Genomic DNA, 144,179 nt, shown 5'->3' on the forward strand with positions numbered 1-144,179 from the left:
TGTTGTTTGTATTGCATCAAGATATCAGAGTGATCCTAGAGAAAATCATGAGAGTGTGGTGAAATGAATTTTTAGATACTTGCAAGGTACATCAGAATATGGTTTGTGGTACCCTAAGGGTGATGACTTTACTTTATGTGCATATATAGATGTTGATTAGGCTGGAGATGTTGATGACCAAAAAAATACTTCTGGTGGAGTTTTCTTTCTTGGAAATAAGTTGGTTTCATTTATCAACAAGAAACAATCATGTACTTCTTTATCTACTGTTGAAGTTGAGTATGTTGTTGCTGCAAATAACTGTACACAGGTTCTATGGATGAAACAAATGTTGAAGGATATTAAAGTGCATTGCACTGGACTGGTAGTTATTCACTGTGATAACTCTGTTGTTATTGGCATATCAAAGAATCTGATATTTTACTAGACAAAGTACATATCTATCAAGTTTAACTTTTTGAAGGAGAAGGTGGAAGAAAATGAAGTTAGATTGGTTTATGTGAACACTAAAGAGCGGATTGCAGATATTTTCACTAAACCTTTGCCTAAAGAGTCATTTGAGTACCCGAGAGACAGGTTAGGGGTTTCTGCCCCTCTAACAGAGAACTAATTGATGTTATTTGGCATCATTCTGGTATGCATTATTAGAGATATCATTCATTATGGCACTGATGTGGGGATGCTACTGCTCGGGGGGAGTAGTTAGCTTTGTGATTTAGTGGTTTATGTTTTTTCTTTAATTATTTTGTCAGATTTGTGGCATTGATGTCAAAGGGGGATAGATATATGTGAAAAACAGAGCTTTACAAAGATATCATTCACAGGGGGAGTTTGGTCTTTATTTCAAAACTTCATTGCTATATCTTTGAGTGGGAGTTTATTGGTTGTCTTCCATTGGGAGAGACTTGTTTGGCATTTCTTGGTACTTAGATATTTTTCACATCTAGTGTTGCAGTCAATTCCAAAGGGGGAGATTGTTGGCCATTTGGAGGAATTGATTATGTGTTGCATTGATGTTTTGTCATTGATGTCAACACTAGCTATTTTGGATTCTTTACTGACACCCTTCTAGTCCTGGTAGGATGTTTGGTTTCTAGTTGGAGTGGATCCGGTATGATCCGGTAAGCTCCAGTATGTTTGGGTTATGGAATTAGCTTATTCACGCTACTCATATTCATGTTCAGTCCGTTGGTTTTGGTCTAGTGATCAGATGCTATCCTGTTTTGCTAGAAAGCTTGATTTGTGGTTCCGACGAGGGTTTCACTAGCAGATATTTGATGAATATTTTTGATGATATGCATAAGTGGTGTTGGTGCAGCTTCAGGTGGAGTTTCAGGATGCTGATAGTGATCATCTTCGAAACTTTCTGATCATCTTTGAGACTTGGTGATCATCTTCGAGACTTGGTTGATGGAGATCATTGCTTTAGCGTGTGTAGACCTAAATTGGGTCTCGATGTATCTAGGTTATGGACCGACTTAATGTAACGTGTGGATTGGACCTCTCGATGTGTTTTTTAGGATGTCTTATGGTTGGATATTATTTGTTTGGTCTTAGGCCGACATGTTTTGTAATTGGTTTATTGTTTGGTGGTTGAACTGATTGTTTATGGTCGAGGGTTTGTATATATATGATGTAAGATCTCATTATAGATCATAAGGTCATAGGAAAGGGATTTGGATATGTAATGTGCGAATAATGTAATATCATTCAGGAAGAGGATTTGGTTAATTATTGAAGATGGAGTTAGGTTTATGTAAGAGGATTTAGTCCTCTGGTATTGAGCTTAACCAGAACTATACTCAGGCATAGGAGATGCTATCTTTGCAGTTCATTCATTCTTCTGGATTGTAGTATGGATTTCTATGTAGTCAGTGAGACTCCTTTTGTGATGAGCAGTGCGCTCTAGGTTGTTGGCCTTCCTGCAAGTGCAAGCCCCTCAATTATAATTCAAATACTTACTATAGAAGTATTATTTGACTGTGGGTAGGCTTCCCACCGTGGTTTTTCCCTTTACTGATTTTTCCACGTACAAATATTGGTGTCATGTGGATGGGATTTATTCTCTGATTATTGTTTATGCTTAATTGGTTTATCTATTATTCCGATATTAAATTTTTAATTGCTTAATGTTCTGGTAATCTGTGACAACATATTCAACCCCCCCTCTCAATTGTCTTCTGATTATTTGAACTGTCTAACAAAGTCGACCCTTTCAACCCATGCATAAATCTCACCACTACAATCACTGCAACACTTCCAAACCAAAAATACTCTCCTATACTGAAATACAAGAGATAGATTATCGGATTACTTCCTCTCTCGGATATCAAAATCCATGACTACCAGATAGGATTTCTAATGAGAGTTGTGTTAACATTATTGGCATTAAGTTGTCATTGATGTCAACCGGTTTGGCATGGGCACCAGTGAGTAAGAAGTGGTGTCTAGTATAGGAGAAGTAAGAAATTTTGATGTCAATCCATATGTATGTAATTAGATTGAAGGTAAGTTATCGATACACATGAAATCCATCATCTACCGATAAAGCAGGACCACGTGCAAGACAAAGCAAACAAGCAAGAGAAGAACTAAAGGATGTAAACTGGTATACTCAGAGAAGATTAATGTTGCTAGTAAATGGACTGAGTAGTAGGACCAACATATTTGATGAAAGGCCAAGTTGATCCACCAACAGAGAAGAGGTATGCAGGAATGAAGGCCCATCGGTGGAGTTAGGTCATGTACCGGTAAGATGACTTGAACCGATAGTCAATCTTGGTCAACGAAGAATGTCAAACCGACATAGCAAACCAAGGAGAGGTGGATGTCAACAAAGATGACAATTGGAAGCCAGGTGGTGATAATACACTGGTCGGTAAAGTGTGCATCGACATAATAGTCAACAAGCATGTCGACTTTTATGAAGAACCCGCAAGTCATGGAGGATGCTAGAAGATTGCGGCTCGAGGAAGACAAGTTGGCAAGCGATTGAACTTATCCTGCAAGAAGATCTGATCCTCATACCCGTTTGTTGAAAGAAAAAGCCGAGCCATTAATGGCGTGTGACAGAGAAATATAGAAAAGCATGGTGCAGACCTCCTAATATAGAAAATGCACATTGGAATGCTAGGCATTGGTGGTGTTGATCGATGACATGAAGATCATCTCTCTGGAAAAGTAGATCGAATCAAATTCTATATGGATCAAGTTATTGAAGGCAAAACCTAACATGACACTATTTGAATGCTATTTTGGTGGGAACCCTAGATGATAAATATGTGAGCTCGAGAGAGAAATCAGTTGATACTTGATGCGAAGAGTGAGAGAGAAGATAACTTGAGCAAGGAGAAAGATCATCTTCCTTAGAGTTTATTATAAGAAAGTTGCACAATGAGTTAGCAGGCGAACTGGTGAGAGGGTCTAATCGGTAGAGACAAAGTAACTGGTAAACTATTGCAGGTCTAATAGTTCAGCTAACCAGTGAGGTGTGATCGATCAAGAAGGAATCTGAGAGTGACATAGTGTGGTGTGAGGCTGAGGGAGAAAGAAGAGAGGCTAGGAGTAACTGGTGAGTGATCAAAGAGAGTATTCTGATAATTGACAGTGTGAGAATCAGTGAAGAAGAGGAGGTTGTTAACTGACATAAATCCATTGATTAGGTGTTGTAGAACTCATTTGCACCCAGGTGCTATAGCTGTGTCAAAATTTTATTTTATTATACGACACTGAGTTGGAGCTTGGTGTAGGGGTTGGTGCTCCTTGGGTTGGTGCCCTAAATCATTGTAATCCATTGTTTCTTTGTGAGGCTAGATTGGAGCAGTAGTCTCCAGCAGCATTTCTCATCAAGGTTTTTCCCATATTGGGTTTTACTCATACATCTGGTGTTGTGGGTTGCATTTGTGTGTTTTCCTCTTTTGATATCCATATTTGTCTTACCGGTTTGATTGTTTAGTGCTTAGAGTGATAACCGATATTCCAAGGTTGTTTAAAAAGAAAAGAATTTAGGAACCACTGATTCACCCCCCTCTCAGTGGTACATTGTGTTCAACAATTGGTATCAGAGCCTAGGTTCCCGGTTGATTAAAGCTTGGGTAGATTCAAGTTTTAGAACACAATGGCAAGAAATGAGTCTGCCTCCTCAAAAGCCCCCATGTTTGATGGATCTAACTATGCCTTCTGGAGCAGAAGAATAGAGACCTATATTTCCTCCCTTGGTTTTGATGTGTGGATGTCTATCAAGAATGGGTATACTGTCCCTAGTGTTCCTCCCACTAATCTAGATACCAAGAAGGAGTATGAGAATAATGCAAAGGCTAAACATTCTATCTTAAGTGGGTTGTCTGATAATGAGTTTGTCAAGGTCATGCACTGCGCATCCGCCAAGGAGACTTGGGATAGAATGCAGAGGTTATTTGAAGGAGATGCAAAAGTCAAAGAGGCCAAGCTGTAAGCACTAAGGGGTCAACTTGAAGGCATCAAGATGAAGGATGAAGAAAAGATTGCAGACTACCTTCACAGAACAGATGAAACTGTGAACACCATCAGAGGACTTGGAGAAGAAATTGCAGATCAGATTCTTGTCAAGAAGGTACTTAGATTTCTCACATCTAAGTATGATACTAAGGTTTATGTCATAAAGGAAGCCAAGGATGTAAAGATTTTCACAATGGATGAGCTCTTTGGCTCACTAACAACCTATGAAATGAGAACAACCGGTGAAGCATCCTCAAGGAAATAGGCATCGTTCAACTCCACCCAAAAAGGGCAAGGAACGGGTTTCTCATAAAGGATCCAGTGAAGACTTGGATGCAGAGGTAGAAAAATTTGTCAAAAAGCTCAAGAGAGGATCCGACAAGTATAAAGGAAACTTACCACTCAAATGTTTCAACTGTGGTAAAGTTGGACACTTTGCTACAAAATGTCCTTATAATGAAACCGGTGGAGATGAGCAAAGAAACTTTAGCAGATCTGTTGGTAAAGACAAAGAAAGAAATGTCTACCGGCAAGGAAGAAGAGGCTATCGGAAGCAAAATAGCCTATATACTATTGAGGATGATGCCATAGATGAAGAAAGTGCATCAGAAGATGACTGCCATGAGAATGAAAGAGAAGTTAATCTCTTTATGGCACTTGATGAATCGATTGGTGAAGATGAGGAAGAAGAAGACATTGAGGCCGAAGTGGATCTAGAAGGTGAGCTCATAAGTGCTCTTGAGGAGATAAGTAAAACAAGAAGAGAACTCAAGAATTTCAAGCTTGCTGCAGTAGAAGAACAAGGTCTCTTGAAGCAATCCCTGGATGAGTCCAATCAAGTTATATCTGACTTGAAACTCCAGTTGGAAGAAGCCAAGAGGATATGTGAAGTTACATCCTTTGATCAGATGAAGAAGGAAAAGGAGCATCAAGATCTAGAAGCAAAAATAGTGAAGCTCGTAAAGGAGATTGAAAAAGGTAAGGAAGAAATGAAAGTGAGAAGCAAATATGAAGGCAACACCGAAGCCTTGGACAAGATGTTGAGCAAACAGAAGCCATCTAAAGATACTAGTAGCTTAGGATTTGAAGAAGGAAAATGTTCAAACAGTAATGACACATCTGGTAAGGAGATACAGTTCACTTCTTTGAGTGAAGGTGAATAGAAGAAGACATTCATGGTAAGCAAGGATACCAGTAAGAAGACATATGCAGATGCTATTAGAAACCACCACACAAACTGGTATACACAATCAATGAACTAGAGGCCACACTCAATATACCAACATGCAGATCCAAGGAGAAATGCAAGAGTTGATCATGAAGGATTCACCAGAGTCAGCAACATGAAAGGAAGACCCCTGGTGAGGCGGTCATTTGCAGGACCAAGGCCTAACCGGTATGTTCCAAATTTTCATGGTCATTGTTACTGATGTAACAAATTTGGACATAGGATAGCTGACTATAGATTAACCAATGAGCCCTCTATGAGTTATGAAAGTATAAATCCATTTAATGCACTCTAGGATATGAATGTTGTTTGTTATCAGTGCAATGGATTTGGCCATAAGAGTTTTGAATGTAGGAAGAGTAAACCGGTGTCCTACAATAGTTTCAAAGATTCATCCCTAAATGAAAATGTGAAATGCTATAATTGTCAAAAGTTTGGACATATAGCAAAATTTTGTAAAAATAGGAAAATCAAGCAGAAGAGGACAAACCCTAATCAAGATCCGATAGTTAAACCAGAGCACAAAATTTGCAGCTGACAAGAAGAAGGAAACCAAACCGGTATGGGTTGAGAAAGAAAAGGACAAGGCAGAATCAAGTCTGATAGTGCAGACTGCCTTACATGCTGAAAGGAAAAAACCATGGGTTGTAGACAGTAGTTGTTCCAACCACATGACCGATGATAAAAATAAATTTATCAAGCTTGAAGATTGGAATGGTGGTTCAGTAAGATTCAGAGACAACTCATCCATCAAAATAAAGGGAAAAGGTACTCTAAACATTGATGGAAAATTGAAGGCACATGATGTGTATTATGTGGAAGTCCTAAAGCACAACTTGCCAAGAGTAAGTCAGATGTGTGACAAAGGTTACAAATTCAACTTTGATTCTACCATCTGTCAGATAAAGAAAGAGAGTATCGGTCAGACTGTAGCCAAAGGAAAGAGGACAGATGGTAATGTATATAATCTAAAAGAATGTTTTGAATCCCAATGTATGTTGGGACAAGTGGATGAAATTTGGTTGTGGCACAAAAGATTAGGCCACATAAATTTTGATAACTTAGTTGCAGTAAGAAAAAATGGGTGTGTAAGAAATATTCCACCCATCATCAAACCGGTAAGCACATTTTGTGATGAATGTGTGAAAGGGAAGCAGACTAAGGTGAGCTTGGAAACAAAAGAACACAACACCTCAAGACCACTTGAAATTGTACATACAGATCTATGTGGTCCAACTAGGACAAGAGCTCTTGCAGGTGAAAGATATTTTATGCTCTTCATTGATAACTATTCAAGAATGACATGGGTCACTTTCCTACAAGATAAATCACAAGCATTTGATAGATTCATGATCATCAAGAAGATGGTGGAGAGGGAAAGTGGGTGCAAGCTGAAATGTCTAAGATCAGAACAGGGTGGAGAGTTCACATCAAATGAGATTGAAGATTACTGTGAAAGACATGGAATTAGAAGGCAATACTCAACCCCTAAGACGCCACAACAAAATGGTGTGGTAGAAAGGAAGAACATGACAATCAAGGAGATGGCCAGAAATATGTTAAATGAGGCTAGTTTGCCAGACATATATTGGACGGAAGTGGTTCATACTGCTGCATATACCTTGAATCGGGTTCAACTAAGAACAAATAGCAGAATGACACCTTATGAGCTGTGGTATGACTGGAAACCATCAGTCAAATACTTCAAGGTATTTGGAAGCAAGTGTTTTATCAAGAGAGATATGGATGATCTAGGTAGTTTTGATTCCAGGAGTGATGAAGGAATCTTCCTTGGTTACTCATCTAACAGCAAGGCCTATAAATGCTACAACAAAAGACTAAGAAGAGTCATTGAAAGTGTGCATGTAAGAGTTGATGAGGATATACACAAAGGAAGACAATCACAGGTAAACCGGTATGATGATTCTGGTGATGAAGGTGAGGAATCTCAGTTAGACAATGAATCGGAAGAAGCATCCTAAAAGGCTCCTAACCGGTATGTGCAGATGAACCAGAGAATACTTTAGTGGTGAATATTCGCCAATGGCAAATTTTTCACGTCAGCCTTGTCAGAAATGGCGAATATTTTGTACTGTCTAGGGGTGGCCATGTCGCCAGAACATTATCAATTTCCATCAACGTCACGGCCCGATCGCCATATGTTTTATGCAATTAAATGTTTCTATGCGATGATTTCGCCAATACAATATATGGTGGACACACAGTAAATTTAATTATTTTGCCTACACTCTCTGAGGTTGCCTTAATAGATGACCTTAATTCGCCTATAGGCATGTGAAGATTTGTTATCCGGGGGAACCCAATTCGCCCGACATCTTGCCGACGCGTGTCTCCAGTCACCCCAACTTTCGCCAACTATATTGTATTCGGTATTCGCCTATTATTTGGACGACCTATAATCACCTCGAAAATTACGTAAGTCATATTTGGACGACCTATAATCGCCTCAAAAATTACATAAAACATATTTGGACGACCTATAATTGCCTCAAAAATTACATGTCGTGTTATAATTACACGGGATTCGCCAAATATTTGTATACTGGTAAATTCCCGCGGAATTCGCCATATAAGGATTGGTATAAATACATGCAAAGATCAGATCTATCTCAACACAATCTGGTGGGTTCTAGGCTCTGAATTCTGATCAATAGCGAAGTTTCAGACCAAGGAAAATCATTGTTGTTGACTGTATTGGCGACTGCTGGTTACCTAAAGCCTAAAGGTGAGCGATCATATTTTTGAATTGGTATATTATACATTATAGTTTATTATTGCTTCTTCAGCAAATTGATATTTTTTTGGTAGCCTTTATTTCATTGGAGATGTCGAACAGGAAGAGGGGTAGGAAACCTGAATGTGGGGAAGGCCAGGAGAGGCCAACAAAAAGCAAAACTTTGTCTTCGTACTTTGGCATTGGAAAAGATTGTGGTACTAGTGAAAATCAGGAAGGTACATCATCACAAGTACAAGTACAAAATTCACCACCTACACCGCATGTTGAAGATGGCGGTGAACCTGATATCTCAGATCAGGATGATCTTGAAGAAGATTATCTAGTAGATACCCAAGTTAGCCGGAATGATATAATCGACTTGGGTGATAATTCCATTGATGATAATGCACAGAAGGGGAAAAGAAAAGCCATATCAAAAAATGGTGAACCACAATCAAAAAAGGATCGGGAGTGGGATATGTCAGTCAGGAATTTTCAAATTAATTGGGCATTGAAGTATCCATTCATTGAACCAATGGAGAATCAAATTGAAGGAGAGCCTCCAATAGAATGCAGGTGTAAGATTTGCACTTGGAAAAATAAGAAGGAAATTAGGTTGCAGCTAAAATTTGACACCATAGAAAAGCATATGGGTAAAGTTTATGAAAAACAAATGATAGACGGGGTTGAAAAATCAGTGAGAAGATGAAAAACAAAGGATGAATGTAAGCATGTGAGGAATGCCGAAGAGTATTATTTTCATGAGAAATTACAAACGAAGCCTGCTGAAGTTAAAGGTTCTATTGAAGTTGTTTCTAGAAAAGCAATGCAAATAGAACAACTGGGAAAAGTTGTTCAGTTAAGCGTTGTTTTTCATATTTTGAGTAGAGGGTGTGCTATGATAGATTTCCCATCAACTAGTGGTTTATTACACTTTTTGAAAGTTCCTAACTATCTTAATAGACATTGGTTAGTAAACAGTGGATGGGAATGGGCAAGTTATCTTGCTGAGGTTGAAATAGAAGATGTACAGGAAAAAATAAGAGAGTCAAACTTCATTGCATTTTCTTTAGACGAAGTTACGGCAGTAGACAATACTTCATGGGTATGCATGCATGTTTATACTGTAGAGAATCATACCTGCCAACCTCATCTACTATCTGTTGCTAAAATGAAGGAGAGTGCGACAGCGGAAAATTTATTTCAACTAGTAAAGAGAAGTTTAATAGAATATGGAGGTATGGATGACATGATGGTAGCCAAAAAATTGGCTTGTGTTGGAGCAGATGGAGCTTCAGTAATGCAAGGTCATAGGAATGGTCTTTGTACAAAGATTGAAACTTCATTTGCATCGTACATTACTGCAATTCACTGCATGGCTCACAGAATGAATCTAGCTTTTGGAATTGTGAGCAAGTTTGCTTCAGTTAAAAAAATTGAAATTTTAATCAGAAAGCTCTATTCACACTTCTGTCGAAGTCCCAAGCGATTTATGGAATTTCAGCACTTTGCTGATGGATTAATTGATGGGAACAAGCTTCTCAAGGATAATGATACCAGATGGATCTCTTTGGATGGTCCAGCGCATCGAGTGTTTTCAGAATATCCATCCTTGATTGGACTATTTCACACAACTCGAGACGAATCAGATCAACCGAAATTTCCTGAACTTCTTGGCAGGTTAAGTAATTTAGAGACACTCTTAACTTTAGCAGCTCTTCTGCCCATGCTAGAGGAAATGAAGAATATTATGAAGGCTGCCCAAAAAAGAGCTATGTATATTGCAAAATATGCTACGCTGCGTAAGATGACATGCATGACCCTCGACAATCTCTATCGAAATCAACAAACACTATCTGATGAAAAATTTGTTAAGTGGTGAACACTCACAGATTTGAACAATCCTAATAACTTTTTACAAATTGGTGCAGACAGGGAGGTATGTGCCAATGTACGAGGAGTTGAGATACCAATGCCCTTCTATGCCACGATTGACCCCGAGGAACTAGGAAAGCGCCCCAGGAAGAAACTAGCAAGAGTTACAAAGGAAGATTTCAACAAGATTGTTGAGACTGTAACTACTTCTGTGAAGAAAATTGCATATGATCTTTCCTCAGAAATTAGAAGTAGATTCCCTCCTGACAACCTACTCGAAGCCATGTCTATTGTGTTTCCTCATTATTGGAGCCTCAACAGTGCATCTGATTTTCGAAGTAAGCTACTAATTTTGATAAAACAATTTTGCATATCCAGAGAATTGAATGGAGTAACTATAAATGGAATATTAGATGAAACTCATCTTCGAGAGAAATCATCTCATTTTGCATACACTATGAAACAACAATATGCCAAAATGGAGAACCCCCGCGAAGAGGGATCAATAACAAGGGTTTGGAAATATATAGCTGAGAATGCATCCTTGCGTGATTCAATGCCAGAATATGTGAAGTTTGCTACTTTATGTCTTACCATGATATTGGGTTTGGTGGAAGATGAGAGAGTTTTCAGTGCTTTGGGGTTCCTAAAATCAAAGCTAAGAAACAAACTAGACAAAAATTTGGAAAATTGCTTGAGGCTCTATACATCTAGGTATGATGTCCACACTTTTCCTTACGATAGGGCACTGCAAATCTAGAGGTCCAAATGTGAAAGAAGAGGTTTGGGCAACACTTCAAACCAAAGTGCCAGTGGGACTAGTGGACCTACTCGTAGCATTGAGATGCAGTTCGGCGAAGATATGCAGACTCAGTCTCAGAGTAAAGAAACCACAGACGAGAATCAAGAAAGCACTGAATTTGATGAGGATGAATGGCAACTGTAAGAGATTGGTATTTATTAATCTTATTACTGTATCTCATCATTCATATTACAAAAGCATATTACTTTTTGCAATTAGAATTTAATATTGATTTGTAATTTTATTTTTCAATTTTCTATTTCTAGATTTAAAATAGCATAATAAAAAAAAACCATAATGTGTTTATTGATACAAAGATGTTTATTGTTTATTTATACATGTTTGAGTCTCAAATCTGTGTGATATATTTCAGAACCATATGATAAATTTCATTCAATAGTAATACACATGTCGAGAACTTAGATTTTCTTTAATTCTTTCAAAATATAGCCATATGATACAATTCATTCAATAGTAATACACCAATCTGTGTGATTCTACATGCCAATTACAAAAGTGAATACAAAGTTTCAGAACCCTTTGCAAATGACCCTGAATTCCCTTTTATAGAAACAAGAGAGCAACAACAACTCCTGTGTGATTCTCCAATGTCCATGCAAAAGTGAATACAAAGTTTCAGAACCCTTTGCAAAATTGCAAATGACCCTGAATTCCCTTTTATAGAAACAAGGGAGCAACAACAGCTTCAGGTTGAATTGCAAGTTTGCAACATGTGAACACTGAACATCAAAATCACAAACTCAGCACATATTTATATGGCCATCACAGGCCGTATTAGCAATTTAACATCTGCTACATGTTTGATGTCTCATGTTCAAAAAACAGAGTTCAAAATTAAATATTAATTCACGCCATGAGTCATGACAAATTAAACATAGATAATAGCTATAGCAGTGCCTAAAACCTACTAATTAGAAATAGAGAAATGCATAAATGTTAAAGCAAGGGAGAATTTGAGAATACAAATTTACTGGCTGAAGTTTTGCACTGTGCATCATAGATTCATAGGCTGGATTAGCAAAATAGCAATAGCGAGTGCTATTTTTTTCCTATTCATAAATTAGATTTATAGGCTGGATTAGCAAAATAGCAAACAGGAAAAAAAAAAAACCTTGAAATTAAGAATAAAAGAAGAAAATTGTGCAATACATACTATGATTCTTAAGAATTCTGTGCCAGTTTTTGTAGGGTGCTCCACTCTTCATCTGATGGAAGGTCAATATTCTGTAAACTATGGAAAGTCAACTCCAACTTCGTCAACATTCCATATTTAGAAGATTTACTTGACATCACTGTTTCATCCAATAGCGAATTTAGAGTTGTAAATGGTTGGATGAATTCCAGAAAGCTTTTGGGAGTTGTGTCCTTTGGAAGCAAGTCTAAATCAGACTTCATTTTTTTCTCCATGATTTTTTTGTAAGCTTCTTCTCCAATGAATTTATTTTCTGTGTCAACAGGCTTAGGCAAACCAAGTTTAATCAAATTATTTTTCATTTCTTGCAGCTTCATTATCTTTTTTCCACAATTGTCCATAAATTCTGATGTTTCTCTTAGCTTCTGGCATTTTTGAATGATAGATGATGTCTTAATTGTGGCATCAATGCAGCTCTTAATTCCCTTGGTTGCCAAGTAGCTGTCAATGGAACTGTAGACTACTTTCAGAATCTTTTTTGCCATTTCCTCTTTTGAATAAACATGTCTTCTCATAGTGCCCTTTGATTTTTAAAAAAATTTGTCTCATACTTTCAGTCAATTGAAACCATTCACACAACTTCTCACTCCTCTGCATTATTTGCCGCCAAATGTTTTCTTGTATATATTGCATTGTATTTTTCATATTATCTTTCAATCTATCATCCAAAGTTTTTATTTTATCATTTGCATTGTGCAGGTCTTCTTTCATTTGTGCACATTTTTTTCTTTCTTCCTCTACTTCCTCTTGCAAATGTTTTTCTTTTTCCTTCCCATGATCCAATAGGTCCTGTAATTTTTTCATTTCGGCAGCAGCAAACTCATAACTTTTGTATAATTTTTGAAAACTGACTTTTTCCTCAACAATTTTATTACTGCTTTTAGCCAGTTTTTGTGTCAGGTCCTTCAATTCTGCATCCTTCTTGTCCTACTCTACAATTTCTACTGCAGAGCCCGAATTTTTTATCCTTTTATGTAATTCATTGCACTTGCTATCTGCTGCTTTCCTCCTTGATTTCTCGTTTTCCAGGTCTGCCTGTAACTTTTCTATTTGTTTCTCTAGTTTATTTTTTTCTCTCTCCACCTTTAGCAGTGAAGTGTAGACCACTTCGTTAGTCCTTTTTGACACACTAATTTTGTCCACATTATGTACTTTGGAGAAATCCATTTGGAGGGTGCTAACTTGAAATTGAGAGGGATCTATCTGACTGTGTGGTGGATTTTTATCTTTAGATGGGCCCGGGGGTATAACAACCATGAACTCCACCATATCTTTCTATGGGTCATATGTTGGAAATACCCTATTCCTTGCAAGCTGTTCATTTACAACTTCAAACACAGAATTCCTATGAAATGCTTTCTTTTTTTCTTTTTTTTCTTTTGTCGTGTGTTCAAATTTTTCATAGTAATCATGAAATTGAAAATCTGGGGTTGCTGAAGCAATTGAATGTTTGAAAGGTGACATAGGAATACCATAGGCTCTAGTTCCACTTATTCCTGTGGTTTTAACTAATGCTTGACTAGGATTAGGATTACCAACAACAGTTCCTGATGCTGTCCCACTCCCACTGACACTTTCATGTGTAGTTTTCATAATCTTTTGAGGTGTGTGATCTGAAGCTGCAAATGATTGATTTGTAGTGTCAGTGGCACTTGATATAGGATTCTCAATAGTATGAGATTGAGTATCTACCTCTAGTGGCCTCTTGCGAGAGATATTTTGTTGTTGCCCTTGTCCAACACCAATCACAGCGGCACTTGACTGAACAATAATAGGAATACTATCCCCAGATTCCCCACCAGTGGCAGTGGCACTTAATTCACCACCAATGGGAATACCATGATGTGGTGATGGTTGTGGATTTGAACCAGAAACAAATGTAGGTGGACCCTGAGGGTAATGAGTAGTACCTATCCCTGATGAATCTGAAGAATCAAGTCCAATGACTAGTCTATAAGGACCTTTTGATTTTGACCCTGATGGATTTTGTACCTGAAGTGGATACCAAATGCCCTCTCCTCTGGGACCTAGACCACCACCTTCAAATCCCATTTTTTCCATAATGCTTGACCCTTTGATATATTTCTCTTTCATTGCCTCATTGACTACACCTAATATTTTAGGGACTTTAGTAGTTGTTTGAGTGGGCTCAACCTCAGGCTCATACTGATCAACATCTTCACTCCTGTCATATGATGTTGTGGGATGCTCCATATTCCATAATTTGCTAAACTCTTCATCCTCGTCGATGCTATCAAATTCTGCACTTGTCTTTGGTTCACCGAGATTCCTACTCATAGTCCAAAAATCATTTATTTTGGTTTGAGTCCAGTAATTCTCTTTACATTCGTGCAGAATTGATTTGGGAATAGTTTTCTTAGATGGATTAGCAGAGTTTATGTAGAAATTGTAGGACCTCCTATTTTGGATGCCCTGGCCCTCCATAATTTGTGATGAAATTTCTTTTGTTGAAATGTTATTGTCAGCTGCAATTTTCTCCATCTCTTTTTTAACCTCATCCCAGGAGTCCTTGTTTCTAAGCTTTTCTAGCAATGGTTTACTTTCATGTTGACATAACGTTGAAGAGTTCCCATTTTTCTTAAGCCTTGCTTGAACTACACCGATTGGATCATACTGCCAGAGACCCTCGTCACCAAAGTTAAAAACTGTCAAGAAATAATGTGCCACAATGAATGCTTTTCTCTCAAATGTGAACCCTCCACATGAGAAAGGCAAGGAAGGAAATATGCTCTTCTTTTGCTGACCATGGAAGTGCCTATCTGTGCTCTCCAATTGTCGTACATACTCTAATGCAAATACCCTCTCTGTCACATGTATTGGAAGTCTGTATGGTTTTACTGTCGATCCGTAAAACCTTCACACAGTGAATTCTTCCATGAAGAACCAGTCAGCCAATTCTATTTGACTTCCGAGTTAAATGCAATCTCTACAAGACATAGGCAACCTAGGCATTGGAGAGATTGTAATTTCATTATACATTGGTGCCAAAAAGAAGTATACAAAATGGTTGTAGTTCTTTCTGTTATCATGCATCCTTATCTTTGGGCTCCAATCATATATTGGACAGTCTGTTCTCTTCCCAGTCTTCTCATCAATCTTATAGCTCACAATTTGAAGCTTGTTGGTCTCAAATATTGCACGATACTTGGATAGAAGGAGATAGCACAAGTAGGATGAGAACCTAAATGTCTTACAGGAACCTTTTTTGATCATAAGTAATTGTTTTTGCATGGATTTTACAATGTGATCAATAAAATTATATCTTACTGGTTGACTTGCACAATGGATATTATAAATCATTTCAAGAAGGCTTGCACCCACTTCCCTATCATTTTCCAATCCCAGGCAAAATGACAGCAAGGAAATAGTATCCTCAACCCATGGAACAAAAATTTTAGAATCATAAGGAGGCTTATGATTCTGATCCAACACAATACTAGTACCAATCTTTATTAGACCTTTGATAAATGCATCTCTGCGACTTGGATCGAGACTCTCATAATTCCCTGCCAGCTTTTCAAGGTCAATTTGGACATTTGAATTTTGGGCTTCAAATCCTAGGTTCAACAAACGAGAAAATTCTCCCTCGTTTATGGATAGAATTTCCTCTTTTGTATTTTTATTGACAATTGCTTTTTTATCTTCATCATAATTTTCGGCGCAGACCATGAAAAAATCAGGGCAAGGGAATACTTTAGGTAACACCATGCTTCCCAATCCAACATCCCACGATGCGATTTTATTTGTTTTTTGTTGTAACATTGGGTTGAAAACAGTAAATTTTGCCCTGGATGCATCTGTCACCTTACTAGACAATGTATATCTAATATCTATGATACGCTTTTCACCATGGATAGCAGGGTCATAAATATCATGGTATTCATCAGTGAAACCTGGTGTTTTAACCAGTTCGGTTAGGTTAAGGTACATTTTGTTTTTCACTTGGCTTCTTGTTGAGCTACTGCTTCCCGTTTTCCCCATCACTACTATTGTTAATAATTCAAAATAATGCTAGGCAGCTAGATAAAAACCTGAAAATACTAACCCTCAAATTGGACCACAAGATTACCAAAAGCAAAAAAGGTGGGATGTAGGTGTTCTAGATTTTACCCGGAAATTGGAATTTCTATTTCACTAGATTGGCGCAGACAGTCTCTGTTGCAACTTGCATTCCTCAATCTAGTAGCTGTTTCTGAATCTCCCTCGATTTACAGGTTTATCCAAGAAATTAAAGACGATTATGATTTACGAGTCTCTTATTTTGAAAACTCTAAAAAGTAGAAAAGTAAAACCTAAAGGGCAAAATATCAAGAATCATGTTGTAATTTTATTAATTACTATTAATAACTATTCGATGCCGAAGGACAAAACATTCATTACTTCAGTATAAATTCCGAGGACATTAAGAATCATGTTGTAATTTTATTAATTATTATTAATAACTATTCAATGCCGAAGGACAAAATATTCAATACTTCAGTATAAGTTTTGAATTTCTGAGGACATTAAATGTAATACGTTCAATTCCGAGCGAAGTTCTCCCAAATGTGTTCACTTCCCACATTCGGGTTGAAATCCACCCTAAGTCGTTGATCTTTGCTCATCCAACGGACGAGGGACCAAGGTACCTGTTGTGACTTTACGGGTGTGTTTTTTAAGTCTGTTTAATAATTTTAAACTTTCGTCCGAAAAAGTGCTTTACAGACTTACTTATATTTAATTAAATTTAAAACGTTTCAATTTTGGGCGACGTTCTCCCAAATGTGTTCACTTCCCACATTCGGGCCGAAATCCACCCTAAGCCGTTGATCTTTGCTCATCCAACGGACGATGGTACCTATTGTCAGTTGTCATGGGTCCCATCACTTCTGCCAGTTTTCAGGCATGTCACCATACTCGTGTCACTTTTCCGGTTTGATTTTTAGTCTATTTAATCATTTTAAACCTCCACCCGAAAAAAAGCTTTTTAGACTTAATTGTATTTAATTACATTTAAAATGTCCAATTCCAGGCGAAGTTCTCCCAAATGTGTTCACTTCCCACATTCGGGCCGAAATCCACCCTAGCCGTTGATCTTTGTTCATCCAACGGTCGCGGGTCGATGGTACCTGTTTTAAGATGTAGTGGGTCCCATGACTTCTGCCATTTTTCTGGCACGTCACCATACTCGTGTCACTTTTCCGGTTTGATTTTTAGTCTATTTAATCATTTTAAAATTCTGCCCGAAAAAAGAGATTTTTAGACTTAATTATATTTAATTAAATTTAAAATGTCCAATTCTGGGTGAAGTTCTCAGAAAGGTGTTCGCTTCCCACATTCGGGCCGAAATCCACCCTAGCCATTGATCTTTGTTCATCCAATGGTCGATGGTACCTATTTTAAGATGTAGTGGGTCCCACGACTTCTGCCATTTTTCTGGCACGTCACCATACTCGTGTCACTTTTTCGGTTTGATTTTTAGTCTATTTAATCATTTTAAAATCCTGCCCGGAAAAGAGATTTTTAGAATTAATTATATTTAATTAAATTTAAAATGTCCAATTCCGGGCGAAGTTCTCAGAAAGGTGTTCGCTTCCCACATTCGGGCCGAAATCCACCCTAGCCGTTGATCTTTGTTCATCCAAGAGTCGATGGTACCTATTTTTCGATGAAGTGGGTCCCACGACTTCTGCCATTTTTTTTGGCACGTCACCATACTCGTGTTACTTGTCTGGTCTATTTTTAAAGTCTACTAAATCATTTTAAAATTCTGCCCGAAAAAGAGATTTATAGTCTATAGAGTCATAGACTATAAGTATAGACTTTCACTTAATTATATTTAATTAAATTTAAAATGTTCAATTCCGACCATTGGGCAATAGTTTGAGATAACTATTAAAAATAATGTTAATATTATTTGTAAAAATTTTAAATTCAAAAATAGTATTAAAGATGAAACTTGGTTTCTAGAATAAAACAAATAACTAAATAAAAATATAAATTTTGATATGCAATTTGAAAGGTAAAAGTTTAATATTAAAAAGAAAACATTCAATATTAAATCTAAAATATTAATTTAACGTTTAACAAAATTCTTTGAAAATATGTTTACGATATATCATTTTCAAAAATAGTTTAAAAATATATATATAATTTCAACATAAATTTAGTCTATTAATTTAAAAAAATGTGCAACTGCAGTCCTCAACTTGTTAAGGCGAGAAAATTTGGAAAGTACAAAATTACAAATGCCAAGGTAGCGATTAATTGTTGCACAAGGAGTTGTCTGCGGCATGCCGCACGAAAGGAGGAAGGGGAGGATGGCAAGAAATCTTTTTCCTGATCTCATGGCATTAATGTCTTATTCTCCACATTCATTACCCAGCCTATAAGAGTTAAGACAGAGGCAGATTTTTTTACCTTTTCATCTATGTACCACTTTTTGCTTTGAAGCAGCTGCAAGTGTAGAACAAATCTGTAGTTTGTAGTTCGTAGAATCATACCTTCTATAAGACAATGGAGGCCAATTTCACACTTCAAACAGACAAGAAGTTGGTGCCCTTTTTGGGCAAAGTATCTGATAAACAAATGCAAGGACTATTCAGGTTTAAGGAGGAGAAGTTGTGGGCTGCAGCTCGACTGATGCTTGCGGAGGAGGTGGCACATATCAGTCACCGGTATCGAACTAACATGGAGGTTTACTCTCTGATTATGGCGTGGGCCTGTGAATTCGAATTGGAGCTGGAAAAGGTAAAACTCATATTGGTCAAATTGATTGATGGGGAGTTTTTGATTAACCTGGATTCAATCTTGGAGTGGGTGGTGTCAGGAGTTGGCATTCGAATTATGGAAGGGGACGACCAGGAGGAATTTCTTCCTTTTATTCATGGCCCAGAGGATGAAATCAAATACCAATGTCGTAAACGAGCCCGAGTGGGGTGGGAAGCGATGAAACTCTTTGTTAAATTAACGAGGATGGATGAAGTCCTGAATGCTTTGCATGTGGTGGCAAGGATGGAGGTTGGTAGGGCATTGAGAGATAGGGCTAAAGAAGGAAGGGCCATACAGCTACTGGCAAGCTTGGAGGGTGACCCCAACTCGGGTTCCTAAACTGCATTCCAAAAATGAAAGCTGAAGCGGCAAAAGGGAAAGCCAAAGCATCGACCTCTGAGGAGGGAAGGGACTGGGAGGACCAAGGGGATAGTGAGACTGAGTGAGCGGCCTATCGGCAATGAACTAGTTTTTTTGTCTACTTGCTATAAGTTGTGGACAAATTTTGTATCTTGAAATGTTTCAATTAATTGAATGAAAAAACCTTGACCGATAAACTTTTGTATCTTGCAACTTTTGAAATTTTGTATTTTGAATGACTATATAGTAATAGTATATATTTATAAAATTATAATCAACCATAATCAATGTACAAATAATTAATGGAACGAATTGAATTTTTTTTTTTATAGCATTACATAAAAAGATCACAGTATTAAATTTATTTCCATTGTTTAACAAATAATTGAAATAACGTAGCTCATATACAAAAAGCATTTGAAAGAAATTAATTAATAAAAATGAAATAGAATTATAGAAAGCATTTTTATATCCATAAGAATGTAAGAGGCAAAGTGAAACAAACTGGAATTTGAAAAATTATCATTAAATTATTTATGCTTTTGAAATTTACAATTTTTTCGTCAGAGACTTGAGTCCCCCAAAAACTTAAAAGCCAAAATGAGTGAGCCTCTGGCACTCAGCCTGTTAAGGTTCAAGGACATAGGAAAAAAAAACTACAGGTAGTGGAATTGTTTACAATTTTTCCCTATGAATCTGGCCCTCCTTCCATGTAGAATTCTTCAGACAGCATAAGCTGAGAGAATTCTTCAAGCCACATGTAAATTGGAAAGTCGTCTAGGAGGAACCTTTTGCGGAGGAAGTCCCTACCAATCTGCACCCATTTTTTGTGATGCATCAACTTCTCCGCATTCAGGTTTAGGAGAAACGGTTGCCTGGCCACTGGCAGTGTTTGGTCAGGGAGGAGAAGCTTGGATAAATCACTCGCCCAAGGGATCCCCACCCCTACTTCTGCAAGAACGACAAGAGTAATGTCGTCTCTGAGGAAGTCTTCCTTAAAAACCTTCCTCAACAGCATCAGCATATCCATCTTGTCTCCTCCCAAGTCTAGAAGAGACGCTAAGAAGCGGGATGTAAGGTCCGTGTTAACACAGTACCTATTTTCGTTTCGTAGAAATTCTCTGCCCAACACCATCCGCACAACTTCATTGGTGAAGGACCCAACCTCCTTGCAGACTAATTGGAGGGTTGGGTCTCTAATGGAGCCTAGAAAGGCCCTCTGGTCCTCTGCAGAAATGCTTCTCAAGCGGATGGGAGTGTCCATCCTGAGAAAACAGATTAACAAATTAAACAACCTGAGTAGTGAGCCTATAAACCTAAAATACCGTGAGCTCTGACGATTTATCTACTAAATGGCAAAGGCTAATTGAAGATGAAAGAAGCAGAGATCGTATATAAATTGTTGAAGCTATTGATTGTAATAATTACTTCTTTAACAGTATTAACTGCTATAAAAAAATTTAAATCTTTCATATCTCTGCAAATCTTTCCCATAAATGCACGAGTGTGCGAAATTGGAAACAGCTATGAACCAGTACCAAATTGGCAAGTATCACATTGGAAGTCATGGGGACAGAGTGGATTGCCATAAGTGAAAAGATATATATTAAATGAACAAAATTATCGATCATGATTCGTGACATTTGATACGTGTCTATTGAATCCAATTCCATTCCGGGCACTTTCTGGTGAGCTATGTTCTCTTCAGAAAATTGGGCCGAAATAAAACTTCAGCCATTGATATACGATCATCGAATGGTTTAAAATCATTGATAGATTTTAGGTATGTGTCACCCTTTACGTGTCAAAGAGGCCGCGCTTATTGATACATCGTGTAGAGTCTGGACTCAATGTATTATGTGATGTGATGTATTGATGTGATGTGATGTGATGTGATGTGCCTTGTCTATTAATGGCAATGAATTTATGAAATCGCCAATGAATTATATATTATACCATAAATAACAAAATATTCGCCAAAACATTTAAATAATTTTCAAGCAGTGGATAAAAATCGCTAATACATTTAAATAATTTTCAAGCGGTGGATAAAAATCGCCAATACATTTAAATAATTTTTCCTTCGGAGTAAAAATTTTCGCTCATACAATTATATATTTGTTCCTTTTAACAATAATTATTCGCCTCCCACAATAAATATTTTCCCCATAGAACAAGGTATTATTCGCCAGAAATTTATGACATTTTTGCACACTAGAAAAAAAATGGCCAATACAAAATAATTTTTTCGTCATTTAAAAAAAAAATTTCGCCATCGATATGAAAATTTCCCCCCGAAAATAATGTCTAATTTGCTAGGATTTTACACAGTTTCCTGGGGGGGGGGGTGTTTCTTAAAGTTATCCCTGAGATGAACCACTCGGAAGAGCTGATTTTAGGTAATAAGAGTGATGGTGTGCAGACTAGGAGAAGACTTGCATGGAATGATGAACAAGTCAACTTCTGCCTCATGACTAAAGTAGAACCTAAAACATTCAATGAGGCCAGCAAAAGTCAGAAATGGATAGATGCCATGGAAGAAGAGTTGCAATAGATTGAGAAGAACAAGACTTAGGAATTAGTCCCTAGACCGGAAGACAAGAACATCATTGGCACCAAATGGGTCTACCAGAATAAGATGAATGAAGAAGGTAAAATTGTTAGGCATAAAGCTAGACTTGTGTGCAAGGGTTACTCTCAAGTAGAGGACATTGATTTTGAAGAAACATTTACACTGGTAGCTAGATTAGAAGCAAGTAGAATGTTTCTAGCCTTTTCTGCCTATAAGGGTTATAAAGTATATCAAATGGATGTAATTTTTGCCTTCCTCAATGGAAATTTGGAAGAAGTGTACATGGAGAAATTGGAAGGGATTCTGTTACATGATGATGAAACCTTTGTGTGTCGGTTGAAGAAAGCTCTGTATGGTTTAAATCAAGCTCCTAGAGCATGGTATTCAAGGCTAGATTTGTACCTGAAGGAGAAAGGATTCAAAAAGGGGAGTGTTGATGACAATTTATACATCAAGAAAGATGGAAACCACATGATCATTGTGGTTGTGTATGTAGATGACATTATTTTTGGAGGCAACAAGGACACCCTTTGCAAAGATTTTGTTGATCAGATGCAGTTAGAATTTGAGATGTAAATGCTTGGAGAATTGACATACTTCCTTGGTTTGCATATATCATGACAAGATAAGGGAATCTTTATCTCACAAACCAAGTATGCAAAGGATATGTTGAAGAAATTTCAAATGGACTGCAAACCGGTGAGTACCCCCATGGTGACCAGAAGCAAATTAAGAAAGAATGATGAATCACTAGTGGTGGATTAGACATTGTATAGATCCATGATAGGCAGCTTATTGTATCTTACTACTTCTAGACCAGATATAGTGCAGGCAGTGTGTATGGTGGCTAGATTTCAAGTTGCACCTAAGCAATCACATATGAATGTCGTAAGAATTTTTTTTCGGTACTTGCAAGGAACACTCAGTTATGGATTGTGGTACCCAAAACAAGGGGAATTCCTCTTGGAAGCATATATTGATGTTGATTGGGCAGGTTGCATTGATGACTGGAAGAGCACAAGTGGTGGTGCATTCTTCCTAGGTGACCAGTTGGTCTCATGGCATAGCAAGAAGCAGGATTTAGACTTCCTATCAACTACTGAATCATAATACATTGTTACTGTTGCATGTTGCTCTAATGTGATTTGGATGAAGCAAACCCTCAAGGACATATAGGTGGACATCTCTAATCATATTCCCATTCAGTGTGATAATTAAAGTGCCATCAACATATCAAAGAATCCGGTGATGCATTCTAGGACAAAGCATATAGCCATCAAGTATCATTTTATCATAGAGAAGGTTGAAGAATATGAAGTAAAGATGGACTATGGACTATGTCCCTACATGAGAACAAGTGGCAGACATTTTCACCAAACCATTATCGATAAGAACTTTTGAGTACTTAAGACATGAGTTGGGAGTTGTGTCACCTGCCTTATGCACCTAGGTTAGTACAAAGCTAAATGGTTCAGGGGGAGTTCATAGCAGCATAGTTCACGATTGTATGTCTCAGTACCGACTGTAATCTCTAATAGAGAATTTGCCTAAGGGGGAGATAGGTATGAATCAAAGGGGGAGTATAAATTACCTTGAACCTTTGTCATTGTGTCAAAGGGTGAGAAATTCATTGGTGAGTAAGAGTGGAAGTCTTGCAGTAAGTTGACATCAATGCCAAAGGGGGAGATTGTTGGCATTATTGACATTAAGTTGTCATTGATGTCAACTGGTTTGGCATGGTCACCGTGAGTAAGAAGTGGTGACTGGTATAGGATAAGTAAGACATGATGATGTCAATCCATATGTATGTAAGCAGATTGAACGTGAGTTACTGATACACATGAAATGCATCATCTACTAGTAAAGCAGGACCACCGACAAGACAAAGCAAGCAAGCAAGAGAAGAACTGAAGGATGTAAACCGATATACTTAGAGAATATTAATGTTGTCGATAAATAGACTGAGAAGTAGGACCAACATGTTTGATGAAAGGCCAAGTTGATCCATCGACAAAGAAGAGGTATGTAGGAATGAAGGCCCACTGATGGAGTTAGGTCATACTGGTAAGGTGAGTTGAACCGGTAGTCAATCTTGGCCAATGAAGAATGTCAAACTGACATAGCAAACCAAGAAAAGGTGGATGTTGACAAAGATGACAGCTGGAAGCCAGGTGGTGATAATACACAGATCGGTGAAGTGTGCATCGATGTAATAGTCAGCAAGCAGGTCAACTTTTATGAAGAACCCACAAGTCATGGAGGATGCCAAAATATTACGGCTTGAGGAAGACAAGCTGGCAAGTGATTGAACGTATCTTGCAATAGATTTGATCCTTGTACTCATTTGCTGAAAGAAAAATTCAAGCAATTAATGGCATGTGATAGAGAAATGCAAAAAAGCATGGTACAAACCTCCAGATATAGAAAACGCACATTGGAATGTGAGGCGTTGGTGGTGCTGATCAATGACATGAAGATCATCTCTCTAAAAAATCAGATCGAATCAACTCCTATATGGATCGAGTTGGTGAATGAAAAACCTAACATGACACTATTTGAATGTTGTTTTGGCGGGAACCCTAGATGATAAATATGTGAGCTCGAGACAGAAATGATGCAGAGGCCTCCGGTACACCTAAGGACAAGTCCAAAAGGTTAGGGTTTGATCCTTAGAATGAAAAAAATTGACCCTATAAGGAAGGAATCCACATCTTAAGGTTCAAAACTACTCTCCACTACTCAAGCCTAACACCTACTCAATATGAGTAAAAGGCTTTAACTTCTCAAACATGCCTCACCGGTGACTCCTTCTCTTAGGGATTTTGGAATTGGTCCATTAATGACATCTAAGAACTATTCCAAGTATTGGTTTTGGAATTAGGCATCAATTCATTGTACTTACTTTGGAAACCTACCCCTTAGGCTAGTAACCCTTCTATACCGACATTTTGGCTTTAACTCCAAAATATTCCACACACATAGACAAAGTACTCACCATTCTAGATACCCTTTTGGAAGTTACACTCAACCCCAAATTTGTTTGGTAAGGTCTGCAACCTAAAGGTCTGAACCCCTTAGAAGCCTAAAGACTTAATTAGGGCGACTAGGCCTAATTTACAAAGCAACCCCCTTTACCGGTGTCCCAATTAAAAATAAAAATTTATGAGCATGTGGGAAATGGATAATAACCTCTAATTCCAGGGTTACACACTTGGAATCCACCGCTATCATATTTTTGGATGACTGTCCTAAATTTGTCTAAGGTAGTCACATAGAGATGCCTACCTAGATTCGCTTCAAGCACTTCACAACCAAATCTTCCCAGAAAAAACCCATGAAAACATTAATTTAAACTGACCAATATTGCATTCCACCAAAGGAAATAACTTCTAGAGGTAGGAGATGCAAGATATGGCCATTATTTGGCGAAACCCTAGTCAAACCCTGGTTTCCCGGGTTATAGTCAGAAAAATAAGGGTTTCTCACTACATAGAAATAATCAAAGCCTCATGCCACCGCCAAGTCAAAGCTATTTCATTTATCCATCTACTCCATGAATGGTGTTGTCGAATTCAAATCTGATCAAGGACGTACAATCTTTGCAAACTCATAATTTCTGGGAAAACTTCAGTATTTCAGTGTTTTATTGCTTCATCAATTCAAACCACAACAACCACAACCTTGGGAATAATTTCCACAAGGTTTATATAACTCTCCAATGGTTTCCAACCAAGTTTGGAGGAGGTTGGAGCCGTTGAAAGGCTTCCCCCAACCACATTTTGAAAAGTTGCACTTTTGTACTCAAAAGTTGCATTTTGAAAAGTTGCAATTTTGCACAAAATGTTGTCAAACTCTCTAAGGTTGGGATCCACACACTTGGATCAACCAAACACTCCTAAAACATCCTAAAATCCTAAAAAACACAAAAACAAACATTCTACTACCCCTATTGACCATATTGTCCGAATTGGCTTATCAAATTGCCTAATCAGTGACATTGGTTTACATGGTGGGGTCTTTATTAAATACATGAAACTTGCATAAACACAAGACTTACAAAAATGATCCTAACATCCTAATCTTCATTATCAGTTGCATGATTTTCTTGTTGAAGAGGTGCTCCTGCACCATACTCCCCGAGAAAAGAGATCTCAAGCCCACTTGAGATCAGAGTTTGGAGATTTGCACGATGGTTGGAAATTTGTTTATCTATCATCCAAACTGCTTCAAAATCTGGTTTGTCCTGCCAAATCACCAAATACTCTATGTAATACTTGTTCCTTGTCCTCTTTGTGATTCTAGTGCCTAGAATCTTGCTCAACTTTGGTGATTCATGCCTTGGAATATCATTGTCTGTTGTAACCTGCATTGGTTCCTCCACTTCATTGCCATCACCTTTGAAAAGTGTAAGATCACACACATTGAAAATGGATGACAATCCAAGATCAGGAGGAAGTTGGATTTCATAAGCATTCTATCCACATTTCTTTAAAATCTGACATAGTCCAATCTTCCTCTACATGAGCTTGGTGTATTTGCCTTTTGGGAGTCTCTCCTTCTTCAAATGTATCCATACTAAATCCCCAACATCAAACTGTACATCTCTCTTTTTCTTATCAGCAAGAGCCTTGTACTTTTCTGTAGATTGTTGGAGATGAGAATTTACTTGATCATGTACCTCCTTTATGGTTGTTGCAAAAGCTTCACCATCTGCACTAATGCCTTCTTCCTTAGGTAACTCCCTCAACTCCAATACATCTGTTGGGTGGATTCCATACACAATTTGGAAAGGAGACTTCCTGGTACTCCTATTTATGGTGTTATTGTATGAGAATTATGCCTGTGACAGAATGTTGTCCCATTTCTCTCCATGTTGTCTTGTCAAGCATCTTAATAGGTTTCCCAAAGACCTATTGACAACTTCAGTTTGCCCATTCATTTGGGGATGGTAGGCTGATGACAAAGCTAGGTTAGTTCCCAACTTCTTCCAAAGAGTCCTCCAAAAGTGACCTATGAACTTCGCATCCCTGTCTGAAACTATTTTTAGTGGCAATCCATGTATCCAAACTATTTCTTTGAAAAACAAATCTGCAACATATGAAGCATCACAAGAGGTTTTAAATGGCAAGAAATGAGCCATTTTGCTAAATCTGTCCACCACTACAAAAACACTATCAAAACCTCTCCTTGTCCTAGGCAGACCCAATACAAAATCCATGCTTATGCTCTCCCATGGCTTAGAAGGAATGGGTAAGGGTTGGTACAAGCCTACATTGGTGGATTCCCCTTTGGCTTTTTGACAGATTACACATGTCTCTACAAACTTCCTTACATCTACCTTCAACTTAGGCAAGTAGTAATGTCTTTTCACAAGGTCAAGGGTCTTGTCAAGACCAAAATGACCTACCATAGCTCCACAATGTTTCTCCCTAATGATATTTAGTCTCATTGAACATTTAGGTATACATAACTGTCCACCTTTAAATAGCAATCCATCTTGTATCAGAAATTCAGAAAATTCAACATGATACTGGTCACCAAAAGTTTCACATACCTTGTAGATCTCTCTAAAGTCTTCATCCACATCATACATGTTCTTCAAGGAGTCAATGCCAACACTTTCCATCTTGACTTGATTGATGGTTAAGACCCTCCTGCTCAAGGCATATGCAACTTTGTTCTTGACCCCCTTTTTGTGCTTGAGATTGAAGGTGAAAGCTTGTAGGGTTTCTACCCACTTCATGTGCTGGTGGTTTAACTTCTCTTGACTGTTTATGAAACTGAGTGCCTGATTATTAGTAAAAATTATGAACTCCTTAGACAATAAATAGTGCCTCCATTTCTTCAATGACTAGACTAAAGCATACATCTCCAAGTCATAAGATGAGTATCTCCTCTTGGCATCATTTAGATTTTCACTAAAAAAAGCAATAGGCCTTCCTTCCTGATTGAGTACTGCTCCAATAGCCATGTGGATTGCATCACATTCTACCTAAAATATCTTATTGAAGTCTGGTAGGGAAAGGATTGGTTGTTCTGCAACCTTCTTCTTCAAAGTTTCAAATGAATCATCTGCCTCTTTGGTCCAACTAAACCTACACTTTTGTCCTCCTTTTATGGTGTCAAGAATAGGTGCACAAACATGACTAAATCCTCTTATAAAATTCCTATAAAAAGTTGCTAAACCATGGAAACTTTGGACATCATTCATAGTCTTAGGTGAAGGCCAAGACAATATGGCACTTACCTTTTCCTGGTCCATTTTCAACTCACCTTGGGAGATTACAAAGCCCAACTAGATGATCTCCTCCTGCATGAACAAACACTTATCCAAATTTATCATTAGCTGATCTTCATGTAACCTCTTGAGGACCATATCTATGTGTTTGAGGTGCTCTTCCCTTGTGTGGCTAAAGATCAAGATATCATCTAGGTATACTATTACAAACTTGCCTATGAACTCCACCAAGACCTCATTCATCAACCTCATAAAGGTACTAGGGGTGTTGGACAACCCAAATGGCATGACTTTCCATTCATACAACCCCTCATTGGTTTTAAATGTTGTTTTCCATTCATCCCCTGACCTTATTCTAATTCAATGGTATCCACTTTTTAGATCCATTTTTTGAAAATTTTAGCACTCCCTAAGCAACCAAGTAAATCCTCTATTCTAGGGATTGGGAACCTATACCTTATATTTATCTTGTTGATGGCCCTTGAGTCTATGCATAGCCTCCAAGTGCCTTCTTTCTTGGGTGCAAGGACTACTGGTACTGCACATGGGCTTAGAATTTTTCCAATTAGTCCTGATTATAGCAACTCCTCAATTTGTCTTGCCATCTCTGTATTTTGATCTGGGGTAAGCTTGTATGTTGCTTTATTTGGTAAAGTACATCCAGGGATCAGATCTATGCAATGACTGATGTCTCTCACTGGTGGCAGGGATCTTGGCATTCCATCTAAGATGATGCCTTTGTACTTATCAAGCAATTGTCTGACCACAGGGTCTATGTGCTTTTGTCCTCCTTCTTTCTCTTCTGCAAACTGCTCCTTCTTTGTCATCTTGGACTTAGGAATGAGGGCATAGAAAACTGCACCTTTCTTTGCAATCTCCTTCATGAATTGCTTTCCTTCCATCAACAACACTTTGGCATCTTTTCCCTTTTGTTCTATCTCACTCTCTATTAGGGGTAAAAGCTCTATCACCTTACCATCCTTGGTGATTGAATAGGTGTTTCTAACCCCATCATGGTAAGCCTTCAAATCAAACTACCAAGGTCTCCCAAATAAGAGATGACATGCATTCATCTTGGCTATATCAAATAGCAATCTATCCTTGTATGATCCAATCTGAAACTCCACCTATGTCTGCTCTTCTACCACTGCTTGCTGACCTTGGGTGAGCCATGAGACCTTATAGGGATAAGGATGTGGCAACCTTCTCAACTTTAGCTTCTCTACCATTTCAAGAGACACAAAATTTTTCAGTAGACCCGGAGTCTATCAAGACCTTGCATACCTTTCCTCCAGCCTTGCAGGTAGTTTTGAAAAGAGACTTTCTTTGTGGGGGCTCCTTGTCAGGTACCTTCATGGTGGTTACTGCTCTCCTCATCATCAAGCCTTTCCTCTTTTAGGGTAGTCGTAGCTATCAAGAGCATTAACACTTTGATAGGTGTTTGCACTTGCCATAATTTAGCAATCAGATTCCTGCAATAGGTTGCTCCTCCTTTCTCCCATGGAGCTTGTAGCCTTCTCTGGACATCTATTGGCCATGTGTCCTTCCTGGTTACAGTTGTAGCATCTAGGAGGCCCTCTACCTTGGGATATTCCTCTAGAGAATGGTCTTCTACCCCTAAAGTTCCCTCTTTGATTGTAGCCTCCTCCTTGGTTGTAATTGCTCTCTCCTCTGGTGCCTTCCTGATTAAACTCACTTTGGTATCCAAAACCATTTCCTTTACCTCTGAAAGGGCCTCTTCCCCCTCTTTGTTGTCTCCCTTTGCCTCTTCTTTTTTGTTCCTGCCTTCTCTTTTGCTTCTCCTCCACCTTAAGTGCCAACTGAAAACATTTTTGGACTGTCTCCGGGGTGTGGAGGTTTAAATCTTCTTGGATGGCAAATCTCAGTCCATTGAGATATCTCACCACCTTCTCATCTTCACTCTCCTTTACCTTGGTATTCACACACAACTTCATGAACTCCTTTGTGTAGGAACTCACGTCCATCTCATTTTGCTTCAAGTTCTATCTTCTCTTATGCAATTGGACATTATAGTCCACTGGAACATAGGCTTCCTTCACCAAAACCATCATCTTCTTCCAAGTAGCCACTTTTCTCTTTCCCTCTTTCACCCTCTCATCTTGGATGAAATTCCACCAAGTCAGTGCAACCCCTTTCATTTTGGATTGGGCCATCTTTACCCTTTGGTGCTCTGGTATGTCTTCACTCTCAAAGAAGTTATCCAAGGAGTCTATCCACTCCATCACTATATTCGGTTCCATCTTACCGACAAAAACTGGCAGATCCAACTTCACATCCATTTTTCTTCTTTCCATGGACTTGAGGACACTCATCACGGGTCTCTGGTCTGCAAGAACCTCTTGTTCTTCCTGCCCAGGGATCTCCTCTTCATCCCCTTATTCAACACTTCTAGAGTCTCTCTCTCCCCTCTCCACTTTGTCCTTCAACCGGTCCATTTCACCTCTCAAGGCCCGATTCTCAGCCTTGACTGCTCTTCTCTTTGTCATCTTCTTCTTTACCAAGATAGCCAACTTAGCATTGGTCATACTTGATGGGATTTATTGGGATCCCTCTTCCTCTGACATCTTGTCTTCTCCTTCTATCCAAAGAACACTCCTATGCTCTGATACCACTTGATGCAGAGGCCTCTAGTACACCTAAGGAGAAGTCCAAAAGGTTAGGGTTTCATCCTTCAAATGACAAAAAATTACCCTACAAGGAAGGACTCCACATCTTAAGGTTTAGAACTACTCTCCACTACTCAAGCCTAACACCTACTCAAGATGAGTAAAAGGCTTTAACTTCTCAAACATGCCTCACCGGTGACTCCCGCTCTTAGGGATTTTGGAATTTGTCCATTCATGACATCTAAGAACTATTCCAAGTATTGGTTTTTGAATTAGGCGTCAATTCCTTATACTTCCTTTGGAAACCTACCCCTTAGGCTAATAACCCTTCTATACCAGGATTTTGGCTTTAACTCCAAAATCTTCCACACACATAGACAAAGTAATCACCATTCCAGATACCCTTTTGGAAGTTACACTCAACCCCAAAATTTTTTGGTAAGCTCTGCAACCTAAAGGTCTGAACCCCTTAGAAGCCTAAAGACCTAATTAGGGCAATTAGGCCTAATTTACAAAGCAACCCCCTTTATCGGTGTCCGAATTGAAAAGAAAAATTTATGAGCATGTGGGGAATGGTGAATAACCTCTAATTCCAGGGTTACATGCCTGAAATCCACCACTATCATATTTTTGGATGAATGTCCTAAATTTGTCTAAGGTAGTCACATGGAGATGCCTACCTAGATTCACTTCAAGCGCTTCACAACCAAGTCTTCCCAGAAAAAACCCATGAAAACCTTAATGTACACTAACCAATATTGCATTCCACCAAAGGAAATAACTTCTATAGGTAGGAGATGTAAGATATGGCCATTATTTGGCGAAACCCTAGTCAAACCCTGGTTTCCCGGGTTATAGTCAAAAAAATAAGGGTTTCTCACTACACAGAAACAATCAAAGCCTCAGACCACCACAAAGTCAAAGCTAGTTCATTTATCCATCTACTCCATGAATGGTGTTGTTAGATTCAAATCCGATCAAGGACGTACAATCTTTGCAAACTCAAAATTTCTGGGAAAACTTCAGTATTTCAGTGTTTTATTGTGTCATCAATTCAAACCACAACCTTGGGAATCATGTCCACAAGGTTTATAAAACTCTCCAATGGTTTCCAACTGAATTTGGAGGAGGTTGGAGCCATTGAAAGGCTTCCCCCAATCGCATTTTGAAAAGTTGCGCTTTTGTACTCAAAAGTTGCACTTTGAAAAGTTGCAATTTTGCACAAAATATTGTCAAACTCTCTAAGGCTGGGATCCACACACTTGGATCAACCAAACACTCCTAAAAAATCCTAAAATCCTAACAAACACAAAAACAAACATTCTACTACCCCTATTGACCACATTGTCCCAATTGGCTTATCAAATTGCCTAATCAGTGAGATTGGTTTACATGGTGGGGTCTTTATTAAATACATGAAACTTGCATAAACAAGAATTGCAAAAATGATCCTAAGATCTTAATATTCAACATCAGTTGCATGATTTTATTGTTGAAGAGGTGCTCCTGCACCAAGAAATCAGTTGATGCTTGATGCGAAGAGTGAGAGAGAAGAGAGCTTGAGCAAGGAGAAAGATAATCTTCCTTAGAGTTTATTCTAAGAAATTTGCAAAGTGAGTTAGCAGGCAAATCGGTGAGAGGGTCTAACCGGTAGAGATAGAGTAACCAGTAAACTGTTGTAGGTCTAATAGTTAAGCTAACCGGTGAGGTGTGATTGATCAAGAAGGCATCCGAGAGTGACATAGTGTGGTGTGAGGCTGAGGGAGAAAAGAGAGAGGCTAGGAGTAACCAGTAAGTGATCAGAGAGAGCAATCTAATAACCGACAGTGTGAGAACCAGTGAAGAAGAGGAGGTTGTTAATCGACAGAAATCCATTGATCTGGTGTTTTAGAATTCATTTGCAAACAGGTGCTATAACTATATCAAAATTGTATTTCATTATACAACACCGAGTTGGAGCTTGGTGCAAGGGTTGGTGCTCCTTGGGTTGGTGCCCTAAATAATTGTAATCCATTGTTTCTTTGTGAGGATGGATTGGAGTAGTAGTCTCCAGTAACATTTCTCACCGAGGTTTTTCCCATAGTGGGTTTTCCTCGTACATCTGGTGTTGTGGGTTGCATTTGTGTGTTTTCCTCTTTTGATATCCATATTTGTCTTACTGGTTTGATTGTTTAGTGCTTAGAGTGATAACCGATATTCCAAGGTTGTTTAAAAAGAAAATAATTTAGGAACCACTGAGTCACCCCCCTCTCAGTGGTATATTGTGTTCAACAAGTTGCCATGAATGACAACCCTAATCCATTATCCATGCACTAAAATCCACCGGATGAGTGTCAATTGCCAACAATTGCCTCATCCATAAAATTGTTATTATTTATGTTCTAATGATGCTCAAAGTACCCCATTATCTTTTCAAGTGTAATTATTTTTCATAATTTGGCTAGTAGGCTACTCTTAGGATGAAATATTTTAGAGACTCCAAAATTTTGGTCATCCTAATTATCAATAATATATTTTATTTATCTGACCATACAAGTAACATGGTGGTAGACTACAACTTATATTACCATTTTGTTTTCATTGTAGATTCTCCAAGAGACAATGAAAACAAAAAATATCAGCTATAAAATGATTACTTAGAATAATGATTCATGATGTTTACAATTTACAGATAAATTTTGTACTATATATATTTTGATGCATTGTTATTCAATTCACATGCTTGTGGTTGGTTGCATGTGGACAATCGTTGTGATAAGATGAGGGGGAGAATTTGAATGCCATTTATAGTTATTCTATTTGACTTGTTGGAGAAGATATTTTTAATATAGACGAGGATGGGTTGGATATGCAACACTTAGCCACCAACTACAAGATTATTATGAGGTCACCAAGGAGTTTTAGTTTGGAGGTGTTGGACGAGATCAAGGAGCAACTCTTATTATTGTTACATGAGCCAAGTGAGAAATTTTGGTACTTGGATATTTGGAATATGCTCTAAACCAATGTAAGCATTGCTTTTGATACAAATTTAAGGAATTTTTCTAAGAATTTTAGTAGATTTTATTGAATCTATCTAAAAATTCATGTATTCAAATTCCCTAGTGATAATATAAAATATATAGCCATACCCTTATTTAAACCCTTGTACCTTAGTTTTAAAATGACATTCCCACCCTCATCCAACTTGTAATGCCCAACACATTTTAGTGATTTTGATTCATTAATCATTCTTACTAGACAAGAATTAGTTTTTAACTTATAAAAAATGAAGCCATGTGGTATTTTTACCATCAAATAAAGGAAAAAAAATCTTATAAAAATATCTAAACAACCTGTGATCTATCATTTTTATTGAGCTGGTCTATTATTCTAATTGATAGTTAATTCATAGGATTATCTTGTCTAAGAGTGTACATGATAGATTTTTAACGTTTATACTATACATGGAAAATTTCATCGATACATTATCCATTGCATATTCATACAACATGCTAACCTAAAACATGCAAAATATTAGAATATACATATCACACCAATTTGATGTTTAGATTTCAAATTTAGATAATCACTTAATAACCTTATTCGTATGGTGTTTCACTCATATGTGCACTTAAAAGTATCTTTTGCATCTTCCACCATGTTGCCCAAACTATTTCAATGATTATACTATTGGTCTTTTGGGTAAAACATATTAAATATAATGAAATAACTTGCACAAGATTAATATAATATGAAATATGTTGCAAATTTAGTCGATATTAATATGCCATTTTGAGGGGGCAACCTCTTAATCCACTTCGATGAGGAAACCTCCAATAGTCTTCAATAATATCTCAATACACGACGTCATCATAATAATAACTAACCCATACCTCCTATATATATACCATACTTGTGCCTTAGATGCCACCTTGGCTGACTTAGATACTTACATTTAACTCCTAAGATGACCTAAATACATATACATGATTGTAATAATAGTTATGTAGCTTATTTAATAGTTAAGGTAGCCATGAGCTGACTACTCATAACATAATACACATTATAGGGTTAGGGGCATAACATTGCCCCTGTTTACAAAAGCATTGTTCTCAATGCTAACTTTCTCCTTCTCCTCCTCCTCCTTATTCTTCTTTCTCTCATTCTTGTTTTTTCTCTTTTTCTTGTTCTTACTCTTTCTCTCTCTTGTGTTTGCTCTTTTCCTTTTTCTTACTCTTGGTCTTGGTCTTAATCTTGGTCTTGGTCTTGGTCTTATTCTTGGTCTTGTGCTTGCTCTTTTTATTTCTCTTTCTTTCTCTCACTCTTATTTTTCTACTTCCCCTTTTATTCATGTTCTTCTAATTCTTGTACTTTTTGTTTTTCCTTTTTCTTCTTCTTTTGCTACTTCTTGTTGTGAATATTTTCTAACAAAATAAAATTTGTAATAAGTAACTTATTTCTACTCCAAATTCTCATAAACTTTAATTGTAGACTCTCTAGAGTGTGAGATTCTGCGAGAAGCGAGAATCGAGCCAAGATCTGATGTCGGTCGTAGATCACATGCAACTCCTCACACAATGGATGATCGAAGATCAAAATAGTTGAATGAAGATAATTTCAATATGAGAGAGAAATAGAGACAAAGAGGAGAATTTGGAGAAGACTCTCACCGAGCTATCACTCCACTAACTTAACTAGTGAAGGTGAGAGTATAGTGCTTATTATATAGAAAAATATAAGCATATACATCCAAGGGGTGCATTAACTCCTATTCCCCATAAAAAGTGGGAGGTTTTACCTTCTTGGTAAATGCCAAAACATGTGGCATAACCTCCTTACATGAAGACAAAAAAGGAGTTGAGAAAGTTGGCACATAAGGCCAAAAGAGGGTGTGAAACCCAACTACCCCATAACCCACTTAAGAAATGACAAAATAGTGGTTATGAGAGGTGGCACAACAAGCCAAAAGAAGGTGTGTAACTCAACTACCCATGTGAGGTGGAGAGTTACACATGTAGCTGAAGTATTTCGCCACGTGTCCTCATATAAACCTCTCCTATTAACCTAAGCAAGCTTAAATAATATATGTGTAGGAAAAAATAAATACCCCCTAACATAAGGAAAATAAAAAACCTACACTAACATAGAGGCCTCCTCATAAACCCTTTAACAATTAAGTAGAAATTTGCTATGCTAAGATATGTGAGATATATGTTCTATAAAAATTTAGGGCATAAAAACTATTTTTGCAATAACTCGCTCAATTCTACTCCAATTAATAAAAAATTTGGATTGAAGATTATTCAAAATATCCTTAAAAAACCCTTCAAAAATAAAAAGATTAATTCACTCATATTTGAAAGACACGTGATTTCAAAAATGACCTCCAAAATTGATGAAAAAGCCTTGCCTTCATAATGCCAAAATCATGCTCTGATACCACTTGTTATAAAATAGCTTGCACAAGATTCATATAGGAAAATTTGCTACAAATAATTCATAATAATATGCCACTTTGAGGGGGCAACCTCCTAATACACTTCAACGGGGAAATCTCCAATAGTCTTCAATAATAACTCAATACTCAACATTATCATAATAACTAGCCTATACCTTCTATATATACCATACTTATGCCTTAGATACCACCTTAGCTGACTTAGATACTTAAATATAACTCCTAGGATGACCTAAACACATATAAATGTTTGTAATAATAGTTATGTAGCTTGTTTAATAGTCAAGGCAACCACACGCCAACTACTCATAACATAATACACACTATAAGGTTAGGGGCATACCATTGGCACAATGAATGCATTATGTGCCCTAAATATAACAATCCTTTTATCTTATCGAATCTTTGAATTGGACCTATTGTGTTGGATAGCATGTAATTTTTGCATTAAATTTTTGGGTGGATGTTGGCTAGGATATATTCTATTACTAAGGTAATTAATCATTAGAACTACCATTATGTGTGATTATAGATTTTGATAATTATGCGACATTATAACTTAATGTTTATTCTTGTTCTACTTGTTACAAGAGGCAACAATACACAAATCCTCATCAAATGACATTGAATTTAACCACACACAAGTCATAAGAGCTAATGTTGCAAAGTTCTATGATAGATACGAGTGATGTAGAGAGGGTTGATTTGATATTCACTATTATTTATTGAGTCAAATCTCTCAACTCATTGGTAATATTGCCACTATTCTCATTTGAACGACGCTTTAAGATAGACAGTGAAAATCAAGTTAACAAGAAAAATCAAGTTAACTCATTCTCGTCTCTATTGTTTTGCTTTCTTATTCCTGATGATGGATCATGGAACTTTTGATCTGAAACGTCGAGCAAAAAAATTCACACAGTTGATTCCTGAAGCTATACATGTTAAGAAAATCAAGAGCATCAATTGTGGTTCTTGTCTCCAAGTCTTAGTACTATATTCACAATCAATGCTATGGTGAATACTGTAACCATCATCTGTAATGACTACATTCTTTTTACAAGTTTTGTCTTTTGATGTTTGATTCTTTTTTTGATAGATGTCCTTGTTCTGAGTGACATTATAAATAACAAATATATTGAATAGTACATCAAAAGGTTTACAAGGAAGATTCTTGACATATGCAAAAATATAATAAGTGCAAAGAAAAATGTTTAAGTATACTTAATATTCATCTAAGATTAATTACAATCATAAACTATATTTTGAATGATTGTAATAGAACCTCATTGTCATACATTTGCCCATATTAATAGAAAATAAGATATACCATTATAATTTTCAAATAATGTAATTAAGGAGGCAATCCAACTTAAAAAAATCACATATCAGGTATATTAATCTAACATTTCAACAAATTTTGTGTAAGTATTTTCATCTAATATTTCAACAAATTTTGTGTAGTTTCATGGCATCCCACAATGTCCATTATGACTTGATGTATAATAAATGTTAGTCCACACAACTAAGTATAAAATTCTTTCTTACTATGATATTATTTGAAATGTGATCATATTTTTGTATTTTAAAATTATTAAAATATATGTTTTACTATTCATTTAAATATTTTGAACAATATTTATTATCATATATATATATATATTAGACATAACACATTACAATTGTATAACAACACATTCTTCTAATAAAGAAACACTAAACATGAAACATTCAAATGCATTCACTAATATAATAAAGAATAAACAAGTTCATTCTTTTAATTTCTAAAAATAATACACTATTCTAATATACGCTTGGAAAATTATTTATAATTGATATTTACTATATTATTTAAAGTAAATCATTACTGGGATTAATAAATTAAAAAACCTTTAAAATTATTTTTTCCTTAATAAAATTCATAAAAACCTGAAATTGAGTGTCTTAAAAATTGCTTCCACTACTTAAGAATCCTCATATTACTCGGCGAGTCATTAAGGAAGCGTGGATTTCCCTGTTACAGCATAGGGAAGAAGAGAGGAGGTCCTCTCAGAGCAATCTGCGTCCAGTTGCAACAAGAATTTTACACGCAACTTGTTTCCCTCATGGCTTTCCCCTTCTCCTTCTCCTTCACTGTCATCTTCAATGGCCTCAACTTTATAATGATATTGCTGTTATGCAGTGCTGCGCAAACTAAGGTGGTTCAATTTAATTTAATTTGCGGATTTGGCGAGATAAACAGAATAGGAAGCTAAGCGAAGGTGGGTGCGTGTTGCAGGGATCGGGATCGGGAGCAGGAGCAGGAGCAGGTTCAGGTTCAGGTTCAGGCTTGGTGCTGTTGCTTGACAACCCCGATCATTCCTACTTCCGAACTCAATCTCTTTCTCAGGTGATTCATATGTTATGGATCTATACACCCTACAGTACAACGTAAATCCTTTTGCTTTCCAATATTTCTTACCATTACCGCGCAAACACCCACATTCGAATTGGAATGAACATGCTCATTTGCAATCTGCAGGGCGCTCCTTCAAATTCAGTACCACGGGGCGCAATTATTTTAGTTTCATTTCATGAATTTTAGATTTCTAATATTTGGCAATTCTTTTCTTCATAATTAGTATAAAATATTATTTGCGTTTGAAAATGACTATGTAAGTACATAGATTCCAGGAACGCCCAATAATTTTAATGAGAGCCCTATCAAATGTTCACAACATATGTAGCTTGTAAACCCTAAAAAGCAGAGGCTGTTAACGAAGCACGGATCAACCTCTTCACACATAGCTACTTTTTCTGGAGTAAACGCGAATCAAGATTTCTGTGCTTCAGTTAATTTATCTCATTAAGGCATAAACTAAACGAAAATCTTGCACTCTAATTGTCACTAACAATATATAAGTTTTTCTTCGTCAAGCTCGATTTTCAGGAAATATCTTCTTTAGTGAAGGAGTAGGAGTTGGAGAGTAAAGAGGGATTGTATGTAGGAATGCAGATACAGGTTGTGATGGCAGTGAAAATTGAGGAAAGATGGGAGATGTAAATTGATGGATGTTGGACAAGTTAGAGGAACAAGAGAATGGACATACAAGGCTTCATATCTTGGGCTCTGATGCCAATTGCAATGCGCTTCAGCTAAAAGAGAATCGATTAGATTTTGAGAATGCTTGATTTTCAGCATGTATGCCATAATAGTTGAAATATTTATTCTCTTTCACAAAGAATTGTAGATATGAATTATATGGCGACACAACACAAAAAACTTTCTAATATCTTCTTTTTCATGTTTAACCCTTATCTATTTTGTCTCTACCCTAAGTTTTTTTGAATTTTCTTTAGTTTTAAATATGGTATGCAATTTTCTTGGGCATGACTTAAGGAAGGAAAAATGTTCTTCGCTTTCTCTTAAATCCTCCCCTGTTTTCCAAGATCATGTTCATTTTGAAATAAGATGAAGCTCTGTTACCCCACATTTTGGTCAAGTGTGAAAAACACCTGTTTGTATCCTTCTGATGCAAATGGGGCCACTTTTCAATATTCACCACTTCAAATCAAGCTCATGCAACAGTGTTTGTCAATGACATGGAGTCTAAGTTATCAAGTGTTCATTATTGTCATCCACAATACTCAATAAATGTCGGAAGTTGTTAAGACTTGCTTCATGGTTATATGGTCGGATTCATGTTCCAAATGTCATGGTTACTAAGAATTGGTCTAATATGGGATTCTTGGCAGAGTAGTGAATATATCAGGTCTTTCATGAAGGTGAGACATTGTCATGCGCCCGCCATGAGCGAAAGAAAATTGTCTTATTTTCTAAGGCTTAACAATTTTCTGAAATCTAAATCAAGCCAAGGCAAACAGAGAGAAGGCATTGACTCTATCCTATCGATCTAATCCAGCACTGATGCATAGGATGATATATACACAGCAATCACTATACAAAGGCGCAAATAATTATGGTGGAGCAGCGATTTCATTACTGCAGGCAGCGATAAAGTAGTATCTATTAAGAATTAAGATCTAACTAAATTATGAGCAGCGTTCAAAACAATATTAATTACAATGTGGTCAGCAATTACAATTAGTAAGACAAAGAAAATGATGGGAAAACATAGATGCAATGATTTGTATATTGAGACAAAACTAAAAGGCATTGATGATGATTAATTGAAGAGGCAGCAGTTGTTATGTTAATCAGCATTGGTTCATTCATGAAAAGGCAGCAAGGCAAGATGCCTTTTGAAAGGGTTGCAACCAAATAGAAGACACAACCCTTCGTTTCTTCTAGAGGGGTATGTAAGGCAAAGCAGCATTCAAAGGAAGGCATCAAAGAAAACAAGGATCAGAATCAATATAAATAATCTGTAATCTGCATTTATCGGATCAGATTGGAAATATATATAGACAGCAATCAATAGCAGAATTTTGACTTAGACCGGTATGCATAGGAATGTAAATATGTTCGATGTATATGCATAATGGTATGCCATGTGGATAAATGCTATACTCTTTAATATATCTTTAACCAAGATATTAATGAGCTTTGTTAATCTATCGTGTTTCTTTAATTAATGAATTTATCTAGTCCTTATCCCCACAAGCAATCATATGTGGAATGGGAGGAAATATGCTAGGGAGAGGCAGTAGACCAGTTCCCTCGAATTAAATAGGCCACCCCATGTGATGGAATTGTCTCAGTTGGATGTTCCTGCCATTTGTGGGCCAAGGGGTGAGTTGTCTTAGTTGGATGCTTCGCGCCCTTGGGCTTAATTGGGCTGAATAGTCTCTAGGCGCCCTTTTGTGGTTTTCCTTGGGGAATAAGCTAGGGATTAGGTTCTTGTAGCAAAGTTATTTATCATTTCATATAATGTTAATTGTTCACTAACTCTCAAATTTAATAACTTCTAATCAGTTAAAGTTATTTATCATTTCATATAATGTTAATTGTTCACTAACTCTCAAATTTAATAACTGTTAATCAGTAAACTCTAGAATGCTATTGGTGAAATGAATTATATTGTTGGAATGCTTAATTTTGGGCAAAAATAGGTTTATCCCGATTTGGAGACATTACAATTGGTATCAGAGCATTGTTCTTGCCAGCCTAAGGGACTAAAGATACTTGATGCAATTTAGCCAAAGAGCTTAAAGGGCATTAGAGAGAGAAAAAAGGAAACTTACAGCAAGTGACAACCCTTTTCAAAAGAAAATGATGAATGGACAAATGGGATTCAAGTTGAGGGCCTACATGGAGCAAAATGAGAAAACATCCCAACTACTTCTACAAACCCTCCAAAACATGAGCAACACTATCAACAATCTTTGATCCAACCAAATTAATGGAAGGGATGTCACTCCCCAATCATTCTGAAAATGATAATAAAGCCCCGTTAGGGTCAACTTAAAGGATAACTAGACCCTCCTTCATACCTAGAGAATGGCCAACTAGAGAAGAATAAATTAATGCACCAAATCATGACTTAGAAGAACTTGCTGAATTCTATTCAAGGGTTTACCTTGAAGTTAGTAGAAACATTCCATTTAGGGAATTTTGTGAGGCCGGATCAAGAAGTAACCCTAGAAGGGAGAGGGGTCAACCAAAATAAAAACTTATATTATAAGGTAGGCAAATGAACTCTTCCCAACTTTGATGGATCGGGGAAGGTCACTGCCCACTCATGGATCCAAAAATTGGATACCTATTTATCTCTAAACCTCACGATAGAAGAAGATGCCATCTAATTTGTCATTCTACATTTAGAGGGGGTTGCACACGACTGATGGCACCATGGTTTGATTACTCAAGGCCATCAAAACATAATAACTTATGACAACTTCATCCGGAAAATTCATTGAAAGGTTCAACCAAAAACACCCAGAGAGATATTTCAAAGAACTAAGGGACCGTTGAAGACTGCGTGGTGGAATTCCAAAAGATTTCTGTCAAGGTCCCCAAAATTACCGAAAAAAGACTCACCTACCTATTTATAGGAGGACTATCAAAAACTATTTGTGGCTTTATAAGTGCCTTTGATCCCCCCACTCTCCAAGATGCAATTTTAAAAGCCTTATGACTTGATGCCACTAAAACAAAGGTAAAAAGCTACTCTAAAAATATGACATCTTTCTATGAAAAAAACAGGCATAGAAGAGCATTTCTTTCTAGAGGTGACCTTGAAAAGCTTTGAAGGAAAAATTTATGCTTCAATTGTAAGGGAAAATGGGAGCATGGACATGTTTGTAAACAAGAAGAGGTTCAAGAGATAAAAATGTGCTTCAAGTGCAAGGATGAATGGGAGCGTGGACACATTTGTAATCAGCAAGACCTTCAAAAGAAAAAAATGTGTTTTGAGTGCAAGGAAAAATGGGAGTTGGGACACATGTGGGGAAAGAAGCCAAGCACGAAATATAGAGGCACTATTTGACAAAGAAGCATGGAAAGAAGGAGAGAAAAACCCAAGCAAGAGAAGGTTGATGAAGAACATAGAACCTTAGCTGCCATCCCAAAAGCATCCAAGCTTCACCCCTTCCAAATTTGAGGTGTCATGAAGGGACAAAAGGTAACTGCCCTTGTGGAAAGTGGGGCAACACACACGTTTATCGACGAAAACTTGGATGCAAGAATGAAATCAGAAACAAAAGATTCTAAGGGCCTTAAAGTAGCCTTGGTTGATGGATCTACTAGACCATGTACAAGGAAAATTTCCCAACTAAGCATCACTTTGGGAAAGCATCCAATCAAAGAAAAATTCTACGTTGTAAATATGGGGGATATCAATGTGATCTTGGGCACCCCATGGTTACACTCCTTAGGATGGTTCCTCCTAGACTTCCCAAAATTGGAACTTTGCTTTCAACATAATGGACAAGAAGTCCTCTTACAAGGATTATCGACTATCCGATGGCTTCCAAGAATGGTTTCATCCAAAAGAATGGAAAGGACCTTTAAGCATGGACAAGTGGAATGGGCTACCTAATGTATGATCCTAGACAAGCCCTCCACCAAGGGGAAATCAATTCATATAGACATCCAACCACTATTGAACAAGCATAAAAGGGCCTTTAGGGTCATTCCTCTGGGGCTTTCTCCAAAGAGAGGCTTTGAACACACTATTGAATTGGAGGAAGGGTCAAAACCTGTTATTACCACACGCTACCATTATCCACAAAGATATTGTCATGTCCCCTTTTGGGATTACCTTATATTGTGCCCTAAATTCACAAATCCAAATGAGAAATAGAATGTAATATGGTTAGAGATATAATTGTCACCCAAGAATAAGATAGGATAATTCTGTTTGGAAACCTGCAATCAAGTTAGATAACTGCAAAGATTATTTTGTGAGATGCATTCCATTTCTAGGGTTAAAGAGAACATATAGCAAATCTAAACTAATATGTGGGATTCAACCATATCGAGGATTTGAGATAAGAAGACATGATAAGGTGCCCTAAAATATCCCTTACCCTAGGCCCAAGAGCTGAAAGTCTGTCTCCCATGGCCTCATGTGGTCCTTATCCATTCTCATGAGTTGGTATACCTATTGAGGCCTATACACTGTTCCCCTCTATCATGCCATCCTTTTCTCCTCTTATGATTGAGGATCTCCTCTAGTTCACTTCAACAATTGATCAAATGAGGTTTGTAGGGGAGACTGCAATAGGGTGCCCTTAAAATGATCCTCGACCCTAGGCTCAAGAGTGGAAACTCTATCCCCCTTGTCCTCATGTGGTCCTTAACCATTCTCATGAGGTGGTGTACATAGTGAGGGATCCACAACCGCCCCCCCTCCTTGCACTCCTCCCCCCTCCTTGCACTCCCTTTCCTACCCTAGCATGGTTGATTATGGCAATTAGAGGATCATATAGTTGATCATATATTATTAAATGAATAGATATATGCATATTGTATGTAATAATTCATGCATCCATTAGATATATATTCTCCAAAGGTTTTCACTCAACAGGTTTGAAATAAGCTGCTTTACAAGACTGCCCACAAGTTTGAGCCAATCTGCATATTAATGTCTGAAATTATCTCTAAAAATATGCTCTCACGAACCCTTCAGATATGCTCTTAAAGTCTGCTTAAATCTGCCTTTAATGGAGAAAGATATGCTATGAATGATTCCCCCAAAACTCTTTTTTATGCACAACAAAGCAACTCTTCACCCAACGGTTGCACTCCCTCAAACTGTTCGGCCAAGGAGTACAATAATTATTTATTATTTTTATTTCTCTTTGCAAAAGTGGGTACTCATCCCCATGAGGTTGGCCCAAAAAAAGAGGGTTTAATTTAAATAATTTTCTTCTCAAGAGAAAAGGACGCTTAGGCTGGAGGAGGGTCAACCCTTAGAAATATTTCTAAACACATGAATAACCCCATAAATGGGTCGGCTCAAGGAGGAGGGTTGTCACATGTTTCATATATCTATTTGATACAAAAATCCTTTTAATTTGGGTGCCAAAACTATTCTTTATTGCTGCCGTGCTGTTTGTATTTACAAGCCCTAGCCCTAGCCCTAGGTGGGATATGACATGTGTAAAGAATAATTTGAGAAAGCCATAAAAGAATTGTTGGAAATGGGACATATCTAACCTAGCTCTAGTCCTTTTGCCTCCTCGGTTGTACTAGTAAAAAAGAAAGATGGCACTATAAGAATGTGCATTGACTATATGGCACTTAATAAAAAGACCATCAAAAACCGATACCCCATCCCTAGGGTTGATAAACTACTTGACAAACTTCATGGAGTAGTATATTTCTCCAAAATCGACCTACGTTTAGGCTACCATCAAATTAGGGTAAGAAAAGAAGATTTCTCTAAAATAGCTTTTAAATGCCATTTTGGACACTTTGAATTTCTTGTCTGACCTGTTGGCCTTACAAATGCCCCTGCTACTTTCCAATCATGTATGAACCATATTTTTGGAAAACAACTAAGGAAATTTCTCTTAGTCTTCTTTGATGATATTTTAATCTATAGCAAAACTTGAGACAAACATTTAAGACACATAGACGAAGTGCTGGGAATCTTGAACAGTCCTTATTTGCTAAGCTATCCAAGTGTGAATTTGGATTAGAGGAAATTTTATACCTATGACACAAAATCAATGCTCAAGTTGTCAGTGTTTATGAGGAGAATATTGAAGCCATAAGGAGTTGGTTGAAATCGAGAAGTCCTAAGTTGCTGGTTCAGGTTTGGGCACCAGTTTGTGTTCGAGAACCCGATACGCCGGTACGACAAAATTTTGAAAAGGGGTTTGGGTTCATTAGTACAAAAACATGTCACACACACACACACACACATATATATGCAGCTTATAAGCATGAATTAAGATTAGCATGTCACATAGCATCATATAAACAACAAAACCAACATAAACTTGTAATCATAGCATCATGATCATACCATCATAGCATCATATACATCAAGTTTAATATCAAAATGGCAAATTTTTCAAGTATCATTGTTTCAACTTTCAACAATTTAAAGTTCAATCATTAAATGGATTCTCTTATTCAGTAACACCATCATTCTCATCCTCATCCTCCTCATCATTGACATTGACATTAGATGAACCAATGCCAATGCCACTTGCACTTGTACTATAAGTTTGCTCGCTATCTGAGTCATTAAATGCAACAAGTTGAGAAGTGGAAGCATTCAAATTAGTATGCTCTGGCTCTATATCCCACATCTTCGTTTCCCCTTGCTTGTAGTCATGTTGCTTGTGTGAAAGAAGACGTAGGTTGGAATGCACATATACTACATTCTCCGCTCTTTTTGATTGCAATCTATTGCGCTTTACTAAGTGAATGAAAGAGTATGTGCTCCAATTTATTTTTGATGTAGATGAACTGGCAATCGATGAAGACAAAGTAAACAATTAAAGTTATAAATTTATAAAATAAAAAATTACTAGCAACCTATGAAGACAAAGTAAACTATAAATAAAACTTGTGAGAAATTTTAATTAATTAAACTTACTTTTGATAAAACTTTGATAGTGAGGGGTTGTAGGTTTTGGAAGCATGTGCCATGGAAGTACCACCAACTATGAGCATCCTTCGTGAATCTATGATGAAAAGCATCAACACTTAGACCATTTCCATTTGCAAATTCTATGAACTCATTTGTAATAATATCTCGCAAATCATCATTAGGGTAGAGTCTATGGAATGTCGCCTTGTACCCATCAGACACTTCTAAATCTCTCCATGGTGCAAACTTTTTTGGTTGATCAAGAAATTGATTGCTATAGTACTTTGGTGTCAAGGCATAGGCAAGAAGATGCAAAGGAGTGGTCATCTTATTCCACCTTTCTACAACAATTGCTTCCACTTGTTTGAAAAATTTCTCCTTGGGGTCTTGCTCTCTTGCATTTATAATGCACTTCATTTTTTCAAGCATTGAGTCATGCCATCATAAATCTCACCAATGCAAGGCCTATCCATGTCAGTGTAGCAAATCATGCTCATAATGAGCGCAATGAAACTAAGGAGATGTGTCACAAGATCCCACCATGAGTCATCCAATATCCTGATCCTAATTCTTGTTGCCCTCTCACTGCTGCTCTGCTTCCATATAGTTCAATTTTGGCTGAGCAACATATTGCAAAGTGCCAATGTAACTTTCAGAAGTCGTCTCAAGGCGATTTTGTTTGATGCAAAACGGGTCTTAGCAACCTATAACACAAATTAATGCCAAAATGATTAAAAAATAAAGCCAAACTTTAAAGAAGAATACGCATTATAGCTTACACAATGAAATTATGAACATTGAAAAAAAAAATTTAAAAAATCAGAAAATGTAAAATAATTTACTATTTCACTTGCCTTCAATAGTTCCAAACTTGAAAAGGATCTAAAAATCCCTTGAGACATGTGGTGGTTTGTGATGAGCACCTGGATGTCCTCAGCCTCTGCATAGTGTGTCCGTTATGAGTTGAACAACATTGCACGGTCCCACTATCTCAATGGTAGAGATGAGAATATTTGCAATAAATTGGCTATCTTTTACTTGGCCCTCACAATCCACAACTTTCAAAAACATTGCCCCTTTAGGGGACACCTCTATGACATTGATTAAGGGAAGATTTTGAAATCTTTCCACCCATCTAAAAACAATTGGTACACCTGTCTCAACCCATGAATCTTTTATGGGCTTCAATGCACTTTCAACCTCCTTCACCTCTCTTTCCAATAAGGTTCCACGTAACTTCTCATAACTTGGGCCCTTATACCCTCTTGGAGCTTCATTAACACTTTTCAACATTTTTTTCCAATATGAGGAGCAAACAACATTGAGAGCCAACCCATTTGCATATATGCATCTTGCTACATCTTGTTGGTTGAAAATTTTATACACCCGTGAGGATGTGCAAAATTGTGGTTTCAATCATAGCACGTGAGTATAAAACTCTCCTAATTTAGGGAAGGCTCCCCCTTTTCTAACACTTAACTAATACTAATATAATCTAAAATGGATTGGACAGCAACCTTTTCTCTTGTTTCAGAAAAGATTATGTTCTTTCCTCTTCACATAAAAGAAATAACAACTTTGAAGTAATAATAGCAGCAATTTAAAATAAAACCAAGAGAGAAAATGAAGTTTCTTGCACAAAGACTTCCGTCACTGCCTTCGGGACGAGAAAACAATAAATAAACACAAAGTCTTGATTTTCTAAATTCCTATCTACCCTTTTCAGAATAATGCAATGAAAACAATTTACAACATATAACAGCGCAAAGTTTGCAAGTATGATGCAATAAGAACACTATACAACATATGGCAGCGCAAAGTCTGCAAGTATGATGTATTTTCAATTTACTTTAGATGGGAATTACTACAAGCACAAAGTTTTGCAACTCTTCTCAACTTCTATTAACAAACTAAACTATTTTCACCTTCGATATGTGCAGCACAAAGTCTGCAGATATTTGGAGTGAAGCTCTTCTTAACAACTTTCCACAAACTCAAACAAGTGCAAAGGAATACTCCAATATGACATAAGAACACAAAAAACACAAAGTATGGCTTCGACACAAAGTCTGAAATTCCATCTCTTTGATATTACTTGAGAATAAAAACAATTTACAACTTCAAAGCTCAAAGTCTTTACAAGTGCAAAATTTTGCAGAGTTTACTTGCTTGCTAAAAAGATATCTATTACAAAGAGCACCCTCGTCTATTTATAGGAGAGGTGCCTTGAGAAAAAGGTGGGAGGATCCCAACTAACTTGAGAAATTCTCTCAACCACCATGACTTATTCCAACTATAGTCCTAATTTAACTCAACTTGTAGCTGCTTTACATGTAATTACATTTTACAAAAATGCAAGTGAAAGTGACACTTGCAATTACAAAACTTGTTTTTACATGTAACTTGTCAAAACAAAATTACAAATGCCTAATTGAAACTTTTCTCTGTGTCCGAAGACACGACTCTAACTACATCATCCTTTGTCTATGATGATCTTCATGCCGCTTCAGGATGCTAGAACTTGAAGTATCCAGGATTGGTGAAGACATCTCAAACTGGAATGGGAATTTGCATCCTTAATGATCTTTGTGTCCTTGGCCAACAAACTTCAATCTTATCTTCTTGCTTGGGGTATTACTGGCTTTTCAGGAGGGAAGTTCTTTGCAAGGCTGAAGTAAGAAGCCTATCTCTGTCTCGAAAGCATTCCATTCTCTCACTCATTCACATCACTTATCCATCTCCTTGTGTGGCTCCATCATGTTGTTGTTCTTTCTTTGTATCATCCTCCAATCTTGAAATCTGCTTGCAAAATAAGGCCCATGCCTTAATTTGTTGATTTCGTAGGTCGTGTGTGCAAATAGGACTGACAGGGATGAGACAAAGGGGTTGCAAAAGTGGGGCCAAAGCTCAATTACGGGTTTGGGAAGGCTGACTGCATAACATATGTGGAAAAACAAGGGCATTGACTTGCAATTGTGTAGAATGAACATGCAACTTCATATGTGTAATGGGAAAATACAAGTTTGCACTTGTAATTGGATCCTAGAAACTCATTTTCAAGTGTTTTTGACTGCATTTTAGACCAATTTCGGGTTTTTGAGGACTGAATGCGAGTGCAATGAAGGGAAAAACTTTTACACTTCCACTTGTAATTGGGTCTTGAAGACCCGATTGCAAGTAAACATTTCAATTGGGTATAAGCTTGCAATCTTGTGCGAAAGCCTTCGTAATCTGCCCTTGAAATTAGAACTTGGGGATTTGATAACAAGCAAGCAAGTCTTAAATGTTTGGGATGTGCAAAACAAGGAAGATGCTGAAACCTCCACTTGTAATCGGGTCTTGGAGACCCAACTGCAAGTAAACCTTTTTACATTATTGGTAGTATAGTCATAATAGTCTTGCAACCACAAACTTGCACTCTTCTTCTTGAAACCCGACAAACCATATGGGAGCATAATAAAGAGGAAACATAATAATAGGCACTTGCAATCGGGTCTGTAGGGCTCGACTGCAAGTAACTAAGATTGCAAAAGGGAAGAACAAACGTGCAATTGGGTCCTTGAGACTCGATTGCAAGTGAAGAATCACTTGCAACTTTTCCAAAGTCATGAATGTGTATGATGATGGCAAAATTTTTAGGCAAACCTTCAAGACCCGATTCTAAGCATGAATGAACTAAGGAAAACACGTGAAGTGATATGCAAAGGGAAAACAAGAAGCTTGCAATCGGGTCTCTAGGACCCGACTGCAAGTAATCAATCTTGCAATATGGGTAAGTCGAAAGGAAAGACCATGGCATGAAAGACGAAATACGAACCAAGGAAACACGCAGAGCTTAGATGCAATGGGAAGATCACGAACTTGCAATGATGGCTTGCAATTGGGTTTTTGGGACATCATAACATAAATCGGGTTTTCAAGCTGAGATTACAAGTAACATAAAATCATCTTTAAAAGCAAAGAATCCACTTGCAATCGGATCTTAAAGGCCCGATTGCAAGTTGAAGTCTAACTTGCAACCACAACAAAAAGACCCCCACTTGCAATAAGATGCTAAAAACCCAACTTTGCTTGTAACTTGACATTTTAAACAATGAACTTAGCTTGTAATCGGGTCTCGGAAGCCTGATTACAAGTAAATGCATTTACTTGCAATGACATCTAAAAGTTCCCCAACTTGCAATGATTGCTCTAAAACCCAAAATTGCACGAAAAATTAGGAAAATGAAGGCCAAAGCTCACCAAAACTTGGACAACAATGGCAAAAAAACCCCCTAATGATTTGACCCTATCAAATATGAGTTTTGCACCTCGTAAAACGTGCCTTGGAGACAAAAATGACACATTTAAACCAAGATTTGGTAAGGGTTGTCAAATTTTTGAATTTTCAAAAATTGAGACAACACATCTTGGTCGACAATGTCTCGACTTTCATTTTGAAATGCAGTTTCTAAAGGCCCTTTGATCTTTTGCGTGTAATGGGTGCTTCACTTTTAGGCTCAGTTGTGGAAAAGAAGGGTTGGTTTTCTACTACAACATTGGGATTAGATGGGGGTTGCATTCTCTTTGTTTTTTTGGGAGTAGTTTGATTTAATCTACGGATTTCTCTCTCTTTTGCTGCTTCATGCTCCCTAATATATTTCAACACCGTCTCATCTGGTATAGGCACACCATCTTTTCCAGAGCATTTTTTGATGCCTCTTTCTGGTATTCCACATAAATGGCCTACCACCCAAAAATATGAACTATTACGTTCTTTACCACATCCTTGGCATTGCCAACGAAACCCCCCACCTCCTGGAAGTGGTTGTATAATGTCAACATACTTCCATAGGGGAGAATTTGGATCATTTCTTTGTTTTGATTGTTCATTTGTGCCCATGGAGGAAGAGGTAGATGCCATTCTAGTTCCTATGGCAAGAAATAATATGAACAAATTCAAAAATAAAAACAAAATAATGAAAAACAAATAATGTTTCATGTTTGACAATTGTGAAACAAAAATAGTTGAATAAAATGTTCAAAAACCTACCTCTTTCAGCCAATGGGAGCTTGCAAATGTGTGGAAATTATGCTGGAACACCCGTTGAAGCTTCAAAAATCTGTCTTCAACTCCTATTTGATGTTGGAAGCCAAACTTTCTTCAACCTTTCTTCAACTTGCTAGCAAAATACTAATGTTTGCAACACAAATGAGGAGAAATGATCCAACTTTATGTTTTAAAACTCACTTTTAGGGTTTTATTTTTATTTTTTAAGTGGCAGAATTGAAAAATTTATGAAATTTTGCAAAAAAAAATCATATTTTGGGCCATTGGACACCTGGGTTTGCCTTGGTCCGAACCAGCCTTCCCAATCACGAACCTTGGCTAGACCCACAGGCGGACCAGACTAGGATCCAGACCAGGACCAGACCGGACTGGATCAGTACCAGGGGCCCATAGGGCCTGCAACTTAGCTGAGAACCTTAACACACCTAAGGGGACTTTGCAGCTGCTACCAAAGATTCATCAAGGGTTTTTCAAAGTTGACAACCTCATTGATAGACTTAACCAAGAAGTGTGCATTCTCTTGGAATGAAGGGTTTAATAGGCCTTTGAGAAATTTAAGGAAGTAATGTGCTCCTGCCTTGTTTGGGCAATTCTAGACTTTTCTTTACCATTTGAATTGGAATGTGATGACTCTGAAGAAGGCATTGGAGCAGTGTTAATGCAAAACAAACATCCTATAACCTTTGAAAGTAGAAAGCTCAAGGAAACTGAAAGGAGCTATTCCGTATATGACAAGGAGATGCTAGCAACATGCATGCTGTAGCTAAATTTAGACAATCCCTAGTCTATGGGGGGTTCCTAGTAAAAACTGATCATAAGTTTGAGATTCTTCCTAAATCAAAAGGATTTAAATGATACACAACAAAATTGGGTGAGCAAAATACAAACCTATGATTTTGATATCGAACACACAAAAGGGAAAAACAATGTTGTAGCAGATGCACTTTCACAAAGACCCCATCTATGTTCCATGACGACAGTATCCATAGAGTGGTAAAACTCCATAATTGCAGAATATGCTAAAGACTCATTATCAAATGATATATTACAAGGGAAGTTACGAGATGAAAGGTACCAAGTCATTGACGATCTCATCCTCTACAAAAGAAGAATATACATCACTCTAGGATCAAAGATGAAAGAGGAAATTATGAAAGCTTATCATGACAATTCTTTGTCAGGACATCAAGGATACTATAAAACATACAAACAAATCAAAGAAAAGTTCTCATGGAAGGGTCTTAAGGGAGACATTTTAAAACAACTAGAGAGTGTATGGTGTGCCAAAGGAATAAGAATGAACATACATTCCCAGTAGGTCTCCTTCAACAACCCCTACCGATACCCAACCAGAAGTGGGAAAGTATTTCCATGGATTTCATAATAGGACTACTAAAAGTACAAGGCAAAGATTGTATCTACGTTGTGGTGGGCTGATTGACCGAATATGCACGTTTCATTGCCATATCAATAGATTATAGAGCTCCTCAAGTAGCTGATATTATTTTAAAAGAAGTTTTCAAACTACATGGTCTACCCAGAAACATTGTAAGCGACAGGGACTAACTATTCAAATTAGCAGGGATAGAACTAATCTCAACTACAAGTTTATCACCCACAAACTAATGGACAAACGGAAATTGCCGATAAATGGTTGGAGGGATATCTAAGGAACTATGTCACCAGACAGCAGAATGCATGGATTAAATGGTTACATCTAAGAGAATACTGCTAAAATACTACCCACCATATGTCTGTAGGGATGAGTTTCTTTAAAGCCTTGTATGGATACGAAGCATCTTCTTTTGGAGATTTAATTCTCATAGAGAGTCGTGTGCCAGGGGCCAAAGACTTTGTACAACAAAACATGGCTATTATGAATTTGCTCAAAGATGATCTACACCATGCAGAAAACCAAAAAAAGTTACATGCTGATCGAAGAAGCAGGGAAAGGACATTTGAAGTTGGGGATTTGGTTTTCCTAAGAGTACAACCATACAAGCAGTCCTTGATTAAGGTAAGTGGGGCCGAGAAACTAAAACCCAGATTCTATGGACCATACAAGATTTTGAGAAAGATAGGAGAGCTAGCCTACGAATTGGAACTACTAACAAATAGTAGGATCCACAACACCTTTCATGCTTCCGGACTCAAAAAGGTGCTAGGACAACATGTTACGTCATGGTTGGAATTACCTTCGTTCGATGAGGAATGGAAGCTAATTCTGGAACTTGAAATTGTTCTTGATGTTGCGAGAGAAGAGATTGGGTAACCAGTCGATTCCTGAGTACTTGCTTAAATGGAAGGGTCTGCCCATGGAAGATGCCACTTGGGGAAGGAGTTGAGATCTTTTACCATCCAAATTAAAATTGCTCGAGGACAAGCAATCTCGGGAAGGGCTGACTCTCATGCCTCCGCCTTGAGAAAAAGAAAATTTTCTTATTTCTAAGACTTCACAATTTTCTGTAATCTAAATCAAGTCAAGGCAAACAGAGAGAAGGTGTTGACTCTATCCTATCGATCTAGTCCAGCACTGATGCATAGGATGATATATACACAACAATCACTATACATAGGCACATACAATTATGGTGGAGCAGCGATTTCATTACTGCAGGCAGCGATAAAGTAGTATCTGTTAAGAATTAAGATCTCACTTAATTATGAGCAGCGTTCAAAACAATATTAATAACAATGTGGTCAGCGATTACAATTAATAAGACAAAAGATTATGATGGCAAAACATAGATGCAACAATTTGTATATCAACAAACTAAAAGGCTTCGATGATGATTAATTGAAGAGGCAGCAGTTGTTATTTGAATCAACATCGGTTCATTCATGAAAAGGCAGCAAGGCAAGATGCCTTTTGAAAGGGTTGCAACCAAATAGAAGACACAACCCTTTGTTTCTTCTAGAGGGTTATATAAGGCAAAGCATCATTCAAAGGAAGGCATCGAAGAAAACAAGGATCAGAATCAATATAAATAATCTGTAATCTGCATTTATCAGATCAGATTGGAAATATATATTGACAGCAATCAATAGCAGAATTCTGAGTTAGACCGGTATGCATAGGAATGCAAATATGTTTGATGTATATGTATAATGGTGTGCAATGTGGATAAATGCTATACTCTTTAATATATCTTTAACCAAGGTATTGATGAGCTTTGTTAATCTATTGTTTTACTTTAATTAATGAATCTATCTAGTCCTTTTCCCCACAAGCAATCATATGTGGAATGGGAGGAAATATGTTAGGGAGAGGCCATATACCAGTTCCCTTAAATTAAGTAGGCCACCCCATCTGATGGAATTGTCTTAGTTGGATGTTCCTGCCATTTGTGGGCCAAGGGGCCAGTTGTCTTAGTTGGACGGTCTACACTTTTGGGCTTAACTGGGCTGAACAGTCTCTGGGCGCCCTTTCGTGGTTTTCCTCGCTAAACTCCACTATGCTTGGTTATGGGGAATAAGCCAGGGATTAGGTTCTTGTAGCAAACTTATTTATCATTTCATATATTGTTAATTGTTCACTAACTCTCAAATTCAATAACTTTTAATCAGTTAACTTTAGAATGCTATTGGTGAAATGAATTATATTTTTGGGATTCTTAATGTTGGGCAAAAACAGGTCTATCCCGATTTGGGGACATTACAGGCATACATCCTAAACTGCACCTTTCTGTTCTTGAGGCATCAAATTTCCAAATGCATGGGAATCCAACAGAAAAACAGACATGTAGAGGACAAATGTCAAATGACAATTTGCACTCCAAATCCACATCTGACTGATTAGAGCATGTTCTGCCCATAAAGAGTGATGTAGATTTGAATACAAGTGAATTTTTCTCTGCCCAGAAAAAAGGGACAGTTGTAAGTTGTGTTGCTATCTCCATGTACTTATAGCCTATAGGTTCAGAATTTCATAAAAGGATATGAAATTGTCGATTGCATGTGTCATTTTCAGGTCAGATTTAGTCTACTGATGATAGATGCATTGTATGTGAAGATTATTTTTTAACCTTAAACTACTATTGTTTTTTATTCATGATGAAATTAACTGGTCTGCTCAGTAGATTTATGTGAATAAATGTTCATGAACCCAATATATAGGTTCCATGTAGTGTTCCTGTAGACATGTCCCTGGAGATCTAGGTGATGTCCTGGGGACTTGGAGGGGACATGTGAATAAATGTTTCACGAATCAAATATTGGTTTCATGTAGTGTTCCTTGGGTGTCCCGGCAATGTCTTGGGGACGTGACATGGCTGAGAAATCCTCCCTTTTCAGAACTTGAAAGCTTGCTCCATTTGGCACATAAAAATAGAAACAGGTGAAAGAATTTATAAAATCCCTAAAAAGCTAAAAGGGGGAGGATTGTCTTTGCAAATTCTGCATATTGCATTTTCTTTTTAAAATTAGTTGCTTTTAATTTTTTAAATAGTTGTTTGTCTACCCTCCCCAAAACTTGGGGAAATTTCTGCCATCACTGAAATTTCATCCGCATGTTCCTACATTTCCTGACTTCGACACTTGGAGAAACATTTCTTTTGTGCAATTTTTTGGGCTTCCATAGACTGTGTCAAGAGGGTTTCAATAGTAAGCTTTCCTAGTTGCATATGAATCTTCTTAGTTCTGGCTTTGTTGAACTTGGTGCTAATTGAGTTTTTGGATTGGACTTCAAACTACATGTGCAATTTCAGTTGATAAGAGGGACTTTGACTCTTCCATTGCATAACCATCTTCACCATACAAATTGTATTCAGTCACTTTACACTTTGTGAATTTTATAGAAGGAAAATTTCTTTTGTATTTTATATTTTCTTTTTGACTACTTGGAGCAACTCTTGGCCATAACCTTACTTTCAATTTGCCTCTTCCACCATTCATAGCTTCTTGCACAAGTTTTTTACCCTTTTTCCACTTTTTAGGAAAAAGTGAATAATACCGAAAAATTACAAGTCCTAAAGGGGAGGCTCCTCCCTTTCAAATGGAAGAAAAACCACAAGTCCATTTGGTTTCTTGTGCCTGCTACTGACTTTTTTCATTTTCCTTTGGGCAGGAGTCAAATCATCAATGAGTGCTTCAATAACAAATGAAGGTGCGAATAGTTTTGTTGACTTTACTCACCCAACAAGCAACAGTGGAGCCATCCTAACCTTCTTTGCTTGTTAAGGTGCATGTGGGTTTATATCATGCCACCAATAATTTTATGAAAGATCACATACAGCTGATAATGGACATCAACACTTGGTGGCAAGTATGCTGCTGCAAGTATAAAAGATTAGTAGATTGAGGACATGATTGGTTTAAATGTTGGAAAGACCTTTATGATCATGCAGTGGGGAAGAGTGTTATGAAAGCCAACTTAAATGCAGTGGGTTTGTTCAGAAAATAGGGGTGATCTTTATGCACTTGATAGGGTAAATCTGGATGCATGAGAATGGGTAGAACCGCTCATGACTGGAAGTAGGTGCGTGCCAATAACTGACAGCAATAGCTTGAGTGCAACGAAGCATTTGTACATGTAATATAGGTATCATTAGACTGATGAGATACCCTCTTGAAGTGAGTCCTATGTCATGCATAATGGATAGATAATTGGTGCACATTATATCTGCAAGAAGCAAAAAGAGTCATCTGCTAAGAAATGTGAGCTTAATTACAAAAATGTTTGGTCACCAAAAAAGATCCCAAAAGAGAAACAAAGAAGTAGACAGGCCCCTAGGTCTTCAGTTTGGCTGCTTCAATGAAGACTTAATGCTTAAAGTTGTAGTGAAAAAAGAGCAGGGAAAGGCTCTTCAAACAATAGCATTTTTGTTGTGTTGGAGATAGTGGTGTTGGCCAACTCATGGGTGGAAGAGAGATTGGAATTTTCGTCTCTTATCTTCTTCTCCATTAAGGAAATCTGTTTCACTCAAGGAGGAACCAAACCATTGCACAAGGAGTGGTTCGAAAGAGTTCAAGCCTCACGTGACCTCTAGCTGAACCCTCAAATTCTATGATTTTCTTAAGCATTGGAAAAGAGGTTTGAGCTGTGGGAAGCACAGTACCTCTTGAGGAAATGTTATGGTTTAATGATGCTCTTATATTTGGTTTTCATTCAGACCTTGCTAAGAAAGAAAAAAAAGAAGGGACTCACCCCTTTGAAAAGACCAAATTCCTCTAGTTACTTGAAGAATTGTCAAAAATAGGTATATTTATCTAAAAAATTTCATTGAAGACTTCCTTGAAGCCTTTGCTAGAATTTTTGATCAAAGAAAAGGACAAATCTAGTATTTTTTTTTGAGACACCTCTCTTTGATGAGCACAGCTTCATTGAGTTCTTTGCTAAAGGGGTTGTGTATTAGAAGCAATGTTCCATGGGCATTGGGGACAGGAGGATGGGGGGATGCGGAAGGAAAGGAAAGGGTCTTTTATAGTCCATGATGCCAGCAATATGTATATGGGTTTACAGATGGGTTAGAGCAATATGGGGCTACCTCATACTCCTTGCGGGAGGTACCTAACTGCACTACAAATGAGGCGTACATACCTTACCCCCTTGTGGGATTTGAACTTGTGACCTCTCTTTCAAGAGCACAAGTTCTCCACCACTAGGCCAACTCAGGCTGTACAAAGGGCAGGGACAGGCTTCGGGGATGGGGGGACGTGGGCCTTGGGGGGGGGCAGGAACGCGTCCCCGTGGAACACTGATTAGAAGTCAACAATTTAAATGTTTTTACTTTTTAGTTGTGATTGAGGTAGTGCATTTGTGGTATGCATGTGTGTAAGACAATTCAGTTCCCGTGGCAGATCAAGGACCCATGTTTCGTGAATAAGACTAAGGTGGTCCTTGAGTCACTATTTCCATGATCTATTATGATATTTTTGAATTGAGCATATTTTAATAATTCATCTTTTAAGGTGGCCTTTGAAGGAGATGATTTTCGATTGAAGCACCATATTCTGATATTTCACATTTCCTGTGCTGTGGCAAATGATTAAAATTTTCTTGTCAAGTTATAATCAGTAAGGTAAAAAGACTACACTTTTCCTATAACAGAATCCTTTAGGAAAGATCTTGGTGGAGTTTTCCAAGATCTTTGCCAGATACTTGATATTTATATCTATTAAATCTTGGAAGCTAACTGTTTGTTGTTGGTATTTGTGTACTCTTGGCACTCATTGATTATATGGCTCTATGGTTGCCGCTTGAGTTTTGGCCTAACTTTCATTCTCATAAAGATCCTATGTTGTGCTTTTAAAAGTTTCCTTTGTGATCCCTTCACTTCTAATATGTAACCATGAAGCACACATATTTTGAACAGCTTTAATCCCTTACATGTTCTTCATGCCCATGCTCCACCACAAATTCATTCATCCCAACTACCTTTGCTTTATCTTAATTTTTTGTTGGCTCTTCCACCACACATTCTTCATTCTCATGCTCCAATGCTGCCTCGCCATTTTGACAAGGTTCTCTGACAAATCCTTTAGTCCCAACCTCTTCTGCTACCTTTTCATATTATATGGGCTTACCACCCTGCACATTCATTGTGTGCATGGTCTATGTTGTTTCTCTTTTTCCCCAATCTTTCACCACACATTTATTATGCAAAGGATCCTCCACTACAATTTTACATAGTCAAGCTCCTCCCTTACACATTTATGAAGCACAATCTCCTTGATATCCATTTTATGTTTCAGTAGTCTCCTCCCTTACCTCCTTGTTATGAACTGAAAGATATCCTTCATGTGTATAGGTCATTTTCTTCTAAAAGAGTGGTGATGTACCTTGGAAAACATAAGAGTTCTAATACTCCTAACACATCACAATTTTAAAGTAACATGTTATCTTTATCAGTCTTACTTGGTTTTGATCTTGTATGCTTTTCTTGTTTGGGTCACGAGCCAGAGAATTATTTTCTCATGATTTATCTTGAGCTAGTGATATTAGGGTTATGACATGATATCCAAAGAGTGAAGCAAAACTAACTTGCCCCTAGAAATTGTAGGTACTGCAGCAGGGATATTGAGAAAAATATGTGGTAGGGTGTGAAGATTGTAGTCTACTACTACACACCATGGATATTTTATGTCTTTTTGCATCTTCTGCCAGTTGGCATAGTGGACATCTTCACCATTTTTTTTGCAATCTGTCATACCCCCGTAAGATTTGGGTTAATAGCCCTTAAATACAAATCACAGTCTTGTAAATTTAGGCAGTAAGACTTAATAAGACAGTCAACTGGCATAAATACAAATTACGGACAAAACCCATACAAGGAGTCAACTCAGGAATTTAGCAATTTAATCGACCAAGATTAAGATGAAGAGTGCTTGAATAAGGCCGACTATTATTAAGAATTAAATAAATTTAATAATAGTTATTACTGAAGAGGGCCGACACATTCCAGACAATAATAAGAACCATTAACAATTTATTAAGAGTGGCTGACTACCCAAGAGAAATTAATTATATGAGGTTTAAGAGCAAGATAAAATCAATTGTATGATGGCCGACTCATATGATGGCCAACCCCATGCTCAGGCCTTAAACAAAGGCTATGTATATAAGCGGCGATCTAAGTAAGGAAGTAAACACTTAAGAAAATTAACAAGCTTAGCAGGGAAATCATTAGATAAAGCAACCCTTATTAGCAATGATTGTGAAGGCCCTCCACTACAGCGATTAATTAAGAAAGGGCATATCTTTCTAAAGGATAGGCCGCTTAATAGTAAAGGTGACTCTCTGTCCTCTTCTAAGGGTATTAAGAGGGAGAAACAACAACTGTGGAGGAGGGAGACAGAAAAAAGGAAAAATAGAAATATAAGGTAAGAATCATGTGAGGTCAGACATTCATATATTCAGAAAATTGTCTTATTTATAAGACTTCACAATTTTCTGAATATATGAAGGAAGCAATCAGCGAACATCAAGGAATCATTGGAAAGAAACAATCAATCGAGATCTGAATTTATAGGAAGTGATCAGCATCAAATAGCAGTAATAGAAAGACAATCAAATATAAAGACAGCTCTAATTGCAGAGATATCGAAAGCAGTCAGCAGACTTTGTTAATCAAAGTGCTGGGTATGATGTTACATAATCTTTATCACGATTCACTCTTCATATAATAATGCTTGAATGGATAAGTAATTAGTATATCACTATGCTATTGTTAACATATCTATATATGTGCTTAGTTAATTATGATGAAGATTCCTCTAAAGCTTCATCCAATCTGCCGTCCCATTATGGCAGGGAGAAGGTACATATGAGGGATGCAAGTAGCTAGGGATCCATTCAGGTAGAGACACCCCAAGTGGGGCCAGGAGGCTAAATGGCGGGCGTCATTCTGTGCCCCTGGGCTTAATGAAACCTCTCAAGGTGCCTTGCATGATCTCCCAAGGGGCTCCATAATGTGGATAGGTCATTAGGAAAAGTATAATTGGAACACATATGAGGGATGCAAGTAGCACCTAAGTTCCATTTAGGTAGAACCACCCCAAGTGGGGCTGGGAGGTTGAATGGCGAGTGTCATTCTGTGCTCCTGGGCTTGATGGATTGGCTTGAGGCGCCTTATATGATTTTCCAAGGAACTCCCCTAATGAAATTAGTTATATCATATGATTGAGTTAATGTTCCTAACCCTAGTAGGAAAGATCTATGCTTTTGATTGAGCTAATGTTTCTTGTAGGAAAGATATATTTTATGGATTAGTCCTCTTGTAGGGTCTGAATTTCCTTGTGCACACAAGGGCCATTTCCTGCAGGAGAATGTGCCTTTGCTGCCAGGAAAAACTGCACCTTTTTTCCTGCTGGTATTGCCATGTCTGGAAGCTCCATGCCTATAATCCAGTCAAGGTAGCTCTCATGGGCAGCATAACCTCTAGTTTGTTGACAAAATCTGCAGCAATAGTGCTCGTGGCCCTCTATGTGCCTGTATTTTCAATGTACTAAGAGCTCAAAACAACTTTTCTCATATGCAGGGTCACTGTGTTTGGACATAAAAGAGTAACCTTTAAGTTTAACCTATGGCTCAAAACCACCCTACAATAGAAGGGTTATGACACTGCCTTCCATAAGTCACTTTGCCATCTGTCACTTTGTCATCCTCAAATCCTTATCAACCATCAGTCAACACCTCCTGGACAGAGAACCTGCAAATACAAATTAAACAAGAAAAACAAAAAACTGCCATGCTTTAGAAAGAAGGGTCATCATTCCTAATTAAACCACAATGTAGTTGGGCAATCTCATTGGCACACGCCATTGAATTTTCACATACCCTATTATAGTGCTGCTGCCACCTTTTTATCATTCGGCTCTTTACCAAGGCCTTAATGGGTAAAGGAAATATCATCAAAGTTTTAAACAGCTTACAGAGCTGCAAGGCCTCATCTAAGAGGCTTTTAAAATTCTAACATCGAGCAAACATCTTAGACAAGCCACCACCACCAGAGTCTCTGTCCACTATCAACTTTGTACAACCCATAAACTGAGCTTTTATTTGATACTTTCAACCACTTCCATTCACTCAGCTTCACCATTCATCTTAGACCCTGAAAATATCAACCATGTTCATTCATCAACACACATGCAGCCTGTGCCCGTCCTGGGTTGAGTCTTGAGGTTGTGTCAAAATTGAGTTTCAAGAAATCCTTAGGAAGTCTCAACCATACCTGTTCTATTGTCAACCACAGCCTTATCAAAAATCCCTTGATCAGGGATAAAAGTTTGGTATTTGAAAATTATGATCTGATATTTTCCTGTAATGTTTAATATTTGATAATTGTTTTCAAGCAGAGTTAATATAATGTTTAAGCATTTTAAACATGATCTTGTTGGTATAATGAATATTTAAAAAACAGTGTTTAATTGACACCTTTATTTTCATAAGTAATAAAAGCCTCGTGGGTCATTCTGGGCATTTGAAGTATGACCAAAATTTCATGTAAATATAGTGATTTGTAAATTAGGATGGTTGGATTATACACTAGTTCCCATCTATTGAACAGGAGACATGTTTGACCAAGTTTTTGTTTGTATCTGCTTGTAACCACAATGTAATTTTCCTCATTTATGTAAAATTGAATGCAAATACCATAAAAAAGCATATAACGTATTCATTCAAATTTTAGATTACAGAAAATGACTCAGCTGAGGTAGAACTAGAACTAGTAAAAGAAACAAGGAAAGATTAGAGAGAACATGTGTAGTAAAGTGACTGCAGAAGGTTGAAGATGCCTAAATAGCTGACTATGGGAGGTCTTGAAGATCTGTATACAGGTTCTGGAGGCTTCTGTTGGATGACAGTCAGTGGTGTCCTTCTCTGCACTCTCATGTCCTGAGTTCCCACACTCAAATCCCTTTAGAGTGCCAGTTTCCAATAAGTGCGTTTGTGTCCTCTGTGAATGAATGCTTCAAACTTGTTATATGTCTTTGTGGGAAGATGGATGACTGAGGGCTATTTCTTCTAGGGCTGATTCAACAGTATTGATTTGAAGCTTAGAGTTTGTGAATGGCTAGTAGTAGATGTGGGAGAGAGTGGTGGGTGCAACCTTTATAGAGGTTTTACTGGTCTGTAGTGTCCATGGCTGCTAGCTGAAGTGTGTGGCTATGGATGAGTGTTCTCCTTCCCATGGCTTAGATTCTTGGTTCCTTTTCCTTTAGAAATCTATTTTATAAACATGTAATGCATTTTGTTGGCTCCATAATTATTGCCATTAACATAAGATTTTGAATTTTGATTTATATATTAACATGCAACAAATGCAAGAATTAAATAAGAGAAAGGTGTATCGTGCATATTATTGTCAATAGTTAACTCAAACCATAAGAGATGGATAGAATGTTGTTGGCTTTAGTTCACTGTAATTGCAGGGCACATACATTAGCTGCATGACCATGAGGAATGTCATGCTATTTTGAAATTATTGATGTTCTGGGGAAAGGTTATCTGTACAAAAACCCTGATTGTAAAAAATGAGAATAATGTTGCAAATGAATGAAGGAGACAACATTATTGGTTTTACTGAGTGAATTTGAGCATGGATGAGTAGTGTTAAAATAGCATCAAACAGCTTACAGAGCTCCAAGGCCTCATTGAAGAGGCTTTTAAACTTCCAACATCAGGCAAACATCTTAGACAAACCACCACCACCATAGAGTCTTGGTCCACTATCAACTTAGTGCAACCCATTGACTAAACCAAATTGTTAACTTCAATCACCACCATTCACTTAGCTTAACTATAACTCTTAAGCCCCTAAAAGAAAAATCCTCCCCCTTTACAAACTGGCCATGTTCATTCTTCACCACACATGGTGCTGTCAATATTGAGTTTCAGGAAACCCTTGGGAGGTCTCAGGCATACTTGTTTGTTGTGAACCATAGCCTGATCAATTATTCCCTTCAATCGGGAATACAAGTATAGTATTTAAACATTATGATGTTTATGCCGAGAGGTATTAATCACTCACAGCAATGGAGTTTGATAGTCTGTGTTCACAAAATCAAAAAACAAAAAGCCCTAAAGTTGTCCTGCTTTTATAATAATAAGATAAGACAAGATAATAAGATAATAATAATAATATAATACAATATAATAATATAAAATAAAAAAAGATAGGATAACATAAGAGAATATAATATAAAAGCAAAATAATATTAATATATTAATTAAAAATATAATTATCACTCACAGCAATGAAGTTTAATAGTCCTTGTTCACAAAATCAAAAAACAAAAAGCACTTAAGTTGTTCTGCTTTTATAATAATGAGATAATAATATAAGATAAAATAAGATAATAATAATATAATAAATATTTGCGTAAGATAATATTATTTTTAAGAATACACCTCAAAAATGATATCTCTCGTCTTCTTCTTCATAGATTTCTCTAAATATATGTGTACTAGTTTATTATTTTCCTTTAATGTTTAATATCTGATAATTGTCATTAAGCAGAGGTAATTTAATGTTAGTATTTTAAACAAGATCACATTGGTTTAATTAGAATTTAAAAAATATTGTTAAATAAACACTTTTCTTATTAAATGTATTTTTGGGAATGGCAGTGTAATAAAGGTCCTGTTGAGTTTCAGGAAGCTCTTGGGAGGTCTCAACAATACTTGTTTGCTGCAAACCATAGCCTTATCGATTATCCCTAGAATGGGAATAAAAGTTTAGTATTTAAATGTTATGATGTTTTTAATATTTTCCTTTAATGATTAATATTTGATCATTGTCATTAATAAGAGGTAATACAATGTTTAAGTCAAGGTTACCAGGACGGGGAGACTTGGGAGACTTGGGAGACTGGTACAACTAATTTTCAAATATAGGAGATGGGGGTTACTTGGGGACGCCATTTTTTTTAATATAATTTAATAATTTCCAAATAATATCTTAAAATTTTAACATAGAATTTTGATAACAAGAACAATGGTAAAGTAGTGTTCAATAGACGAATCAAAATGTAAAATCTGAAATCACCAATATCGTTGTCATATAAGTTATAGAGTCAAAGAGTTCAAAACTCACACTACATATCTGATATCTCATATAGATTATCATTAGATTCATTACATATTGATATTGTCATATTGAAATTCAAAAATATTGATAGTTTGATGCTGATATGCAAACAAAAACAAAAATCCATCGTCTACTCTTCAACGTTTTGATCATCCATATCAAAGTCCTCAGCTATGATGCTCTCTAGATAATCATCACTCTCCAACTCAGTTCCTCTGATTGTAGTAGAATTTGGGGTGATTCATTAAGGCCATCTGATTCAACCGCTTCATCCACCATAGCTACAGCTTCTCCATCAGGTGCAATTTGGTCCCTTTTTGTTGAAGGACCCTCCATGTATGCAGGATCAACATGAGAGAGAAGACGAAGTGAGCTATGACTGTACATTGGGTTCTTTTCTTTCTTTGACCCTAATTGGTTCCTCTTCGATGAATGAATAAAACTATAAGTACTCCAATTCCTCTTGCAAAATGAACAACTAGCTACTTGTGAGAGCAATCTTATTGCAAATGATTACAATTCAGGAGTTTCAACTCCATGGTTCCACCACCACTCTATAGGCTCTTTCTTTGTTCGCATATCATATAAAGTTTCCATTGAAGCAAAATCACCATGCCAACGTGAAAACTTATTCCATTGACTCCTCATAACTGAAGCCTCCTCATGTCATGCCCATTCCTGAACTGTAAATCCTCAAGTTCTCCAATATTTGAAAAAAAAATGTGCCTCCTCATGGCAAGCCATGCATTTTAATTCTAACAAGATTGCTTAAGGAGTTATAATAGTTACACATAGGGGTAGGCCTTACACTCTCCCCCCTTTGAATTAGGCTTCCTGTTCATTAGAAATATCATAATTATTGGGAGCTCACCTTCCATCCATAGTGTTATTACACAACTCACCCCTAAGCTAGGGAATACATGACAATACAAGGTCATTTTATACAATTCCACGTCAAGACAACACACATAGATTAACCACAATTGTAACAATGAGGTTCATTACAATGCAGATCACTTACCCAACATGCACAAAGAATACCCACTAGGGAATTCTTGAGGAGGGGGAGTAGGGGCACATCTTGATGAGATTCCAATTATAATCAACAACTCGTCAACACAAAATATATCCTCCATCTGAAAACTCCAAGAAAGGGATACTCTTATCCCAAATGCGCAAATGAATTGGATACTCATACCCTATATCGCATACAAGAGTGCCACTCCCACTCTACCCCACACATGGCTAAAGGCTTATATCCAAGCATTTATGAGGATGAATGGTGCTCAAAATCACTAAATATGGTCAAGTATGCCACTGTAGAATTTGTATAATGAAAAATAATATCAAGATCCTTTTCTAAGGATCCTTCCATGCTCACATGGTCTAATCCCCAGGCCATTCGCTCCCTTATACAAGATACGATTTCACATTACATCACACATGCCAACAGTAGCCTTAAAATTCAGAAGAGTGTAAGTACCCAACAATTATAATTAAAAATCTCAAAGTAAATGAATGAACATATAAATAAAAATAAGAACCAAAATTCACAAGGTTTGGTAATAACATGAATAATTTTAAATCAAGATAAGCCCTCGAGGCAAAAGAACCACAATCAACATGTAAAAGTAAAAACAAATAAATAACTCAAAAGTTAAAACATTATACTGTTGGCACTAATTTACGAAAAGAAAAATTCATACAAATAAATTAACAGTAATACTCACAAACTTTACACATCACATTCACTATGTGGCTTTGCTATAGCCACCAAAGGGGAGGAGGGGAATAGTGGTCTCAAACCACAAAAATAGATAATAGCCGGCAATAACATGGTGGCCTCAAGCCACATAAAATAGATATAATGCCAAAGTTGTGTCCACAAGCTACATACTTGAAATGCCCCACAGTAACACAATCTGTTCCTTATCACTGTCACACTCTATCCATAATGATTGGCGTTTTGTCATCTTAACCATATTGCAAGTACTAGTATCATTGATCTGCTTTAGCGTATCAGTTCAAATTCCTTATTTATCTATATATATGCAAATTTATCTATGTACACACAAATTTGTAACTGATATCACTATAGATTTCTCTTCCCAACTCTGTTTTAAGAACAATGTTACATATCTCTATAAATATAGCTAGAAGACCCTTTTGATGAAGAGAATCTGAATATTGCAAGTGCCTGACTTAGTCGTATCATTGATCAATCCACTTCCTGAACCCAAGGACAATCTGATCCAAACAATGGCACCTCCAAGTTCATCCTCAACACGTGGAATATGGTTAATCCAAAGATAGGTTTCCACATATGGATCACAATTGGATCCACAAAAAGGGGGAGATGGGGGAAATATTTCGATTTGACCATGAGGGCAATATGGTGCCACACATTACCCTAGACAAGATAAGGGGCATGCAATGTCCCCTACTTGATTAACATAATTAATCTATTTTAATATACTAAAATTGTTTGAGAGACTAATCATGAAGCCAGTCATTGATACTCTTCAACTTATTAGTTATTAACAAGTGCTTATTTATTTTCCTCATTAGATGATTAATTTCATTATTCATAGTTCTTAATATAGATATCAGACCCTGCTACTACTTCAGTTTAAGGGAGAAGGGTCTATGTATGTTACCAAAGCGCATAGAGACCAAATACAATAGGTTCCCTCAAAGTTTACAGATCCAAGCCCCTACCTATCTTGAATCTATACCTTCAAGGCTTATGGGTCGCTAATCCCCACCCTATCTTGGGACTTAACCTATTGGTTGGATTTAGACTGCCCCTCTTTGGAACATCTCATTCCCATCTTCTTAAATACTGACAGTAATAACATGATTTAGTCTATAAGTATTCTAATTTCTTATGTATTATGAATATATATATATATATATATATATATATATATATATATATATATATATATATATATATATATATATGAAATTAAGTATGACTGTCATACAAACTGCAGTCCATAATAATATTACTATTAATTCTGCATAAGAACACTATTGGGCTTCATATATTAAGCATACTTATTGAACACATCCCTATGCATACCACCAAGAACAAGGATGTTACCGCCTGTAACTTAATAACAGTTCTGATCTGATCCAATCCATGGTGATGTTTATGGATGCTTTGATTCTTTTCCTTTATATCTCTCAATGTGAGGGAGAGGTCACACCTCCTCATCATGCATGCCCTTTGGCAAGAGACACACCCTTTCACCATTAGCACCTTTTGAAAGAGTGCAACTCTTCATTATTTCTGCCCTTTGAAAGGGACATAACCTTTCATAATCAGATCTGCATTTCTTATTTAAATTAGATGTGCACTTCTGATTTCCAAATTATCCCCCTGTTAAATGAGGTTCTCTTCTCCCTTTTATATCTCTTTGTCGAGGGAGTCACAACTTTTCCTTCCATGGTTTTTGACCATTCATCAACTTATCTAAATTTTAATTAATTATATTTAATTATATTCTTTTATATTTTAATTTAATTTCTAATATTTAAATTTTATTATTATTATTTATTACTAAATTCTATTTCAAAGTGGGGACATTACCGTCCGTCCCGCTCAAGATTGCTTGTCCTCAAGCAATGATCATGGATTGTTCAAATTGACTTCCAATATGAAATGGCTTTGGAAACACATGGAATAAACATGCTGGAAACATATCAGGCATGAACCAAACACGAAGAATACACGCAAATACTCATATTGTAGATTCCTTCTCATTGACTAGAATGATTCATTTATTCCTCTTCACCCTTCAGGATGGCCGGATCAAAGCTCTGATACCATTTGTAATGTCCCCTACATGATTAACATAATTAATCTATTTCAATATTCTAAAATTGGTTGCGAGACTAATCATGAAACCAATCATTGATATTCTTCAACTTATTAGTTATTAACAAGTGTTTATTTATTTTCCTCATTAGATGATTAATTTCATTATTCATAGTTCTTAATATAGATATCAGACCCTGCTACTACTTCAGTTTAAGGGAGAAGGGTCTATGTATGTTACCAAAGCGCTTAGAGACCAAATACAATAGGTTCCCTCAAAGTTTGCAGATCCAAGCCCTTACCTATCTTGGGTCTATACCCTCAAGGCTTATGGGTAGCTAATCCCCACCCTAACTTGAGACTTAACCTATTGCTTGGATTTAGACTGCCCCTCTTTGGAAATCTCATTCCCATCTTCTTAAATATTGACAGTAATAACATGATTTATGTTGATTTTAAGATCAGAAATGTAAGCAATCAGAGAAGCAACACAATGAACAATGAACACAGTATTTTACCCTGGGAAAACCCTCCTACTTGAGGGAGAAAAACCCAGGAAAAATATATATCATATATATATATATATATATACATCAGATGAATAAGAGCAGAAATCTGCTTTACAATCAGACCCTTCTCAAGGGCGAACTTGATACAATAAATGAGGAGAATCTCTATTTAATACAACTGAGTATAAAACTCCTGGCAATCTGATCTGCTACTCAAGGATGGCCATCTGCTGCTGAAAGATCGAACTGCTTCTTGAAGATGTGAATGAAGATGAGAATTATTGATTATAGAATGAAATAACATCACCTTGTGTATATATCAGCCTAGGTGACCCTTCATCTAGGTCGGCCCTTTTGATAAATAGCAAATAAAGATATGATTTGTAATAAGGCCAACTTGCCTTAATTATCATTTATTATTTTAACTAACAATTTAGACTATAAGTATCCTAATTTCTTATGTATTATAGATATATATATGAAATTAAGTATGACTGTCATACATATTGCAGTCCATAATAATATTACTATTAATTCTGCATAAGAACATTATCGGGCTTCATATATTAAGCATACTTATTAAACACATCCCCATGCACACCACCAAGAACAAGGATGTTACTTCCTATAACTTAATAATAGTTCTGATCTGATTTAATCCATGGTGATGTTTCTAATTCCTTTCCTTTATATCTCTCAATGTGAGGGAGAGGTCACACCTTTTCATCATGCATGCCCTTTGGCAAGAGACACACCCTTTCACCATTAGCACCTTTTGAAAGAGTGCAACTCTTCATTATTTCTGCCCTTTGAAAGGGACATAACCTTTCATAATCAGATCTGCACTTCTTTAATAAATCAGATGTGCACTTCTGATTTTCAAATTATGCCTCTCTCAAATGAGGTCCTCTTCTCCCTTTTATATCTCATTGTTGAGGGAGTCACAACTTTTCCTTCCATGTCTTTTGACCATTCATTAACTTAATTAAATTTTAATTAATTATATATAATTATATTCTTTTATATTTTAATTTAATTTTTAATATTTAAATTTTATTATTATTATTTATTGCTAAACTCTATTTCAAAGTGGGGACATTACAAGGCACACACTAGCTCACCTTACCCTAGCATAGGTTAGCTCGAAAAGGATGTCATCACACTCCTCTCAACCCCTATTTACACTAGTGGGCCCTCCAGCAAGGAAGGGTCGACACTAGGGAAAATACAAACATAACAGAACATCATAGGAGCTACTACTATGAAACATAACAACCCAACTTATGGATTTATACATAACACAAAAAAAAAAAAATCTCAAGAAGGGTATACGTGGGCAATTTCCCATTTGGCACCTACATCTCCTATACCTCCAATGGGTTACCCTATAACATGTACCAACAGTATTAACATCACGATTATTGGTTGCACGCATGCCACAACATATGAAGACTCTACAAGTATACTAGTTTACTCCACAATATTGAACACACACATTTAGCAATATTTGTTTTCTATTGGAAGAGTGTAAAACCAATATTTACTCTACTCACTCACATTTATTCATGCATCCTACACTGTTATGGTTTTGACATTGATCAATAATTGCCCGTTTTTGCTATGTTTTACTTAGTTTGTTCATTACTATAGGAATAGGCCAACTTCAACATATAAGAAGAGAGAATTATTTCAATGTTTAACTCTACTTGTTTTCTATGTCTATACTAAGTTTTCCAATCTTGACAACGATAGTTTTATTAAATCCTAGATTTAAGAAGGTAAGGGGGTCACTACTTTTCCTTTTTCCAATAATTACTAATGTTTCATTAAAAGAATGCACTTTAAGTTCCATCTTTGAAAGAAAAAGATAATCTACCCTCAAATGATAATATTGATTACCTCTAATTCTTATTATTGGAATAAAATAATGCATTGAATAAAATAAAAGATAAGTTTTCACTTTCTACTTTCCCTAACAATTCATTATAGATATCACTTATAAGAAAGAAAAACATGTAACATTAATGCAATTTAATAGACTTGACTATTTTTAAGTAACTTCTAACTCTTGTTCAATATCCTAAGTAATACATTACCAAAATACAAGGCAACTCCACATTAATTACATAATTACAAGGACATATGTCTAAAATTCATCCAATGAAAAATCTTTTAAAGTCCTAAAATTCAATTAAATTACACATTTAGATACATAACACCTTAATTCATGGATTGAGAAAATTTACATTTAATGGGAAATGATTGAAAATGAACTAGCACATTGATAAAGCGCTATCCAACCGGTAGATCCAACCGTGGGTGAATGAAATTATCCATCCCTCGGGGAAGTTAGGATGGCCAACGGGGAGGAAGGCAACAAGTAACAAAGCAGGGAGGAAGGGAGGTTATTGTCGGCCCCACATAAATGAAGTCAATGAACAAACAATCCAATGCTATAATTCCCTCCCACCCGGGCTCCATCGACACCATCGACTAGCTATCAATCCAATAATGAAAGCATGCTCGAACCGGGAAGCTTCGGGAGAAGCCTACTGCCTGAGCCTAGGGGTGAAGCAACTATCCAACCATCGATGGTTCATGCTACTTAGATCACTCCCTACACATTTAGATACATAACACCTTAATTCATTGGATTGAGAAAATTTACATTTAATGTGAAATGATTGAAATTGAACTAGCACATTGATAGTACCTATATATAAATAAATTATTTAAATATAAGTCTCCATTCATGTTCTATGAGTAGCTATTCCATTTCACTTAATCCTATTCTAACACGATAATACCCATGATTCTATTATGATAACAAGGAAGCTAGAACCTTTACCTCAATCTGAGTTCTTTTGTTGCATTTGGTCTTAAATGGGGTTTTCTAGAAGAACATTACACCCTACTACATCCATATCCAACAAAATGCATAGACATACCGAAGCTTTAATATATTTAGACATGTTAGTGTCTGTTTTATCATCTACCAAACATTAGAATAAAGTACCCAAAGATAATTTATTCTCTCTTGAAAAATCACTGCTTATGCTAAGATTGCTAGAAGATCATATGGCGATTCCAAGGTTTCTTTAGTCAGGTCTTGATGTGTGGATAAGCTCAATGGGCATTGTGATTTGCTGGTAATACACAAGGGGACTTACGCTTGAACAAATTGTCAACAACTTTGGGACTCAGATGAATTTGTCAATTAAAGCTCTCTCTTTTTCTTTCTTTTTGGGATTTTTGGGGTTTAAGACTTTCAAAAAAGGACAAAAGGGATAAAGGTTGAGAATTCTACTCTAATCCTATGAATTCCAGAGACGGTATTGATTCGGTGAACTCAATAAACCACACTTTGATTCACCTCACTTAAGACAACTACACAAAGTGGATGCAATCTTCGAGGGATGTGCTTATGATTGGAAGTTTAAGCATACACAAAATGGAAAGTTCAGACTAACTTTGCACAGTGAATGAAAATCATCCATTCACCAAAAGTATGAGCAAAGATACACCATAAACCGATACTTATCAGATCTTTCATTCATCTAACAATGTAAAATAAATTCTAACTAACGTGTTGAAGAAATTGAAAACCTTGCTTAATCACTCAAACAATAGGGATTACAAAGCTTTAAGAGAAAGCACACATGTAATATATTATTTTAAAAATGACCTTCATGCAACAATATTTCAAAAACCTCACACTCTCCAAATGAGAGGAGGCAACCTTATATAGTAGTCTTGAAATTATGAACGATCGAGATCGAACAGTGATCAATGGCTCAGATTAAAAGTTCAAAACCCTAATTAGGGTTTCCCCAAACTCTAACAGTTAAAATGAATAAGGAGACAAGTGGCGCAACTGCTATTCTCACTGAGGTGAGTGTCCAGTTTCTCTTTTTGTAGATTCGATGTACCTGGACACAAGAAGTCGCACCTCCTCTATGGTGACACTTGGCAAGTTGCTAATTTGGAGGTCGACCATGTCCACATCATCAATACAGGTGGCGAGAGTGTCTTCCCAGTTAGTTGCTTGTGCCAGGAAATTTTCACCTATGCATATGAAGCTTGAAATTCTGGAGAGATCCTTCCTAAGAATCAGCCCTGAAACTTTGAAGAAGTTTCCTTGAACTTTGGCCCTCAAATTCTCTGCACGTAGATGCTTTTCTTGCACCTCATCCTGCTGCAATATCTCAGCTGCCACAAAGAAGAGCTTGTCTTGAATATCTCTGATGGTCTTTTCAATCTCCGAACACTTAACCTCAGATTTTTTCAAAGATTCAACCCTTGCAAAGTACCAAGTGCTGAAATCATATAGGTCACCGGGCTGGATGACTTTTCTGTCTATAAGATCCTGTTGAGAAAGTCCTTTGATTATTTTCAGATATGGAATGATTCTACTCTGAATATCCTTAATATCTTCCCAAGCTTCAACTATGTCTTGAATTTTGCTCAATAAGGAAGATGTGGAGTCATGTGCTGATATTAGGTTCTCAATGAGTATGTCAGCATGTTCTGAGGCATTAGCAGTCCATCCTGTAGCTTCTTTGAAAGTTGTCTTCATGTCCTCGTAATCCTTTAATGATTCTTGCGGAAGAGGTATGGGCGGAGCAACAGGTACCTCCTCCCGATCTATAGGTTTTGTCAAATGCTGAACATACTTCTTCCATTGTTCATTTTCAGCTTCAACTTTCTTCCTCTTTTCAACTTCTTTGTTCAATCTCGCCTTGAGAGTGTTGTAAGAGTCAAAATCCCGGACCTCTTGGGCCTTAGTAGGCTTACCCAAGTTCACGGTAGTAATCACATAATCCTGAGGAGTGATGTCATCCTAGGTCTTCCCTACCTTAGGTACTGCTACCTGAATTGTCCTGCATCCTGCACTATCTCTCTGAATCAAGGAGAATCTCTTGGTTGGCTTGGGCGGCTTCATCTTGCTGGATTTATCTAACTCAGCCAAAAGTTCAGCTATATTATCTATATGGTGCACCTCAAGAACTTTGGCTTTCATTCTTTCTCTCAACCAATGAGGAATGGTTGACTGCTCCATGCCACTCTCATCAAAATTACCTTCTATCTCCTTCGGTCCAGTGACTATTCCATCCAAGAATTCTCCTGGCTGCTCCAAGTTCTCAACTTCGATAACCTCAGCCACTTTGGGTTCTTGTCCTGGCTCCTGAAATGGGAACTGAACTGGTTCCTCCATGATCTCCTCAATGACAGGAGAAGGAATTCTCATTTCTTGTTCTTTTATCTCAACATCTTGCTCTTGCTCATCAATTATCATTCTCAGTGGTGTGGTAGAGGAAGCACTTATGGTTGAGTGACCTTTTCTTGATTGCCGTGGTCTGCCTACATCTACCTCTCCATCGACCTTCTTTCCTTTTGCCCTCAATGAATTTTCAGTGGGCTCTTTTCTTTTCCTTGATCCCACACTTTCGAGGTTCCTGTGGCCATTGGACGTTACACCATGATTCGAAGACATAGATTCATCTGTCCCCATAAGATCATATGTGAAAGTAACATTCTTCGCCTTAAATTCCTTTGTCTTTTGAGCTGCCCACCATTTGAAATACTCAATTATTGGCCTCATAAGATCTCCAAGGTTAGACCTCTCAACATTTGACCAATCAATAGGGACAAGGGGCTCGTTTTTCAAGACGACATAGTGCGGTTGCTCATACTCACTGTCCTCCTTAAGCTGGTCCGCTACCCAGAATATTTCAGAAACTCTGATTAAATTTAGTGGAATTTTAGACCACAACCTCTTTATGTTGAAGCTGTCAACAACATTGGCCCAATAATCTTCTAAGTCTGGCCTATGCTCGAATTTCACTTCATTTACTTTCCCCATTTTATGAAAAGGGTCAAAACGACTCCTTGCTTGGTACTGGAAAAATGGGTACCACTAAATCTCCTTATCAACAAATGCAGCAGCCTGGGATGGACATGTTTCTAACCCATTCCCAATGGTAAGCGAAGATGCTCCTGTCTTCTGCTTCTTCCTCTTGACACTCATAAAATTTTCTAATTGCCGTACTACCTCGAGTAGTACCATCCTGTTCGTGGGAAACATAGGCAATTTGTATGGCTGTCCCGAGAATCCCTGAATCCTCAGATAAGTGAACCTGGCGTATTGGATAAACCAATATCCAAATCTACTAATGAAGTCCATCGACTCTTGAGAGTCGCTGATGGATGCCTCCTTGAAGGGTTATGGTGATATGCATTAGGAATGCATCGTTAACTCTCTTCAGGTGGAACTTTTCTTCTAAGTGCAGCTAGGGATAGCAGTCATAAACAAGAAACTGGTTCTCCTTGTTCCCGATAGCATCTCTACATACAAGACCTCTGTACCTATATGTTTTGGCCAAAGAATAGAACAAGTAGAAACTCATGTAGAAAGTCCTATTCTTTTCCAAATTTCTCAATTGATCATCAAGGTTATCACTAATGATCCTTGCCCAATTAATCATCTTCACTCCAACGGTGACCTCATGGATAAAGTAGATTCATGGTTCAAAAGGAGCACCTTGCTGGCTTCCCATAACCCTGTTCAATAGGACGATGAGGTCTCCATAATCTTCCTTGAAGTATGCCCGTACAAGGAGTTTGGGTATTTTAGAACTTCCTTTCCTTGGATTTTCCAACCATTGATGGTTGATGTTAGCTTCATATTCCTCTATGTGATCCCTCTGCAATTGTGTCGCCTCATCCCTGGTTATGTAAACAGTTTTGTGGTACTCGGGGATACAGAATGCCTCTCTGATAGCCACTTCTCCGATGTTCGCTAGGATTCTGCCATCAGGAGCTACTATTTCTCTACTTGCTGGGTTGTAATGCTTGGAGCATTCTGCTTCTAACTCAGTACACTGCATCGCTGGAAGGAAACCAGCAGCTTGTACGATTCCATTGTTCATCATCCTTTGCGCGATTGCGGTAGGTAGTTGAGCGCCTGTGCCATACATTCTCTTCTTAAAATTCCCGGAGGTCGATGTGACCTAAGTTTGTGTCACCAACTTGCTTCCATTTAGAATTCATCTTCGATTCCGGAGGGGAATCTTTGTCTACTAGAAACTTCATTTTGCGTGATGTCCCCGCTTCGAAGGTCATCCAAATCTGCACAAGAAACAAATACTTAAGTTATAATCTGCATTTTAGGTGCAATTTCAGAATTTGGATGCTAAGTAATTTATAGTTTACTCTCTTCTCAACACTTAGCCTTGAAAATTGGATTTTCAAATACTTTGATATTCTGAAAATCTTAAGAAAATCATCAAACTCAAGGAGTTTATAGTCTGATTTTAACTTCAAAATCAGAATTTGGAAAAATTTAAGTTCATTCAAACTCCTTGAAATATATTCTAACTTGTTTAAAGGCAGAAAATGAGAAAGAAAGAAAGGAAATCTGCTAAATTTATTCTTTCTCCTCAAACTTTGAGGAAAAACTTGGGTTCAAAACCCAATTTCCTGCTTTCAAAACTAATTTTCACCTTCGAAGAAAGAAGAAGAATGAGAAAAGAAGCTGCTTGGAGGATGAAAAATCAGATGTTAATCAGAAAATTAATGAATTTGTCTTCCAAACAGTCAAGGTCCCTCCAAAATCTGTGTGCAAACTTGTGAAAAATGGTTGAAAATCTCAGACTTATAATTGAAATCCTTCTTGAAATCCCTTCCAACCTGCAAAAACTCTTAAAAATTCTCTCAAAATGTCCTTCTCCTGCAGAAAACTTCTCTCAAAAACTCTCTCAACTTGCTCTTGAAAGTTCGAACTTCATATGAGGAAATGAAAGAATGAAAGGCATTTGTATTGGAGTTCGAATTCTTCATTTTGAAACTCAGTAAATCTTCCAAAATTTGTTTCTATTTCATCCTTGTCCTTCGAATTCGCAAAGAATGTTTCTAATTTGGTCTTCAGTGAACTTGTCATCGCTTAAGCAAGTTCGAACTTCATCTTGCCTTTCGAATGCAAGTTTCCAAATTCATTTTCAGTCCATAATTCGAAGTGGATCTTCAAATCTTCAAATCCAAAAACTTTCTATTTTGGTCTTAGTTCGAACTTCTTCTTCAAATCTCGCTAACCTCATCTTGGAATATTCCTTTGTTTTCAAATTTAGCAATTATCTCATGACGGCGGACTTCTTTGTTTTGATTCTCCTTGCTAAGGCGGACTTTGCTAGACTTCAGGAACCACAACCTTGACCAAGGGCGGACTTTGCTCAACTTGTGATCAATGAGGGCGGACTTAGATGATTTCATGCACCAAAGAGGGCAGAGTTTATCAAACTTGTGCACCATTCCTTATGTCCATGGGGCGGACTTCATCTCTTTCATGCACACCACATTCTCCAAGGGCAGACTTTGTTAGCTTCATGCACTGAATGATATGCCTTAGGGCGGACTTGGCTAAACTTATGCTCTTTCCCCATCATCTATAGGGCTGACTTGGCCTGATGTATGACCCTTTGGAGGGCGGACTTGCTTACTTCCATGGTACCTAGCCTCTTATCTAAGGTGCACTTTATCAAGTTTGATGCTCTTTACATAGGGCAGACTTCAACATTTGCTTGCACCTTCAACTTCATGGTAGGGCAGACTTCTTCAAGTTGATGACCCACCTCACCTTTTCCAAGGCGGACTTGGTGGATCTCAGGAACCACATCCTTAACCAAGGGCGGACTTCATCATTGTCAGGAACCCCTTCATCATGTTCAAGGCAGACTTCCTGGATTCCACAACCTTGACCAAGGGCGGACTTGATCAACATCAGGAGGGCGAACTTTATGAACTTCAGGAACCACATGATCTAAACTTGAAATCTCCATAACTTGTGCAATTTTCACCGGATCGCCTTGAAATTTGAAAATTGCGCTTCAATCATTCACTGAATTCCTCGGGATCCCTAAAATTTAGGAGATTAGCTTTTTGGGTCAAAACTTGGATTTTAGGAGGAATTTGTCGATCATTTCAGTGCATCTCATTGTGAATAGTACAAACCCTAGATCCACTTTTTAAAAATAGAAAAAGCAAAGTTCCCTAAAAATAGGAAAAACTTTCTAAAAATAGCCATTTCGGGGAGCGTGCTCAAAATGCCAAAAAATAGGAAAAAGCAAAAAGCAAAACTTTCTAAAAATAGAAAGTTGTCCAAATTAGCTCAAATCAATTGCGATCTTCATCCTTTGGGCTTTCTAGACACAATGACGACGTCTAGACTCTGTTCTGACCATGGTTTGCACACACTGACTCATAATGTTCAAAACTCAGGTTGTTCAAAACTGACAAACTTGATGCGAGAGGTCACAAGGGACTAACAAAAACCCTAGAAAGAAGGAAAAAGGGAGGTTCCCCATTTGCAATGGGGTGATGTGTGAAAAGGTCACAATAGTACATAATTGTCTACCCAAACATAGGTTACTAGAATTCCAAGAACAAACGATGAAATAATCTTTTGAAAACACTATTTGAATAGGAATTCCTATAGAGATGACATGCATGACTCCATTACCATTGGAACTATGAGGTTAAGGAATAGGGTAGAAGTTTCCCTATTACACAAAACTAAAGTTGTCTTAATATGGTATTGTTGACTTGAAATGTGCTCCATTAATTATACCTTTTCCTAAGATAGTTCCAGCAATATCAAGAGGTATGCTCAAGAACATCGGGTAAGAGTTATATGTTCCCTTACATCCATCACTAATCTACAAGAGATGCTTACTCACGTTTAGATAAATCTCTTTATCTACTATCCAACTAAACCTTTCCTCTTTGTGTTCAAGGCTAGGATAAATAAGAGAACCAAAACTTATGGTCTATAACTATTTCTAGAGACGAGAACATAATTTTTTTTACCACCCATTATGTCTACTAAGGTTGTACAATTAGTTTTCCATTATTAGTTTGGATTAAGCTAATTTAAGTTAAAATCTACTTTTACCCCTTCGTAAAACAAGTACAAGCTCCAACTATAAGGTAAATTTTTTATGGGGCATTAGTTTCTAGCATATAATTACCCAAGGGTTTTCTTTTAATTTATCTAATCCATGGTTGATGAAGCATACACATTTTTCCCCAACGTGGTAACTAGGACCAATTCTATTCCTAGAGTTCCCAGTGTTAAAACTTGTGCCTTGATACTTAATGTCATGCCCATTCCTAAACAATAAATCCTCAAGTTCTCCAATATGTGAAAAAAAGGGAAAATAAAGGTTAAACAAGGCAAGCCATATATTTTAATACTAACAAGACTCCTTAAGGAGTTATAATAGTTTTACTACATCCCAAAACCCCTTCATTACCTCTCTATCCTCATATGGAACCCTCTTATTGGTCACTCGGGTATTATGCCATTTAGGATTTAAGGCATAGGCAACACAATGAAGGGGTGTGTTAAGCTTGTTCCATCTTCCATGTAACTTTAAATCTATCAAAGGATATAAAGAAAGATATCTAGCATCTGTTATTTTTTGGACTCTTTCACACATGGAATCTATTTCTTCATAAATTTCTCCCAAACATGGCTTGTTTGCTTCTACAAATTTAATTATCTCACATAGAGGCCTAATAAAGTCCACAACAAATCTAACATTAGCCCAAAAACGATCATCAAGGACCAAATCTCTCACCTCAACTCCAATATCTAATGTAGATTGTCTCCAAGCTGCCCATGCATCACTAACTACGGTGGAACACAAAGCTCCGTTGACTTCACAAAGGTGGTCAAGGAGAATAAAATAAGATGCAAACCTTGTATCAACAGGTTTCAAAAGTTCCACCTTGGCATTTGTGTGGTGGTGGTTACATATGAACATTTCTATTTTTCTGCCCTTCTCTATGAGATTTGAAATCTGTTGAAACACGCCAATATCCTCGAGTGCATAATTCAATGAATGCACACAACATGGTGTCCAAAATATATGCTTGTACTTCTTTTGCACCTTCAAACTTGTTGCTTTACAAACAGGCCTAGCATCAATAATAACTTTGACTACATGTGATACCCCACCTCCTCAATGCTGTCACACAGCTGGTTATGGAAAAAATCTGCATTTGTTTTTGCTCTGAATAGTCGATTGCCTTCAAAAAATAAGGCCCTTTGCTGCATGTTACCATGACATTAAGTAGTCGACGATTTCTAGTGTCTGTCCACCCATCCATCACTATACTGCATCCTTTTGTAGCCCACACTCTTTTGATTGGTGCAGTTTGTTGTTCTAATCGAATTTTTTTTTTATCAATTAGAATAATGCGAAGTTTTTCAGACCCAGGTGGTTTATACCCAGCTGGTCCACCATTGATAGCTTGGACCATCTCTCCAAAAAAAGGCGAGCGAGCAACATCAAATAGAGTTCCATTTGCATAAAAGGAACGTGCAATTGCTGTATCAACTGCTTCTCGATCTTGCACATCAAAAAGTCTTTCAATGGGGTTTGAGCTGCCAAAATGTGGTTTCTTGTGAGAATGTTGTGGTGTTACATCTCTTGAGGACACATCTATCTTTGCTGTCCCTCTATTCTGATTAGGAGTTGCAGCAGTTGTCCCTGTCGTTGAAACATGAGAGGAGCTAACATTATGTACTTTCCCATCAGCCCTTTCTTGATCCCTCACAGCATCATGATGTTCTACCTCATTTGTACAAGGTTCAACACCTTTTCCAGGGATGTGAAGGAAATGACCGCTCACCCTTGTGTAAGTACCTTGCCATTGCATTGGACAAAGCTTACATTTCATTGTGGCTGTTCCACCTGTACCTATTTGCCCCGGAACACGATCACAATATTTCCACAATGGGTACAAGGCTTGTCTTCCCCTGCCTGACATTCTACACGGAAAAATAAAAAACATCACGAGGTGTACTTGAACTTGTTTCAGTTTGCACAAAATGGATTTGTTGAAATTTGAAAAAACCTGCAAGCATGGCATTCTATGAGACCAAACAGTGAAGTTGTGAACACAGTTCACATGTCTTGTGAACGCCTCAGCCTTCCACATTTTTTATGCATCTCTGGCTCTACAAACACATGACTAAATTACTAATCAGTGTGCCCTGAGAATGCTTCCACATACTGCATACATGTCTACCAGTATAGCTGCACACAACAACTGTGCTGGTAGACCTATATGCAAAATGTGGAAGCATTCTCAGGGCACGTTGACTGTCCATGTCAAGGGTCAGAGTCTCAGACAACCGCACTGGCATTCACTTGCCTTGTGAATGCTTCCATGTTTTGCATACGTGTTTGCCAGTGCAGTTGTATGCAACTGCATACAAGTGCACTGGCAGACATGTGTGCAAAACGTGGAAGCATTCACATCAATTGCATTGGCAGACATGTATGCAAAACGTGGAAGCATTCACAAGGCAAGTGTTCACTTTCCATGTGAATGCTTCCACGTTTTGCATACAAGTCTCAATTCTTTTTAAAATGACGCGGTCTCATCGAATGAATGCAAATGTAAACACTAAACTAACTTGGTCACAGTTCACTTGCCTTGTGAATGCTTCAACGTTTTGCATACAAGTCTCAAAAAAATTTAAAAAGATGTGGTCTCATCAAATGAATGCAAATGTAAACACCAAACTAACCTGGTCACAGTCTTAGGGCACGCTTTGCAGTCGTTTCACTCTGCTAGGGCGTCTTTGATGCTTCAAACAGCGAATAAACAAATAAAACAATGTTTTCGTTTTGTTTTTATGTCTTTTAGTTGCCTTCTTCCCAAGGAGACCTGCGGGAGGTTCTTGTAAACTCAACCGGAGATGGGGAAATGGCGGGAGACGCCATTCTGAAGTCTCTGGCCGAAATTGCAGACTCCAGGTGCGTGTAAAGACTCGGAGACACGTCTCTGTCTCCAAGATGCGTCTCCCAGTTGCACTGGTTTAAGTATTTTAAACAAGATCATGATGATTTAATTAGAATTTAAAAAGTACTGTTAAATAGACACCTTTCTTACCAAAAGTATTTCTGGGAATGGCAGTTTACTCTGGGCATTTGAATTATGTCCAAAATTACATGTAAATATAGTGATTCGTAAACTAGAATGGTTAGACCATACGCTAGTTCCCAACTATTGAACAGAAATAGATGTTTGACCAAGTTTTAGTGTATATCTACTTCTAATCACAATGTAATTTTCCTCATATCTCTAAAACCTATTGCAATAATCATAACAGAACCATTTTACATATCGTTTAAGATTTTAGGTTACAGAAAATTATTATGTTGAGGTTGCAGTAGAACAAGTAAATAACGAAGATTTAGAGAGAGCATGTCTATTTAAGTGACTGCAGAAAGCTGAAGACATCTAAAGAGCTGACTAGGCGGGATCCCAAAGATCCGCAGACAGGTTCTGGAGGGTTCTATTGGATGACAGTTCCTAGGGTCTTGCTTTGTGCTCTCATATCCTGATGTCCCGCATTCAAGTCCCTTTGGGGCACTAGTTTCCACTTAGTGTGCTAGTGTCCTTTACAAATGACTGCTTCAAAGTGTTTTGAAGTGCTTTGGGGCTATTTCGCCTAGGGCGTTTTCAATAGTGTTGATATTGAAGCTTGGAGCTGGCTTAGTGTAGACGTGGGAGAGAGTGGTGTGTGCAAGCTCAATGGAGGTTCTACTGGTCTGGAGTGTCCATTGCTTCTAGCTGAAGTGTATGTGGCTATGGGTGCATGTGTTCCTTCCTATGGCCTAGATTCTTGGTTTATTTTCCACAAGAAATCCATTAGTGCCATTATCATAAGCTTTTGAATTTATGTATTTTGCACCACAAATGTGACAATTATCTAAGAGAAAGGTGTATTGGGTTCATTAATGTAATAGTTAACTAAAATCATAAGATATAGATAGCAGATTACTTGCTTTAGTTCACTGTAATTACAGGGTGCATGCATTGGCTATATGGTCATGAGGAATGGCATGCTACTTTGTAACAGTTTATGTGTGTTGGGAAGAAAACATCTGTAGAAAAACCTTGATTGTAAACAAATGATAATTATGTTGTTGTGGATCTCATATTTGAGCTGCACACAAAGAGTTAGATGCAATATTAAACCCAGACTCAAATAGCAAAGCATACTTGTGATAGAGCAATAATGGAGGCAAGGAACAACAAGAAACCTGCATTAAACCATCCATTATGAAGGCTAAGCATGCTCACCACACGGAGGTGGCAAATGTGAAGAGCATGCTCACATTTGTGAGCATGGAATGTGGATGAGTCAAGATTAAAGGATGAGGTGGAGGGCTAAGGTTCCTCCAAGTTACAATGCTCACACATGTGGGAGCAAGGAGTGGGATGAGTCAAGCATGCTCACACATGTGGGAGCATGGAGTGAGACGAGTCCAGCATGCTCACAAGTATGAGCATGGAATTGGTTGAAGACACGTGAGGAAAGGAGGGGTCAAAATTTTGATCATTGTTTTTGAATTAGATGGTTGAGATTAAGAGGACAAAGTCCTTTGTCTATTAGTGATGATGTGGCTTATTTAATTAGAAAAAAATGTTACGAGAGGATTAATTAGCCTATTAATTGATTAGTGGGTTAGAGGAATTGGGAGCTAAGGTTAATTGATTAAGTTGATTTGATTAATTGACCTTAGAGGAACACAGGAATTAAATCGCGATTTGAATGGTGAACTGCTGGGATAATTAATTAAATAATAGTTAATTTAATTAATTTATGGTAAATTAGTACAAAAAATTAGAAATGAATTTGGATGTCTGCAGTTAATAATATGAAGGTGACGATGTTGCTGGTTTTATTGAAAGAATCTATGCATGCATGCGTTGTGTTAAAAAATCTCAAACAGAGGCTTTTAGAATCACAACATTGGGACATCTTAGACAAATCACCACTACTAGGGAGTCCCTAAGTTATTACTTTGAATTTTACAAATTCATTTTAAGTTGGTCATTAGGTCTCATAGTGTTGTTGGCTTGCAAGAACCAACTAATTAGCTTTTGCCTAAGTTCACAATCAGCCATTTTTTATTGAAAGATTGGTTTGGAGTTTATATTGGATGGGGTTTTGTGTTTTCTTTTGATTTACTTTGGAGCTGATTAACCTATGCAATCTAGTTAAGTCCCGCTAATGTGTTTTTTGGACACCTCTAACACAGAATAAAATACCAAAAGTATTCTATCCTCTCTTGATCAAAATCTTCATGGATGCTGAATTATATGATCAACCAAGATGATTCCAAGGTTATGATCAACCAAGATGATTCCAAGGTTTCTATAGTCAGGTCTTGATGTGTGGATAGCTTAATTGGTTGATGTGATTGCTGGTAATCCAAGAGGACTTACGTTGAATGTTGAATGTTGAATGCTTGAATATTGCTGGAATGTGGAATTCTACTTGATTTGAAAAAAAAGAGAAAAAGGATGATGGGTTGTGAGAATTAATCTAATCCTAGGAATGTAAGAAACTATGGACAATCTTCGGTGAAACTCAACTAAGCCAAACTTTGACATGCAAGCAACATCTCCACGAAGCTAGTGCAATCTCCTATGGTAAGCATAAGATGTTCAAATCACTACCAACTACATAGACACCATCAAGACGATGCATATCAATGAAGAAATAGCAATTGAAGTGAAGCTTGGCTAAGATGGATCCAGTTGACTATGCAAGGCAAGTCTACAATCAGCAAATTGCTAGTAGTATGGATATACAAATTTCACTGTTGATCATGCACAAAGTTCTTTCATTCATCTAATTATCATTATCTAACATGAAGATCCAACAAGAAACTATGAACAAGAAACTATGCAATTGTAGAAGAAACAACACATTCCACCATAACTTCATTGAAAAGGAAGTTTATTTACAACTTTGGCAACAATTTCTGCTTTCTCTTCCTAATCTACTCTAACTATTTGCTTGCTATCTAATGCTTATTAACTTGCTATTAAACTATTCTTGAACTACCAACTATTAAACTATTAACCCTTACAAATGAAAGAGTAGAGCCTTATATAGTGCTCTTATTACAATGAGGGGCCATGATCGAATTATAATCAATGGCCAAGATCGACAGATAGAAACCTTTATTAGAGTTTATTACACCCATTACAAAGCTTTTCATGCTTGACCAATAATAAATTTACAATAAATTGGGACACATGTCTGTTTAAATAATTGACCAATGAATGGCGAGGGTAGGTACATTGAGGTTTGTGCCCATGTAGAAGTTGTCTCCTTGATGGATGAGTTAGGTACATCGAATTTGGACGCCTTGGCTTGAAGTGATGTGATTGGATAAGACTTGGCGCCACCTCAACTTGCTTGATCTTTGTAACTCATCGCAGGTGTGTGGTTGAATGAGGCATATCTCTTGATACTTAGCATTATCCAAGCTTGATCAAATTGCATTGATGTTTAGCTTTGTTGGCTATTCTGGCAATGGCTCTTGGATTTCCAAAGGAAATTCAAGATTGTGAAAGTTCTCACTTTTTAGCTCGTGCACTCTCATGCCTTGCTCTTGTGGTTCTTGTGAAATCTTCCCTGCAGTTATGCTGTCGTTCTCTTGCATTGTCCAATCTTCCTTGTCTTTGGTTCGATCATACTGATGTTGATGTGTGAGTTCTCATCTCCTTCAAGTGATGGGGTTCCTTCTTCTTTGCCTCGAACTTTACTTTGGGTCTTCTCTCATCTACAAAACAAACAAAACAGTGTCAAACATACATGAAAATGAATGAAAATCCACCAATCCACTTTCACAACTCCCACAACTCAAACCCTTGCTACCGTATAAATGAAATTTGAGGCCTGGAAACATGATGTGAAAGAGGCCTTTATGACTGAAAATCCTCTGAAACCTTAACCTGTAGCTGTATCAAGACAAAATGCAGGTCTGATTCCTAATCACAGAACAATCATTTCAAACCTGCAAATGAATATTTATCTCACTGGTAGTCTCAGATCTGCCTTTAATTTGGCAAAATTATCCTTATTTTCCTGGAACTAATAATGGTCTACTGTTCTGATCTATGAATTCGCTGAACCTTTGTTTGTCTTGTTTGATCAAATCGTTGTGTTTTATTAGTCCAAATCGCTGCCTCTGCTGATGGAAATCGCTGTATGCAAAGGATGAAATCACTTTGTGTTTTGATCCAATGAAATGATCAAAACAATCTCTATATAAGGGCTCAAAGGGAAGGTGTGTCCTTTCATCTTCTTAGGCCAACTTGATTGAATTTATTAAATGGTTTGCAATTATTCTTTTTTCTTTTCCTTGAAAGAAGGCCGACTTGATTGCCTTGAAAATTCAAACTTAAATGTCACCTTCATCTTAAGTCAACCTCTTCCTTGAGATTGACATCAAAGCTTCCCCTATCCCTATCGTGGATTTGCATGGTGGTCAAAGGAAATCGCTTCTAGGTACAGATCAGGCTTTTAAGAAGGCAAAGGAATTGAGGCAAAGGCAGGCCGGGGATTGGGGAGGGCAAAGGAAATAGGTCCTAGGCTAGGCGGGGTATTAGCAAGGGCAAAGGAAATAGCTCAAGGACTGACTGGACTTTCAAGACCCCAAAGCAAATCGAATACTAACTGGCCGAGGATTGGAGATGGCAAAGGAAATGAGTCCCAGCCAGTTCGTGGTTCAAGATGGTCAAAGGAAATAATGCCAAGCCTAATCGTGGATTTTGATAGGCAAAGGAAATCACTCAACTTGATCGTGGATTGCAAGGGTCAAAGGAAATGGTGCCAAGCTTCGACGGTGGCATTGTTAAATTTTTTTCTCTTTTCCTTTTTTTTAATCTCCATTGTAAAGTTTGTGGGCCCAAGTAATGCTACGGTAAAAGAAGTGAGTCAAAGGGATTTGCAATGCCTAAAAAAACTTTTTAAATTTCCATGTTTAAAGTTTGTGGGGCCCAAGATATGGTGCGATAGTGGAAGAGAGTTAAAGCTAATGAGCTGGAAGGAATGTGAGGTATTGTGGGTTGGAAGTGAAGAAAGATGAGATATGAGGGAGGTGGTAAGGAAAGGTGCCATGTGAGGAAAGGGTAGTAAAGGATAGGGAGTTGTGAGGAATACGATGGGGAGTCATAAGGGATAAAGGATGTGGGAGGTATAAGGGGGTAGTGAAATGAGTTAGGATACGTTTGGGAGTAAAGTGGAGCGGGAGGTATGAGGGGTAGTGGAAGGTAAGAAGGGAAGGGGATGGAAATGGAAGGGGTAAGGTAGGAAGGTAGGGAAAGGTAAAGGGAAAGCGTAGGCTAAGGGGAGTAAGGGTAGGAAGATAGAAAGGTAGAGGGTGGAAAGGTATGCTAAGGGAAGTAAAGGGGTAAGGGGTGGGAGATGTGGGTTAGAGGATGTAGGTGTAGGTGAGGGTAAGGGTGAAGTAGAAGGGTAGAAGGGTAGGTGATGAAAGAAGATGGAGGGATAGGGGATGTAGGAAGGTAGGGAGGTAGAGGAAGTGGAAGGATATGGAAGGTAAGGGAGATGGAAGTGGTAGTGGGGTGAAGGTAAAGGTAGGAGATGGGAGTGGAAAGGTAGATGGAGGATAGGAAGGTAGGTGGGATGAAGAGGGAGAGAGATGGAAAGAATGGAAGGGTGAAATGGTGATAGCAAAGGAAATGGAAACGGGAGTGATCGGGTTTGGGCACCCACTAGCAGTGCTGGGAGAAGTGGAAGGGATTATGCCTTGGCTGGGCAAGGGAAGTATTGTCAATACCCCGGTTGCTAATCTAGGCGATCAAAGGAATTTTTTATGCCTTAGCCAAATTTAGCATTTCATCCCTAGTTTTGCACGCAAAAGATGTAAATCATTCATTTTTAAAGTCTTGAAAATTGATTGACCTCACTTAATTAACAGAGAGAGAGACTTGACTTGATTCCCTCCTGGCCACTTGAGAAACTATACCTCTTCAACGCAAAGGCTAATAGCAAAAGACTCTACCACTATCCTAGAAAGCGGAAAAAGGTGGGGGTCCCCATTTGCAATGGCGCGATGTGTGAATATGTCACAAGAAGTCCTTTTCACATCTAGAATGTAACTGATTTGGTTGTTGAAGTACTTTGGTTTGCAAAGAAGCTTGATTTAATTTAGATATTGGGCTTGAAGATCTAATGGGCCCCACAAGATAAGTCGGCTAAGTTTTGTTGAAGTTTGAATTTATCTATGAAAAAATAATTATGAAGTTGGGTCTTAGACTATTAGTGGAAAATCTAATATTAAAGATCACCTTTTGATCTGATATACTCCTTAGAGCCAATCTTTTTATGTATTTAGTTTGCATTGGATTAAAGTTTGATTACCCAAGTTGGTGCAAGGCATAATTTTAGATTTCGCCACTTGCCCATTGAGGTACCAGGTGTTGCTTCCTTGCATCATCCATGATGTTGGAGGTCCTCGATGAGTATTTAATCCTGTTGCATCATCAATTTGCTGAACCCCAATATGACAAGTTGTGTAGGAAGGAACAAACATGAAGCTCTAGGTTATCCAAATAAAATAGAGAATCACATTTGCTATTACACCTCGCCTCTTTTTGCCATTTTTTGTTTCCAAGTGCTTTGATGGTGGAGTTGATTCAATATCAAATTTCTACCTAATTAAATGTACGGTTAGGTTCAAAGACCCACACCATTAGCCCTTTGAACTTTGTTGAATTCCTTGAAGTCAAGTGTCCAACCAAGGTTAAGTTAGTCAAAGTCTTAAGATGAAGTCAACTTGGATTTCAAACCTCACGTTTGCAAGATCAGATTTGTATCCATATTGGCCCAAGTTTGGAACTTGATTTACGATTTGGTTCAATACGCAAGACAAAGCCAATACTGGACTGCAAATGGTTAAATTGTCAGGTTGGTCCAAACTTTGTTTTTTGCTAGATTGAGCTTGATGTACTTTTAAGCCTACCAAATATTTAAGCCCAATATCATTGGTTTACCAAGGATGTAATTATCTAGATGAGAAATTCAATCCACTTGGCAATGGATTAAAATAATTGCAGAATTGTTTTCAACAACAATTTAGCTAGAAATTCCTTGTTTTTTTTAGCCAGGTTAGCAACATGATGACACACGATAGAAGCCCAAGGCATTCATCAAAAAGTTAGATCCCAATATAGCCACCACCTTAGCAGTTGAAGTTTACTGTTGTTGGAATTTAGGTTGAAGTTTTTGGCACCAAGTACTAGGTCTAGGCTTTGGATGGAAGAAAGAAAATTCGCAAGCCATACAAGGCCCCTATCATACAACTGTGTTGAATTATTATTTCTGTCTTTGTTGAAGTCATCCTTGAAGATCTTCCAAATCCAGAGGACCAAGCTCCGTGTTGGAGATTCCTTCCAAAATTTGATGTTGGTGATTTCACTCCTTTGAATTGTAGTTTGTAGTGGATTCTGGGAAAGCAAGTGGGCAAGTGTGTTTGTAGTGTGCATACAAGAAAAAGGTGGGAAATCTAGATGGTACAACTCTTTGAATTGTGTGTGGAGATAAACAAAGGTGAGCGCAAGCAGGGAATCAATTTGAAGAATGAGAGCAAGTAGGATGGGATGTAAATTTTAAGATTTTTGATACGTTGAGCATCTAGACTCTAGAGCCAGAGCTCAATTTCTTTGCCAAATTGAAATGGATCTAAGAGATTTATCAATTTTATTAGGGAAAGTGCCCGCTTTATAGTCTACACCTTATGTTTCTACATTTTGGTGTTCATCTCCATAGATATGTTTTAGGATTCATTTTTGCAATTCCTTGGCATAAACCCATCATTGATATGTTTTGCAATCATGATTGAGCCTTATTTAACCTAAATTGATCTCATAAGTTTAAGATCAAATATCCAAAAAGACACATGTTAAGATGTGATGTAGGTGTCTGGACATAATTTGAAATTCTAAGAGTTTAACCATAAATCTTAGCATGACCGTAAAGCCATTCCAAAAGCCTTCCAATAGTAAAATCAACCGTGAAATGTAAAAAGCCTATTAGGTCATCTAGAGGCTCATTCACGCACATTGTATTCACCCTATACACCATTACCATACTAAGTTTTTGTTCTCAGGAGCTCTTACTAGGTTTTGCATTTTTCCATCATCAAACTACTCTCCTTGTAGAGCTGATCCCCCTCGCTCCTTTATCCCAAACATATTAGTGGCAATTCCTTCTCCCGTCTTATGCTCCATTGCACAAGCACACACCAACAAGGCAATGGGAATTCTTCTAGGGTTTTCGGTAGCTGCAAAACCTTGCACACATCACAAACACCCCAAATAAGATTACACAAATCCAATATTCAAGGCTTTGTTGAAATTTGAAAAATATCAAATAGTGGATTGAGGCAGTCCCATATATAACCAAACTCTTTTTTCCCCTCCCTTTCTAGATTTGCTGAAGTTTGAAGATCAATACCAAGAATTTGAAAGCGAAACATGAGACTTTGAGACATCTAACAAAGTTCTGATTTTTCTGGCAAAAACTAAGACAAACTTAAGTACGAAACTTATTTATGAAAATTTCAAACTTCCTAGTACTTGAATTAGGACAAATTTCAGGTACAGCAAGTCTCTTTCTTTTTATCTATTATTATATTGTATGCACCTGGATTTCCTTCCCATAAATCTGGATTCTTTGCTTGGATAACCCATTTTTCTTCCTTGACCCTCTCAGTATCATCATTTGGATAACCTTCTGAGTTAGCGTTGCCACCTCCAGTCTCATCTTGCTCAGAGCTTTGTTGAAATTCCGAACTTTTGATGCACTTTTGGGTTGTTAGACATAAAAATTTCTGATTGTGATCATGTTTGGAGTTGTAAATGTGATAAAATGTAATGTTAAGAATGTTTCATAATGTGCAAACTTCAAATAGCTGGATGATAGAAAATTGTTATCATCATAATCTTATTTTAACATTTTCAAGTTCTTTCCTCCATGACTCCCCTGTTTCTTGCCTATATGGATTTGCCTTCATGTTTTCATTTGGTATTTGGGTATTCCTAACCGTGTATCTTGATGGACATTTTGCAGGAAGCTTATATGACTCAATCAGATATTGCTGCCACTATGTCAGTGCTGCTTGGTTTTGCACCTTCTGCTTCACTCTCCGTGTCTTCTTCTAAGGTCATATCAGGACTATCAAAGTGTTTTTTGCACAGTTTTATTGCTATTAGCTTTACAGTTTTGTTCTCTTGTGTTTATTTTTCTGATGGATGGACCTGATATACCTTCAGCTAGATGCACTTCTTACACCTAATCCATTCAAACGCCCACATGCTGTTCTTGTGTTGGAAGCTAGAGGAATCAATCAAGGTTGCAAACTGAGGACTTAATATTTTGAGTGTTGCTTGGCCTATTTGCAACAAAAGTTTTTTACAATCTTGAATATAATATTTCTTGTTTTATTGATGCAGAAACATTGAGCGGATTAGACTTCTCAAATTTTGGATTAGAATCATACAGCTACAGACACCTAGTTGCTGAATCTAGTGACACTGCTTTTGACTTTCCGGGTTTGAAATTGACACATACTTTAAAGAAAGCCAATTTCAACTTCGTTTTTGTTTGAAACATAACTGGATTATGAAATTTGTGCCCACTGCCTGATCTGATGTCTCTGTTGATTGGTTATTGTAGAGGATGAGGTTATGCTTGTCTCTTTGAAGGGAGCTTCAGATGATGAAAATGATCTGCATTCTATTGAAAAAGAACTTTCGGATCTTGTAAGTTTCTTAAGCAAGGCTATAGATATCTCTGCTTTCAATTTAATGCTTGTATGATGCAAATGTACATTAGCTGTTGGTTCATATAATATGGTATCCAGGCGCTTTGGCTTGGAGGATTCTACACAGGAGGGCAGCAACCAATGCAAGGAAATCTGAGTATTCCTTTATCTAAGGAGTCTAGTCTGACTCTCAACCTTTTAAAGGTCTGGTTAAATTTCATCTCTAGTCTATTGTAGTGGTAATGTAAGAGATTTGGAAAAGTAAAACCAGCAAAAACAACACTCAAATAGAAAAAAGATTTCCATTATCTGCTTTTGCAATATTTCAAGTGATCAATTTTATATATGAAATGTGTTTTATAGGGAGCAGATCAAATATTTGCAAAAGAACTTGTTTCTCTTTACCAGAACATTAGAAGGGTAGCTGTGATGCATGAAAATCTTGCGGAGAGCTCACTAGATACAGCAGAACTCTTACTGGGCTCTTTTGCAGGTGTTGAGGTATTGAATCATTTATCATTTGTAGTTTGTACTGTCTCTAGAATATGTCCCCTAAAAGGCCATGGATAAATCTACAATATCTCAGTTTGAAACTTTGGAGACGAGCCATATAGGTGATCACCTTTTAATTTTCGTAACATCAACTGTTAATCTAATGGTAACAAAAGAACCTCCATCAATCTGTATGTTGGTTGAATAAGGTCACTAAGGCATTAGTAATGTTGCTGAACAGTTGAATTCTATTTAAGTAATAATCAATTGGTGAATTCTCTTTAATAATCAATTGATAGGGATCAATGACATAACTGAAAATTTCAATCTAATCCATTTTGAATAAATCTGGTTTAAATGAATTTCAATGCAGGCGTTGCAAGAACATTATGGTCACAATAACATCCCTTGTAAAGGACTAGAACTCTTCCTAAATGTGGCAGTGAAACTTTTCAATTCGTTGCAATTATCATATGGTGGTCAGTATGCTTTGAACCTTTGCCTGCCTGTACTGGTGGTCATTGAATTTTTTGCTACCTATGATCTATAGGTTTGCATTCATTTTACTGAACAAATCAGTTAAGTCTGAAATTTAAATAATGTGGCAGGCCAAATTGTTGGGATTGTTGCAATGAACAGTAATGTGGTTCCTTCTTCTGAAGAGATGTTTGATATCAAGTTGACTTCAAGGAATTCCCACTTGTTGAGTGAATTGGATTCTTCCAAACGTTTGCCACCAAATTTTGCAGAAGTTCAAGCAAAACTTATAAGAAAAGCTGTTGCTTGGTCCATGGCGTTTATTCTACTTGTAACAACACTTGTTGGGGTAAGTTCTTGCTCATTTCTCTTGCAGGATATATGTTTTCCTTATTACACATTTTGGGAACAGCTTTTGAGATGTTTAATGTATTTACCATAGAACTATAAATTATTCCATGAGAAGGCAGTAGATTTCAAATTCTATTTTTTGGTTGTCTTTCATGGATGGATGTGTAAGGGTGACTAAACCAATTTGAAAAAATATACTGTGTTATCTATTCTTGCACTCGGTAGATGTTCAAAAACTTTATATAATTGCTATAATATTAATCTTTTATGCTGTTTTGTGCAACAGGTTTACTATCTTTTTAATATGCCTATTACGCGTGATACTCTTCTCTATTCCAACGTCAAACTGGATTAAGTTTTGAAAAATTGGTTAATCAACAGCAGACTATAGTGACTTGGATTATTACTCTGAGTAATTTGCTGCTTAATGGTGCCATTTTGATATATTCTAGATTCATTTTCTTTGGATCTAGTCTTCAGTCTCTTTCAATATCCATATTCTTGTGTAAAATGGTAAATTTTTTTAGAAAGAATAAGTGGAAGGATGTTTCTGAATTGGACGATATCCAATCTTCAATTGTCATGAAGTAATTTCTTACAAGGACATGAAAAATGATATTTATCATCTATTTGCTTATATTAGTTTTTCTTTCGAAGGCAATTGTCAGCTATTCTCTAAGAAAATCCTCAATACCAAATTCTTGTTGGTCATGATACCATCAGTTCCCACCTTTTGTTGTTTGTACGTGTCAATTTCTTCATTGTAGTGTAGAATAGAGTGGTGTTCTCCATCAAAGTGCACTTCTTTTCAATTATATGCTTGTGTAAGAAAACATGAATATCAGGGAACAGACATGGCTAACATATTTTTTATTTGCTTATACATTTTGACATTTCAAACAACATTATCATCTCAAAGTGGCTGAACATTGCAAATACCAAATGCATTTTGACATTTGAAGCATCATTGTCAATTCAAAGTGGCTGAGCGGACATTGCAAATACCAAATTAGCCGGTTTTTCAAAAAGAGCTCAATGTCTTATTTAGGGTTGAGAAATCTCTCTGCAATTGGAAATTAGATGTTAAGACATTTCATGGTCATTTGTGTTTTTTATAGTAAGAATTCTTTCATGCATACATAGACAGGCCTACATGTTAAGAAAGAACAATAACTTTTTGTATGTTTCGTTGCTAATGGGTCCAATTCCACTACAATTTATGCAATATAATCTAATGGTCTATATTTCAATAACCATCGTAAGGTACCTTAGGAGGGTTTATGATTCCCCATTCTTTAATTTTCCCCTGTATGGCTTAGGGGAGAGGGCCCTATGTGTGTGCACCCTAGCTTTGCTCTTTTCAATTACTTATGCGGATATTTCAAATTACTCTCAATTTTGTACAGCAGTTGACCTGTCAAGTCCCCTACTTAAAAAAGTTGTTTTTAAGTCCACATTGTCAAATATGATGCGCATCAGTATGCATCTTTGTGAAGGTGTCCAAAATGGTTCCAAATTGTGATAAGACCGATAGGTGTGCACTAAGTCATGTTTACTTGTGTGCTGATGTGACATGACATGATTGGTTACTTTTTGAATTTGAGATACTTTTTTAGAGATAAGCATTGACATTACATTTTTAGTGCACCACTATTGGGCCCATTTTGGCTACCTACCATAGCATGTATTGGTACCCCTATCACCTCCTGGTCCCTCTCCCTAATTCAAGGTGTGGTTGTTTGAATGACAATCTCAATAGTAATTAATGTGGGTCACTTTTCATGTACTTCATGCATTGGCAAATGTACCGTACTTATATTTATGGAGACAAATCCCTTTTGATTATGGATGATTGAAACAGTTATTTTATATATTAATAATATTAGTCAATGTTATTAGATTTCCACAATCCATTTGAATACACTAAGTAGCTTTTGGATTTGATTGTGTCAATATTTGGTATCAATGTTTCGGACCACACTCCGTGATGATCCATCATTAAAAAATGAGTGCCAGGAGATGTATGAATGTAAGTTGAAAAATTGGATATTTGAATTCATCGAGTAGCTTCTGAATTTGATTGTATGTCAATATTTGGTATCAATGTTTCAAATTAAACTTCATGATCCATCATTAAGATATGAGGGAGTCCTAAGAAATGTATGAATGCAAGTTGAAAAATTGCATATAGCCTCTTGTAGGTTTGCATGATTATCAAAATAGTTAATGTATTATAATAACAAACCACAAAAAAGAAATGCATTATAATAACCAACAACAAAAAACAAATTCATTTTCCAGCCACTATTTTGAAAGATGCCGACTACTGAATGTAGCAATCTGATTTAGTTTTCAGATTGATTCTGATTTCTTTGGCCAGCAGTAGAGACAATTGGTTTCATATGTTTGTTTCTGTGGTTTTATGCTTTTTTTGTGTTTTTGCAATATATATGCCTTGGAATGAAGACAATGCAATTAAATAACAATGATAACACATAAACTAATAACTGAAAATAAATTTCAGAATGACTGATTTTCTAACAGCAATTAACAAATGCTAACAAATAGTGGAATTCAATAGAAAAATGCCAAAATTGGCCTACTAGGGGTCCAACGCCTTGCCTGGAGGGCTGCTTTATTAGCTTAACTGCTCCAATGAGTTTTATTTCTCTAAATAATAATTACCAAAAACAAATCTAACACAAATAGACTCAACTGCTGTTGATTCCCTCAGGGCCCAGGAGACTTCATTGAAAATGGTCAATTTTTCACACTGATTTGCTCATCTCTCTCTCCAAAGGCTTCATAAGCATGAAATAATGATTCTAATCTTTATTCCTAATACTAACAATGAGATTTGTACAAAAAACCCAAAGGTAAAGCCTTCAATTTATTTTTAATGAATTCCAGGCAATTAGAAGTGGCACGGTTGGCATCTAGGAAATGATAGCTTCTTGTAAAAACCTCCAATTTGATCAGGATTTGCTGTTCAAACCCTCTCCTTGCTACTTTAGCTGATTAATCACACAAATTGGTGCTTCAATGACTTGAAATACTGAAAATCGTGTCAAAATAGGTAGGGGCCACATCCAACCTATGAGAATATGGGAGATTTCGTTCCCAAATCGTTGCCAAAACCTGCAGATCTGAATTTGCAGACTTGCTCCAACTTTGTTGATGAAAAAAAAGAATCCAAGAATGCTCAATAATGAATCCAAAACCAAACTTATGCCTTCATCTCCCAAGTCGAACCCCTAAAAAATAAGATTCCAATGGAATCTTTCCTCTCTAGAAAGTGGCGCCAACTTAAAGAGGGGTCTTCTTCACGAAATTCGTACCACCTTTTAAGTTATTAATTGCCTAGGGAAAGGGTCATGTAACTTTTTAAATCATATAGTAACTTATAAGATACTTTTATTAACTTTTTCTAAATTATATATATATATATATATATATATATATATATATATATATATATATATATATATATATATATATATATATATATATATATATATATATATATATATATATATATATATATATATATATATATAAAACTTTTATTAACTTTTCCTAAATTTAGAAAAAGTAACTTTATAACATAAAATTATAAAGTATTATTATTAAGGCCTAGCAAAGCAAAATTTGTCTAAGTATAGGTCCCCTTTGGCTAATCCATCATCTCCCAACACCGAACTTCACCTGCGGAGATGGGTGACAGGTGAATTTAAGCATTTGGATAGCAACTAGAGAAGTGGGGACGTTATAGTCCTCCATTCCCGGGATTGCTTGTCCTCAAGCAATTGAAGAGTTGGATGTTGTAGAATAGCTTCTCCTTCCCAAGTGGCATCCTCTATGGGCAAATCCTTCCATCCAACCCAATATTCTCTGATCACTGTGTTCCTCAATGTCCTCTCACGACTATCCAGAATCTCAACTGGAACCATAACCAACTTCCCTTTCTCATCCAACGTTCGTAACACCGAAGAAGTCAGTGTGCCCTGTCCAATTGCCTTCTTGAGGCAAGATACATGAAAGACATTATGAGTCTTTTTCTCTGGTGGTAGCTCAATCTCATATGCCACTTCCCCAACTCTCCTCAATACATGGTACGGTCCATAAAACTGGGGCTTGAGCTTCTCTGCCTCACTCATCTTCAAAGAACTCTGCTGATAAGGTTGGAGGCGCAGGAACACCATGTCTCCAACCTCAAATGATCTCTCAATCCTATGACAATCAACATATAGTTTCTGCTAATTCTGGGTTCGCTGAATGTTCTCCTTAAGTGCCTTAAGAATGTCTTGGCTTTCTTGAAGCCAATCCTGTGCCAATGGTGCTCTACTATCTCCAAGTGCCAAATCCATAAATGTCATAGCATCATAACCATATAGTGCACGAAAATGAGACATATCAATAGACATGATGTGTCGTGTTGCAGCAAAACTCTCCCAAATACAACCAACGAACCCATGTACGCTGCTATCCTGACACATAGTTGCGTAAATACCTCTCAATCCACTTATTCACAATCTCAGTCTGGCCATCAGTCTGAGGATGGTAGCTGGTGCTAGGTGTCAACTCTGTGCCAGTGAGTCTAAACAACTCCTGCCAAAAAGAACTCATGAACCTGCTGTCACGGTCACTGACAATGGTCTTTGGAAGACCATGAAGCTGAAATATCTCTCTGAAAAATAGATCAACAACCTGTGAAGCTATATAATTTGCTGCTATGGGAAAGAAATGATCATATTTTGTCAACCTGCCCACTACTATGTATATGCAATCTTTCCCTTGCACCTTGGGAAGTCCAGTGATAAAATCCATCGAAATACCTATCCACTTTTGCTACGGAATCGGTAATGGTTGTAGCAGACCATTAGGGTATGTATTTTCAATTTTATTTTGTTGGGAAGTAATACATTCCCTTACATGCTGTAAAATATCATCTTTGGGACCCTTCCAAGAGAACCTCTCTCTAATCTTCCTATAAGTCTTACCATACCCCTAGTGTCCTGCTACAAGTGTGTCATGAAAAACATGTAAAATCTGATTTTTCAGTTTAGATTCCGGAACCAAATATATTCTCCCCTTGTAGTAAATCACATCATCCACAACCATGTACCTGTCATCCTAAATGATTCTTTCCATAATCTCACAAGCATGTTGACTTTTGGAATATTCTACCAAAAGTTGAGATTTCCAATCAGTTGAAATCTCACTCAATGAACAAAGAGCAGCAATTAATGGCTTCCTAGATAATGCATCAACAACTACATTCTTTTTCCCCTTGACATATTCAATGTCAAAATCATATGCTTGGATCTTACTGACCCATTTTTGCTGCCTTTCATTGAGATCTTTTTGTTCTAAAAAGTACTTAAGGTTGTTATGATCAATTTCAACAATGATTTTCCTTCCCACTAAGTATTGCCTGAATTTTGTGAGAGCATACATAATAGCCAACAATTCTTTATCATATGATTTTGCATAAGTATTGCACCCACATCTTCTTCTGAAGCATCACATTCAAACACAAAAGGTTGGGTGAAATCAGGAAGTGCCAACACGAGACAAAGTCCTCATCACTTGCTTAAGCCTATCAAATGCCTCCTGTGCCTCCCGAGTCTATTTGAAAGCCCCTTTTCTAGTGAGATCTGTCAAAGGTGCTGCAAGCTGAGAATAACCTCTAACAAACCTCCTATAATAAGCACATAACCCAAGAAAACCACACAACTCTGAAATGTTCCTGGGAGGTGGCCAATCAAGAATAGCTTGGATCTTTTCTTGATGAACTTTGACTCCATCAACTCCTATAACATGACCCAAGTATAAAATCTCAGTGAGCCCAAATTCACATTTGGACATCTTAGCATACAATGACTGAGATTCCATAATGCTCAATACCTCATCTAAGTGCCTCAGATGTTCCTCCCATGATCTGCTATAAATCAAGATATCATAAAAAAACACCAACACAAATTTATGCAGATGCTTGTTAAATATATGGTTCACGCATGACTGAAATGTAGCCAGCATTAGTGAGATTGGAAGACATCACTAAGAACTCATAATGTTTGTAATGGCACCTTATAGCTGTTTTGTGAATGTCTGATTCTTGTACCTTAATCTGATGGTACCCCGACCGAAGATCAATCTTCAAAAAATAAACTGAGCCATGAAGCTCATCCAACAACTCACATATGCATGGAATGGGATACCGGTTCTTAATGATTTTCTTGTTAAGTTCACGATAGTCAATACACATGCGTAGGGTCCCATCCTTCTTCTTCACCAACACAGCTGAAGAAGCAAAGAGACTAGAACTCGGTCTAATGAATCCCATGTCTAGAAGTTCCCTGATAGTCTTCTCTATCTCATCTTTGTAGGCCTTAGGATGGCGGTAGGGAGTGGTCATGACTGGTTTTGCTCAGTCCTCTTATTCTATCACATGCTCAAAGCCTCTATCAAGTGGTACACTAGGTGGTATATCACCAAACACCACTCCATGCTTATCTAAAATCTGTTGTATATCAATGTGATGTGTTTTACCATCCTGAGATGAAGGTGCTTTGGATGAAATAAAGCACTGTGTAGCCCAAAGGATATCTCTGTGCCTGATAATAGTCTTCGTCCTGCAAGAAGAAACCTCCTTGGGGCCTCCATCTGACAGTGCCCTCAATATTCTCTTCTTACCATCAGCTAAGAACTCCAACTGCATCCTGCGGTGATCAATGACATATCTGCCAATCCCTTGTAACCACTGCATACCAATAACTACATCATAATCCTTTAATGGCAAAACACAAAAGTCATTTGTCAACTTGTAGTCTCCCATCTAGATACTAAGCTGAGGAATCCTCTTGGTACATCCCAACACTGCACCATTTGCAACCTTCACACCAAATCCTGAGAATTCCTCTGTCTGCAACCCACGTTTCTCTACCAAATGTTGGTCAATGAAATTATGGGTTGCTCTAGTATCTACTAAACACACTACACACTGCCCCTGAATAGTTCCCTTCAATCTGAAGGCATTGGACTTAGGATAACTTGAGAGAGTGGCCATGGTGACATTGGCTGTAGCCTGTGCATTAGTAAAATCAAGCTCTATCTATGGCGGCTCAATATGCACTCCCTCATCATCAGTGTCTTGTATGTGCTTATCCTCCACATATGAGATCACCTCAATGAGATGGGCTTTGCCTTTGCCAAGGCATCTGTGACCCAGTTCCCAAGGTTCCTTACAAGTAAAATACAGTTTCTTTCTCCTCAATTCATTTCTAGACTCCTGATCAATCTTAGGAGAATACGTGTTACCCTTGTGCGGATTGAAAGGTTTTTGGAAGGGTTTGGAGTCCCTGGGAAAGTTTTTGTTTTGCTGAAAAGTGGAGGGTGGTGGTGTGGTGTCCAAGTCCAAAGTAAGTTGTATAGCCTCCTGCAAAGTCTTAGGCTTCAAAGCCTTGACTAAACCACAATATCTCTCCTGAAGACCCTCTATGAAAAGCATCACTACCCTCCTATCGGGCATCTCAGGAACCATCACTGCTATATGCTGAAATTCATTAATATACGACTCCACATGTCTTGACTATTTCAGGAGAGCTAAATCCCTGTAGTAAAGTTCCACATCTTTCCTATCAAACCTGACAATTAGTCTCTCAGTGAACTCTGGGTATGAATGAATAAGGGCATGATTCTGAGTGACCAATCCATCATATGCAACACCCTCCAAATGCAGGACATCAAACTGAATGGCTTCATTTTCAGCCATGGGTTTCAAGGATAAGTATATGTCCAACTTATGGACCCACGCTCGTGCAGTAATGGAGCTACTGCCATCAAAAGTGGATAAAGCCATCTTATCACTACTTTTTTCAAATCATTATTCCACTGCTGTCTGGGCCCTCTATCATTCTGTCCCCTCATAGAATCACGACGTGGCATAGAATATTGATGCAAAGGGAAAGCATCTCTGACATGTGTTGAAAGTCAAGCCCACTCATCGCTGACAACCATGACTGTATCTTGGAAAGTTATTCTATTCTGTGGATCAACCAATGGTGGTTCATCTCTACGAGTGAACTAAGGGAGCATAGGCCTATCAGCTATCCTTGTATGAGTCTTTTCTCTCCGTGGTGAGATGGATGCACTTCCTAGGGAAGATGTAGTCCTACTGCTGCCAAGACTCTATAGCTGAAACTGTCCTGCTACGACTTCTCTGCATTCCCTTGTGATTTCCCAAATCCACCCTATCTAGTGTATCCTATAACCTGTTAATAGCCTGGACAATTCTTGGTTGTGGATCAGCCAAGCTTCTCATGACCTCATCAGGGTCAAGTGGATTATGTCTCTCCTCTCTAGGAGGGCTCCTGTGACCTTCTGGAATATCCCCCATATTAGTCACTAATGGTGGTTCAGTGACAAAGTTCAAATCCACCCGAGGTCTCCTGTGTGTGTAAAACCTGTAGGTACCAAATCTGCCCCGATGCATAGAACTACTCCGATGACCCTTAGGCTGGCATGATCATCGCTCTGATACCATTGAAAGATGCCGACTACTGAATGTAGCAATCTAACTTAGTTCTCTGATTTTGATTTCTCTAACCAACGATAGAGAAAATTGGTTTCATATGTTTGTTTATGTGGTTTTCTATTTTTTTTGTGTTTTTGCAATAGATATGCCTTGGAATTTAGACAATGCAATTAAATAACAATGATAACTCATAAACTAATGACTAAAAATAAAAATTAGATTGACTGATTTTCTAACAACAATTAACAAATGCTAACAAATAGAGGAATTCAATAGAGATATGGCAAAATTGGCCTACTAGGGGTCCAACGCCTTGCTTGTAGGGCTGCTTTATTAGCTTAAATGAGTCCTAACTTCTCCAATGAGTTTTATTCCTCTAAATAATAATTACCAAAAACAAATTTAACACAAATAGACCCAACTGTTGCTGATTCCCTTAGGCCCCCAGGAGACTTCATTGAAAATGGTCAATTTTCCATACTGATTTGCTCATATCTCTCTCCAAAGGCTTCATAAGCATGAAAGAATAATTTTGATCTTTATTCCTAATGCTGACAATGAGATTTGTACAAAAAATACAAAGGTAAAGCCTTCAATTTATTATTAATGAATTCCAGGCAATTAGAAGTGGTATGGCTGGCATCTAGGAAAGGATAGCTTGCTGTAAGAACCTCCAATTTGATTAGGAGTTGCTGTCCAAACCCTCTCCTTAATGCCTTAGCTAATTAATCACACAAATTGGTCCTTCAATGAATTGAAATACTGAAAATCGTGCCAAATTAGGTAGGGGGTATGTCCAATCTGTGAGAATATGGGAGATTTCGTTCCCAAATCCTTGCCAAAACCCGTAGATCTGAATTTGCAAACTTGCTCCAACTTTGTTGATGAAGAAAATAATCCAAGAATGCTCAATAATGAATCCAAAACCAAACTTATACTTTCATCTCCCAAGTTGAACCCCTAAAGGCATCAAAATAAGATTCCAATAGAATCTTTCCTCTCTAGAAAGTGGCACCTGTTGGTAGCGGGCCAACATCCCTCGCTGGGATTCACGACATGGTTTAACAACCTCATGTGGATTCTATAAGTCTAGTGGTTGTATCGGACATTGACAGGTTGATTTTTGGTGCAACGACAACCCTAGCTTGTAACAAGTGGTGCTAGGGCTTGGTCACAGGTTTGAATCACGCAGGCCGTAGTGAGTGACGCTGGGAGGGGGATTGTTGGCAGGGGGCCAACATCCCTCATGGGGATTCACCACATGGTTTAACAACCTCCTGTGGATTCTATAAGTCTAGTGGTTGTATTGGGCATGGATAGGTCGATCTTTTGGTGCAACGACAACCCTAGCTTGTAACAACGCCAACTTAAAGAGGGGTCTTCTTCATGAAATTCATACCACCTTTTAAGTTATTACTTGCCTAGGGAAAGGGTCATGTAACTTTTTAAATAAAGTTACTTATTAAATCATATAGTAACTTATAAGTTACTTTTATTAACTTTTCCTAAATTTAGAAAAAAAGTAATTTATAACATAAAATTATAAAGTATTATTATTAAGGCCCACCAAAGCAAAATTTGTCTAAGTATAGGTCCCCTTTGGGTAACCCATCATCTCCCAACACTGACCTTCACCTGTGGAGATGGGTGACAAGTGAATTGAGCATCTGGATAGCAACTAGAGAAGTGGGGACATTGCATATTTCTTGGGGTAATGCATTTTATTCTACTAGGAAAATTAACGGTAAAAGTATTATTAATATAATTTAAAGAGGTATGGCGAAGGGTGAAGGAAAATTGGTTTTGAATAGGCTGAAAGAAAAGGCTATTGTGAGGAAGGCAAAAAATATGGGGAGATCAATGCTAAATATTCAAATGAATGGGGATGATGATGATGATGTCTGTTTAGTTGACATTTATTCCATGAGCCCCAACATATCCTTCAAAGGTGACTCTAGCATCTCTAACTTAGCTTTTCCCTATGGTGGAATCATGTTAGTGACATTCTAGAGAGATGTCTCAAATTGGCACTTGCTTTTTGGTCAAGGCACTAGTATGGGATTCTTGTTCCTCACTGGTTCTGTGCTTGGGGAGTGTGGCAATGCACTTGGCATGGGTGCTCTATCAAGGGTGGTTCGTTACCTTACGGTTGGTGAATAGTTTATGTTCGGTAGTTTGGGTGCAGAGCGAATTGGTGATGTGGGGGAGAATAGTCGTGACTAGGTGGCTGTCAAGAGACCATCTTCCAGTTGGACTCTCCTTCAAAAATGTCGTTGTTAGGCCTTGACATGATGACTGTTTTGTCCCTTGTTTTGCTTGGTTTGAGGGCCGTCTCTGGCCTCTTCTTCGATTCTCTTGGTGTTCTTCCTTCCTTCTTGATTTTGGTGGTTGAGGGCTTGAATGAATGATTTTTTTTAAAATGAGGTCTATGAGAATAAACAGTTTACAGGACTGAGATAATCATCAATAGTTTATCTTCATATTTTTTTCAATTTAAGATCTTCTACTGCTGATTTACTATGAGGCTGGCCGTTTGGTTAATCCTCTCTTCTTGAAATAACTGATGTATGTTGTCAACTTCCAAACCATCTTTGTATTGAGTACAAATATCCTTATAAGCCCTACACTCATGATGAAGTGCCATTTTGTTTCCACCACCCCCTTATTGCATAATATGCAAGCTCTTTCTTCCTACGTTTTCTTTATTATCTTCCACCTACCGTGATGAAGTGCCATTTTGTTTCCACCACCCCCTTAATGCATAATATGCAAGCTCTTTCTTCCTACATTTCCTTGGGTATCTTCCACTTCCCGGTCTCACACCTAAGATGATGTGATCTTGTTCTCAATTGAGCAACTAGCAACCTTGCTTTCCCTTTGTTTTTTCACCATAGTTCTTAGTTGGGTTAAACTGTTTGATGTAGTATGCTTTTTTTCGCTCAATCTACTTTGTCCACATGGCAGTTTGAATTTTTTCAATCACATAACTGCATCGATGTCTCCAATGGAAAAGTACTTGCTTCGGCTAACAAAATGTCATACAAGACCATGGTATTAACTTTGAGATTTCTTGTTATTAGATGTTTTTAAATTCTTTCTAGTTGTCTCCAACTGGAATTTTACATACTGCTTCCTCACACTTCACAACCATAAAGGACCATCGGTTTGACTAGTTAACCGAAAAGAGTTTTTATGGTTTTCTAATCTCAAAAGTCATCTTTTCTGCACCTATTTTGAAGTAAGTATGAGGCTTTCCACCCTCCCTGTATCTTTTTGTTCTATACATCTCTCAGCTAAGTTTATAGTGGAAGTCAATCCCAAGGTACTTGTATTTTTGCACTATTTCCAACGGATTGCCTTGAAATAGAAAGGTGACTTGCTTTTTTTTTTTTCCTTTTAATGAGAAAATCATGATTTTGGTCTTGGAGATGTTAACCTGCATCCCAACCTCTTGAAAAAAGTGTTCTAAGGCTTTCAAATGTTCTCTTAACATGAGCTATTTTAAAAATTAGGATACGATCATCAACATATAAAAGTAGTTTTACCACATAACCTACCAATTGAACACCATCCCCATGTATCCTGCTTAACCATGATTTCAACTTATCAATGTATAGACCAAAAAGCGTTGGAGATAGAGGGAAGCTCTACTTAACTCTAATGTCGCTACCAAAACATTCTGACATACCTTCACTTGTTCTGATTTTAGCTCTTACCTTCTCATATAATCTATGCATTGCAACCATATACACATCCGGGATGCCAAGTTCTTTCATTCTGTACCATAGTTTGTCTCTAGGTATCGTAACAAAAGATTTCTTAAAGTCCACAAAACAACAATAAGCTTTCTCACCTTGAGTGTTCCAAATTTTTTCTATTAGATGTCTAAGGGTGATGCGATGATAGAGTGTCTTGACTTAAAACTTGCCTACCCTTTTTCTCTTTTACCCTCCTTTTCTACCCAGTTGTTGATCCTTCATTCTATTATTCTCTCAAAGAGTTTTCCAAATAGAGGATTGATCATAATCGTGCATTAGTTATATGGATTATGTTGGCATATGTGAACCGGTATGAAGACATGATGACATTGAATGTTGTTATTATGTCAATATGCTGAAGAGTGAACCAGTATATGGAAGTAAGCAACTGGCAAGAGAAGCAACTGGAAAGAGAACCGGTATGATACTAAGAGCTGGTATATGAGAGAATCGGTATAATTGTGAACCGGTATATGTGAAAAGGTGAACCAGCATGTTGGTATGAGAACCGGTTTATGGAAGTTTTGCATGACTATCGGTTGGTAGTCTCAACCTCAGGGTTTCTGGTTGAAGTGTTCCAAGCCTGTGTGACTCAACCGATGACATTGTGTGATGAGTTAGCATTTTAATGAAGATCTGATCGTGTTGCCACGTCAGCTTGAGCGTGTGAAGGATCTTGCATGAAGGAGATCGATCCTATCTACCTCGGGAATATGCGAAGTCTTTGTAGACGGTGGAGAACGCGTGATGGGTTACAAGCCGCCATGAAAGTGGTGAAGAATGAATGATGGAGAATATCTTGAGATATGTTCAAGACTTTTGTATTCAAATGCAAAGTGTTCAATGGCCAGGATTGAACTTCTTGAATTGCTTCACCTAAATGTTTAGGGTTTAGGGTTTATGCTACCGACCTACCTTTTTCCTATAAGGTCGATGTTGTGTTTCTTTCTGAGGTTTGGCAAATGGTGTGTGTGTATCTAAGTGAAAAGATACATGATTCTTGCTAGACCAAATGGGATAAGAGGATTGATTCCTACATTGTGTGTGTGCAGAAGGAAGGAACTTAAGCGGATCTGCATTAGGCATTGAGTGCTATTGTCAGATCATTGTAATACCTATTGATCTTTAACCACTTCAACAGTTGGAAAATACCTTAACTGGGTAGCTTTAATCAGCTTGCTGTGAATCCTTTAACAGGGTGACTCAAACTAATTGAGTTCTTGAAATCCTCTAACAAGGTAACCTCTAATAGGGTTTAACCCTTAACCGGGTATTTAGCCATCCCTTAACCGAGTGATCTCTAACAGGATCGGTTCCTAGCAGAACCTGTTGTAGCAGTCTTTAACAGGACTAGGCTCCTAACAGAGTGGACTTCTAAAGAGTTCAAAAGCAACTTGTGGGTATTCATCCCCACCGTGGTTTTTCCCAATTGGGTTTCCACGTGAAAAATCTATGTGTCATGTGTAGTATTTTTCATGTGATGATTTAAGTGATTTGTGTCTGAAGGTAAAACATGCTGAGCTAGCTGTTATTATATTCCTGATGATAGATTACCTATTCATGCATAAAGGTGAAATGGAAGTGTAGTATTAAGTTGAGTGGAAAACTAAGTGATTAACTAGTTAACGCTTGTCACAGTCATTCCTAGCCTTACCGGTTGCATTCTGTTTCAGACCGGTGTTACTATCTGTCAGACATTTGCAGTCAAACCGATTCAGGAAAAGATTTTGTGATTGTACTAATTCACCTCCCCCTCTCAGTACCAGTTTGGTACTTATTGTTCATCATTGAGTTATCAATTGGTATCAGAGCGTCCTCCAGGGCCTCTGTGTCGTAAGCTTAACCGCTTGAGGGAAAGATCCTATTGTAATGATGAAGAGAGAAGGTCCAAAGTTCAATAGAGATAACTTCAAAATTTGGAAGGATAGAATGAAGATTTACATCAGAAGCATGGGTGCTCAACACTGGAGCTATGTTGAGAATGTTTTTGTTATTCCTACCGGTACTCTCACCGATGATCAAAAGAGAGAAATATAGGAGAATGGGAAAGTCATGGAAGCCCTAATCAGAAACTTATCTGACATTGAGTTTATTGATGTCCAGGATAAAGATAATCCCAAAGAAGTATGTGACACTCTTGAGAATATCTATGGCGGTGATGAGCATGTAAAACAAGCTAAGGAAGAAAGCCTTAGAGGGAAGTTTGAAGACATGCGGATGGTTGAAGGTGAGACCATTCAATAGTATGGAATAAGAATCAAAACTATTGTTGGAGATATCAAGAGTGCAGGTGGTAAAATGGAAGATTCCACTGTGGTAAGCAAAGTTCTGAGATCCTTAATACCGGTCTATGCAATAAGGGTTGCTGCTATTCAGGAGTTGAGATCAATAGACAAGACTAAGGTATCCCTAGACTCCATCATTGCAAAGTTGATAGCCTATGAGCTAAATAGTTTTGATGGCAGTGTTCAAAAGACTGAATCAACTTTTAGAGCTTCTGCTGTACCATCTAGAAAAGGAAAAGAAGCAAGCACCATTGGTGAACCAAGACAGAGCAGAGAAATGGATGATAAGGAGATCCTGATGGAATTTGAAGCTCTTCTTGCCAAGAAAATTCTTAAAGGAACCAGTAAATATAAGGTAAGCTCCCTTTGAAATGTTTTTCTTGTAATTGGATAGGACATATTGCTATAAACTGTCCTAATGGTGACAACAAGGACAAACTGGAGAGGTTCAAGAAATTCAAAGGAGGAAACCGGAGAAACTGTTTTGTTGCAGTTGATGAAGGTGTCACAGATGAGGAATCGGAAGATGAAGAGAATGAAGATATTGTGTTTGTTGCAGTAAAGGAAGATGTGTCAGACAAGAAGGCTCTCGTCTCCCGCTTTACTAATTCCAATGAGTGGATTATTAACAATGGTTGTTCTCACCATATGACTGGTGACCGAAGCAAGTTTCTATCTTTCGAAGAATATGATGGTGGTGTGGTTCGCTTTGGTAATGATGCACCATGTATGGTTAAAGGAAGAGGGTCCATCTCTCTGAATGGAAAGAGCAGTGTTGACAATGTGTATTGGGTGGAAGGTCTCAGACACAATCTATTGAGTGTTGCCCAACTGAATGATAGTGGACTCATTCTGGAATTCAAAAATGGTGTGTGCAAAATCAAAGGAAAGAATGGTGAATTGATGGGCACCGGTATGCAAACCAAAGGTAACTTATTTCAACTGAATGCAAATGTAAGTACATGTCTTATGGCTAAATTTGATGATAGCTGGATATGGCATAGGAGACTCTACCATGTAAACTTTGATAACATTGTGAAGGCCAGTAAGACCAAGGCAGTCAGAGGATTGCCGGTGCTGAGCAAACCGAAAAATCCTTTGTGCAGAGAATGTCAACTGGGGAAAATGTCTTCCTCAACTTTCAAAGGTAAATCCTTCACAACTGACAACTTACTTGATCTTGTGCATACTGATTTGTATGGTCCTATGAAAACTAGGAGTGTGCAGGGAGATAGGTATTTTATGATTTTTACAAATGATTGCTCAAGAATGATGTGGGTCACATTCTTGAAGGACAAGTCTAAAGCCTTTGGAAAGTTCAAAGCTTTCAGAGAATTGGTAGAAAAGGAAAGTGGTAGAAGAATCAAATGCCTTAGAACTGATCAAGGAGGGGAATTCACTTCCGGTGAATTCAACAAATATTGTGAAGAGAATGGCATCAAGAGGCAACTGTCTGCCCCCCGGACTCCACAACAGAATGGCTTAGCAGAGAGAAACAACCAGACTGTGGTTGAAGTAGCTAGAACTATATTGATCCAAGGAAAAGTTGCTCACACCTTTTGGAGAGAAGCGGTGAGCACTGCAGTATATACAATGAACCGGGTAATCATCAAGAAAGGAAAGGATAAGACTCCTTATGAGTATTGGACTGGTAAGACACCAGTGGTAAGCTACTTTAGAATGTTTGGTAGCAGATGTTATATCAAGAGAAGTGAACATCAGAGCAAGTTCGATGCAAAATATGATGAAGGAATATTCCTAGGATATTCCACCAAGAGCAAAGATCTCAAATGTTTCAACAATAGGACTCAAAGAATTGTTGAAAGAATCAATGTTAGAGTTGATGAAAATTTTGGAAAACCTGAGGAAACCGACAGTAAGCAAGTAAGAGATGAACCGATAGTAACCTTCTGGGAACCAGCTGCTAATCAACCAAGTACCAGTAATAGTGTTCCTACACTGGTAGATGCTGATGCTGATGAAGATGAGGATGAAGAAGAAAAGCAGGAGAAATCAGTCAAGAGCATTCCTCGATATGTCAAACTGAATCATGATCCAAAGCAGATCATAGGAGATAAGGATGCAGGAATCCTTACAAGAAGAAAGGTCAGAGAGAATTCTTGTATGATCTCTGAATTTGAGCCTAAATCATTCAAAGAGGCACATAAAGATGAAGACTGGATCAAGGCAATGGAGGAGGAACTTGACCAGATAGAGAAGAATGGTACATGGTCTTTGGTACCCAGATCAGAGCATAAAAATGTCAATTGGTACCAAATGGGTTTTCAGAAACAAGCTGAATGAGGATGGCACAATGGTACGAAACAAAGCCAAACTAGTATGTAAAGAATATGCTCAAGAAGAAGGAGAAGACTATGGAGAAACCTTTGCCCCAGTAGCCAGATTGGAAGGAGTTCGTATGCTTCTTGCATATGCAGCTTTTAAAGGATTCAAGGTATACCAAATGGATGTAAAATCTGCATTCCTAAATGGAATACTTGAAGACGAGGTGTATATAGAGAAACCAGATGGGTTTGCCCTATCAAAAGATAGTGACATGGTGTGTAGGCTACATATAGCCTTGTATGGACTGAAGCAGGCACATGGTATGAATGCTTGCATTCCCATCTTGTGAAGATTGGATTTAAAAGAACAAGTGAAGATAGCAATATCTACTTGAAATTAGAAGGAGATCAGATTTTGATCTGTGAAGTATTTATTGATGACATCATCTTTGGAGGTGATGACAAGATGAGTCATGAATTTGCTGATGAGATGAAAAAGGAGTTTGAAATGTCACTCATAGGGGAGGTTAAGTTCTTCATTGGACTACAGATTCAACAAATGAAAGATGGAATCTTTATTACTCAGTCCAAGTATGTCAAAGAGGTGTTGAAGACCTTTGGCATGGAAGATAGTAAACCGGTTGGTACACCAATGGTGACCGGTTGTAAGCTATCAAAAGAAGATGACTCAGTGATGGTAAATGAGAAGGATTATCGATCAATGATCGGTAACTTGCATTATGTAGTGCATAGCAGACTAGACATTGCACATGCAGTAGGTATTACCGCTCGATTTCAACAAAGCCCTAGAGAATCCCACTTGGTAGCAGTCGAGCGAATTCTTAGATATCTGAAGGGAACTATTGACTATGGGTTATGGTATCCATACAATAATGATTTCAACCTGAAAGTGTTCATAGATGCTGATTGGGATGGTAATGTAGATGACCGGAAGAGCACAACCAACAGTGCATTCTTCCTTGGTGGTAGACTGGTCCCATGGATGAGTAAAAAGCAGAGTTGTATCTCTCAGTCTACAACAGAAGCAGAGTATGTTGCAGCTTTTAAGAACTGCACCTAGACTATTTGGATGAAGCATGTATTAAATGGCTTCAATGTTCCTGTATCTGAACCAGTAAGCATATTTTGTGAAAATAAAAGTGCAATTAACATTTCCAAGAATCCAATTTTGCATGCTAGAACCAAGCACTTTGAGCTCAAGTATCATTTCTTGAGGGAAAAGGTTCAGAACAAGGAGGTTGTACTGGAACATGTTTCCAGTAAGTAGCAGTTAGGAGATATATTCACCAAGCCTCTACCAAAGGCTTCATTTACCTATTTAAGAAGTGAATTAGGGGTGCTGCCCCTTCAAGAGGTGAACTGAAAGTATGTACTCCACATCAGTCAGGTATTGTTGTGTCCAAATTTTTCCATATTGATGTGTTGAAGGATGCTACTCCTTAGGGGGAGCAGCATAGTGTAATAGGAAAGCTTGTGCCTCCACTTTGGCATTGTTGTCAAAGGGGGAGAAGATGTGAAATGGAGAAGATATCCGCAACAATGGGGAGAAGATGTGATGCAGAAAGAGAGATCTTTGTGTATTGCCATCAATGCCAAAGGGGGAGATTGTTGGCATATGTGAACCGGTATGAAGACATGATGACATTGAATGTTGTCATTGATGTCAATATGCTGAAGAGTGAACCAGTATATGGAAGTAAGCAACTGGCAAGAGAAGCAACTGGCAAGAGAACCGGTATGATACTAAGAGTTGGTATATGAGAGAATCGGTATAATTGTGAACTGGTATATGTGAAAAGGTGAACCGACATGTTGGTATGAGAACCAGTTTATGGAAGTTTTGCATGACTACCGGTTGGTAGTCTCAACCTCAGGGTTTCCGGTTGAAGTGTTCCAAGCCTGTGTGACTCAACCGATGACATTGTGTGATGAGTTAGCATTGTAATGATGATCCGATCGTGTTGCCACATCAGCTTGAGTGCGTGAAGGATCTTGCATGAAGGAGATTGATCCTATCTACCTCGGGAATATGCGAAGACTCTGTAAATGGTGGAGAACGCGTGATGGGTTACAAGCCACCATGAAAGCAGTAAAGAATGAACGATGGAGAATATGTTGAGATATGTTCAAGACTTTTGTATTCAAATGCAAAGTGTTCAATGACCAGGATTGAACGACTTGAATTGCTTAACCTAAATGTTTAGGGTTTAGGGTTTATGCTACCGACCTATCTGTTTCCTATAAGGTCGATGTTGTGTTTCTTTCTGAGGTTGTTGGCAAATGGTGTGTGTGTATCTAAGTGAAGAGATACGTGATTCTCGCCAGACCAGATGAGATAAGAAGATTGATTCCTGTATTGTGTGTGTGCAGAAGGAAGGAACTTAAGCTGATCTGCATTAGGCATTGAGTGCTATTATCAGATCATTGTAATACCTGTTGATCTTTAACCACTTCAATAGTTGGAAAATCCCTTAACCCGGTAGCTTTAATCATCTTGCTGTAAATCCTTGAACGGGGTGACTCAAACTAATTGAGTTCTTGAAATCCTCTAACAAGGTAACCTCTAACAGGGTTTAACCCTTAACCGGGTATTTAGCCATCCCTTAACTGGGTGATCTCTAATAGGATTGGTTCCTAGCAGAACCTGTTGTAACAGTCTTTAACCAGACTAGGCTCCTAACAGAGCGAACTTCTAAAGAGTTCAAAAGCAGCTTGTGGGTATTCATCCCCACCGTGGTTTTTCCCAGCTGGGTTTCCACGTGAAAAATCTGTGTGTCATGTGTAGTATTTTTCATGTGATGATTTAAGTGATTTGTGTCTGAAGGTAAAACATGCTGAGCTAGCTGTTAATATATTCCTGATGATAGATTACCTATTCATGCATAAAGGTGAAATGGAAGTGTAGTATTAAGTTGAGTGGAAAACTAAGTGATTAACTAGTTAACACTTGTCACAGTCATTCCTAGCCTTACCAGTTGTATTCTATTTCAGACCGGTGTTGCTGTCTGTCAAACATTTGCAATGTTTGCAGTCAAACCGGTTTGGGAAAAGATTTTGTGACTGTACTGATTCACACCCCCCTCTCAGTACCAGTTTGGTACTTATTGTTCATCATTGAGTTATCGGATTATTGATATACCATTTTTAAAGAGGGATGAATTGTAATGCCCGCCAAAATACCCTAGAGAAAGAAACCATAATCTACCAACAAAAGGAGATAATTTTTTTCTTTTTTTCTTTTTCTTTTAAGACAACCATTACTTCTACGCTATCACTAACATCATTAATTTAACATTACTACCAATTCTCATCAATGCATCATTAAGTACCAACATGAACATAACCATTAAAACATATTACACAATCCAAATAACTATTTAATCATTAACATAACACCATAATAGAACCAATCAATGCATAACCATTCCCTAGGGTATGTCAACATCACTACTTGACATAATACTAACACATCACATATCCAACTAGTACACCATATTCTGTCAACCAACGGGTCATTTACTTCCCATACACCTATGATAATTTATTAACAGATTTACACAAATCTACCACATTTCATACTCTTAGGGTCCATTTTAGAGTACCAACCAAATGTCCCTAATACCCATCTTTACTCTTTAAACACTTAACACTCCATGAATCTAAATACAAGGTTATAACAACAAGCACTTATTTACTTTCAGATAGGATTCCATGCTACTAAATAGATGCAAGAGTCATATGTTACCTACAAGAATAAACATAATCTAATATTTCAATGCCTAATTCAACATAGAATCTCATTCCCAACATGATGATCATTTCTACAACACAATCCATATATTAATACATCATCTTATTACAAGAACATAGTCCTATATTATCAAGTCCAAATATACAAGAGCACATGGAATAACACATAGTCTCTTTTACTACATCCCATCCTAATGCTTAACAATACAAGTTACATGAGTACACATTCATATTCCAGATTTACAAGTCATCGTAATGCAGTAACATCTCTAATACATAGAAATAAACACCATAGGACAACCACATACTGAAGAGTCTTACAATCCATACAATCTACATCTACTCATTTATTCCATACTCAAAATAACTAACATGGAAGATTAACATCTTTCTAATCAAGGCATGCACAATTACTAACATATTCACTACCATCCACAAGATATACACAAGACATTGCATTCATATCTTTCAATCATTTCATTCCTCTCTAATCAAAATAACATATATAATAGAGTATCCGATTACAACAATCTCACTCAATACATCTCATTCTGAATTCAATCCACTACAAGTCCTATATTTCCCAATATTCTGAATACATAGTCTTCTTAACAATTACATTCTTCATTCCACGTGATATCATTTCTAGTTACATAGAATATGCTTCAAGAAATTCATTCACATGATGAGATAATATAACTCCATGTCCACACACGCTATCATCCAAGGAATAATATCCCAATGGTAGAAGGCATCAAAATACCCGACCATGTGGAACCAAATAGGTACCAACCCTCATGCTAGGAGATGAAATAGGGTTCTAACTCACAATCAAGACATAAGATGACACCTAACAACCAAGGGTTACAACATGACACCACAAGACTCCAACATGAGAATACAACATCAAAATACATCACATGGCTAACCAAACGAATCAATCTCCAGAGGCACAATCGACAAATCAAGGCATATGTATAATGGACACATGTGGGATAGAGTGTCATCACATGGTAATATCATGTAGCATCCGTCTCCACCTTGGAGTCACTCAAGAGAGATCGGGTATACCGCTACTGTTGGAAATATGAAGGAATTGATTATGTGTTGCATTGATGTTTTGTCATTGATGTCAACACTAGCTGTTATGGTTGTTTACCGACTTTTGGTAGAAGGATTGGATTGGGAAGATTATTAGTTGATTGTCACTGGTATGATTTGAATGATGGAATAAGTTTGTATGAATGGTTCATATGCTTTTGAAGTATGTTTCAGTCAATTAGTATTAACTTGATGATCAGATGATATTTTATGTTCTAGTAAGCCTGATTTGTAGGTCCAGTAAGGGTTTCACCGACAGAGCTTTATTCAAGATCTTTGATGTAATGCATAAGTGGTGTTGGTGTAGCTTTTATAAGGGATTCACGATGTTGATGGTTATTGTGTTTGTGCCTTCACTGATTGGTGTCATTGCTTTGGCGTGTGTGGATCTAATTTAGGTCCGGTGCTATCTAGATTATGGATTGCTTTCATAAAACGTGTTGGTGGATCCTTTTGATGTGCTTCTGGGATGTTTTATTAATTGGATGATGTTTTTTTGGCCTGAGGCTGACATGTTTTATGATTTTATTTCAGGATTATGTAATGGATCTATTGAATTATCATTTGGGTGACCAACCTAATTGTTTAGGTCCAGGGCTTGTATAAATATTTGTAAGATCTCATTGTAGATCATAGGCATGGAGCAAATAATGCAATAATCATTTGTGCAGAGGATCTGGTCGATCATAGGTGATGGAGTTGGGTTTATGTAAGAGATTTTAGACCTCTGGTATTGAGATTAACCGAAACTATAATCTGGCATGTTTGATGCTATCACAGGAAGTTCTGGTGCAGGAGCACCTAGGTCCTAGTTTCTTATTTTTACAAATTTTGGCTTGTACTGACCCTAGACAAGTTAGTAGTGAATAAGGAATCTAGGAGGGTCCAAGAGTGTGTAATTTGTCAATGTAGGCCTAGGTTGAGTTCATTTTACCTAGGTTTGCATTTTTGTGTAAATAGTGTGTTTGAGTAGGTATTTGGCCTTTTTGTTGGTCAAAAGTGTTAAAATTTGGTAAAAGAATTAGAGAGGGTTAAATAGGTATTAGAAATGTTTTAAATTTCCTATGTGATGACTGGAAATAGGTCTCTTAGGTTGGAGAGATCAGAAGTGCAAAAATCATAAAGTTGCAAAAAGTTGTCATGACAACTTTTGAAAATTGTCATGACAACTTTTGTCCTGAAATTGGTTAGCGGTGGATTTAGGGATTTACCAACAACATGAAAGGAATAAACACATGGGAAAGCTATATAAACCCCCTCTTTCACATTTATCAAGGTTTGTGTACATGGATTTTGGAAGCAATAATCAAAATACAAGATTTTGGACTGCACTTTCATTGTTTTTGTCAATTTTTGCATTCTTTGAAGGTTTAATGGATTGAATCCATGAATCCAATGATGGATTGAGGTTTAGTAGTGTGTTTTAGGGTAGGATTTTCATTTTAAAGCTTTTTATTTAGCATTTACTACTATTTAGGTGATTTGATTCACAAGTAACCAGTTTTGGCTTGTAATTTAGCAATTTCCTTGTAAATATGGTTGCCCCATGAGTCCCACACGTGCTGCCATCATGGCTAGTTGGGGAATGGTTGGAAACCTCCTATAAATTGTAAATATGCAAGTTCAGGTGCTGGAGAAGTGTTTGTATATGACTGCCACCTCATTCTAGGCAAGTCGAGGAGTAACCCGACTAGAGAAGAAGAGGTGAAAAAGTGGTGAAGAGTGCAAGGGTGAATGCAAGATCACCATTTATGAGTTTGGAGGAGTCCATGGGGTTTGGGAAGACTTGTATGTACAAGGAGGAGCCTTGAAAAATCCATTTGCTACCAAAACCCCAACTTGCCTACTCACTACCGGTTAAAGGCCTTTAAAACCCTACAAACCCTCATTTTGGGGTTCATACCTTGTACGGTCAAACTAGGGCCTAAAACCACAAAAATATTTTAGGAATGGGTGTATCATTGAAGAAAAGATAAAATTTTTTAGGGGTTTTTTGAGTCATTTTCCTCCAAGCCCTAGAAAATTGGTCTTGGAGGCCTAATTAGGCCTAATTCCTTGTAGCCCTTTACCGGGCAAGATTGTGAAACCGGTAAGAAACCTAAAGGTTGCAACCCACTAATGGAATCCATATGCACTAAAAACATGTTAGAAGACCTCACTACACCTCTGCAACATCTCACAACAATTGGAGGTCATTATGACAAGTTGAGGCCAAGAGGCCAGAATTGAGCACCTGAGAAGCACAGTGAATTGATAGGGTTCCTAACCAAAACACCTGAAGCAAACACCCTAGTAAGGACAATAATCAAGACCTAGAAGAGATTGAGAAGGACTTGGAGGTATAGAAAGAAACTAGGCCTGGTGAGTTGGTGGAATTGAGCAACATCAACTTAGTGAAGTGTTGAGCAGGCTAGGTGAATCCTATCAAATTGGTATTAGAGCCTACAAGATTTGGGCTGGTAAGGTTGATGTCCTTATTGTTAGGAGATTCAGTTGGAGACAACATGGTGACCAATGCAGAGTTGGCCAGGAAAGTGGATGATCAGGAGGAAGAGAATAGACTCCTGAAAGAGAAATTGATTGAGTTGGAGAGTAAGCTTGGTGCAATTGAAACCAAGGCGGATGAAGTGTTGATAAAGGTGGAAGGAGAAAAAGGGAAGGGTAAAGAAGTGGAAGAGATAGACAAGATACCTGAACCTAATCCTATCTTAGAGCAAGAAACTTTCTTGAAGGTATTGAAGGCCTTGAGTGGCAAATCACTGGAAGGATTGCCATTGTTCACTGGCAAGATGGAGCAAAAGTGGTTCTAAAATGGATAGAAGGTATGGAGAACCACTTTGAGTGTGAAGGAATTACTGAAGCCCAAAGAGTTAAGGTAGCCAAGTCTAGGATGAGAGGAGCTTCTCCCACATGGTGGCAGTTTGTACAAGATGAGAGGAGGAAAATGGGCAAAGCACCCATCTCTTCTTGGAAAGGGATGTTAGTCAAAATCAAAGAAGTCTATCTCCCTGATGACTATGAAGTGCAAATTCATAGGAAGAGGCAAAACTTAAGGTAGAAAGATCTTGATGTCAGTAGCTACATGGAAGAGTTTCACAAACTTATCCTTAGATCTCACATGGTAGAAGAGGAGAGTCTCAAGGTTGCTAGGTACCTAAATGGTCTACGGTGGAACATCCAAGAAGAAATCAGTTTGATGAGCTCAAAAACAATCCATCAAACCTTTCAACTTGCCCTTAAGGTGGAGGAAAAACTGAAAAGAAGACATGACTCAAACAACAATAGGGGCAGAGGTAGAGGAAAAGACAATAGAGGCCATAGAGGAGGCTTTGGTGGAAGGAGTTCGGAATAAAGAACACAAGGAGAGTCTAAATTCACTAAGTAGCAAGATAGTGGCAGCAGTAGAGAAGGATTCAATAGAGGAAGGGGATGAAACAGTGGTTCTAGAGGAAGATCTGGTAGCCAAGGTAGAGGTTCCTCATACTTTGCAACAATGAAGTGTTACCATTGTAACCAACTTGGTCACCCAACATATAGGTGTCCAGAGAAGGGATCATCATCACATGGTGGTGAAAGAAGAGTGAGATATCTTCAAGAAGAATCTTCAAGCAACAAGACTTCATAAATTGCCTTAGAGTCAGAAGTGGGTGACAACTTGATGATAAGGAGAACTTTGATCAAAGAACCGATAAGAGAAGAGCCTAGCCAAAGAAGGTCCTTGTTTAGGATCAAATGCAAGATTTTTGATAAAGTGTGCATAGTGATAATTGATTCAGGGTCTACAGACAACATTGTGTTAGAAGAGGCAGTGAGCAAGATCAAATTGCAAAGGATACCTCACAACAACCCTTATAGAGTCACTTGGTTGAACAAAGGAAAACATGTTCTTGTTAAGGAGCAAGCATGGGTGGATTTTACCATTGGCAGGTATAAGGACAAGGTGTTATGTGATGTCTTACCCATGGATGCATGCCATCTTCTATTAGGAAGACCATGGCAATTTGATAGACAAGCTATCCATGATGGAGCCAAGAATGCATATTCATTCAAGAAAGATGGAGTCACATTCAAGATTCAGTCTATCCTTGAGGAAGGTGAAAAAGGGGCAACATGTCCTAATGTTCTTTTGGTAAGTGAAAAATAGTTCTTGAAGACACTTGAGGAAGGTGAAGGTGTAGGGTTTTCACTAGTGATGAAGCCTAAAGAAGAAGACAAGAAAGATCAGCAAGATTTACCAATAGAGGTGCAAGAATGGTTGAAGAAATTCAAAGGTATAGTAAGTGAAGGATAGCCACCCACCTTACCTCCTAAAAGAACCATAAGCCATCAAATAGACTTCATTCCCGAAGCATCCTTGCCTAATAAGGCAGCCTATAAAATGAATCCTCAACAAAACATTGAGATTTCCAAGCAAATCCAAGAGCTCTTAGACCAAGGCCTAATTAGGAAGAGTATTAGCCCTTGTGCTGTCCCTACCGTGTTGGCACCAAAGAAAGGTGGTACTTGGAGATTGTGTACTGATTCTAGAGCCATAAATAGGATCACCATTAGATATAGGCTCCCTATTCCTAGAATAGAATACCTAATGGATTGTTTAGGGGAAGCCAAGTACTTTACCAAGATTGACCTTAAGAGTGGCTATCATAAAATTAGAATTAAGGAGGGTGATGAATGGAAGACTGCATTTAAGACTACTGAAGGGCTTTATGAGTGGCTTGTAATGCCATTTGGCTTATCCAATACTCCAAGAACCTTCATGAGACTCATGAATGAGGTGATGAAGGACTTCATAGGTAAATTTGTGGTAGTATATCTTGATGATATTCTCATTTTCAGTAAGGATAGAGAAGCACATATTAGTCATTTGCAAGATGTATTATAAAGATTGTATGATGAAAAACTAACCATGAATTTGGATAAGTGTGAGTTTGTCAAGCAAGAGCTGGTTTATCTTGGGTTTGTGTTGTCTTAGGGAAACCTCAAGATGGACCCAAGCAAGGTGGAAGCCATTGTAAATTGGCCTACTCCTAAAACAACAACAGAGGTGAGAAGCTTCCATGGACTAGCTCAGTACTACAGGAAGTTCATTAGGCAATTCAGTGCTATAATGTGCACCCATGTTAGACACCATTAGAGGTGGAGTAAAGGAAAAGTTTCTGTGGGGTGAAGCAACAAACAAACATTTTGAAACCTTGAAGGAGAAGATAGCTACCCAACCGGTACTAGTGTTGCCTAGTTTTGAGAAACTTTTTATTGTAGAGTGTGATGCAAGCAATGTTGTAGTAGGTGTTGTCCTAAGCCAAGAGGGAAGACCAATAGCCTTCCATAGTGAGAAGCTAAGTGATGCCAAGAGGAAATACTCCTCTTATGACCTTGAGTTGTATGCTTTGGTGCAAGCATTGAGAAAATGGAGACACTATCTCTTACCCAAAGAATTTGGGGTGTACATAGATAACCAAGCATTGAGTTTTCTGAATTCCCAAGACAAACTTAGTCACAAACACATGAAATGGGTGGAGTATATGCAGGCCTATACATTCACCATTAAGCACAAGAAAGGACAGATAAACCAGGTAGCTGATATACTAAGTAGGAGGCTCTTGACAGTCCAAGAAATTCAGTTGAGAAGCATAGGTGTGGACAGTTTTAAAGACTTGTATGCAGAGGATGAAGACTTCTCAAGTGCCTACCAAGTGTGCAAGGAGTACCAAAATTATTTCCATAGTGAGTACTCAGATTTTACTTTGTAAAATGGGTTATTGTTCAAAGGTGGACAACTTTGTGTACCTAAAGGCTCAATGAGGGAAAATATTATACAAGAGAAACACAATGGAAGCCTTAGTGGTCATTTTGGAGTCAATAAGACTCAAGAGTTGGTTCAAAGATTCTATTATTGGCCAAGGATGAATCAAGATGTGAAGAGGTATGTGGAGACTTGCAGAGTTTGTCAAAAAGACAAGGGTACTTCAATAAATGCCGGTTTGTATCAACCACTTCCCATCCCAAGTAGACCTTGGGAATGCATTAGCATGGACTTTGTGGTAGGTTTTCCAAAGATAAAGCAAGGATATGACAACATTTATGTCATTATGGACAGATTTAGCAAAATGGCTCACTTTATGCCTTGTAAGACCACTCATGATGCATGCCACATAGCTCAATTGTTCTTCAAGGAAATAGTAAGGATACATGGTTTACCATTAAGTATAGTTTTAGATAGGGACTCCAAATTTATGAGTCATTTTTGGAAAACATTATGGAAAAATCTTGGCACAAACCTCTCTTTTGGATCAGCCTACCATCCTCAAACAGATGGGCAGACTGAGGTGGTGAATAGAAGTTTGGGAAACTTATTGAGGTGCCTTACCAAGGAGTATGGGTAGACATGGGATCAAGTACTTGCTCAATCTGAATATGTATACAATGACACCATAAATAGGACTACCGGTAAAAGTCCTTTTGAAGTAGTCTATGGTGTGCACCCAAGAGGCCTTTTTGAGTTGAGGGATTTAGGAAGTGTAGCAATAAAAAGTGGATATGCAGAGGACTTTGCTCAGTCCATGAAGGAGGTCCATGAATAAGTCAGGCAAACTTTGAAGGAGAACACAAGCAAAATCAAACAAAAAGTTGATGAAAAGAGGAGAAATCTACAATTTCAAGTGGGGGATCTTGTTATGGTGCACTTGAAAAAAGAAAGGCTACAACAAGGAGTGCCAAACAAGTTGCAGATGAGGAGGATAGGTCCATGTACCATTCTAGCTAAGTATGGTGAAAATGCATACAAAGTGGATCTACCTAGTGACATTGGCTTGTCACCAGTTTTTAACATATCAGACTTGGTTGCATACAAGGGGCTAGTCCAAGGTGCAAAATTTAGTCACTCAGAGGTTTTCGATGATGAGCATAACCTTCAGTTACCAGCCAAGCCTAATCCTAAGGCCGAGAAGGTATCAAGTTCACGAATTGCCAAGAAGACTAGGCATCAAGCCTATTGGGAGTACCTCATTAAATGGCAGGGAATGGATGATGCTAAGGATACATGGGTGATGGAGTCAGAGTTCCAGAATCTTGGAATTGATCCAACATTGATTCCTCATGAGGTGACATGATCTCTTTTTGTTAGGGAGAATGGTGCAGGAGCACCTAGGTCCTACTTTCTTGTTTTTACAAATTTTGGCTTGTACTGACCCTAGCCAAGTCAGTAGTGAATAAGGACTCTAGGAGGGTCCAAGAATGTGTAATTTGTCAATGTAGGCCTAGGTGGAGTTCATTTTACCTAGGTTTGCATTTTTGTGTAAATAGTGTGTTTGAGTAGGTATTTGGCCTTTTTGTTGGTCAAAAGTGTCAAAAGTTCATAAAAACATTGGAGAGGGTTAAATAGGTCTTAGACATGTTTGAAATTTCATATGTGATGACTGGACATAGGTCTCTTAGGTTGGAGATATCAAAAGTGCAAAAATCATTATGTTGCAAAAAGTTGTCATGACAACTTTTGAAAATTGTCATGACAACTTTTGTCTTGAAATTGGTTAGTGGTGGATTTAGGGATTTACCAACACCATGAAAGGACTCCACATATGGGAAAGCTATATAAAAACCCTCTTGTATGTTTATCAAGGTTTGTGTACTTGTATTTTGGAAGCAATAATCAAAATACAAGATTTTGGACTGCACTTTCATTGTTTTTGTCAATTTTTGCATTCTTTGAAGGTTTAATGGATTGAATCCATGAATCCAATGATGGATTGAGGTTTAGTAGTGTGTTTCAGGGTAGGATTTTCATTTTCAATCTTTGTATGTAGCATTTACTACTTTTTAGGTGATTTGATTCACAAGTAGCCAGTTTTGGCTTGTAATTTAGCAATTTCCTTGTAAATATGGTTGCCCCATGAGTCCCACACGTGCTTCCATCATGGATAGTTGGGGAATGGTTAGAAACCTCCTATACATTGTAAATATGCAAGTTAAAGTTCTGGATAAGTGTTTGGATATGACTGTCACCTCATTCTAGGCAAGTTGAGGAGCAACCCAGCTAGAGAAGAAGAGGTGAAAAAGTGGTGAAGAGTGCAGGGGTGAATGCAAGATCACCATTTATAAGTTTGGAGGAGTCCATGGGGTTGGGGAAGACTTGTATGTACAAGGAGGAGCCTTGAAAAATCCATTTGCTACCAAAACCCCAACTTGCCTACTCACTGCCAGTTAAAGGCCTTTAAAACCCTACAAACCCTCATTTTGGGGTTCATACCTTGTACGGTCAGACCAGGGCCTAAAACCACAAAAATATTTTAGGAATGGGTGTATCATTGAAGAAAATATAAACTTGTTTGGGGGTTATTTGAGTCATTTTCCTCCAAGCCCTAGAAAATTGGTCTTGGAGGGCTAATTAGGCCTAATTCCTTGTAGCCCTTTACCGAGCAAGATTGTGAAACCGGTAAGAAACCTAAAAGTTGCAACCAACTAATGGAATCCATATGCACTAAAAAAATGTTAGAAGACCTCACTACACCTCTGCAACATCTCACAATAATTGGAGATATTATGACAAGTTGAGGCCAAAAGGCCAGAATTGAGCACCTGAGAAGCACAATGAATTGATAGGGTTCCTAACCAAAACACCTGAAGAAAACACCCTAGTAAGGACAAGAATCAAGCCCTAGAATATATTGAGAGGGACTTGGAGGTCTCGAAAGCAACTAGGCTTGGTGAGTTGGTGGAATTGAGCAACATCAACTTAGTGAAGTGTTGAGCAGGCTAGGTGAATCCTATCAAGTTCTTCTTTTCGGATTGTTGTCAAAATATTTTGAGGTGGTTGACCTCTTTTGTAGTTAGTGAGACTCCATTGTGATGAGCAGTGTGCTCTAGGTAGTGTGCCTTCCTATATTTGCAGGCCCCTATTGTAATCATATACTTTTTGCAAAAGTATCATCTGACTGTGGGTAGGGTTTCCCATCGTAGTTTTTCCCTTTACCAGGTTTTCCACGTGCAAATCATGGGGTTATGGTTGCATGATATTGATTCTCTAGTTTTCCATTATGCTTTAATGCTTTATCAGTTATTCTGGTATCTGTTTTCTTATATTCCGGTAAAAGGTTTTAAAGTGCTTTAATTCACATAATCTATTGACAACTGATTCACCCCCCCTCTTAGTTGTCCACCAATTATCCTAACAATTGGTATCAGAGCCTGGTCCTCTTTTTACAGAAGCCTAACTGCTTGAGGAAGATCCTATGACAGCTAATAGTTCAACTACTATTTACCAGAAGGACAACCCTAGGCTTGATGGAACAAACTATAGAGTATGAAAATTTAGATGGAGACTCATTTAAGATGCATTGGAAAGGAAATTTGGGAAATAACTTAGAAATATTACACTCCTCATGATCCAAAATCTCACAATCCTACACCGACAGACTTGGAAAAGAACATTAAAAATGACTGCAAAGATACATAAGCCCTCTTAAGTGCCTCATCCGATCAGTATATCATGAGATTATTAGATAAATCATCGGCAAAATCTATATGGGACAAGTTGGAGACTCTGAATGAAGGTGATCCCACTGTTAAAATTGCAAAACTTGAATGTTACTGGGTAAGATATGAAAACTTGAAGATGGTGGAAGATGAAATAATTTTTGCATTCATGAAAAGGGTAAATGAAATTGTATTAGGAATTTAGTACTGTGGTGGATCTCTGAGCGAGGAAGAGATTGTTTCAAAAGTATTAAGGGTTTTGCCACCGACATATACGATGAAGGTAACTACAATTAACAAGCTAAGAACCATACCTAATTCTTCTATCAATAGAGATATTCTTGTTGGGAAGATATCTACTTTTGAGATTGAAGAATTTGGTCCTCTAGGAGCTGCAAAGATATATATTACATTTAAGGCATCTACATCATCAACCGACAAGAAAGATTGGAAAGTTTTGTATGCAAAGGAATTGGAAGAGATTAGGAAAGAAGATGAAAAGCTTGAGCAACTTGAAGTCCTATTTTCTAGAAGGATACGTAAGGGTCCGACAAGAAGTAAGTATGAAGGAAAATATCCTTTCAAATGTTTTGCATGTAATACAATAGGTCATTTTGCATGTAGACGTCCTAAGAGGAATTCAAAATTGGAAGAAAGAGCAAGAAGATATTTTAAGCCTAGCCCTGAATATCAGATCAAGCATAAGTACATGAGAAACAAAAATAAATCATGCTACTATGCTAATGAGGAAGGAGTAACTGATGAATCAGAGGAAGAACCAACAGGAGATTCAACTAGTGGATCCAGCAATGGAAAAGACTGGGTATTTTATGTTATGAAGGAAGATGATCTGGAACTAGTTATCAAAAATGAGGAAAAGGCCCTTGCAGTAAAAGTTGAAGACAAAGATGAATGGGTAATAGACAGTGGATGTTCTCATCATATGACAAGAGAGAAAATAAAGTTTCTAACCCTGCAAGAATTTGATGGTGGTCAAGTCAGATTTGGTAATAACAAAGCATGCATGATCAAAGGAAGAGGAACCATTTCATTGGATGATAAGAATAACACTGAAAATGTCTATTATGTTGAAGGTCTGAAATATAATATTTTGAGTGTAGGACAATTGGTAGACAAAGGATTTCAACTACAATTTAAGGATGAAAAGTGCAAGATCATTAGCAAATCAGGATTGGAGATTGCAACTGATACACAAACAAAAGGTAACATCTTTCATTTAAACTCTGGTGAAAAAATATGTTTGATTGCACATATTGATGAAAGTTGGCTATGGCATAAGAGGTTGTGTCATGTAAATTTTGATTGTATTGTAAAGATCAGTTCAACTAAGGCAGTTGGAGATTTACCTAAGATTGTGAAGCCTCATAATCCGATATGTAAGAAATGTCAAATGGGTAAGAAAATCGGAACTTATTTTAAGAGCATACTTGATAAATCTAATGATATTCTTGATTTGATTCATACTGACCTATGTGGTCCTGCTAATACAAGAATCTTTCAAGGAGATAGATATTTCATGTTAATCATTGACGACTATTCTAGAATGACATGGGTTGCTTTTCTAAGGGAGAAATATGAAGCCTTTAAGAAATTCAAGATCTTTAAAGTTATGGTTGAGATAGAGACAAGGATGAAAATCAAGTGTCTAAGATTAGATCAAGGTGGTGAATTCACATCTGGTGAATTCAACAACTATTGTGAGAAAAATGGCATTAGGAGATAGTTATCTGCACCCCTGACACCTCAGTAGAATGACATTGTGGAAAGAAAGAACATAACCATTTTGGATGCAGCCAGAACCATGATGATGGAAGCTAATTTGCCTCATATCTACTTGAGAGAAGCAGTAAGTACAACAGTTTATACATTCAACAGAGTTCATATCAAAGGAGATATCGGTAAGACACATTATGAATTATGGTTTGGTCATTCCCCTACTGTTAAGTATTTCAGAATCTTTGGAAGTAAGTGTTATATCAAAACAGATGATTCCATTGGAAAGTTTGACCCTAGATGTGATGAAGGAATATTTCTTGGATATTCAACTAAGAGAAAAGCATATAGATGTTATGACAAAAGATTGTAGATAATTGTGGAGAGCACTAATGTGAAAGTGGATGAACAACATAAAGACCAAGCTAAATCTTATGATAGAGAACCAGGAGTAAAAATGATCATAACTGATCTGGTAATGCTTGTACTAGAACAAAATGCTGAATGAGTTACCCCAACATCATCAAAAAACTCAATTGTAACTGAAGAGCAACACAGAGAACCTGAAAATCAGAAAACACCAAGGTATGTAAGGCTAAATCATTATGAAAATTAGATCATTGGACACAAAACAAGGGAGTTATGACAAGAAGAAGATTGGCAAATCAAGAGGTGTGTTTCATTTCTTAGATTGAACCGACAACAGTAATTGAAGCTTGTAAGGATGAATGTTGGATGAAAGCTATGGAAGATGAATTAGATTAGATAGAAAAGAAGTATACTTGGACTTTGGTTCCCTAACCTAAAAATAAGAATGTCATTGGAACTAAATGAGTTTTTAGAAACAAATTGAATGAGGATGGACAAGTTGTAAGAAACAAGGCTAGATTGGTTTGCAAAGGATATTCTTAGAAGGAAGGAATTGATTATGGTGAAACTTTTGCACCAGTAACCAGAATTGAAGTTGTTAGACTATTTCTTGCTTATGCAGCCTATATGAACTACAAGGTCTATCAAATGGATGTTAAGTGTGCATTTCTGAATGGAGAACTTTAAGAGGAAGTCTTTATTGAGCAACCTGATGGATTTTCACTAACAGATGACAAAAATATGGTTTGCAGATTAAGGAAATCCCTATATGGATTAAAACAGGCTCCTAGAGCTTGGTATGCAAGGTTGGATAAGTATCTTTTGAAGCTTGATTTTATAAAAGGTAATGCTGACAGTAACCTATATTATAAGATCACTAATGATGATATTCTGATTATTGAAGTATTTGTTGATGATATCATTTTTGGAGGTGAAGAAAAATTGTGCATGGAATTCTCTGATAATATGAAGACTGAATTTGAAATATCTATGACTGGAGAAATAATATTTTCTCTAGGTTTATAGATTACTCAGATTGAAAAAGGCATCTTTATCTGTCAAACTAAGTATCTAAGGGAATTATTGAATAAATTTGGTATGGAAAATTCCAAACCGGTTAGTACTCCTATGGTTACGAGTGAAAAATTGCCAGTTAAAGATGTATCCCCTCCAGTAAATCCTACAAGATATAAATTCATGATTGGTGGTTTGCTATATTTAACTCAAACTAGATCGGATATAATGAATGCAGTCAGTATTGTATCAAGATTTCAAAGTAATCCAAGAGAAAATTATGAAAGTGCAATAAAAAGGATATTCTGGTATTTGCAAGGAACAACTAAATATGGTTTATGGTACCCTAAAGATGATGACTTTACTTTATGTGCATATACAAATGTAGATTGGGCAGGTGATTTTGATGACCATAAGAGCACATCCGGTGGAGAATTCTTTCTTGGGAAGATGTTGGTTTCATGGATCAACAAGAAACAATCATGCATTTCTTTATCTACTGCTGAAGCTGAATATGTTGCAGCCACAACTAATTGCACTCAAGTTCTATGGATGAAGCAGATGTTAAAGAATATACAAGTGAGTTGTAATGATATGATTGTTATTCATTGTGATAACTCCACATCTATTGACATATCAAAGAATCCAGTATTTCACTCCAAGACTAAGCACATATCAATTAGGTATAACTTTTTGAAGGAAAAGGTGGAAGCAAAATAAGTTAGATTGGTTTATGTGAACACTAAAGAATAGATAGCAAGCATCTTCACTAAACCTTTGTCCTGGGAATCATTTGAGCATTTGAGAGACAGATTGGGGGTTTCTACCCCTCCAGAAGAGACTTAAATGATGCAGATGTGCATCAGTCCGGTATGCATTATCAGAGCTATCTTTTTCTTTGGATTGATGAAATAATGCTACTACTCAGGGGGAGTAGTCAATCTTGAGATTTACAGTTTTCATTTTCTGTTTGATATCTATGTCATATCTTTGACATTTCTGTCAAATGGGGAGGAATATATGTGTAAAACCATTGCTATTTATTTTTCAGATTGATTGCACTCCTCAGGGGGAGTTTGGCGGTATTTGGTCTTTTGATTCAGATTTGGTTCAGATCTTCATTGCTATATCATTTTATGGGATATTGTTGGCTATCTTCCATAGGGGGAGACTTGTTTTGCATTTCTTGGCACTTGGATATTTTTCATATCTAGTGTTGCCATAAATGCCAAAGGGGGAGATTGTTGGCAATATGAAGGGATTAATTATGTGTTGCATTGATGTTTTGTGATTGATGTCAACACTAGATGTTATGGTTGTTTACTGGCTTCCGGTAGAAGGATTGGATTGGGAAGATTATCAGTTGATTGTCACTGATATGATCTGAATGATGGAATAAGTTTGTATGAATGGTTCATATGCTTCTAAAGTATATTTCAGTCAGTTGGTATTGACTTGATGATCAAATGTTATCTTATGTTCTAGTAAGCTTGCTTTGCAGGTCTGGTAAGGGTTTCACCGACAAATCTTTATTGAAGATCTTTGATGTAATGCATAAGTGGTGTTGGTACAACTTCTAGAAGGTATTCAGGATGCTGATGCTGATGGTGATTGTGTTCATGCCTCGACTAATTGGTGTCATTTCTTTGGTGTGTGTGGGTCTAATTTAGGTCTGGTGCTATCTAGGTTATGGACCGATTTCATGAAACGTGTTGGTGGATCCTTCTGATGCGCTTCCAGGATGTTTTATTGATTGGATGATATTTGTTTGGCCTTAGGCTGACATGTTTTATGATTTTATTTCAAGATTATGTAATGGATCTATTGAATTATCATTTGGGTGCCCGACCTAATTGTTTAGGTCCAGGGCTTGTATAAATATTTTTTAAGATCTCATTGTAGATCACATGCAAGGAGCAAATAATGTAATAATAATTTGTGTAGAGGATTTGGTCGATCATAGGTGATCGAGTTGGGTTTATGTAAGAGGTTTTAGACCTCTGGTATTGAGATTAACCGTAACTGTAATCTGGCATGTTTGATGCAGCTATCACAGACAATTCTTCTTTCTGGATTGTTGTCCAAATATTTTGAGGTGGTCGATCTCTTTTGTAGTCAGTGAGACTCCATTGTGATGAGCAGTACGCTCTAGGTAGTGTGCCTTCTTGCATGTGCATGCCGCTATTGTAATCATATAATTTCTATAAAAGTTTCATCTGACTGTGGGTAGGGTTTCCCACCATGGTTTTTCCCTTTACTGGGTTTTCCACATACAAATCATGGTATTATGGTTGCATGGTATTGGTTCTCTGGTTTTCAATTATGCTTCAATGCTTTATCAATTATTCTGGTACCTATTTTCTTATATTCCGGTAAAAGGTTTTAAAGTGCTTTAATTCACATAATATGTTGACAACTGATTCACCCCCCCTCTCAGTTGTCCACTGGTTATCCTAACAGCTGCAATGGTATTCCCGATCTAGAATCCCAAAACCATGTCCTTGGGTCCGTCCAATTGGGGCATACATCATATTATTTATCTTGATTAGGTGAATTCCTAAATACCCAACACACTAATCAATTATTAATAATGTTATCACTTGCAAATTAAACCATTAACTCTTCATGTGGTTCCATAGGTCTAGACCCCCCTTCCTATAGGTCTAGTGCTCATAACCTAGGTCCAACACATGCAAGAGACCACTCTCCCAAAACAAACCAAGACCATAGGGTAAAAACATAACAAGATACATCTTACAACAACATGAAGCTCAATATGGAAAACATCCAATATAACATCACAAATCGGATACAAAATTGATTCATAAAGGACAACTTATACACATACATACAAATCCATATAACAAGATGATTCCATAAGCTCAATGCATCATAATGCAACAATAAAAAGAGCCTCAAAGTGATATAAATAAATAAATAGGGAAATAATATGAATCCAATCGTATCACATAGTCCTCAATAGCAAGGCACAACAAACCCTCTCACTGGAGTTGCATAAACACATCCTCTACAACAAGGAATACATACATCTTGCTGGAGAAAATTGCAAATCCTCAACTGATAAGTAAAAAATAATTTTCGAAGCACAAAAAGGATTCAATCACATCTCAAAAACATAGGGCAGTTCCTAAAAACCATCCACATAGAAAACCCTAGCCTCTGGAGTCCAAAAACAACAAGAAAAGTCAACCCGAACAACAAAATACAACCCATAAATGCACTGATTCTACTTTGGTGCCTTTGTCACTATTTTAGCACTATTTACTACTATTCTAGTGCTTCTATTGTTTGAATTAGCGCTTTTATCATAGAGACTGTATTTGGGGAAAATGAGAGAAATGTGCAATCAAACTTGCCTAGTTTCGGGCAAAGGCATAATCAGGGCCTAAAATCAACCTAGAACACACAAGGGAACTCCTCCAATGCTGATTAGGGTTTATAGAAGCCTAAGGAAGACATAAAACCAAGATTTGGATCACATCCGACAAACATATACACCAAAAAGTGTCGCAGGGACACCCAATTAGGTGCAGACCTTAACAAGTGATGTCCAACCACTACGGGGACCTGAAAAAGGAGTATAAATGGAAATACAAAACACACTATACAAATACCATAACTTAAAGAAATCACAAGGATTTAAAAATCCATAGAAAGCACATTCAAACCCCCATTTATAGCCAATACATGAAACCTGAAACACAAATCTAAATACAAATCTTCCCAAATCTTTCCTTCAATTCAACAAATGATAATAACTGAAAATAAATTCCAATTTCCCCAAATAATCATTCTTGAAGACACTTGCAGGCAATCTTTCAAATACAAATGCGAAATGCAGAGAATCACAGAGCTAACCTGGAAAAGAAGCAAAAAGGAGAAATCTGAAGATGCAAATCCAAAATATAGCAAGATCCTTCAAGCAATTCGCATCCAAATCCAAGAAAAACTCCCCAAGCAAAATCTCCAAAAATTACTAAAAATTCCAACCCCCTGTGAATGCACAGGAAGCTGAATATATTCAAAAATCAAAAGCAAAACTACATAAAATTTCAACCAATCAAAATATTCCATTATACCATATATTATACCTACCTTTTCATAGTTCAAGGAAGGTATTTATTAAATATATTTTTATTTACCTACCCTCCCTTCCAACCAATCGAATAAAAGGGTAGGTAGATTATATTAATCAACCAAAGGGGCAGAAAAACAAATAACTAATAAATACTTTATTCGCCCCATAATTAATTTATTATTTACAAATAACAATATAACCAAAATGCCACATAAATTAAATAATTACTCATGAATAATAATAATATCCATTTAATAATAAAATACCAATGCATAGGTAAAAATAATATTAATTAATTAAATAATAATTATTAAATAAATAATCATAAATAAATTATAATAATAAGGAATCATAAGACATCAATAAAATAAAGTAAAATAAAATAAAATAAATATAAAATTCCTTTATTCAACATTAAATGAAAACTCAATTAAAATAAAAGTAATTAAACAATAAATAATAATAAATAATAATTAACCTCAATTAAACAAATAATAAATTAAATCAATAATTAAACATTAATCAATCAAAATAAATATTAAATAATTAAATAATCATACAACTCCAACTAGGGATATGTAGACTCAAAGCATCTTACGCCAAAGTAAATGAACACAACTCAAGACTCTAACCTCTACTTACGCTGAGGCGCAATCAACAAGGTACATAACTTAGAAGTAGCGTCATCTCCGACAACTTGCCATTGGGATAAAGACACGCTCAGACCTGTGAAGCCAGGTGGAGTCGATGTCTGGTACCTGCAAACCTGTATCAAACACTAAACACAACATATATGATACATATACATCATAATAAACAAGAAAGTGATAGAGAATCACGATGGCATATCATGCTCGCAATGAGTGATATGACATCATCTCTACTTATGAAGACAATCACACAATAAATCATCAATCATCGTATAACATCATAAACATGGAATAGGGTTAGTACCATCATATCATCATAAGTCATATAATCCACATGAGCTATAATCACATATAAATCCATGAATCATATAAATCCATCCATCCATCAAGGAGATTCTAGGTACTAACATCCATAAGAACCATCAAATGTCATATATCATATAGTATGTCTAGAAACATCAATCACGTGGATCTCCAAACATAATGAGTCATATCAAATAACATAAATCCACTTAAAGTACTAGCATCAATGATACCATCTAAGATAGCAATAGAGTCATAAATAACCATCTAAACATCAACCATATGTCTAATTAGGTCTATCAATATGTAAATCAAAATGCAAGTCTAGGAGAGGCACTACATGACCACACTAGTTGTCCACTCCATCGGAAAACCTTTTTGATTGACACTATTGAAAATTCTCTTTATGTGAGGAGCAAGAGTCTCGATCCCCCAATTAAAAAATTTAGCTTGTAACCCATCTATGTCCTGCACTTTACCACTTGCTAAATTATTTATCCCACATTTAATGTTGTCAATTGTGAAAAGTTCCATTGATGTGTTAACAACAGGTGGGTACTCCTTCTCATGAACCCACTGATAAAGGAGCCTAGAATATTCCAACCATTGGACATCCATAATACTGTTTTCAATATTTTTTTTTCTTTTGCTGCAGTTCCTTCCAAAAACCTTTGGAATTAAGCTTTCCAAGAGATTAGTTCTTTTAATAACATATTTTGTTTTTTTTAGATTGTACCAATTTTTTATATTTTTTCTTGTATTCTTTGTCTATTCCTCTCTCCTTTAGTGATCTTTTGGTTGCCTTACATTCTTCATCATACCATGGGTTAGCTGGAAAAGTGTTTGCAACCCCCATTTTTGTCTAGCTCGGACTGAATGCTTACAATCCCTTATATTAAAGTGGATATATTGTTTGTGAAGTTGCAAAATGCTCCTATTGGTAATCTAGGATATGTACATATTGTTAATATTTTAAAAAAGTGGGCTAAGAGGAAGCAAAAACTTGGACTATGGAGATATCAATGGTTTTCAAGGGTTTTTTTCTCTATTTTCCTTTTGGGTGGAAAATAACAAAGGAATAAAGAATTTGGCGAGTGGTAAAATGTAAGACATAGATGGGTTGAAAGATGAATTTTTTAAATAGGGAGTTGGGATTTCAATGATGTCATTCTAGAGGCATTTTCATTGTCAAAGATATCGATCAGACATAAAGGAGATGGGAAGTGGGAAAGCATTAAATATTGATGTGGTGCAAGCAAAACCTTGAAATTGGGGTATTGAGGTCCTTGCAACTTGTATTAAGTATATCTTAAATAATGTTATTTAAGAGGGCTTCTTAGAATTTCAGACAACTAGTATTGTTATTTCTCTATATAAAAGTGATGATACTAATAATACATCAAAATATCACGCTATTATAGTTATCTTTTATTTGAAATTTTTTTGGAACATCCAAGGTAATGAGGATTTTTTCTATTTTGTAGACTTCAAAAAGTCCTTGACCTAGTACCATGGGGGAAATTGTGGATTTACTTTTTTGTAGACTTCAAAAAGTATTTGACCCAGTACCATGGGGAAAAATTGTGGGATAGGATGGAGGAATTGGGATTTCCAAACGTGCTTAGAATGATTGTTCATATGCTTTATGATTAGGTTAGGGCTGAAATTAGAACTAACGAGGGAATGCCACAATGCTTTGGAAGTGATATTGGTCTAAAAAAGGTTGTTCATTTTTCACAACATTGTTTGGGTTGTACATTGACAAGTTGAAATAATAGATAGACAAGGTTGGTGGGGAGGGTATTAAGCTAGCTAAGTACATAAAAAAGTTACTCTTATATGTAGATGATCTCACATTAATTGCTAATGCACCTCATAGTTTGAGAAAACACTTGGGCTCTTGAAACCTTTTGTTAGGAGGTCGAGATGCAAGTGAACACTAGAAACATCAAAATAATGATCTTCTTAGTGCAAAGAAAAAAGAAATAAGTTAACTCTTTCTTTGAAGGCAATTTGTTGGAAATAGCTAATGAATACAAATATTTTGGACTTGTTTCCACAACAAACTCAATTGGAAAACGTGTAGAGAAAACATAATTTAAGGATGTTGGAAAGTGCTATACTCCCTATGAAATAAATGTAGAAATGTAGAGTTAGGATAGAAAAACAAAAAAATTTCTTTTTGGCTTACTTGTTACCCTAGTGATTTCCATGGGTGTGAAATTTGGGGCAGCATCATGTTAGATCAAAAGTGGAGACATGTTGAAAGAATATAGAAGCATCTAATCATAAGTAGACTTAAAATTAAGTCTACTATTTTGTATGAGATTTTATTGCTTGAAATAGGTACTTCTCCTTGGAGGAATCGGTGATGGTCTGGCTATTAAGCTACCTAAAGGTCCATATTGTGTAGCACAATTGTTGGCCTAAGTTGATTATGGAGGAATAGCTAACTAGAAGAAAGAACACAATGATGGAACAAAATGCAAATGGATTGAGAAGTGAAATATTAATATACATAAATGTCCCAACACAAATGATGAAATAAAAAGCTGAGAGAAAAATTTAGGAAAGAAATGTGAACAAAACAAATAGGGCAAAACACTGCTTACTATATTAAAGAATTTAACCCCATGGGGCACTATGTGGAAAATCCTACATAAGAGTGAATATTAAGTGGAAAGAAGAAAATGTTGATAGCCCAATTAGGGACTATCCCTCATCATCGTAGATGTGAAACTAGTAGATGGGTAGTACCTAAAGAGTGGGAAAAAAGAATATGCAAATTTTGCAACAAGGGAACATTGGAGATAGAATAACACTAGATTATGGAGTTCTTAGCATACAAAGACATTGTGATAGCTATGAAGACACCTTACAAGTTAATAATTTAAGCACCTTGTTTGAGGAGGAAAGGCTAGAGAAAACTACAAACTTCATCATCAAAATTTATTGCAAAAGATGATCTCAAGAGAAGATTACAATTTTTAGAAGGCTTTTGCATTGGGGGGTTGTGTTTTGCTCTTGGGTTCAACAAGTTTCTTTGGCTTCATGGACGCTATTTGAAATATTTCATTCATTCATACCTCTCTATAAACACAAAGATATTAACTATTGCACTATTATGGTCAATCTTTTTCTAGGAAAGTTTTATGGGAGAATGATAAAACATAGAATCAATAGTTGGGCAAAAAAAGAGGGAAAATGGACAAAAGAGTAGGCATGAATTAGACCAAAATACTTTACCATTATTCATTGCATCACCTTTAGAATTTTGATTGAAATTTTTTTGGGAAACTCAAGGTGAGGAAGCTTCATGTTACTTTTTTGACTTTAAAAGAAGCCTTTGAAATAGTGCCTAGAGGCAAACTGTGGAATAGAATGGAGGAATTTGTATATCCTAGATGAGTATAGAGCAACAATGTATAGACTGTATGAGTAGGTTAGAGCTAAAATCATAGCAACTGAGAGAGTGTTCAAATGTTTTGGTAGTGGCATTGGCATTAAATTTGGATGCTCTTTATCCCCCACTTTTTTTGGTTTACACACTAACAAATAATAAGATTGGTTAATAAAAATATGTTTTTTTTTGTGGGGGAATCCAACTTGCAGGTTATGTGGTGTAACTACTCTTATATATCGAAAATCTCACCCTAATTTCAAAAATATCTCATGGGTTGAGAAAACATTTTAGGGCCTTGAATTTATTTTTCCAAGAGGTCGAGATGCAAGTAAAGACTACCAATGAAGGCCCAAATCATATTTTTTTATTTAAAAAAATAAATTAACATTATTTTTGAAGGTGGCATGCTGGAAATGGTAAAAGAAGACAAATATCTTGGGATTAATTTTCACTGCAAGCTTAATTGGGATACTTGTAGAGAAAACATGATAGGAAGGATGTAAAGCTTCACACTTGCTTCAAAATAGGTTTAGGAAAGTTGAACTTTGGGATTGGAAAACTAAGAAAAACCTCGTTGGTTTGATAGTCTTGTTGGTTGTCCTTTATAGTTACAAAGTTTGGGGAAGTATCATGTCAAGTTGTAGTTGGAGATAGCTAGAAATAATCCAAAAGTATTTAATCACAAGTAGTCTCAAGGTAAAAACCATTGCCCCTTATGAGATTCTTTGGTTGAAGCAAGAACTTTCCCATTGGAGGAATCAATGATAACTCGATTGCAAAGTCTTGAAAAAAAGATTGAAAACATGGATAACCATCGTTGGAAGAAAATTTGGATGAAGTAAAACAAAAAATGGCTAAGAAAATTGGACATCAATTTGCATGAATGTCCCAACATCAATATGAAAATAAAAAACTGGACAAAAAAATTTAGAATTGTCACATGGACAAAGCTGGTTGGGTGAAAGAAAGCATATTGCATCAAAAAGTTTAACTCAACTTGGGAGCATTATGAAATTTAGAAATGGTTATTAAGGAAAAAACAAGGTTGTCAATTGCATAGTTGAGGATCATATCACATCATATTTTAAGTGTGGGACTAGTAGATTGATTATACCTAAGGAAATTTGGGAAGAGAGAACTTGCATATTCTATAGTAAGGAGGTGGTGGAGATGGAATGCCATTTTATCACAGGGTAAATAACTTATGAGGACATCGATACTTAGTACAAAAATAACCTAAAAGTTGGTAGCCTATACAAGTTATTTAAGGAAGCTAGGATTAGCAAGATTGCTAGCTTCCTAGTCAAGATCCATAGTGGGTGATCTGATAGAGAAAGGAGTTTGCAGATAACTTAGGGTTGTGGTTTTAGTTATCTTAGACTTGTTGGTCACATATATGTCTTTCATTCATTCATTTTATTATCTCGAAGTTTGTTTTTAGATCTTAGGGGGAATTGGTTTTTTGGTAGGCTTTTCCTTAAGAGGTGGAATCTAGATTTTGATCTTTAGAAAAAATAATTGATAATGTTCTTGTTTGGTTGAGGCTTCCTAGTTTAATCTTGGAATATATTTAGACAAAGAAATGTGGGCTATTATTATGAGGTTCTTCAACTAGCTTGACCAAATCTTGAAAATGATTATTATTGGTAAGATTTTGTGTTGATGTTGTTAATAAGGTGCTTCTCTCTTCTTCTATCACTTCATTCTTTAAGTTGGAAACTTGGATGCAACAAATCATGTATGAGGATTTATTGATGTTTTGTCACGATTGCTAAATGCTAGGCCATTCTATTTTTGGATATAGATCTTTTAGAGGAATGCAAGGTCATGAGGAGATTAATTATCAACACAAGTGATCTCTTTCTTAGGCTCTAGTTGTGATGCCCTTAGGGTGTCATGACGAGGTGGTTAGTTCTCTTATAGACAAGATGAATATAGATGATTCTATACCTAGGAGTATATCTCTTATTATTGAGAAAAGTTTGGAGAGTATTGTCATGGAGAAGATGTCTTGTTATGAGAGTGAAGGCATGGTTTCTTCTTACAACCCTAATCTTGGGTCCCAATGTTTCCCCACCAAGCTGGTCTCTATTTTTAATTTTTTTTTGTTACGCCAGTGGTATCCCTGCGACCTAGCCCAGCGCCCAACCCGCCTTTCCTTGGAATTACATATTGCCAAGTTGGGGTTTAGGAAGGGGCAAGCTGAGGCAAGACTAGTCCACTGGAGATGTACCAAGCCGCCCGTAAGCCAGATGCATACCAAGCTGGTCTCTATTAAGGAAACTATGACACTCAACTCTCTAGGGACCCTTACTCTCTTCAAATTAATATTTGTTGGATCAAAGTTTCCTATAAAGATTAAACTTTAAGCTGTCTTGAGCTATTGGATCTACAATAATTTTTGTTTGGTTTGTTTAGTTTGTTCCTCCTCGGCTAATGGGATGTTTCATGTTGTTTTCTTCTTCTTCTTGTTCCAATTGGTTGTATTTGATCCTTGTGATTTGTCTATTTGAATCTTTGTATAAGTGTATGCCATGTCACTTTCAAAATTAGAGACATGGAGAAGATCTATAGCTTATCCCTATCTTTAAGGCTAAAGGATAAAGTTAGAGAGATGGTGAATAATATTATTTTAAAATAGGTTAGATAGATTTCTAATTTAAGGGGCAACTTAATTATACTGTTATAATAAAAATAAAGAGTGTTTTTTATAAATTAATATTAGAATAAATTTAAATATTCCTAGAAACAAATTTTATTCATGGGCTCATTTTGGAAAACTTTTTAGGGAGGGTGTTCAAATTCCTTGAGGATCATCTTGGTATCCTTTTTGTAAATCAACTTTGGAAATTAAGCATTATGTACAATTTCATAACCAAGGCAAACAAATCTTGGTTGATTGGAGATATTGGAGGATGAAACCACTCTTGGATTTTACTCTTGGATGCGAGGATAAAAACCCTAATGTTGAACATTAGCACTCCGATTCAGGGATTGCACATGTGCTGATTTTGATAATTTTTTTAATTTATGATTGGTATTTGCAAGTAAATCTTAGGCATCATTGTTTTTAGAGGTTATATACTTATTATATTGTTGGCAACCTTCATTATTAGTTGTTGATTTGGTGAATTGCAAGTTGTACATTACTATTAATGTGTCATCATCATAAGGAGGTTCATACCATTGAAGCATGTTTTGAACAACATTTATTATTGCAATCTACATAATCAATCACCAATTTTAGGTTTTACATCATTGGAAGGAGAGTTTCCATCATCATTTATTGTTAAAAAGTTTGTTCCATTAGCCAAAAAAACCTACAAACCGCTATTATTGTCATAAAAGTTATAAAAATATCAAATATTGCTTACTTTTGATAACAATACAACTACATGGTGTCTTGTGAGTGATAATTTATTTGAAAATTTTGAATTTATGATTATAGTGCATATATCAATCAATATATATATTTTTTAATTGCTATAAATAAAATAAATTTAGATTTTAGAATGTTTTAAGTTGATGTTTGATTTTTCCAATTTAGATTTAAGCATATTTGATGCCTTTGGGTTTGATAATTATTGTTAATTTACCATTCAGGTTTGCATATATTTATTTGTAATGGTATCAAAACTAAGATCTAGGTAGCTTGTAGGGTTAGATGTAATGAATTTTAATGTAACCAAATAATAAATTAATCAAATTTTGTTAGAAAAGGAAGTTAAAGGACTAGAGATAGAAAAAAAAAGAGATGGGGGAAAGAGGTAAAGGTTTTGACAAATGATGAAAAGATTGATATTAAGTATAATGCCATTGTTAGCATGCACTAATGCCAACAAAAAATAATAAACCTTATGGTGCAACTACTTTATACCATTACAAATTTGAATGCTACATAGACAACTCCACCCCTTACAAGTGAAGGGAGTGCTATAAAAATCACATAACCATTGTGGGTTCCAAATCTAGGTCCTGATTCAAGTTCTTATAGAGATATGGAGATCCAAATGAGGAAGAAGAGTTAAATAAGGAAGAAGATACTTTTGTAATCTATTAAAAACATGAAATTTCCATAGTCCATATTGATTGTTGTAGTGTTTTCTAGATTTGACCATGTAAATTTTTTATTACCATGGTCAAATCCAAAAAATACTGCAACAATTGCAATCTATTTTTCAGAGTATAGAGCTTGTAGATTGTAAATTCATGCACACATGTCATTCAATGATTTTTATGATTTGAAGATGAAGAATGGGTAGAAAAGGGAAAATGGATGAATATATATCAAATTGTAAGGGTCTACATAATAAATTGGTAAGCTAATTATGGCTATTTTTGATGGTCCAAATAGAAGTTCTACCCGTGCTTGTATCTAGAAGCTAGACACCAATTTTTCACCACACACAATATATAATAAGAAAGCTATTAAATTAACTACTACACTTAAATGACATAATGCTTGAGTAGTGCTATTATTAATGAGTTATTCAAGGGTTCAATTTGGTCAAAATTTATGATGACTTCAGTTAGAGATTGATTGACATGTTTGATAAGGACTTAAGCATTTACTTTAGAGCATTGATTGAATTGAAATAGAACAATATAATGGATAGCTATGAACTATAATTTTAGATATTTGTAGTTATATTTTTGGTTGTTGAAGAGAAGAGACACACTCCTCTTCATGGAGGATTTGATCGAACCTCTTAAAGGTTGGGTCAAGGCATTCGTTCCATCATTATTATCGAAGTTCATTAAGAGAGCTCTAACCCTAGAGACAATAGTTCACAAGTGTTGGAATAATTAGGACACTTTATATAATCATATATTAATTAGGTCCTTTAATTACTTTTTCACTTAAGATAAACTTAGGTTCTTTTTCCATTTATTTAATTAGGATAATAATAGCTTAAGTTGTTTCATTAATTATGATTGTGACACTTGGTGCACACTAATTTAATCTAGCCTTTAGTGTTTTGTATCAAGTGTTTCATTCATATTTTTATAACGATTCATTCATTCATTGTAATTGTATCTCTATATTGTGTGTGCAATAATATAGAATTCACAAGTTGTTATAGAGCATATTATCTTCACTTGATGTCTTTTGTGTGATAGATGTTTTTCTTGCAAATGAATCTTAACTCTTATGGTTGTATCATTAACTTCCACATGGTATTAGATTAGATCTATCAAGTTCCTATCTACATGCTTGAGGGATTCAACCTTTTATGTGGACATTAGGCTCAAAAGGAGGTTGCCATCACATTCGTAGCATCCCAAAACCTATAGATTGCTTATCATTTTGTGAAAATTTGAGCAATTGAAAATTTGTGTGTTTTTGGCAACAAGCATGGAAATTGAGACAAAATTTGGGCACTTTGCAACCAAATTGAGGTCACCATCACACTCAGAAAGCCCAAAAAACATGAAATTTCTTATTCATTCAAAATCAAAAATTGCAATTTTTTTTTGAGGATGTGGCATTTTATCTAGTGGCCATAAGTGTGTTCCATCCAATCTGGGTACACCATTTTATCCAATAGTAAGAAGCATGCTCCATCTGATCTGGATACACCATTTTATCTAGCGGTCTGAATGATGCTTCATAGGGTTCAACTTTTTATCCAATAGCTCGAAGCATGCTCCATTTGATCTAGGTAACCCTTTTATCTAGAAGTTTGAATGGTTCTTCATAGGGTTCACCCTTTTATCGAGTGGTCTAAAGCATACTCAATCCGATCTGGGTACACCCTTTTATCCAACAGTCTGAATAATGCTTTGTCCCCTAAACCCTAAATGACCTAATGTTGGTGTTTTTCCCATAACTTCATCATATGGCTTGAAATAATGCAAACAAGATATCATTGGAAACCCGGTTCTGACACTAATCCAAATATACAAATTATTCTATTAGATCCTGCACCTATTTTTTGTACTATGCCTCCAAAGTCAACCTTCAATTTTGCACTTCCAGGGCTATATCTTGCAAATCCAGACTCCATTTTTTGAAAGCCACATATTGTCAAAAAAATATTATAATAATATAGCCATTTATTAGGTCCTTTTTCTAGAATATTTAGTAGGTACTCATAGATCCCAATTTTGTCCCTTTTAGGTTCTTTCTTGAAAAACATGTAAATTCGTTAATTTTTTTGTGAATTAAGTTATTTTTTTTGTCATTGAGAGGATATATATTGTTGTATTAGTCCATTTCTATATATTTTTTTAATAATTTAACATGGATCTAAATCATATTGCTCCTTTTACTCCATTTAGCTACTATATTTTGAAAAACAAATGGAGATACACCAAAAGCACCAGGGGTTATATAGAGTGACCATGGGTACATAAGTTGAGCCTACAACTATTTATAAGAAGAGAAAATGGTACAATAAGTGCGATGAGGCTTTTGGTACATTATGGATGTCTATGTCTCCAAATATTCTTTTTCATGTCTTGCACCACATTGAATCAAATCTAGACTACATTGGAGTCCCTTTTTGGGAAGCTATTGGCAATATTGCATTATAACAGACAATGAAAGATTGTTGGAATTTCTTAAGGATATTGAGAAGGTTGTTGATGATTATGGATATAACTGATAAAAAGATATTTTACTGTCTTGATATTATTATTTTGTCATTGATGTCAAGAAATTGATTTTCTAATTCAGTATGATGTTGCCATATCTTGAGAAGTATGATATGAAGATTATAAAGATGTCGGTAAAAGACACAGGAAAGAATATGATGAATAAGGTATTCAATGGACAACTACTACTGAGTCAGACAATGATGAGATCATGATGTTTTAGATTGTTTTAACATCATACATATGTTGTAAATTGTAAAGGTTAATACTATACTATGTTATCAAGCAAAGAACCTAGTCGGTAAACCCTAAGGTTATCGCTATCAGTTAATGAAGGCCGAATGTCTACCGAGTGGAGTTTAGTATTCACCGAGTTGTAACTGAGCTATAACAGAATGCATTAAATGTTTACATGCGGTATTTAATGAAGGAAGCTAATGAGCTAGAGCGGATTAAATGATTGGTAAGTTGTGGAAGAAGTTTGTTGACGAATCTAAGGCAATGGAAAGTCGGCATGAAGATCTACAGCTCAGATTGAACCGCAATACCCTGGCACAAGTTCCAAGACTATTATGCAAGTTCCAAGGCAGGGTAAAACATTCTCAGATCGAAAGATGCATTGAACCTGGACAAGATTGAAGATCTGATGGCTATGATTGATCATGGGAAATGTGATCAAGGAGATTATGCAGTTACCTAATTGTTTATAAATAGGAAACTGTTAATAAACAATGTATGCGGGCAAGTGTATGCACAGGGATGCTACATAGTGATTACCGAGCACAGAGGCTTGAAGACCTATTAGAATAACAGAGTATAGAAGCCCAACAGATAGACAAGATTAGTTCTATGTCTAGATTGTATTGAACAAATAGGAATCTGCTTTAGCATTTTAGATGTGAAGTTGCAGATAGATTTTTACTACTGCTATTTTGTGAAAGTGACAGAAAACCTCTTAACTGAGTGGACTTAACAATCTTATATGTAAATCCTCTAGCAAGGTGACATTCTGATTGAGTGTTTGAAATCCTTTAACAAGGTCACTTCTAACAAAGTGAAGATCCTAACAGATCTGAGGGAAATCCCTTAACCGGGTCACATCTAGCAATGTGTTTGTAATCTTTAACAGGATTTAATTTTAACCGAGCATACTCTAGAAGAGTATATTTCTTAGTGGGTCTGAAATCCCACAATGGTTTTTCCCTATTTGGGTTTCCACGTTAAATCTAGTGTTATGAGGTTTTTATTGTTCATATGCTTTTGAGTTTGCATGTTTAACAGTTTTGGATATATGACTGATATATATGTTACTGAGGTTGAATCTGATGTTTTTATGGATGATTAAGTTTGTATGATTCACCCCCCCCTCTCATCTTGTTGGCTATTGGATCTGTACTTATATTAAGTATCAGAACTATCAGAAGCAAGATGCATTGAGGGGATTTCAGTTAGAGAATGAGCTTATTGGATTAAATCATACAGATTTTGAAAACATCCAAGACTTCTTCACAAAACTCAAGTCTCTCAAATTACAGCTGAACAAGTGCAAAATTGAGGAAGATTCTCAATTGATTCTCTAT

General features: G+C 37.0%; 1 protein-coding gene across 1 annotated transcript; it reads left to right on the forward strand.

Annotated features, from left to right (window-relative positions):
• Nucleotides 1-38,285: 38,285 nt before the first annotated feature.
• Nucleotides 38,286-93,952, forward strand: LOC131066299 (uncharacterized). Its single transcript, XM_058001024.1, has 11 exons — nucleotides 38,286-38,537; nucleotides 38,618-38,728; nucleotides 91,210-91,302; nucleotides 91,413-91,491; nucleotides 91,593-91,691; nucleotides 91,816-91,901; nucleotides 92,003-92,107; nucleotides 92,267-92,404; nucleotides 92,769-92,874; nucleotides 93,004-93,221; nucleotides 93,510-93,952. The coding sequence occupies exons 1-11, from the start codon at nucleotides 38,445-38,447 to the stop codon at nucleotides 93,576-93,578; spliced, it is 1,197 nt and encodes a 398-aa protein (XP_057857007.1). The 5' UTR covers nucleotides 38,286-38,444; the 3' UTR covers nucleotides 93,579-93,952.
• Nucleotides 93,953-144,179: the final 50,227 nt, after the last annotated feature.

Source organism: Cryptomeria japonica, chromosome 8 (assembly GCF_030272615.1).
Source record: "Cryptomeria japonica chromosome 8, Sugi_1.0, whole genome shotgun sequence".
Classification (NCBI taxonomy): domain Eukaryota; kingdom Viridiplantae; phylum Streptophyta; class Pinopsida; order Cupressales; family Cupressaceae; genus Cryptomeria; species Cryptomeria japonica.

What these genes read in the sequence shown, in the direction of transcription:
- LOC131066299 (XM_058001024.1), top strand. Translation starts at nt 38,445, where the DNA reads ATGGCTTTCCCCTTCTCCTTCTCCTTCACTGTCATCTTCAATGGCCTC. An exon ending in GAACTCAATCTCTTTCTCAG is followed by an intron (nt 38,729 to 91,209) that starts GTGATTCATATG and finishes GACATTTTGCAG; the next exon opens with GAAGCTTATATGACTCAATC. An exon ending in CACTGCTTTTGACTTTCCGG is followed by an intron (nt 91,692 to 91,815) that starts GTTTGAAATTGA and finishes TGGTTATTGTAG; the next exon opens with AGGATGAGGTTATGCTTGTC.